The 121,896-nt window shown below is 44.1% G+C and overlaps 1 protein-coding gene across 13 annotated transcripts; it reads left to right on the top strand.

The window, feature by feature from the left end:
• The first annotated feature begins 2,569 nt into the window (after window positions 1-2,569).
• Window positions 2,570-88,530, top strand: tcf7l2 (transcription factor 7 like 2). Of its 13 annotated transcripts, none has more exons than XM_079577851.1 (15): window positions 2,573-3,085; window positions 3,219-3,285; window positions 3,456-3,580; window positions 30,386-30,487; window positions 70,613-70,745; window positions 73,917-74,019; window positions 75,608-75,694; window positions 79,453-79,593; window positions 79,795-79,954; window positions 80,596-80,704; window positions 81,248-81,310; window positions 82,038-82,088; window positions 82,982-83,054; window positions 84,210-84,234; window positions 86,355-86,516. In XM_079577851.1, the coding sequence occupies exons 1-14, from the start codon at window positions 2,897-2,899 to the stop codon at window positions 84,214-84,216; spliced, it is 1,410 nt and encodes a 469-aa protein (XP_079433977.1). In that variant the 5' UTR covers window positions 2,573-2,896; the 3' UTR covers window positions 84,217-84,234; window positions 86,355-86,516. The 13 variants fall into 13 exon arrangements, with proteins under 13 accessions (XP_079433985.1, XP_079433975.1, XP_079433977.1 ...); XM_079577848.1 differs by having other exon boundaries at window positions 84,174-84,234; XM_079577850.1 differs by having other exon boundaries at window positions 2,575-3,085; window positions 80,596-80,703; window positions 81,262-81,310; window positions 84,174-84,234.
• The last annotated feature ends 33,366 nt before the right edge of the window (window positions 88,531-121,896 follow it).

Below are 121,896 nucleotides of genomic sequence, written 5' to 3'. Positions count from 1 at the left end.
ATCATTTATTCACGATAGAACACTATGGGCTCATCTTTACTGTTATATACCATGTCTTCTTAAAAAGATAATTACAGGTGGCACCAAAAGGTCAAGAAAAAACTATATAGTGCTGACCAATCACATCATATATCAGCAGAAAAACCAGCCGTTCTCAGCAAATGATGTATATTTCAAAGTAAATATGGAGATTAATAACAAAACCATGACAGTTTAATGTTCCTATTTGCTCCTACGGTGATTGAAATAGCTAATCTTGTACCAAAAGCATTTTCTGCAGCATCTATTGTCAATATAAAAATAGTCTTTATTTACACCTGACACCACATCCCAGCATTTGTTTTGCTTTGCTTTGCACGCCGCGTCATTAGGCACCGACTGTAATACTAAATGTAGGCCAGGTGTCTTTTCTTTTCTGGCTTACTTGATGCGAGCACAGAGACACCCCTCAGGTCTACACCCGCTGAGCCGTTCCGGGGGAGGAGAGAGACGGGGAGGCTGACTTCTCTGAGCTGCTCTCTCTCGCTCGGCTTTGGTCTGGCCTGTGTGGAGGGTCCGGAGCAGCAGGATGCCTCTTCTTCCCAAACGCTGACCGTCTACAAAACACAAGGCACACTGCATGAGGACAGGACAACGCCGCCCACGCCCCGCCAACCCCTCTCCTCTGTCGTCAGTGGACCAGCGTTTATTATAGAAATGAAAAACACAACAGGCTCAGGCTGCATATTGTTAGTTAGAACTATTATTAGGGAGCTGTAAAAAGGCACTGTTGCAATAGTTAACCGTGGCAGATGAGTAGGAATAGCATCGCGGTTTATTATTATCACTACAGGAATACATTTAGACTACAATGCATTTATAATCAACTATTTATATTTACTTAGTGTAATATCACAACACATAGTGAGAAAAAGTACAGCCTACAGTGTGCAGTTTTCTTGCATAGGAATAAGGCATTAATAAATATGTAATTAATGATCTAGTAATATTGCTTTTATTTAAATTAGCATGTTGCTCATGAATTAAACATTAATAATAAAATGGTGTTAATCAAGTGCTAAATAGTAATGTGAAAATGTATTGTAGATGATTTCATATTGAAGTAACAATACTGCTCGTCTGAAAACACTTTTAATTCATACCTATATACCTGAGAATAAAAAGCCTGCGTCCTTTTTATCACAAAAATCAATCCCCTATGTTACTCCCCCCCCCGTGCTCGCCTAATGGATCAGTCCAGAGTCCAAACATGGTGATTTGTTTCCTATAGGAGACACAAAACCACAGCACTGGAGCTGCTGCATAATAATTCCCCAATCGCTGCATTTTTTGACAAGCCTCGGAAGCGCATACAGAGAAATTACTGTCATAATATTTGTTTATAGCCCGGTAACACATGTCTAATAATAATCCCGCAATCGGTTTTGATCTTATGCAGATTTGCCTTTAAAAAAAAAGAAAAGAAAAAAAAGGAAAAAAAAGAAAAGGGGGGAGTCTAAATGTGTAAGTGTCAGCCTCGTGAACACGGGGAGACAGTTAGAATCTGCCAGCATAGTCAAATAAATAAATAAATAAATAATCCTTTCTTCAAAAAAAAAAAAAGGAAAAAAAAAGTGCAATATGGGCAAGTGCATTTCCTGGGTTGGGGAGATAAGGTTACCCAATCAGCGCACACGACTCCCTTTGTAAAAGCAGATATTTTTCATTACAAAATCCTGCTTTATCTGTGCCGTTTAATGGCACTATTAAATCTGCTCATTACTATAGCCTGCACATGTGTGAAATACTACAATTACCTTTAAATTATTCATACGGAAAATGTTTTGCTGTATCTTATTACACGTAAACATAAAGGCTGTTTCACATGGTTTTTGTAATTAGGCTACCAATGCATAGGATATAATACGCTTTAAAACACTTCCACTCTTGTGTTTGTGTCCATGTGAGGTTGCAGCGATGCTAAAATATGGAGAGAGAGAGAGAAAAAATAAATAAAAAATCTTAAATCCGGTGTGCAGCCAGTGAGGAATTCAAGGTTGGTCCCACAGGACATCACACCTGTCAAGCCAGCGCTCCCAAAGCAATAACAAGCTCAATCCAAAAAAATAGATCAGAGGAAGCATTATCTAATGTAATGAAAAATAGATCAGAAGAGGGTGACAAAGCAGGTAAAAACAGGAAACAAGGATGGGAGGAGTCCTGCTTTGATAGGCCTTATAGTAAAAAAAAAAAAAAAGACACTAAAATATCACCTGCATATGAGGATTTAGAAAAAAAAAAAAAAAAAAAAAAAAAGCAGCGTTATTGTGTGGAGCCCGAGGAAGTGGCCCCCTTTTTTTTCCCCCCACCTTGAACCCGCCCATAGGCTGTGTGGTTTTGGTGCATTTCCCCATGATCACTGTCCTGCTCCAAACGGGCTCCTTCCTGCTCACTTTGCACCAGTGGCTCCACGCGCCCTCTCTCTCTTTCCCTCTCTCTCTCCCTCTCTCTCTCTACCCCCCTCGTTTTTTCCTCCTATTTATGAAAACGTCACTTCAAGTCCCTCCCTGTTTGAATCTCATTAGTTTCTTGTGTGTTTCTCCCTGTCAATAATCCCGAATCCAGACTCTCTCTATTTCCATCCCTCTCTATCTGTCAATCAGCGCCGCCTTTGAACTGAAAACCACTCCGACCAACTTCAACTCACTCAATCCGTGCGCCTCGCCTCCTTCTCCGGCTTCCCTTTTCTGCCAACATTCCCTTCTTTTTTGACTTTTTCTAGCAAGCGAGCCAGAGCTTTTGGAAAACGCCGATACAAGCGCCGAAACTTCAACCCGGGGACTTTCTACTGCATCGTCGCGGGTTGAAAACTTTGTGTTTCGCCCCCCGCAGAAGACGAAATAGCGCTCGGGCAAAAATGCCGCAGCTCAACGGCGGTGGAGGGGACGACCTGGGTGCAAACGATGAAATGATTTCTTTCAAAGACGAAGGGGAGCAAGAGGAGAAAATTTCAGAGAACTCCTCGGCTGAAAGGGATTTAGCAGATGTCAAATCGTCTCTTGTAAACGAGTCGGAAACGAATCAAAACAGCTCGTCGGATTCGGAGGTAAGTTTTGGACGTTCGCGACGCGCCGGGGATCACCGGCCTACATTTGGGCACATTGTTAAAAAGTTAACCCGCACCTTCGCCCCTTGTCTTTTTTTTTAACGCAATCCCTGTGTTTTCATTGCATTTCAAGGCGGAAAGACGGCCTCCGCCTAGATCTGAAACTTTCAGAGACAAAACAAGAGAAAGTTTAGAGGAGGGTGAGTGTTGCGCTGTTTGATTTTCTTCTCCTTGTCAGTGTAATGTGCTTTTAGCGGGGGGGAAGCTTAGCGATCGCCCCGCGCTATTACTCAAATGCAACGATGAGTAATTAAACTTACACGGCCTGTTTATAAAAGTTTTTTCTCCTTTTTTCCCCCCGCCATGTTAGCTGCGAAAAGGCAAGATGGAGGGCTGTTCAAGAGCCCACCGTACCCGGGCTATCCGTTTATAATGATCCCCGATCTCACAAGCCCCTACCTTCCCAATGGATCACTTTCTCCAACAGCACGCACAGTAAGTTCTTTTCTTTTTTTTTTACCTATGTCTCTGCACAAACACTCGCGGACTCACACTCGGGGGCCAGGGAGACGCGGAGGAAGCCGGGCACACGGGGCTGTCATCCGCGGAGAGCGGCGGGGAGGAGGGAAAAAATGCAGGAGCTAAGTTTTGCCAACTCCCCGTGAAGTGTACAGTACGGCGGCACGCACGTCGGGGACAGCAGCTAGCATGCTAACTATGCTAACAAGTCGCTCCGGCAACACGTATTGGAAATATAGCAGCTAACGTGTATTCATAAAAAAAGAAATTAAAAAATATATCTTATTTTTCTTTTTATTATTATTATTATTATTATTATTATTATTATTATTATTATTATTATTATTATTATTATTATTATTATTACTATTATTATTATTATTATTATTACCCTAGCGTAATAACTATATTGTTGTACATTGGCTGCTATATTCCAGGTGCATGATTTTAAGCCACTGAATAATGCAAATGGCTTGTGTTTTCACAGCCTCATCAAAAATGCTCTTTTTTCTCACACAAGCTGCATGTATTCAGACCTTTACACCGGCATCTAAGCCCTGTAAAGCAGTGTAAAAAAAATAAAAAATGGCATCCATATAAAGCCAATATGCTAATGAGCCTCAATTATTAGCATGTGTCACATTGTGTTGAGACATTATTTGGAAATTACACGAGGGGATATTTAGTGTTTTTTTGTCCAAAGCGTAAGAAAGTGTGTCGTTTCTTTCTCATTCATTCTTTGTAAGACCTCTGTTATAACAATGCAATGGCAATGATTCTTGCATGTGAGCACCACCTTTTTCTATACCGTAGTAGTCGCTGCTTGAAAGAAGAGGGGGGGGAAAAAAGTGCATGTGCCTTGATGATCATGTTTATAAATAAATTCATGTTATTTATTTAGCTACAATCAGCCATCCTATAATTATGCACACTTACTCATTTGCTCAGCACCTCGCCGGTCCCACTGGGCAATGGCAATCCTTAAGCGGCATAATTTTCTCAAACCACGGGGTGTTTTTTTGCCCCCCTATTTTAAACGGTTGCAATTACAAGTCTGCACTTTAAGACCTGTCATCTCATTTTACAAGGTTAAGGCAAAGACCAAGCGTTAGGAAATGCGACCCCTCCGTGCCCCCCACAACCTCACGAATGCCTAATAATGAAACTCATTTTGTTATCGACATTTTATGAACAACTTGAAGGGGGGGGAAAAAAGATCCCCTCTTGACACGTAACGCTTTCTTTCGGTTTGTTTTTACTAGACATAATTCCAACTGCTTACACAATATCCTTATGTGATTTTATATGTGTTGTTTTATAGATTTGAACATTACAGGCATATGCCCATTCGAGAACATTTTGCCATTCTTTCCCTCTTAGTCAGCCAGGCTTGTTAACGCTACCGGCTGCTTGGTGGAATTAGTCACTCATTATTCCCATCAGTGCTGGCATAAACGCATGAGAGGTGAGCTCCAGACTCGACTTCCTAGTTTCAGAGGCTGAGGCTGCGATTGTCTTTGTGGCTTCCACTACTATCTCCCGATTTTACAATGGACTCCTGTGTTTCTTTGTTTTTAAGCTTTACTCACACACAAAAAAAAGACATAGGAACACATAACGTATCTATTGGGATATTATTTTTGTTTTTTATCGCATGTATTCTCCACAATATTTAAATGGGCTCATATTTTATTTATAACGTTTCTACATCAAAACAGATTATCTCCCAGTCCGTACAATTCATCTGCGAGGTTTATTATTTCTGAATCCTGAGCTACACCTGAAGTGTGTCATCTCACGGTGGTCTTCCTCCTGCACATCCCCGGCCCCCTCTGTCTGCAGCGCCCACTGTGTCCAGCCATTAGCTTTGAAGTCGGCCCCGTCCCTGTAATATAAATGTATTAGACTTAAAGCTGGCATAAATAATTCACCTGGACATTGATTAGCTGTCGTGCTCCCTAACATGCCGTGTGTAAGGCTGCGAATATGACTGTTCTTATTGCAACAAGACCGTTTCTCTTTTGTCACGGAAGCCTTTGATTCTCTCTGCTTTTCCCTTCCTGCGGCTGCTCCACCTGCTTCATATTTTCAAATCAGAAGGCCTTTAAATCCCTTCATCAATTTGCTATTATTTATTTATTTACTGCATTTTGAATTGATGATTTCACGATTTGATAACACTTCGCCACATTTGACAGTTAACAGCAATTGTTATTGTTCATTATAGCATTTACCTCCACCGTTTTTATTTTGTTTCCATTATTTTCCCTGCTTTTTTTGCTTGACTCGAGGGATTTAAAATTCCCCTATGTAGCGGTTTGCATAATTTCCCTGACCTCTGGGAGCTATAACCAGTAAGAATTTGTTTTTCCTACCACCTAAGTCCAAGGAGGGTAACAATTTAGTATCATTTAGCAATTTGACATGACGCTGTGCCCGGGCTCCTTCACTCCCCCTCCCTAAACCTCACACAAAGGCCGCTGGATCTGTGGGTGCAGGTTGAATCAGTGGAAGTGGCCTGGCCAGTTCACCCCTGTTTGCTGTCTCTCTCACATGTTCTCTACCTTTTGTCTCCCGCCGATGCTCGCGTAGGGGCTTGTGCCAAAAGGCGGTGGGTTAACTCCGGCGCTGTGGGCCAACGGCACACCTCAGCAGGTCTGCAGAGGCTGCAGGAGGGAGAGAGGAGGTGCCGGGCCGTAAATCCACGGGCTTTATTTACTGCCTCTCGGACTTATGAATGTTAAGATATTTGACGCCACCCCTGGCCCCATAATTCTCCAGGCCTCGAGACTTTTGGCGGAGGTTTTGAGTTTCGACGTATAATTACCAGCAGTTTAAAAAAGAACAAGTAAGTGGAAGAAGGAGGGGCTGGATGAAAATGCAACACGGAGCTCACAGCGCTGTGTTTGGAGTGAAAAAAGATGCTCCTAGAACCCGTGGCGATTCCACTACAAGGCTTTGTGCCTGAAACAATAGCTCTTCTCCCCTCTTCTCTCTTTGTTTGTGGAGTTGTCGTGATGCGCCGGGATCACCTTTTGGAAAAAAATAAACCACCCTCGCACACACTTCTTTTTCTTCCTTTGTCATTATTATTACCTCAGGAAGAAATAATAGAGGGTTTTCTGAGCAGATTATTGTAATAAACACACCTCCTTTGTGCTCACGTGCACGGCCTTATCTGCCTGGACTAGCCCTGTCTACTAAATGTGGCTACAGCATAAGCATAACAATGGTTTATCGTATGGATTATGTCTATTCCACTGCTGTAAACGGATTGTTGGCTGTGACAAGAGGAAAGATAGTGTAATGCGGATTTAAGGGACAGGGCCCACACCTTATCAAATTGGCTTTACATGTTAATGGGGCCTAATTGGTGTCCGTGGGGGGTTTCATGGCACCACACGGCCAGATTCGGTGCCTCTAGCCGCAAAATGCACTCCGAATCCAGTCGGAGGGTTGCGCTCCTTTTGTCTTGCAAATCACTTTGTTTACAAAGTATGGCGGAAGCGGCTCCCGCTCACTCAATTTCCCTCCCACTACTCTTTTTGTGCAGCATCTCTTCCTCTCTCTCTCTCTCATAGCCAAGGAGAGGGGAGAGAAATGGTCCTTATTTTTTCTCTACTCAATAAACAGTCATAAAGAGTACAATCTGCTTTGGATTTGAGGAGTAAGTTGGAGCAAGGGGAAGGGAGGGGGCCGCAAGGCAAAGTTTGGCACCATTAAACTAAAATTGGGGCCTGCTAGACATTAGCGGCGCGCAGCACATTCTCCGAGCTTAATTAGTCCGAACTGTAATTGTTCATGGTCTGCCAATAGGAGTAATGCTCAGGAAAAGTGGAGTTGCTCTAAATCGGCCCTGGGTTTTTAAAACAATAAATCACTCGCATATTTGTGCAGTGATTCAGATGGAGGCTCGACCTCTCCCATCTCGACATGTGGTAAATTGTAAAGTCAATGAATCGCAGATGTAGGGGTGGTGGGGGAGACAGGGGAAGACGAGGGGAGAGAGTACTGTAAGGTTTTGTTGCTGCCTGGCGAATGAATGGGAAAGATTTGTGCCGTAAATATTTACTGAAGAGATATATATATACATTTTTTTCTTCTTCAGGTTTAATTGTCTAATGCTGATGGTGTTGGCAGGCTGAGCAGCGCCGGAGCATGCGAGCCCGTCTATCTGTCACTCTGCGTGAAACACCACAGACGCACAGAGGGAAAAGAGTTTGGGGGTGTGTTTCTAATCAGATTTTTAACTAGTGCAAAGGGAATAGTGTTTCCCTGGTGGCGGAGGGAGCTGTGCTGGGTGTAGCTGCTGCAGTCAGCTCTGCTTTGGAGCTACACCTTGTTTTAATCATCTCCAGTGTTTAATTCGACGACGGCTAGAGCGAAGGCGAATTTTTGACAGAGCATTTCTCATTGACTTTATTCCATGCGTTCAATTCCCAGTGTCTTGTCAGCGAGCGGCCACTCCGTGCTTTCCTCTCTCTCCTTGTGAAGAAAAAAGGGGGAAAAGGCATTAGTTTAGCAGCTGTGCACTGGTGCCCCCCGCCCCCCCCCCATGCCTCACCACTGCCGCGGCCCTCCAACCCTTAGTGTAACCCACCCCCCCCCCCTCCCACCCCCACCAGCACCATCTCCCACCACCCGCCCTCCCCGCTCCTTCCTTTCTCCCATGCATTTCTATAGAGCTCGCACAAAGATAGCACTGTACATCTGGAATGCAACTTTTGTCATCTGTTAGATATAGGCCCGCTGTGCTGCAGGGGCCACGAGGAAGCTCGAACATGGAATGGAAGTCAGCGCATGAAAATGTTTAGAGTAGAAGGACAATCTACACTTTGAATGTGACGTGTGCGCGTGTGTTTTTCATGCAAATATCAATAAGTCGGACTTCCATGAGGTCACTGCGTTTGAACAAAATATTATGTGCTGAAACGTCGGCCTTCCCACGATGACGTTTAAAGGGCTGTTTATTGAATTCAAAAACAAACATTTGCTTTTAATAATTGCAAAATCAGAGTGGTTTTGGAAAAAAGCGTGCGCCCCCATGCAGAGTAGGAAACATTAATGGGCCGGCTGAGGTATCGGCAGAAATACTTGTGGCATGTACACTTCCGCTTTTCCCCCCTTGTGTGAATGTGCATATTTGTCTAAGTTCATTCATAATAAGAGCTGAGGGCTGCAGTAGCCGAATAGAGTTCAGCGGCAGTCGTGTGGGAGGGAGCTGGGCGACACAGAGAGAGAGAGGGGAAGAGAGAAAAGCGGGAAATGTGTGTGGAGTGGTCGGGGTAAGGGGGTGGGGGGTGGGGGGTGGGGGGGGGGCCCAGCGGAGAGGGGGCCGGGGGTCGCGCACACAAAAGCCGTCTGAATAGAGCGCATAATTGCTGTTAATGCCAGGGCAATGAGAGCAGCGACAGTTCCTGGTTAGATGTCCAAACAATAGTGCCCCAAGGCTTCACATTTATCTTCCTGTAAGAAGAAGAAGAAGGGGAGTAAAAAAAGAAAATGTAGAGAAAGTTTCTTTTGTGCGGTTTCTTTTTTTTTTCACCCTCCTCGTTCGACCCATAAACTCTCGTCACGTTCTCCCTAGCCGTGCCCTCCCACCCGGGTCGCCGTCAGAAATATGTGCCCTTAAACGCTCAGGGTGCGAGTGACGCGAGAGGAAGGAATCCCGTCTGTGTTTGGACTGGGGAGTGTGTTTGGGAAGGGTCAAAGATCGCCGGCGCTGACATGCTTTTTGTTAAGACCCTCCTCCAAAACAACTGATATGGAGTGCCTGAGTATATATATATTTTTCTCTTCTATAGCACGCCCCACACCGTCGCCCCTAATGATCATGTTGGGGGAGATAATGACTAGCAATGCCAGTGTGCGGTGAACACCTGTGGTATGCCAGCTTTTTTTTTTTTTTACGGTTGTGGCGGAGTCTTCTGGAAAAATGTCATACTTCACCCAATGCTACATAAATGCAAATTTGAGCTAACACAACACTTCAACATCGGCCATGACAATATAGCCAATCTTTATCATATAGCCAGCAGTTTCCATTGTTATTATACATGAATTGTATTACCGCCACCATGTCCGTTATATTATGCAGTTTTTTGGCAGTCCTGTTTTCTTTCCCTATCTTAATGTAGTCAAGGGAGACGCAGATAATCTGTGGAGAAACAGGCTCAAATGGGAACACTTTGTATGCGCTAAACACATAATGCTCGCGAGTTTATGGCGATAAAACTCCAGTTGGCGCATTTTTTGATCTACTAATTAAACTTTTAATTGTAGCCGGATAAGCCACGAGCCGTGCGCGCTGAGGAAGAGTTAGCGATAATGAGGTGATGGCCCGCGCTGGTCGTCTTAAAGGTGCTGGATTCATAGCTGCCCGCCAAAGGTGAAAGGAGACAAACAAATTCATCTGCTAATCTGCGGCTTACGCTTGGATTTAGGACGGGAAAAAATGTCGGTGAGATTACTTTTAAAAATGCAGAGGGGCTAATAAATGTAACCTTCTTTAGCCCTGCGTCAGATTTGAGTTTTTTTTTTTTTTTTTTCCTGTTGATGAACCAATTCCGGTGCAAAAACAGATTAAGTAAATTCCCATGTTAGCTCTTTAACCAGCTGTTAGAAACCTATTTACCCGCAGTCATAATGCGCTTCTTGTGAAGAGACAGCTGTCAGCTTGTGTACGGCGCTAGATAACATTTCATGTGGACAGATTGTGACATCCCCACATGGCCTGGCACTGCCGATCCAATTGTCCACCATTGTGCAGGTAGTGGTGAATAGACTGTTAATAATGACACGGTGTGAAAAAAAAAAACGTTTTTCATTTCCCATTTGTACAGAGCTTTGGGTTCTAGCTCTACAAACATGCACGGCCATTGTTTGGCAGGTTCCTAACGGCGTCACGGGCCCCCCTCTCTCTCTCTCTCTCTCTCCCTCTCTCCCTCTCTCTCTCTCTCTCTCTCTCTCTCTCTCTCTCTCTCTCTCTCTCTCTCTCTGGTAAGGGGCTTTAGTGTCAGCCATGTTCAGGGTCAATTCCAAAAGTGAACAAATTGACTTGCAGCGAATGAGTGAATTGTCAATTGGCTTTTCCTCCCCGAGGGGTCACAAGCGGATGGAGTGTCTTGTTTGGACAACTGTCCTGAGGTGAGATGAGCGGCCTTCACCATCCAGGCCAGTGAGGGCGAGCAGACGGAGGGGAACGGGGACACACAGAGGATACAAATGAACTCGAGAGGACAGGCTGATTTCCTACCGGGAAACAAAACAATCTCTTCTAGTCATTTCGAAGCATTACTAAAGAAGTACCAGTATATTACATTCTGCGTATTGTGTTGGTTATTGCTGTCACAACCTGTCGCAAAATCAATAATCCAGCCGGACTTGACAAGCCAGTGTCTTTGTTCCTGCCCCAAGCCTGGATAAATGGATGGTGTTTCTAGAGTGGAAACCCGAGGCAAAGGTGACTGAAACGTGTCTAGTCATTGTGAAAGTTGAGCGTGGGAGTCGTCATGTGATGCACGTCACACTGCCTTTAGAACCAGGACATGTTTAATCTCCCACTTTATTGCCCTTTGTATCTTTATGGCCCACCACGCTTTGCATATTTCAAATGACAATAAAGATAAAAGCTCTGAGTTGTCATTTTAGGCAGTGGAAGAGTGTTGAGATTTAAGGAAGAGAGTTTAATTGTTTTTTTCACCCTTCCAAAAAGTCACATGTCTGAAGATGTTTATTTCAGCGTAACAGTTAATGATGCTTTAAGGCTTTATGAAGGTGATCTTGAAGTGAAGCGTGACCATTACAGTGTGACCCGTGCATGAAGCTGCTGTGTCGTAGGTTCATTTGTAGTCAGCCCGCTGTGGCGTGCGTATGAAAGGTCCTTGTGAGCGGCTGATGACCCTGGCTCCTCGGGCCTGTCTGTGGCCGGTGCTGGAGGATGCAGCAGCTGGACACAGGAATGCTGTGTGCGCTGTTTAAACAGTGGCCCATCTCAGTGCAGGCCTGGAGGAGCACAGGGAAGGAAGCCTCCGAGTGTTTACATAGCTGAATTGTCCTTCAGGCGCCCCCCTCCACCCCCCCAGCGTCTAATGCACTTCTGTTCAAACATACACAAGTGTGGAGATGACCCCCACTGATGCCGGAGTTCACAGCCATGGCTTTCACCCCGACTTCTCCGTCTGAACAATACAAACCCATCGCTCCTACTGTGGCTGTTTGTTGCTTTAACCTGCAGGCCTCGGATGACAGATAAAAACTGTTAGCCCACTTTAGCGCGCTGTGAGAGGTGTGAGACAGATGCCTCATTGGTCTGTCTGCCTGTCAGAGATCTTGAGCATCGGCGCACGAGCGTCAAGTTAATTGTTGTTTGAATTAGCTGTTATGATCCGTTGACAAATCTCTGCTGCTCCCGCCACCGGAGCGGAAAATGTATCCGGGGGATTGGCATGATCTTTGCGAGAGTGTAAACCTGGCTTCAACAAGATGGATAAATGCAATTATAGGACAGTCCTGGAGAGGGAGAAAATCCATTTAAAGCCCGTAAAGCTAAGCAGGGGCCGCGGTTAATTCATTTGACCAATTTGCGGGTGATGTACGAGTGTCAGGGCACATTAGTCAGGCGGCCGAGATGATGCGTGTTGGGTTTTTTTTTTTTGTGTGTGTCTTTTTGGCGTGAAGGTGCACTTCGCTTGTAGAGCAGTTTGTCCAGGACCCTTCGCCTCTCCCCCCGTCCCGTCCCAGCGAGCAAAACAAATGGACCTTAGACATGGAAATGACAAAAAGATGCAGTGAGCCTGGGGGAGCGGGATGGCTTTGCAAATGAGCTATGGAAACATGACTGTGGTCTGCTGGGCGCCAGAGTGAGGAGCTCTGCACGGCGCTGTCCCAAAAACCACTCAGGTTTGTCATCACCGCACTTCCCCCCAAGTTAAATAAAGACTTTTTTCTTTTTTTTTTCTGTCATAACTCGTTGCAGTTGCGGTTACAATAAAACACGTTATGGGGATGTGTTCATGTACAGAGCCTCGGCAGGATCAGGATCTATGGACGAACGGATACGTAGAAGAAAGTTTGTCGAACAGCAGGGCTTAAAATAGGAATATAAAGATGATTATGATTGTTGACCTAACCTGACTTTTTTACTCTGGCTGAACTCGGGGAACTTTTAGTGAAGTTAAAATTACATTGTGTGGATAGCGGTGTTTACTTTGAGCGTACAGGCTTGCTCAGGACACTGACAGTCTTCCTGGAGAAGTCTTAGCATTTGACACCCGGCGTGTTTGTCTCAGCAACTGGCAATTTCCACCGTCGTCTTTTTTTTTTTTTTTTACCCCCTTCTGTTGTCATAAAAAGCGCGGCTGTTGCTCAAACGCCGCAAGTGCCGCCCTGTGTGTGTCTTGTATTTGTGTTTATCAACTCTTTTGCCTTGACGTTAGATGGTTTGCCTCTTTGCTTAGTCTGTTACACCGCCTTTGTCTCGCTGGAGCAAAACCACTCAACGGTTACACAAGCGCGGCGGTATGCAAAAACAGTGGTTAGAGCGTGGTTGGGTGGGTGAGAGGGAAGCTCCAAGTCACAGCCTGAATCAGGGCAACTATGTATCTCTCACTCTCTCTTGCCTGCCTGTCTGTCTCTGTCTCTCTCTACAGGACGATGCAGCCTTGTTTAAGTGGCAGGGATCATACTTAAGAGCCTCTTGGTTGACTACATTTGGCCCGCTGGTTGGTGTGTGTGTGAGTGTGCGTGTGTGTGTGTGTGTGTGTGTGTGTGTGTGTGTGTGTGTGTGTGTGTGTGTGTGTGTGGCGCCACAAAGTGTGTGTTAGTATTTGTCACCTGACTGGCAGGCAGCAGGCCTCAGGAAACCAAAGTCGGTGTGAATGCCGAGGCTTGTCAGTGACAGGTGCCGGTGCTGTTGTAGCAGCAACTGGGGAGAGACTGTGGGTCCCCTGGTCAAGTGTGGGCCTCAGGGAGACGGGCCCGGCCTATTGATTAGTCGTGCTGTCATACATAACATATAGGACTACTCAAAGTGCTCTTACACTGACTGGAAGGGCGGATCATGGGCTGTTTTTCCTCATTTTATTGAACTAATTGTCATCAATCACTGTAACTGACTATATTGTATTTGTGGGATGGCAATGCTGTTTATGGGCTGTAAATCAATTATCAATCCATGTGTGTGTGGTCTGCTAACATTCCCAGAGAAGAGACAAGATGGTCAAGCTGGAATAATCTGACATATTTAAAGATCAGGTCAAACTTTGCAATTCTTTGGACTTATTTTGAACATGTGACTAACTGTGCTGCCTTCATGGACCTTTATGTTCATGTCAGCCTGACTCTTACTCCCAGTGCTGAAGGACACAGTGCATCCGTACTCCCCAGTCGCATCAGCAAGCCGCATTGTAACAGGAAGCCTCCCCAGTTTGTCCGGATACACGCGCGGTGCACTGGACACATTTCTGCGAGGCCTTTGGGTGAAGTTCTCTTTTGCCTTTGGGATGACTTTGAATAGTTCCAGGTTGAAAAACTCTCCAGCTCTGTAAATATGCAGATGCAGTCATCATCTCCCGATCTCCCCGCTCACTTCTCCTTCTTCCCAGATGCAGCCTTCAGCCTCGTGGGAGAACAACTGCTGTCTATAGGCCAGTGGAATTCCTCTCTCTGACAGAAAGAGAAAAAAAGCCTGTGGAAGTTTTCTATACGCTCCCGGATCATTTTACACGAGTGGACGTGCCTCTCCACACAACTGTTCCCAGTTAGTGGAGATCTGCCAGTCTTATTACCTCCATCAGTGGGACAAATGTTGCTCACTACAACTGCCATGTACTTTATTAGGACGACGCTTGTTTGAACATCCTGTGTGTTGATCAGAGTCATGAGTTTAACTTATAGCTACAGTTTATAGTGAGATTTAAACCGTCACAGAAGAATAGAACAGAATTCCCTCATCAGCCACCTGATGAAATACAGTACAAGCCAAACCATGATTTTGGTTTAAGAAAAATGTCCCACAACAGAATATTTCCCTCTGATTGTAACAGGAATAGACAGCAGTCGATTTAGTGTCATTTTGTCTTGCTAACATTTGATACGCTGGAGCAGTGGAACCTGCCAGCAATGAGTAAGTCGCAGAAGTCGTGTTTGAGCGTAAAGAGAATAGACACTCTTCGACATTTAGCCCGACCGTCAGAAGTTTCTGGGCAGAGATTGAGATGCTGTGGTCTTGGACGCCGGGAAAGTTGACCTCTAATTGTTCACAGAAGCCATTGGCAGGAAAAATGAGGCATCGGCGAGGGTGGATGCTGAGATGAGAACTTCCACTTGCCATTCAAGCAAACGATGTCAGGCCCACTAGGATGCTTCTCACTGACAAACTAGTCCCTTTAATGGCGGCAAACAACCAGGGAAGTCTTTCTTTGGGAGACAGACACTTTCTTCGGGTTTTAAATTGGCCGTGTCATACGGTTTCCACGACGGGGCTGCCGGGGGCTGTTCTCACATGGACCCAATGTTCTGCACCAGTTTGGAGAAAAATGAGGGTGTTGTTTTTACTGGCACTGATCACTGTGGTATTAAACCTCCGCTCCAAATGTTAACAGACTAGTCATGCGCTTGTGTTCTTCACGCCTTTTTGATTGGAACGGTCTCAAAGTCCTCGGCCTTTTAAAACTTGCCCTCACCCCATTTTGAGCACAAATCCAGTGTTTGTGGCAAATAACATCAGTAATGATTCAATTGGGCATAAAGTAATTGAGAAGCGGCCTGCTCACCATCTGTCCGGTGAGATTACCACTTTCTGTGTAATTAAACGTGTGACCTTGTGGCCGTGGAGGGTGGTGCCAGTGGGCAGCCGTGGCCACAGCCAGCCTGTCTTATTTGAAGTTGGGGTAGTCTGGCGGAGCGATGGGAGGGGGTGGTGGTGCGGTGTTAACTGTTTAGCCCAGCTGCTAAAGATAGCATAGTGAGCCAAGCTTAAGTGACAGTCTCTTTTACATGGATGCCTCCCGTGTTTGTGTGCGTACAGTGACACATGAATAAAGTGTGAACGCCGAATTGAGGAAGCCTTAGTCAATTTGGTGATGCGGAGGAGGCCGTAGTGATCCCTGTGAGCAGCCAGTGGAACAAAGGGTGTGTGTATTTGAGCTTAGGTCACAACAGGCTGAACAGACGCTGCTGTTTTAGCTCTGGTTTTATGTGTGGTTTTGTTTGGAAGCTCACGGTTTGCTTTTCCCTTGGACAGTATCCAGAGACTACAAGGCATGCATCTGCTCCACAGGTCCGACGTGAAGGGCCCTGCGCAGCCTGTGATTGGATTTGAGCGCTGATCTGGTTGTTTTGGTTGTAAACAGCGCATTAAAGAGGAGGGAGATGAATCTAATGAGTATCTGTATGCAGGAGGGGGTCTGTCCACTACTGTCTCGAACAGCAGCTTCGACTCGGGCACTACCTCGGCTGCCCTTTCGATTCAGCGCGGGCTCTCTTGCAATACTTCCTCCCTGCGCTCAGAAAAAAATCCCTCTTGTTGGCCTAAACAAAAATAACCATTTTAATTACTATGCTGGAGACAGGGTGCAGCCGCAACGCCGCTGGCAGGACAGGACTGAGGTGGCACTGGCCACTGGGGATGGGGACGAGGTCTGGACTGGCCCGCAGGGAAATTACAGGGTGGTGTGTGGGACAGGCACAGGGGGAGGAGGGGGGCACCAGGCTCTGCTGGCAACTTAAGGGAGTACGGCAGAGGCACCGACGGTAGTGGTGGAAAGTTACGAAAGTTTTAATCATTCATAATTTAACACAACACTTCAGTATCTAAGAAAGCACATTTTCTGATTACGCTTGAACTCCTCGTTTTTCTCTTTTGTCCATTTCAGTGTCAACAACAACAAATTACATGTTGCCATTTGTCAAAGTGGTTTGTTCATATTGCCGGTGCCCCGTGGTCTTTGTCATCATTCTGTCCTTTATTGTACTATCAGGAAAATGCTGTGCGATGGGTCTATCTGTTCAGTATGCAGATTTTGTTTCCATCATTCCAAGTGGTCTCCTCTCCCCGCACGTACTCGCTGTTTTCTCTCCAGGCCCCTCAGCCATCCCTCCTCTCCCTGCTCCCTCACTATGCGCTCTGATTACCTCTCCAAACTGGCAATAAGTTGATTGCTTTACAGAGATGATGTAAGCCCCTGCCCTAGGGTACATCAGGTTGGATTTCTCCTGCTTTATCTTGTAAAGCCTAAATTAACAGCTGGTTTGGTTGGAGTTCTCCGGGATCTGACTAAAGGATTAGGCCTGGTTCTCATGCGAGTCAATCCGGTTTGATTTATCGCAGGTCTATCAAAAAAGATCAATGGGCGTTCTTTTGAAAGTAAATCCTTAATCGCGCTTTGCACTTACGTGTCATCATTGTGAGTTTTTTTCTCTTTTTTTTCTCCCTCTTCTCTTCAATCTGGTGCTCTGAATTTCTCACTCCCTGATTCTTATTCTCTACCTAACACCTCTGCCCCATGCTTTTTACATTTTTTTTTGCCTTTATCATTCTTTTGCTCACTGTTAGGGCTGCAGATATGAACTACTAAACGAAAACGAGAGCCACAGTTTGCAGGTCTCCCACACAAAAAAGACTGGTGTACGACAAGATATTTCGCTGTTTGCTGAAGATAGTGACTTCATTATTGCAGCCTACAATTCAAGTCGTAATTTTAGTATGATTGATTCTAAATACGGAGATGTGCCAGTGTTTCCTTTGCAATATCCCGGCCAATGGCAGGATAGACTTCAATCGCTTCTCATTAGTTTGCAGGGGGGTAAGGCAGCCCCCCAGCACGGCTTTAACCTCCTCTGGTCCTGATCACAGACCAATCAGTCGGTGCCTTCTGCCCTTGTTTCACGTGTGTTTTTAGTTGTTTTTTTCCGCGCTCACCCAAACTTCATCTAAATCATTCGGCTCCATCTTTCCTCAACATTAGACTTGTCACTCACTCTTGGCTCGAGGTAACAAGCTGGAATTTATGTTTCCCACTCTTGGCCTGGACCTTCCTGTCAGCGGTAGTAGGGAGGCAAAATGTGCGCTGAAAGTGAATGGGGTTTGTTATTGTGAATAGATGAGTGCCTGCTTGAAATGTTCTTGATGAAGGCCATGGCGGGACTTTCTGTTTTGTTTATTGCACAATTACTTCTGAGAATGTGTTATGTTATTCAGGCAGTTCACAAGGTGTGCCGAGCCTCTGTAATTGAGAGTAACTGTTAGCTGTCTTAACTTGGCAGGGCAGCGCAGTGGCTAGGTTGTGAGTGGTAAGAAGATCCAGGGTTCAATTTCTGGACCGTTGTTGTGCTTTCTGTGTGGAGTTTGCATGTTCTCCCCATGTCTGAGTAGGTTTCCCTCATAAAACATTCATAATAGATTTCTAGAGATGCACCGATCCATTTGGGTTTGAGTATTTGCCAATATCCGATATTAACCGATACTAAGAGACTTTCTTAAAAGTAGCTTTCTCTGAGTGGAAAAGTGAATGGCCCTTTTGTCTCCATTGTGAGATCAATAAAGTCTCATATTTGATGTTGCAACGATGTTGCAAATCAATTATCAGTTATATCTATTGATAAACTAATGGAGAAACATCTAACAAGGATCACTGGATTTTCTACACTATCCTTGGGACAGGTTATTTTATATTTTTATATCAATGTAAACAACTCTGATCATTACATCATTTTTTATTTCATAAACTAAAATACAAACACTTGGCCAATTTTATTTTATTCGGGTACTTTAGGCATGTTTTATCATAGTGACGCAGCCTTGATTTGTTGCAGTTAGCAATAGCATGCTACCACTAGCTTTAGCATGCTGTTGCTAGCTGCTGCATTTTGGACGGTCGGTCATAAATAGGTTTGCGGATGTCAAAACTAACTCAGGGATTAAATTCTCCAGGTTCTCAGCCTCAAAATGACATACAGCATGCCCATATTCACTTAGATTTAGTTGGTGAAAATTGTGTTTTCAATGCGGCGAGAGCCAAAACTGGTATCGGTTCATTATTGGTTATTTGTAGCCGATTCCCAATATCATATTTCATCCAGTATCGGCTCCGATGTCCAATACCAGTATCGGATCGGTGCATCCTTAAGGTTAACCCTCCAGTTTGGTACGTAGTCCTGAGACAATCTGGAGATATCTCACTCTAGATTGTCTTTGGTTCCTGATTGTCCCAGCGTCAATGAAGGACGGGTCTATATGAGGACAATAAAGACCCATTGCTTCTGGAATACGCTCCCATGATAAGATGAAGATTTACCCCAAGCTGCTTCTTCTGCACACATTCCATCCATAGTGAGCCCAAAATGACTCTTATTTATTCCTCATCACAGGCGCCTGTTTTAGAATAGGGCGATGGTTATAGTTACCACCTCAACCATTGTCCTGGATCTCAATGGTGACACATTCTAGGCATGTGCTCGGACTATTCCCATATAATCTATACTTTTAGACTTTGCGCATGTTGCAACGCCGACGCTTCTATTTCTGCACATACTTCCCTGTCGACAAAATGATATAACACTCAAACAACACCCGGCCGCATATTTTCTTGCAGACACTGGTAAAGTGACCTGGCAGCTGTTGGTGAGCGAGTGGTGGGGTGGGGGGGGAGATGCGGTGATCGGGGGGTATGATCTTACAAAGGTCCAGAGACTTCTACACTTTCTCCTGGTCCTCCAGCCAACAGCCATTATTGTGTGTAATCTCAGCCCTTTATTGCAGCATTGTCTCCGCCGACAATGCCAATGATCCTGCAATAATTCATACTTGAAAAGGCGGTATCACAAGAAATGAAATGTATCGCGTAGTCTTCCAGTGTCACCGAACATTTACCCCATTTATCTTTTATTCATGTTTGTTTTTTTCGACCGCCGATCAGCGTTCAGTTTGGAAACCGCCTTCACCAATGGGAAAAAAGCGAGCCGTGCTGATTCTAACAGACTGTTGGCCTTCGATTTGGCAGATGACAGAGAAGAATGCCCTCTGAAACCGGCATGTCATAATGTCATATAAGAGGACATTTTCACTGATGGACGATCGATAGCATTAGCTGCTGTTAGCACAACATAAGCCACATTCCAGTTGTTTTGGCTTGGCACTTCTGAATTCATGAACTCCCCCAAAAGGCCAGTGTTCACCGACAGACTTTTGTGGCTTAATTTTAGCCGCCTTCCTTATTGTGTTTGTTGTAGTGGTGTGTGTATTACGTTTCCTCCATTCGACCACCCAGAGTACCACAGCGATGGAAACCTTACAAGTACAGAGTAGAGTGATGCTGTGTACTGCGTCCAGAAACGTGTAGGGTTGAACTGTTGTGAAAACCCCTAGACGTGTTTGTGCCAAGTGATTGTACACAAACTATGGGAATGTGGATTCTGAGTGATGGTTATTTCATTCTTTCACTTTGTTTTGCTTAGTCAGTTTTTGCCGTAACACATCGAATCCCAAACATTGACAACTTTGCAGCTCAGTGAAGCCGCTTCAGGCCAGCCGATGTCAAATGCAGGTGTGTCCTCTTGGCATACTCTGTGCCAGCTCCACTGGGCAGGCTGGCAGAGCAGTGCTGAGAGAGAGGTAGGAGGGGCTGTGGAAGTGCGTGTGTGAACGAAGCGGGGGTGGGGGGGTGGGGGGCTGAGATCGACGGGATACGTGGGAAGGAAGAGCTTGCTGTCAGCCAGCTGGACCTCTTAATCCCACAGCCTTGGGGAAAGGGTGTGTGTGAGTGTGTGTTTGTCTCAGATATTTGTCAATTTTAGCACACCTCTGCTCCACACTTTGGCCCAGCTGAGCCCACAGCGTGTCTGAATGTCGACTGTTTGTTTTTGGCGCCGGGCACAGAGAAGGGACGACCAGGATTCCATGTGCTGCGCATGTTTACTGTAGTGCTCGCTTTAACGACGCACTGTATATTTATGTGGAGACGACACAGACTCGTAAGCCCTTGATGTTGCTGAGGCGCTGGGCTGGTGTGAGGTGGAGGAGGGGGACCTGTTATGGCAACAGAAACTGCTACCGTTCCACTAACTTCATTGGCAAGACGACCCAAACTTATTCCATGAGCCTATTATTCAATATAGAATCGAGATATTGTTTTACTACATGACCCTCATTGCATTTCAGGTTTTCTTTATGGTCATTGATCAAACAATAACATTAGCAATGCTGCTAATTCTAAATCCATTGATTCACGTTATGAAAAAACAAAGCACCAATGTTTACTGTACCAAAATATTGTTCGCCGTCAGTTTGACAAAGGGGCAGCCATCTTTGTAGTCTTTTCACATAAACAGGGGATGTATGTAGATGATTGAGCTCCACTGGCACGTTGCGTCACCCGCATGTCGTTCATTACGCACAAAGCTATTTAGACACATTCCATTCGAGTTTTCCTCTCTCTCCCGCTCTCCCTCTCCTGGTTTTTGCCCGGCGCACTCCCTCACTTTTGGCGTAGACTTTTGCATATATCACAGGCTGGCAGGCTAAGAGCTTGGGACTTCCCCACGCCACACTCCAAGCCTTTGATCCTTTGCTTTGGAGGTAACATCAAAAGGAGAGGCATAGAAAGGCAGCTACTACTGTGAAGTTCAATGTTCAACTTGATGGCTTGGCTGAGGGCTTTTTTTCCTCCTCCCCCTGCCACCCCCCCCCCCCTCACTCGCTCACCTCTCCCCTCCCTCCCCTCCCTCCACGGTGCTCCCTCGTTCCCTCCTCTGCATCCCTCAGCTGACAAAAACACACATTTTCGGCGGTGGAGGTGTGTGCGCGCCCCTGACACGGGACTCTACGATGTAACGTACCCCAACAAACAGCCACCCCTCCTCCCTTTGAGTCCACAACGTACACAGGGCGCCGATAGCTATACTCCTGTTCAGTAAAAGTTGAGCCTCCCCCCCCCTCCTCTTTTCTTACTCTCCCATGGACGCAGCATCTTGCATTGCAGCCGGTTGCGTCAATGCCGGGCCGACCCGCGGTGACGGCGGATAGGTGAGCAAGGAGGAGCAAAAGGGCAAGCGCACCATGTAGCTTCCTGCGCGCCCCTCTTTGCATGGATCCATCTTTAGTTTATCTTTTTTTTTTTTAAAAGCCAGAAAAAAAAAGGCAGTCGATCAAAGCTGGAGAGTGACCCGCTTTTTTCGCTCCCTTTTCTTCCGTTTTCACTGCCGCGTCGCCGACACTGGGCAAGTGAAGCTTCCGATCACGGAGGCATCTCGTAATGAACGCCTACGCTAAGTGTTGTATGCAAATGGGAGCTTTAAATGAAGGTATTATTAGATGAAACCGTGCGTCTCGGGTCAAAGCCGGCGTCTTCCGCGTTGTCGTCGGCTGCATTTAAATGACACAGGCTCGATAAGGCGATCCAGAAAGCTGAGGTGCTCCACTAAATGCTTTCTTGCCTTTTATGAGCTTCCCTGTCTGACTGAGCCAATTAGCAAAGGCATACGGCCCTGCTTTTCTTCTCCTCTTTTTTTTTCTTCTTTTTTTTTACCCCGCTCCAACTCTCTTTCTAGATAGACGCCGTCTCCGCGCGCTCCTGCCCGCGCAGCCGTACACACCGCCAGCGCACGTTTTGGTGTATCATTAGCTTAGTGTGCGGGGAGGCGTGCGAGGCGCTCTCTCTCCTGCCTTATCTCCATGTCAATCACAGCGTGTGTGTGAACATCAGTTGTAATGATCTCCATCCAGCCTGTCGGTGCGTGTTAGCGCCTGGCTCCCCTCGCCCCCGGAGCAAGCAGTTCCCCAGCTAATAGATGCAAAATTAAGCTGATCAATAGATGGCCTCAGCTCATTATTGACATGTTATCACGGCGTGGGATTTTTGTCCGGGGGTTTTATACACACAAGCAAGACATGTGAGGCAAAGGATGAGCAAAAAGAATCCAAATAAGTCGTTTTCAAATGGCTCTGGACACTTCACCTAAATGCTGAAGATGTTTTTTTTTTTTTACACACGCACCTGGAATATCGTTATTTACAGCTTCCCGGTGTAACATCTCGGATCCAGGTTTCTGAGGCGCACGTGTGGATGGGAGTAATCGCCCGCTCAGTTGTCGGAAATGAGATGGAGACTTTGTAAAACGGCATATTAAAGATTCATCAATAATTGGCATGTGTGCTGCTGTTTGTGTTGCGGGGAGAAGGGAGGGGGCTCTCTTATGGACGGATCAGCACGTGATTGAGCTAAGTGGTAATTAAGCGCGAGAGAGGTGTGTGCGCCGCCTCGCTTACGTGTTTGTGTGTGTGTGTGTGTGCGGGTGAGGAAGCCCTTTAAGGTGAGCGAAGGTCCATCAGTGACTGGGTTGATTTGGAGGTGAGGGCTAGAGGTACAGGAGATTGAGGAGGGGGGGTCCACATTAGCCACCCACTCTGTACCGGGCCACACGGGCGCCTCCCCTGACCCTCCGCAGGTCTTATTGTCACGGAAGCATCTCCCCATTTTAATGAGCTCCTGTAACCAAGCCCTTATTACTTATTTATTCATTAAGCCGTCGTGGCAAAGCGGCAGTACCCCACTGTGTGAGTGTGCATGTAATTGCTTGTGTGGGAATTTTCACCCCTCCTTCACACGCATTATCATAGCAAATAACATGTTTTGTAACAAGCATAGTCATTTTGGTTAAAGCTAATTAAACCCAAAATAGATAGCCAAAGGCAGGTGAATTAGCCTCTTCGGTCGGGTGATATCTCCATAACCTGAAACCAGTTTTGAGATTTGAGTCAAGAGCCTTAAATTCGCGGCTTTAGCGATGCTCAGGGAGTCGGTCTCATGAATATGGAGGCTGCACTGCTTCTAGGTGTTGTGTGGAAGTCAAAAAGAGAAGCAGAGCAAGCTCAATGTTTGCGGCTCCTCTGAAGCTTTTGTGAAGATTAATTGCCTGTTGGTGTGTTTGTGATGCCTTCGACATAATGCTCTCTGATTGATGAGGATGTGTAGGTGGAACTGTGTGATAGTTAGTCGTGTTGGCGTCGAAACATCGGAAGTCTTTCTGAAGCCAAAGAGTACACATTCTCTCCCTCTGAGGCATATTTCGTAGTTTTCTTATATCCAGTCTACCATTTAACTAATTCATGTGAACTCTCACAGAACAAAACCAGACACCCAACATCAAGGGCAGCAATCAGCTCTCCTCCAGCACAATAGCAAATACTGGGAGAGGAGCGCAGACGTGGGCGCAGCGCTCTCTTCTCTCCTCAGCAGAACTCAGCAGCTACTTCGCCTTTTTAACTTGTCTCTCCACGCCCCTCACCCTGCTTCCTGTGCTGAAGGTGAGCGTGCAAAGCAGGAGCTCACGCTGGTCCTGCTCTCAGCCCTCCCTGCCCTGGGCTCATGTAAGGGTTCAGGCACACGTTCACCTGCACCGGGCTGCGCAGGTCAGAGTGCTCCAACCTGATCTTTACCCAGGAAGTGCACCAGTTTACTTGTGCTGGGCTGGAACTCTTCCACTCTGCTCCACAACTGCTGCTGTTGAAATATGAGGGTTTTATTTTAGCTGAGCATTTCAAAACCTTATCCTGAGTAGAATATTACTCTTTCAGTTATCAAGCATAGCAAATACTAACACGTTTGTGTGAATTTTATTTCCAGTTCCCAGAAGCTTCAGTGGGGTATTATGGCTCCCTCTCCTTCTGTACCCTCTGAATGTGGAGGCCTATGAGAGCTCATCACAGTCCAGGTTATATTTGTGTCAGAGTCAAAGAAACGCCAGCAAAGGAGGTGTCAGTGAGATGGAAGAGCCACAAACACACGTGTGTGAAGTGGCAGAAACCTGAAAGCAGAGGCATTCTGCCTCCGAGCCGGATGCTAAAGGTGCCAGAGCGCCTGTTCATTAGTGCACCTGATGGAAGACTAGCCAGCTCCTGCTGGCCTTCACCCTCCGCCACTATTTATAGAGCAGCCAAGATACACTCTAATGACACAGAGAAAGGGACAGTGAAGGGGGAGGGGGCACAAGTCTCACACAGAGTGGGTTCCCTGGAGAAGTTTCACACACTGCACTCTTGTCACCTCCTTATTTCTTTTGAGAACAATGTCCACTTGTCCACCTTCACACACGTGATCTCCAAAGTTTTCTAATTGAAAAGTATCCCTGAGTATACTGTTCCTGTGGTGTGCACTTTCTTAGCTGCTTTCTGTTGTGCAATCCCTTAAAAACTTTCCGGTCAGTCAGCTGGTGTTTGAACAGCACTTTGTCCACACCTGCAAAGTAAACAGTGTCAGAGCCAGGTTATACTTATCCTGTAAACCTGTGTTTAAGGCAGCCCGGCACACTTGCAGGACAGACCTGATAAAAGTCTGCAGAAATGCCCCACTTTTTTGCCAGAGTTGTAGTGTATGTTACAGACAACGTATATCAAGTGCTGCTGTACGGAAGTTGAGTCTTTGTGAGTTGGTGGACGGGATTGTTGTAGAAGGATTGTCAGTTGTAGTTTTATCATAGAGCTATAGCTCGACCTGGTAAAGGCAGTAGGAGGTGAGGAGGCGAGCTTTCAGAGCAAGTCCACAGCCCGTTGCTGAGGGGGCCAGTGGAAGCCCCAGCGGCCGTGGCTTAGGAGGAGATGTGCACCCAGTGGACCTTCCTGCCCCAGGGCACACAAACCTCAGGCCTTCCACATCCTACTTTTATTTTCCTGGTTGCACGGCGCCTCAGGCTATCTGAGCAGGTGGGGTGTTTTTTCTTTAATATTTACTCATAAAATGTGCAATAGGAGAACTAAAGCAGTCATGATGGCCCCTTATGCGAGGGCCTTGCTTTTCCCATGCCTCAAGAAAATTTTAAACAGATTTGTGCTTTGCTTAAAAAACAATTCCATTTACTGCAAGAGTTCTTATTGGTTTTAGGTTTTAGCTGTGAGTTCCGAAACCATTACAAGTGAAATGAGAACACAGACCAGGACAATATGTTTGGCTTTTGTTTTTACAGCGATAAACTTGTTTTAGAGTGGATAGACTAATCTTTTAAGCCTGGTGCCGTTGACTTGCGGAGCTTTGAATTGGTTCTCTTACCAGCCTTGATCATTTGAGCCTTAAATAAAGCTCTTTATAGTAACAGTCTGATTGGTGTAATCTGCAAGCTGTCAATCCCATCTCTGTGCGCTGTCCCAGAGGAGCGACGGGGCCTGTCAGCCAGAGAGCGCGCTCAGAACTGGGTTGTTGTTCAGGTAAGCATGTTTGAAAGGGCGTCAGGGGTGTCTCTGATGGCGTGTGTAAGCGGCATTTGTGCGATACGAGGAAACCACAGATGGGCCAAAGATGTGTTGGATTCTCTGGAGCTGCTTCCAGTCTCCATATGCCGACCCTAAACCCAAGCTGCTCTCTGCCCGTCTCTCTGCCCGTCTTTGTTCGCATGGCTGACATGTCCGCAGCGCCCCCCGGCCCGTCCGTATAGTCCCCCGTCATCACCTGTCCCTTGTTGGAAAGTGGACCCGCACATCAGGGCCACATTGGCACACGAGACCACCCCCCCTGCTCGTTTGATTGGTTCAAAGCCCTCCGCTCTAAACCCGAAACAAAAACGGACAGGCTTGCGTGCTGGCGAGCGCCATGCCTCCTGTGATTTAAACACATCAGGTCCAGGAGCGAGAGCTGGGCGCCGACCAGAAACAAGCACAACAGTCCAGCTCTTTTCCTCTCCTGTCTGTCATCCACACAAAAAATGGATGAGGGCAACTTCACCTCCCGCTCGTGTCAATAGCACGTATTGACGTTTGGTAAATGTTTGATAGGAAAGAAATGGTTTATTTCTGGAGAATTCTCGTCTCGCACCACAACCAGAAAGGACTGTTTTGGGCTAAACTGCTTTGATGCTAACTTGTTAAATTAGTAACAAGGACACTATTGAATGCAGTGAACTGAACACTGAGCACCCTGGATGCCCTGCCGTTCCTCTCTCTCTCTCTCTCTCTCTCTCTCTCTCTCTCTCTGCACAGGCTGTGACACAGAGAGCAGGGCCCCGGCTTGTTGTCATTGTGATGACAGTCAGTGCGGATCTGGGTTAACACACTCCAGCTCATAACATGCCAAACCCGAGAGCAGCAGCAGTCACTCACACACACGGCTGACTGCTCCTGCAAGGCGGCGCCGTGCCTGAACTTTCGAAAGGTAGAGGAAGTAGAAATGGCTAAAAATAAACTGATGAGGGGCACGCTTTGTTTTATTTTAATCCTTTTGTGCTGGAATCTTGCGGTCGTTTTTGACGGATGCAGTATCGCTCAGTATGTAAATAACGCAAGCTCCTAGCAGGCGTAATACACTCGCACCGGCCCCGCCAATAGAACAAGGGCAACAAGCGTAAGTTCATCACTCTGTAAGGATTAGGAGAACTGCCTTGTCTTTCACTTCATCAGAGACAATTGAGTCATTCAGCGCCCATTGTGGGACCGGCCCGCTGAGCGTTGAGTTGGGGCGGCAGTGAGGAGGAGAGGGTGGGGGTCCGACGCTGAAAGAGGAGGGAAAGGGGAGCGAGCAGGAAGCCGTCTGCTACACAGGCTGGGAGCATGAGCACACATACCGCTGCGTGGCCCGTCCGGGGTTAGGATCTGTCAAAGGGGCATGTTTAGTGTTTGTGTGTGCGTGGGAGGGGGGGAGGGGGGGTCAGAGAGGGAGACGGAGAGAGTTATCCTGGAACTCTGCGGCAATTTGTCACATCGGAATGGCTCTTGAGTTACCCAGGGGGGGCCCCCACATAGCAGCGGAGTTTTCAGACTGTGGAGTGGAGGGGAGGAAGGATGGGGCCTCTGCGCTGCACGGAGAGGTCAGGGGTCGTGGCCTACTCAAGCCCAAGCGGTGCGTCCGTTAGCAGGGTGGGCAGCCTGTCCAGCCAGAGGGCGGGTGGGTGGTTGCTTGGGCAGAGTGGCGGGGGGGCTGGTGAGTGGTGGGAGAGAAAGGGGGCCAAGAAAGGGGCTGGTCGATAAGCAGGGCGCTTGCCAGGGCGCCGCTTTCTTTGGCATGCTTGTAAAAGTTGCTGCAGAGATTAGTGTGTGAGAACGCTTGCAGTAGCTCAGCTGAAGTGGAGCCTCTTGTAAGAACGTGCGCTCCGGCAGTGTCCCCTTTAGTCCCACTCGGTGTCCCCCTGCCCCAAGCACCAACTGGGGTGTCACCTTCACGCTTCTTAACCGCCTGCTCACAATGTCCACCTCCTCGACCTCAGGGGCCAACAGCAGCTGTGTTCAAATTTCTCAGCTCACTGTCATAAATAATGCCCTTATTAAATATTCCTTCTTCAGCATACAATAAGTCTTCTTGTTGTCTGAAGTGAACTACGACTGTTACTGCTATTCACTCTCTTAATGTTGCTTATTATATTAATTGGTCTTGGATGATCTTACTTATGACAGCCTTAGCACCAGCCCAGCCCGCTCCACTCTCCCACCTCCATGCCTCTCTTGGCAATTAATACCCAGCGTGGGGGGTCTGTAAAACCCACAGAACTCAATTCGTGACTTTTTACAACCTCTCCATTTTCCACTCTCAGGACATACAAACAAGCATAAACAAACCCGGTTTTTAGCAGTAAAAGCCGACTTGGGGTCATAAATGAGTGGTAGCGGTGGAGAAAGACCAGGCAGAAAGCCGTTTTTTTTTCCCTGGCAGGGGCTGTAACCGAGGACATGGAGTCAATAACTCCCTCCAGCGTCTCGCACTGGCAGGCACCCCGCGGTGAACTCTCCGCTAATTACCACTGATTTAGACACAGTCTCAGGAAGGGTCGCGACACACTCCCTCTCTGACCAGCGCGGACTCACACACACATAAACACTCTGCAGACTTGCATACAAACCAGGGTTTCACCCTCGCTGCTCGGCAAGACAAAGACATGGAGTCTAATGTGCCCACATCACCGCACTGCTGCCTGTGCCGAGGGTAACCTAAGGTGCTCATGTGGCTGATAATGACATGACAGTCCTACGTGTTATACAAGTGAGTAATAGGTAAAGTTTCCCTCTGTATTTACTCTGGGCAGGCAAAGCATTCATTGATATTTCACTTAGTCTTTAATGTATCCCAGCTACAATGGGTTTTAGGCGGGAAAACCCAGTTAATTGCAGAGCTGGCAATGGAAAAACAATACTCAATTCAGTTCAACACTTCATTTGAACTCCTTCCGTAGTACTATCGACTAAGAGGGATAAACTTTATACTTGAGGACATGGATTCCAAATTGTAGTTTCAGATTTTGTTGTTCAATTACCTTTATTTACATTTGGGAGAGCAATGACCTCTTTCCCGCAGACAAGGTGCCTGTGACATTGATAAGCCATGGCGACCCTCAGTATTGGGTCGCAATTCAAATCTGTAAACAAAGCAAAAGCAAGTCGTTCTAGCACTGTCCTAAACATTACAGTATAGGAATAGAATATTCAGGACTGCTCATGTCATCCAATGAAAAGGCCTCCACCCAGTTTATAACTCACAGATGTTTCTCATGACCCCAGTTTGAGCTTATCTGCTGCTCTGCGGCTGAGTGGAATGGCAGGGAGACACTGTGATAGGCCCAGGTCAATCATTGATGGGCGCTGTTCCCGGCGAGGAGCGTGTTGAGGCGCCATGCTCCAACTGTTTATGGTTCACAATAAAAAGGCCAACAAGACACTTTTATGACATCAGGTCACATCAGAGGCAGTATGCTCTGGACTGATCATACCTTAACCCCGTCCATCTCGCTGCTTCTGCTTTTTTTTTTTTGCACGCACGACTCAAGTGTCTGGAATTTCGCCGCTTGATTTTGCTTTCATTATTAATCCATCACTGAATGTGGAAAAATCATCTCATTCTGTGTGAACTGTTGAACTTCTCTCACCTAGGGCTGTCACGTTAAATACTATATCGACTTATCGTTCAATAAAAAACAGATAAACGGGCTCAATATACATTCTTTCTTTGTAAAACTTGGATTTTTCACTGAAGCAAATTGAGTTTCATTATATATCATGTTTATAGCATCTTATGTGGTATTTTAGGATATGATGATGCACTTTTAGAACAAAGGTTTGCTGTCATTTTTATGCCTGAGAATCGACAGTATCTAGTATCTCTAGAGTCAATAATATCGTTTATCGCGATACTTTCCTGCCTCAATATATCGAACTGCAAATTTGTTATCGTGACAGGCCGACTCTCACCTCTGATTAACATCATTTCACCAGTTGATTCAGCAGTCGTCATGTTTGTTGCCATATTTTTTTTAAGCTTCTTTGAAAACTGAGAAAATCGATGAAGAAGAAAGCTGTTCTCATGACAGCTGATAATTGAATTGCCATTAATTATGTTTAATCAACCATTCTTTCCTCATTTTATGTTGTCCTCTGATGTATGAAGACAAACCTAACATTGGACTGACTGAATGAAACTAGGGCTATATCGGTTTCTTTTAAATGAAAGACCATATGATTAGATTTGGAGATCAAAGGTACTACTTTGCAATATGAAAAGAAAATAACAATATTTTGTGTGGCATTGTGTTTCGAGTGGGTCTTCAGTGATTATAGTAGCTGCCAGTTGGTTAGCAGTGCATGCCCGAGGCCATCTTCACTCCATCCACCGTCTGCCTTCAGATTTTGATTCACCTGTTCCATGTATTTTCAGTTCACAAGCTCATACGCCACCTCGTGAGAAATGTTGTCAAATCCCCTGTTTTATTTTGTTTTTTGTTTTGTTTTTTTGTCTTTTTAATTTGATTTTTTGCTTTCTGCATTGTTAACATGTTTTGTTTTCTTTCTTTCCATTCTGTTTCCTTTCTGCCATTCAGTACCTACAGATGAAATGGCCCCTGCTAGATGTTCAACCAGGAGGTCTTCAAAGTAGACAAGCACTTAAAGATGCCAGGTCACCGTCACCGGCACACATCGTTGTAAGTAATCCCTCCGCTCCGCAAACCTTCTCCTCTACCCTGCTTTTCCTGGTGTGTGTTTTGGCAATTGATAGGTTGCGTTCACGGCAGCCTTGAATTTGATTTTTAAAATTGCATGGCAGGGCTCTGTCTAAATCTATGTGCGATTCACTGTTTTTGAAAGAAATCTCCACATCCTATTAGGGATTGAGTGTAAAAATAACTGCTTACAGCTGATAACAATTGCGCTTGTGCGTTTTTTGAATAAGGTCAAGTGAACGCAACCTATTGTATGTTATTCCTTGGGTGTTCCAGAGATGGCGACAGCTACGCCGTTTTGGTCATTGAGTTAAATCACGGGGAAATTATTTGTTGACCCGGTAAGAATCCGGGCTGGTGTTGCCTAGTGTCTTCGTAAGGGAGTGTGGGCGTTCCTTGCACATTGATTAGCCTATCCGTGCAGTTGAAGGAGCGCTCTGGCTGTGGAGTTTGCCTGGACAGCCATCGGGGGCATTGGCTGTACATACGAATTACAGAGCACCCTCCTCGGGCATGTCAATATCTGAGGAGGATAGCGAGCACTAGATCGAGCACCAAGCGCGAACTTAGCGGCTAGCCAAAGGCGTGAAGTTTTGAAGAGGTCAGCAAAAAGGTTGAACTTTGGGAGGTGTTTTGTGTGTGGTCACAGGGTTAGCCAGGAAAATCAATGAGAGTTGGGGATTGAGCAGAATTAGCGAGGTGACTGAGAATGCCCTGAGCCAATATTGGCACAGTTGTTACTTTTGTTCCGGAGTTTTTCTACATATCTTATGAAAATGTGTAATGATTTTTTGATATGCCAGGCCTCTGAGTTTGTAACTTATGAATATAGATCAGCACTTGTGAAAGTAGATTGTTGGTAGTAAAAGGACTGATCTGTTGTGTTGTGGAAATAGGACTTCTCAACTTTTATTAATAAAGCATTTCCGTAGCCATATTCTTGTTGTATGTTAAAGAGATCTTATTAAAGGCACATTGCGTAATATTTGGATCGTACTGTTGCTGTTACAAAACAGTAAAAAAATTACCAGCTAGACACAGAAAGAATAGATTTGAATGAATTATAAATTTTATATTTGGCCGCCTTCAGTCAACATCTATAGACGTACCGCTCCCAGTATAGGTACAAGTCAGATCTTAGGATTGGTGAGCCGCTCACAGCAAAGATACACATGTTTGCTTGTTCTTTTTCTTCTTTTTTTTTTTTTTTAAATCTTTTGAACGATAAAATATCTGTGTTCAAAAAGATGCTTGTATTTTATTGTTTTTATTGGGTGAAATGTTACGCAGTGTGGCTTTAAATATAGCTAATTCAAAATACCAGCAGTGGCCGCTATCCTTGCTTTGGTTATTCCAGTGCCCAGAGCTGCAGAGTAAAAACACGTCAACATGTTTGGTGAAGGATTCATGGATTGCTCTGTATGACGTTTGTCGCAGTGTTGGCTGGCGTTTGAGTGCGGAAAAGGGAGATGGACATATGCAGAAATACTGAAACAAAACGCCACTGTGGGCCTGTTTCTGACGTAAATGTGAGCATTACAACATGCCTAAAACCTAACCCCGAGAGTCAATTTTGCGTTGGCCCTTTAAATACCAGAGGATGAAAAGGCGAAAGAAAATCGTCATCAAAAATCAATGGTTGCGGCGGTAGTATTTCGAACAGCAGGCCCTCCTTATACCTCCTAGTGATGCTAACGTTATTTTTATATCAAAAGAGTTCAAGGGTGCTCCTTTGCTCTTGTATTTTCGGAGAAGGCAGCTCTTGTGAAGTCATTAAACTGGTCGTGGGTTGCAAAAGCTGCAGGTAAATAGTTGAGGTTTGCGGCGCGGTGAGTCACGCCGCTGTAAATACTTCCCACCTTACATGCTGCAAAACCACCGCCGGAGCAACTCACTTAAATGGCAACTTTTAAAGATCTTTTTGGATGCACCGGCATTGTAGTAAAGTGGTCAAAGCACAAAAAATGTATTTCAAGTATGGAGTTTCAATTCTTTGTGGTGCAGATTAGTACCGGGGGGCAGTAATGCAAGTACGTTGGATACATTTCGACATTCCCTTTATTCAGCGTGGATTATTGCAATAGCTTTGGACTTTTACAAGATTTTTTTATGTGAATTGATTTAGTGATGATGATTTAGGAAAGCCGAAACCGCAGAGATGTGTTGGAAAGTTATCGAGCGTCTGGTGCCTTTGATTTCTCCATTAGGGTGAAAGCTGCAGACCAAAGCTGGGACAGAACAGAGCAGCGGGAGTGCCTTAAATGAATATTGTTACAAGTGCTGACAGTGATCAATATAAAGGAATATATTGTAATATTTGTGGTCATATTGCCCTGCCCCAATGTGTTCCGTTTGATAGAGTACACAGGCTGCTAAGATCAGAGGCATCTCAGTGTTGCCGCGTAGACACACAACTAGCTGTTAGCACAAGTGATGAAATTGAATGTGAAATGCAGCTTGTATTGTTGGCGCTCCTTGCACCCTGCTCCAGCATCCACCTCTCAGCGAGCAGGAAGTGTGAGTGAATGTTTCCCTGGTTTGCATCATTCTGACGGTGGTACATATAGAAGAGTCAGATTAGTGTGGACAGCCGCGTGAATGCCAATGATAACCCCACGCGGACTCCCACCGGTGTCACTCACTCACTCACGCTCTCTCTCTCTCGCACTCCGTTATTAAATACAAGATGGCCTCCCTGTTCCCGTACGTGAGCTCCTTATCAATAAATTGTGCTGTAAACGGTAGTTTCTATTTGTTTACAAATGCGTAGAAACACTCAGCACCTTGACCTCTCCCTGCCTGCAAGCGCTCGCAGGCTGCATTGGCAGTGATAAGACGCCGTCGATGGGTCTGGCTGATAACAGCGATCTGAAGCCTGTGACCCTTAGACAGTTGAAGCAAGCGTAGAAAGTCAGTAATAGATGAAGCCGTGATAGAGCTGCACACTGATGCAGGCGTGTTGGAGGAGATGGATGTGGCTGCCGGCTCCTGGCTGAAGGCTGTGAGCGCTGAGTGAGAGAAGAGGAAGTGACCTCACGCAGCTGGTCGTTGGGAGGGCAGGCCATGTGCCCCTGTTTACCATGCCCTCAAAGGGGGCCACGCCGCTGCCTTTGAAGTGCCTGACCACCCCGCAGGCTGCCTCCAAACCTGCCGCTCCTGAACTTTTATGCCATTGGCTGAAAGTTATTCAATATTTATTCACCTATTGATGTGTATTTTTTGAGGGGTAGACTTCAAGAAACATTTTTCTACCTCGCGCAGCTCCTGAGGGAAAGATCATAGACAGTCGCTGCTTGTCAACTCTCCTTTCATTGTGACGTTTTAATTTGGCATTATTCTCCTGGACGAACATATAAGGGCTGCCCATTTTCATAATTCTGTTGTTAATGCAGTGACAGTTGCAAATTAACCACACAACAGACAGCACAACACCGGCGAGTGTGGACAGACCTCATCAGAGCCTTGTAACGTGCACAAACGCACCTCTAGAATCACACATTAACCACTGAGAAACAGCAATCAAAGTCACTCCAATTGAATCATGTTTCTTAATTTGACTGGGAATTGGGGCAGAAACTCGCATATGTTAAGAGCACACACACCAACTGCTTTCCTGACGCTCACATGCGCACGCACAGCACATGCACTCAGCCGCGGTCTAGAGCCGAGGCCCGGCCCAACAATGTCTCCATTGTTTTATGAGCTTTCACTGGCAGCAGGGGATGGCTGGAGTGTTAACCATTTCCCGGCTGCGTCTCTCATTGTGCGGTGTGTGTGAGGTAGTGAAGCATGCGATGAGGAGAGGGAGGGCACTTGCACTAAGTGTATGGTAATTACTTAGGAGGAAGTGATGGAATCTGGCCATTTTTACGGCAGCCTAGACCTCCCACCTGAGCCTTTCCAAAGTGAGCCTGCTTTCTGACTTCCATTGAGGTGCACTTGTTTCACTTAAGAAATGTTATTCAGAAAGAAAAAAAAAAACGTTTCGAGATTTGAAAACAGACAAGAATGTGTTTAAAAACCAACCGACACAATGCCTTAAATTCCTGCTGTAGGCCAGAGATATTCATGCGGAGCTGCTGCGGTGGGTCAGTCTTTGAGAGAGACAGATCAGGTTCAGCCTCTTTGACGTGTCCTTTGCGTTTTGAGGCGCTGGAATAAAGGGGGCTTCCTGTGGTCTGAAAGGGCCGTGCACCTGGACTCACGCACAATGAAGCCGGACTCTGGGAGGGCCGGCCTTGTCCACGTTAATGAGCGACCCCATGGTCAGGACACACAGTTTAATGGACTTTACCTACAGAGGCCCGGGCTGTACGGACTTGTACTGAGCTTAGACTGCTCTTTGCTTTTCAACAACTAACTCAAATGACCTTTCACCTGTCTTTGTATTCACTCATAACGGGTTTATATTAGATTTAAGTAGACTTTTTCAATCCATTTTTGACTAGATGTTTTAATATATTTACAAGCAAAAATCAGGACAGGCAGGACAAAATCAAGGCTACAATAAACTAAAACAGGATAATAAAGAATAAAACTGAGCTTATTTTAAAGTCACTATCCTTTTTTGTTTTAGGCTGAACTTGAAAAAAAAAAAGAAAAAAAAAAGAGTCTCAGTCAGATGGAAGATGTTCCTAAAATCTAGCTTAATAAAAGTGTTTCCCGCACGCAGAAACAAAGGCCGACTGCCGCGCGATGTCCCTCTCTGTGTCGCCCAAACGAGAGAGGTCAAGCCGACATTACCGTCCCGGGCCAAAATGCGGCGGGACGAGACGTGGCGTCAGTCGCGGCCTCTGAAACAATGAGAATGGGAGCGACCCTGGTCATTGTATGTGTCCAGCGGCCGTCTGGGTGGCTTCTTGTTTCGCACAGACAATCCGCCCAGTGTTGGCTTAGTCAGCAACAATGCCACGACAATGACTGAAGTGTCTCCACGCTCCTTCACCGACCGGCCGCAACATTATGACACAACAGATTAGGTGAATGTTTTTAATCGTCAGAGTTTAAAGGTGCACTGCGTAGCATTTTGAACTATACTGTTGCAGGCAAAACAAAACGTGCTCCTCATGACCAGCTTGAACACAGAAAATGCTATTATTGCAGTGTGTAATAAAAGAATGGATTTGGATGAGGGCCTAATCTGTTTAACCTCTTAACCCCCACCTGAACATTTTCTCCAGTTCAGCTTAAGCAAATCTAAAAGCTCGATAGGCCAGAAAGAGCAATGCCTGATTTGAAAGCTAAGCCCTACAAAACTGAGAAGATTGTTGCTGCATTTTTGTCACATTTTAGTTTTTTTCGTCGCATATTTTCATCACTTTTGGTCACATTTTTCATCACTTTTTGTCCGACTTTTCATGACTTTTTCGTCACATTTTTGTCACTTTTTTATCACTTTGTTGTCAGATTTTTGACACATTTTTTGCCTCTTTTTTTTTTGTCATTTTCGTCACTTTTAAAAAATGTTTTATATACTTTTTCACCATTTTTTGTTGCCATTTTAACACTTTTTTTTTCAAGAAGCTTTTAGATTTAGGTCAAGCCAAACTGGAGAAAATGTGCTCATTTCAGGTGGGGGTTAAGAGGTTAAATCTCAAATTCTACTGCCTTTCTTCACGTCTCCATGGAAACGAGCTGGAGACGCACCCACTCCCAGTAAAGTTTACAGTCATATCTTAGGAGGGGTGAGCCTCATAAATGTTTGTTTGTAAATTTGTGAGGCATTTTTTCAATGATGAAAACATCTGTCATGAAATAAATGCTTGTATTTCAATGTTAGTTACTGGGTTAAATTCTACGCGGTGTGGCTTTAAAGTGCCAGGTGACGACGAGGGCGTTTCTGACTAGGGCTGCGCCATGACTTACAACTGAATCGAAATCATTTCAGCCTGCAGTTATTTAGACAGTACTGTACATCCTTTGCAAATAACAAAATGTCCTGTCTCCATGGAGAGTCTTGTGATGTAGAAAACCTGCTTTCCCTGTAGTTTAGACGTCTTGAAACATGTCTTTTCTGAGAGGGTAATGCTCCTGGACATGTTTATAAAAACGAGTATTCAGATATCGCCCGCACTGGCCACAAATAATCGGCAATAACGGCAAAATCTGCGAGTTCCGACACCACTATATTGACTTGTGATCGATAGGGAGTCACCTGATTGTCATCGATGTGAATGGCTGTTATTGTCTTCCCCGTCTTGCGGCGTCTGACCCCTGCACGACCCCGGTGAACTTAAGCTGCCGCTCCACGTCGGACATTTAAAAGCATAATGCATATTTGTGTCTGCGGGTTTTCCAACAAGAAGCGCTGTGTGTGTGCGCGGCTCTTATGAAAAAAGGCCGACCCCGGGGTCAAGTGTGAGCACAAATAGAAGGAGTTGTGCAGTAGCTTTTAGGAAAAGGAGGCCTTTCGTTGAATAGAAACCTGTGTCTAAAACGAACTCCTCCTATCTGCCTTTCGGAAATCGATATTTGTCTTTTCGCAAAATACCTTACATTTTGTTTCTTTTGATTGATGTTTTTTATCGTCGAGGGTTTGCTATTTAGAGAAGGTTGATACAGATCAGTTAATCTCCAGAGAGCTTCCTGCATAACAGTGTTACCGACAAAGACGATAGATCACAGGTTTGATAAAAATGTCCGACATGGCAACACCACTTTAGCAACAATTCCACTCAAAATTGTGCGGGTAAAAAAACAAAACATGGAGACCGGATGTGTTTAACTGGAGAGGATATTGCACTGCCAAAACTCAACCCTGGTTTGCCATTTAGGCCAACACTTGCATAGTTCCTTTTAATATTTTCTGATTGTCATGCTGCTAATCATAATCCCTCATTAAAATAGTCTTGTCAAATTCACGTTTTAACCCCTGCTTTCCCCCCCCCCCGCTTCAGCCTATACCGCTCTGTAATGTGTTCCGCTCTTGTTAAACCCGCTCTTAACATCTCGCCGGACAGCATTAACACCAGTATAACCAGCGATAACCCAGTTTTTATCCCATTCTCTCTGTGTAAGATTACCGATAATGGGGTTGAACAGGCAGCAGAGACACGCATGCGGCTTAAATAACTCATCAGCGGCGGGACGTGTCATTCCCAAGGAGAACGATGCTTCTTTCCCAATACTGAATATGCGCTTCCTGTATTGTGTGTGCGTGTGCGTGTGTGTGTGTGTAAAACTATGGATAATTGTGTGACTTGGGATTTTTGCCTTTCAGGGTTCCTTCTGCTGGGAATACCCCGGACAGTCAGATCTGAGCCTATATCAATTTCATTTGGTGAGAGAACTCTGCCGGAAATGCTTCGCTGTGATGAATTTTGATTGTTTTTTTTGTTTTGTTTCCTTTTTGCCAATTCACAGCTGATTTCACAAATACAATCACGGTGATGCAAATTTGCGCAACAGCAAAATCGTACGAGGGATCCAGGTGAAGGGTGTTGGTTGTTTTGATAGTAAATTTCACATGATCAAAGTGCTTGATTAAATTTTAAAATCGCACAAGGGGAAACCGCCGCCTCTTTGCTGTTGTTTCGGCTGTGCGCTGTTTTTTTTTCTGCTTTTTTTTTTACATGTTAGGAGTACTTTCTTTCAGTGTCAAGTATCTGGGTCATCGCGGGTGACAGTTTCTTTGATGGTCCTGAGAAACGACTTGTGTTTTATTTGAAGTTCTAAAAGTGAGAAAATAATAACGATGATGTGCTGGACTGGTTTGTCTCTGTTCAGAGGAGCTGAATGTGAAATGAATCGTAATTTGTTGTTTCAAAAGTTATCAATTTTCTTTTTTGGGAAATTTGGAATCGAAAGGAACCAATGTTGTGATCATTTGAAAACACTAGCTTTTGGAATTTGATCAGGAAGGAGATTGAATTGTAGCTTTTCACTTGTTTTGTTTACTTTACTTTATTTGAGGTTTTGGTCCATTTAATCCCTCATCAAATTTTTGGAGATGAATGATAATACCCTGTTTAGAAGAAAGTGCCTCTCTGGCTAGGTAATACATGTTTCTCGAAATCATATACTAAACGAAAAGAAAGTCATGCTTTATATAATCCGCCCGAATTAGAGCAAAACAACAACATTCCTGCGCCTGTGTTGTCATCTCGCAGGCCGCTCTCGGTGAGTCGCGCACACTTTGCTAGAACTTGTTTGACGAGGTCTGGCAGGATCGGAGCTGGGTGTGCCTGTCTGTCTGTCCACATGTGTGTTAGAATCGCGCCTTTGTTTCCAGGTGGTGTAAGGTAGACTGGAGTAGTATATGTATCACATGACAGCGACAGAGGTGTGACCAACGGGAGGAGACACTAGGTCAACTTGGGATAAAGCGAGATTTGGTCCTACTGTGCAATTGTATCCACTGGAGTAGCTGTGTTTGTTCATTTGGATCATTTCAAAATGGCTTGAGTCAGTGGTTTACAATTTAGGGGTTGGGGGGCTAGGGATTGTAGGGGAATTGTAAAGATTAACCTATTGGATCACTTTAAAGAAGAACTAGGCAACTTGTTTACTTTAATAAATCCTTTTCATAATCCCTCTGGGGGTGATACAAGTGTTAATGGGATGATTGGTCTTTCATCTCCCCCTAGGGTCTCTGGCCAGAAAACCACAATTGCAACTTTCTTGCCTCGTATCGGAGCGACCAATACACACTAATGGAACGACGAAGAAGGAGCTAACAGGCTAATGGGCAAAGCTAACTGCGGGCTAGCGCCACTTAAACAGTATTCACAGCCAAGTTTTAGCGAAAAAAATGATCTCCATTGTGTAATTGGATGTACAATATCCCTCTCTCCCTTTGTCTTTTCTGTCAGCGTAGTATTCACTCTCACGGACAATTAATGAGTTAAAAACCACAACATGCTACCACACATGCAGTGGCGCTTGAGGCCTCTAGGGGCATGAGTTACTTAGTTCTGCTTTAACTATTGATTGTTTTTATGTGATTTTGGACTGTGTGGCCTGACTCTGATACAAACAGTAAAGGAGCTGGTTCTGTAATATATTTTGTGCTGTTAGCCATTTCATAAACACAAAGTTCCCTTTTTCAGTCCGCAAGAGGAGAGTTTTGTATTGGAATGTGCCAACATATTTATCAAAAAACAATCTTGAGGTGACGAATGCACTAATATTTTTACTCCTAACCGCTTTGGCTGTACTTACATATGAGCTAAACATGCTATTATGCTAACACAGAAGCTAACTAGCATGGACAAAACGCATTGCTCCACCGTGGCAGTGCCCGCCCCGCCGCCTGAATGACAGCAGCCTCCCAGCACAACTGTATACACTCTGCGAAGGCCCGATTCACTGGGAAACTTGTTGTGACAGAACTCCAGGTGTCTCATTGTTGGAGCTGGCATGGTTCAACAGATTTACCAATTAGCAGCGGGCCCAGGGCACAGGCAGAGGGAGGTAGGAAGCAGGAGGAGGGAGGGAGGATGGATCACTTGGCTGTAGTTAAGGAATGAGGCTGTGCTGCTGGGGGCGTGAGTAAGTGGGAGGGGCTTAGGGATTGTATGAAGCAAGTTGGCAAGGTGACTGTGCTTGTAATGGCAGGTGAATACAGGGATAACTTATAGCCCGAGTATTGTTTTTAGGTTTGGGTATGCACATTTCTGACAGATGCTAACCCTTAGATAGAGCTATCCATCTAAAGGTCAGCATAGTGGGTCACATCGTTGTCCTATTACATTTACTGAGTTCTTTACCATTGTCACATAGAAGAGAGAACCGCAGCTCCATTTCACAAACGGAGCTGAGTTTGAGTACGCTTTGGCCATTATTTACAGTACACTACTTTTTTTTTTTTTTTGGTTGAATGTTATTCTTCAGTGTTAATGTTTTCTTTATCCGAGTAATTTGATATAAACAACATCCGTCTAAAAGTCCACAATTGTTTTTTCTAACCTCGGCTCGGCTTCTCACTCCCGTCCGAAGCAATACTGGGCGGATTAAACACAATGTTATTCATCTTCAGCTTTGTTATTGCTTCGTGATTTCCAGGAAGTTTGGAAGTGAACTTTGGGAAACAAGGTGAAGTGATTAAGTGGAAGTCCCAGGAGTGGCTTTGGAGTTCGACTTGACTTTTTTTTCTCTTTTTTTGGCACCTGATTGTTATTGCAGTAACACATGTCAACACACAGGAGCTTGTTTGGTTTGCTTTATAAATTCACAAACACAGAGAGGAACCAACAAACACCTGTTAGTGAAAGATTTGGTCATGAAATAGTCACTAGGAAAAGACTAAGTGTGACGGGCTGTGACTGTACGTACTACGCTGAGATTCAGGTTAGGTTGGGGAAGGACTGGAATGTGGACCAATGAGATCGCTCGCAGGCGTCATGTGATGCTTACAGCTTCTTGATCGTGGTGTGACCTCCCAGATTGCTGTTGACTTTAGAAATCTGGTTAGATCGAGCATTGTGATTGTATGTAAATGATTGAATATCAGTCCAGTACTTCTGTCATAAGATCTGCAAAACATGATATATGATATATACAGTAACAGCTAAACTCATGCAAGAAACTCATGCGTTTGTCGCCAGAGAAAGGTCCAAACCAGTAGTTCTCAAGTGGCTTCGGGACCCACCATTGCCCCAGGATGACAAGACTTGCCCGAAATAAAACTGCATATTTTGCAATATATCGTATCAAATATTGTTTTATTGAACATTGAACATCAAAACAACCCAGTAACATTCATTTGATTAGACTCTGTATATTGAAAAAAATGTTCCCTGGAATAGGCTTGTGACCCACTTTTGGGCCCTGACCCACCAGTTGAGAATCAGTGGTCTAAACTACAGGGTTGATACAACAGAATACCTAAAAACAACTGCAGTCTTAGCGATTTGCCAATTGCAACTATTCAAATAGCAATTTAAATTCTATTGGTTGTGCTGCTATGATGATATTGACAGTCTTCATTGAAACAAAACAAAAATATAAAAGTAAGTGGAGTAACTTTGTAGAAAATAATTGTCCTCATTACTGTTTACTGTTTACTTACTGTTTTGTTTGTTGATGTGACAATCCATTACAGCAAATGACAATCGCAAGGTAACATTTTTGAGCTTTTGGACGAATTATCACCATGTTTTTGTAGATTCCTCACTTGAATCTGAAAGCACGCTGCCATATTGTGCATATAGCCGAGGACAGTACATTTCCGAGAGTATGCTGCACAACTATGAGCTGCTGTTTCACATCAGCGACCTGCCCTTAAGCACTTTGTTATATTGCAGCCAATGTTTTTTTGGAACCCATCTGACCTGGCTCCACGTTCTAGGACTTTATGTACTCCTAGTGTTGAAACCTAAAGCTCTTCAGGAAGCCCCACCAAAACCATTAGATTTGACGATCGCGATTTGAGATATCAATTTTCAGAGTATCACTTTTCGCCGAACGAAAATCCAAAATGTAATCGTTGTTTGGGTGTAGCTGCGGCCATCCAGAAACCGAGATATGACATGAAGCGGCGGTGAAAGGACTTTGGAGGGACTTGGAGTGCTGGAAACTTGGGATGAGAATTTGAATCCGTGCCAAATTCCCCAAAGAGCAATTTATAGCTATGGATGAGTACGCTGCCACAGTCAAATATCATCGCAGCCCGTAAACGTGTGTGTTGGGACGCTCAGTGGTTTCGGTGAGCACTTAAGCTTCACTTTTCTGATTCCCGCCCCTGCTAACCGGCGTGGGGGCTTTTCTTTCAGGGATAAACATCGTCTGCCTCGCTTTCCTCTGTCACCCCGCTCATATATTCCTTTCTAGGTTTGGACAGAACACGGCTATACCCCCCCCCCCTCCCCTCCCCTCTACCAATTTATTCGGTTTTGTTCCTCCGCAGCCGTTCCAGCGAAGACCTATCTGAACTTTTGTGGGATTTGTTTGGCTCCTGTTTTGATGTGCGTGTTGTTATATGCGTTTTCCCCTCCCCTCTCCATCTTCTAAAGTCTGTGTAGTCGACAATGTCTGAGTTGCAGGCCTCGCTTTTGTCTCTGCATGAGGAGGGGAGAGAGAAAAAAAAAAAAAAGAAAACAAATTTGATGTGAGGCTTCTTTTCCGACCCAGCCGGTTGTTGTTGCTTTGTTTTGTTTTATACTCCTAGAAGTTTGGGACACTTTCTTTTTGAGGCAGGCGATGCGGAGAATTGACTTGCATACCTGCGCAGGTGTACAAATACTTTTTTTTTTTTTTTTCCTTTTCCATGCACCCTGCCTGGGCTTTCGCAAAACTGTACGTGAAAAGCCTGTTAAAATGTCGCCTATAGTATCAGTCATGCAGTAGCGGGAGGTAAGTTGGCTAAGTCTAGAGAAACCTCAAGCTTAGGAATGATCATTCAAGATGTCGTGGAATAGCCCAATACTGACGTTATCTGGGCAGCTAGTCTCAACTAATATGTCAATGCACTTTTTTCTCATCCTGGAGATGTGCTTTTGGCCACACATCAACTTGGGAAAATTGCCGGGAGAAATGCATGCCGGGTAAAAGAATAAACAAGCCTGTCACTGAAGTTGGGGAAGAATCCTCAGTCGCAGCGTTACTGTCAGAAAGCATCCTCCATTTCATACATTATTAACACTACCTAAACGCATTATTTGTGTATTTATTCATTCATTTGTCTTGTTAACATCCTCCCGGAGTGAGATAAACAGCGGCGGCCAGACTGGCTGTGTGACAGTTTGTGCGTGAGATTTGAATAAAATAGTCCCCGGCAGCGTGATGGGAGCGAGACAGCGGCGGATTCGGCGGACACCGAGACTCCCTTCTCCAGGCTCATTAAGGGACAGTATGAGGCGATGATGTCGGATCGGCGCGCACTTTACCGCCGCGCCTCTTTCTTTGAACAGCGGCGCCCTCTTATCTGCGACATGCTCTGTTCCTCCATAACAAGGCGCTCCCCAAGTCTGTGCACGCGCCTCGCCTGTCTTCCCAATCCCCACATGCACTCGCCTGATACCACACACACACACACACACACACACGCACGCACGCACACACACGCACACGCGCACGCACACACGCACGCACACACGCACGCACACACACACTCGGCGTTTAGTTTGTGGAAGCTCCTGCGCCTCGTCCACAGAATTTTGGCAGCTTTTGTTGTATTTTTCTCCCTGCGTTATCGAAAAAGCCCCGCCACGTTGTCCCTCTTTCCCCCCGTTCGTTCTTACTGCACAGGCATCACAAATGGATATTTTAATTGGAACTTTTGGCACTGTCTCCATCTTGCGTTGGAACGGCAGACAAGTGAGTGCTTGGCGAGGCCGGGCCCAGGCTGATTGGTGTGTAGCGAGCCGTGCCTAAATCAACTGGCAGCATGAATAGCTCGCTTGATTCTCGATGGCATTCACTGGAATCCATGGCACTTTTTGAAACAAAAGTCTTTCTATAGAAAAAGTCTGGGATAACCAACAAGAAGGAGACAATGCCTCCTGCCGCCTTGAATCATGACTTCACTTTTGTTTGCTCAGGACAGTTTACTTGCCTCTCAGGTTATGAGAGATTCAAGAGGTATTTTAATTGCAGATTAATGTAGTCAAACATATTTCCAATTGTCAACATTATTAAACTCAATCAACCTTTAATCATTTAATCTAAAGTATAATCTTTCTCATTTTAAAAGTGATGTTGGGACATTCTAAGATTATAAGATTTTCCAAAAGAAAACATTAGCTGTGCAACAATTAAATATAAAGTCTGGATATACAACAACACTAGCTTTGTTGGGTTGACTCAATATCATGCTCAATTGTATCATAACAACAGCTGTTATCTCATTAAACCACAAAATAACATTCAATCAGAAAGCAAAGTGAAATGAGCAAGAGTATGTCTAAATAGTTTATCCACGCTTGTACCTTTTGGACATTTTTAAGAATGGAATTCTTCCTTTTCCTGTGCTGTGGGAATAAGAAGGAAATGACTCAGTGGACCCAGATGACATGTTAGTCCTGAACGCTGCTCCTGTGAGAGTCGCTTGGCTTTAGCTCAGCAGCGGCTAATGCAAAGCACATGCTGCTGCGGAGCATCTGCATAAGCACACACCTGTTTAAACTGTGGACACTCGTCACCTCCAACAGTAAATTCAGGAACACTCACGCCAGCGGCAGAGTCTGCGCCCGCTCAGGTCCGAGTCATTCTAATCCTCCTTGACATAATGTGCTCCTTGTGTTCAGATGAGGCCTGTGTGCAGGAGAATGGCTGTGTGCAGGTGGGGCCGTCTGATGTGTACTCAGCCCATGTAAATAAGTGTTATTGCGCTGGTGTGTGTGCGTGTGTGTGCGTGTGTGTGTGTGTGTGTGTGTGTGGTGCCCCCCCTCCCTGGGCCGGACTCAGTGCTGTGTAATTACCTGGCTGTCTGCCACAGTCCCACCAGAGCACAGACACAAGTGCAGCAGTGTCTAACACAATGTTAGTGTCCCAGCAGCCCCTCTGCACCGCTGGGCCTCTGCTGCAGCCTGAGGTTTGGACAGCAGGCCACAGCGCACACATCCAGACAGGGTCACGGGAGATTTAGCCAGATTGCCATTTCTATTGCAAAAGATCCATGTAATGCGTTTTGAGGTCCCTGACAATGGCTGGCCTTCTATCAACATATTTTATTGTCAAGTTGAAGCCTCTTATTAGCTCTGGATAAGCAAATAAGATAAGTCATATAAGACATAAGACACCCATATTGGCCTTGCTTTGAGGGAATTCTGTGTTTTAATACATGTGCACGGCTTTAGTGCAATAGTTCCACATAAAGCCCAATTAAAAGCAGTGTGGGGAGACCAGAAGTGTGTGGAGATTGTTTCTGTTGTGTAATGCCTAATAGACTTGTTTGTGCGTCGTTTGTGTTGAGTGACAGAGCAGGAAATGCTGCACAACCGCTACAGGCTAGAACACTTTTAACAGACAGACACAGACGGAAACATGGCCGGCCAATCAGAGGACAGGAGACGCTGCGAGACTGATTTACAGCATTGGCCTAAAGAACTCTTCTCAACTGTCATGCGTCTTCTTCAAGTTGCTTCATCAGCCACTAAGGTGCCCCCCCCCTCTCTCTCCCCCCCCCCTCTGCACTTACAACCTGCGGAGGGGCCCAAGTCCTGAGCGCGCACCCGAGCGCCGTACTGCCGTGTCAGCCTGCCATTTTAATTGTTATATCTCCGTAGCCTTGATATGAGCAAAAAGGGAGGCCTTTGCAGAACCTGGCACATCAAAGGCTACCTCCCCCTAGTCTTACAAGTTGCCTGTCTCTTTAGAGGATCCCTGCACCACAGAAGGGGATTGGCGAGGCAGCAGCAGTGGTAGACAGAAACTGCAATGAGTTTGATGGACTAATTGTAGCCCCCAGTGGACACCGGCGCACATCACAGTGGGCTGGCAGATAGTAGAGCACACAGTAGAGGTGGGTTTTATCTAAAGACCGCAATAATGCAAATGAAGTTTCCATTTTTGATTTCATTTCATCAATATTTGCTTCAATTACAATTTTGTTTATGTTGGAAATGAACACTAAAATTTAAATTGCATTTTTAATAGCTGCAATGGACCACAATCATGCAGGTTAAATAGCGCCCTCTGCAAGCAAGAAAGAAGATTTATCATGTGTAAAATCTGCTCACGCCCAAACATATTCCAAAACGAGTCTTGAAGTAGTTTGGCAATTCACATTTTCTGTCTCTCTTTAAATCAGGCAAGTCAACAACACTTGAATAGTCCGTTCAATGTTTGCTTCCATTTTGAACAAGAGACCTCCGGGCGAATACGCACACTTACACTTCTCCTGACAGCTTCCTAAGGCGCCGCTCACAGTGATGATGCAAGCCCTTCCACACGCCTTGATGAGGTGCATGTTGGTCACTGGATTTAATAGGGCCTACCCTGACCATGCCAATACGCAGCGCAATGCTCTACACAAGAAACATAATAGACAAAAGCGCTCGCTATTCTTGTTTCTACCAAAAAACATTACCAACTGCCTTGAGTGGTGATCAAAAAGGCTCTCTGCAGCTTTGAACGGCGAGCTTTTTTCTTCGCTTGCATCAAAAAGAAATCAGTAGCCCAAACTTTTGAGCATGCATATAGTTTTCCCATCGCGCCGCTCTCTCCCCGCTGCCGGTTTGGCAGTTGCACATTAAGCCACAAGAGTAAAGCGCAGTTAAAAGGAGAAAGGCACAAGGAGATGACACCGGCAAGGAAGCGCCTGGTGTTGGGAAGGGCCCTGGCTGGGAGAAAATCAATTGCAGGGAACACTTCCATACGCGGAAATGGCACAATGGGAGGGAGAGCAGGGAGTAAAGATTTTTTTTCTGAAAAATGATGCATTTGTTTTACCCAGGGAGACAAACAGCAAAGACGAGGAGAGAGAGAGAGAGAAAAAAGCACTCTTCTGAACATCTTTTGAAAAAGCTCTGTCTTTGGTGAGGTTGAGTTGTGTGGTTAAGGTTTGTTTTATCCAACTGTGCGGAAGCGTGTGTATCTGTCTTTCAGGTCTCTTTTTAGTCGAGGCGCAGAAAGACTACTCGTGGCATGTTCAAGGGCACTCAGTGGACACAGATGCCCTGCAGGAGGCGGAATTATGAATACAACATGAGTAAACAGACACCTACATACTATTAAAATAGTAAGCCTAGTGCTTGGCAAGAAACCATTTTAAGAAGTAATTTGAGCCGGTTCGTAGCAGTTCAACCTCCCTCTTCTGAGGTCACTGATAAAGACTTGTGTAAAATCGACTCTAATTTGCCTGATAGTGGAATGATTTGCACATTGGAATAATGTGTTCCTGTGTGCATTCCTCTAATACAAGCCTTTTAGTATTCAGTGATAAAGGATTTTTTTACACAGCAGCTGTGAACAAAGAATACAATAGCTCACAAACTCGAAACACAATTCCACGACTGAGCCTTGAATGGCATTCAGACGGCAGTGTGACGGAGCGCGCCCATTCAGAGCCGAGCGCAGCGGTTGGAGATGCTATCGAGTTGCCTGCAGATGGAGGTCAGTGTGACTGACACAGTTGGCACCTTGGCACTGGCAGCAGTGTGCAGCAGCACTTAGCTCTGCATTGACTGAAGGGGACCGGGGAGCAAAACGTTCTTCTCATTTCTCTCCTTTTTTGATTGTCTGCGCTTCCTGTTTTGAAAGCTATTAAGGAGCAAATTTCCTCACAGCGAGAGCGGAGATGAAAAGGCCCTGTCTTTTGAATCATGTCCAAGCACAAATGTGAAAAAGAGAGCTATCTGTAAACATCTCTGTTCAAGGGGTCGACGGAAAAGGAATTGTGAGGGGGAAAATGATACATTCATTTGCGTTCTTCTTTTTTGATTTGCTGATGAAAGCAGTGCTGCAGTTTTTGTTCCATGCCAGCTGTATTGCTCTATTCACAGCCACATTAATGTATGAGGGCAGGCTCAGATAGCTGCTCTTCTACCCCTTAGCCCCCTTCCGAAAAGGCTTTGTGACATCTGCATCCACACATGTGTCATTGACTCCAGCCACAGAATATTTATAGATGACGAGCTTTTGTCATCCGTTGATGAGCTATGAGCACATGATCCTTGAACGCCACATTTCACTCAAGCAGCATTAGTAACATTAGAAAGACATGTATTTGACCTGGCCCTGGCTCAGGACTCAGTCTGGTTCACATTTTGGCACTTGATATTTACACTAGCTTCTCTCAGCTGCCTCCTCACAGCAGCAGTAGCTTGGTGCTGGAGATTCTTCCTCCTCCCTCTTCTCTCTCTCCCTCCTCTACCCCTCACTGCCCCAAGCCTGGCCAGTCTGTGCCTCTTAATAAAACTGACAGGCTCTAATTGGGCTTAATTGCACCCTTCGGGCGTCGTCAAAAGGAGTGTTGCTAAACAAACTGCAGGGTCTGCAAGCAGGCCAGCCAGTCCGATCAGCCCCAGCCTGCTGTGTGTGTACAGTCCAACATATTAACTAATATCTCTGTTTAACAGCACATTAGGAATGTGTATGAGTAAGCGTCTCATGTAGCCATGTGTGCGTCTGTGTGCTGAGTCCAGGGGATGTTACAGGCCCGTTCATTCCTCACAATGAGCCAACAGAACAAGAGCTTACAAGTCGGAGAATCTTATGCATTCAAGCTGCAGCATCACCTGACTCTGAACCTCTCAGCGCTCGCACAGACGGTAAAACATAGTACGTCTGTGTCTTTGAGGAAGTGTCGACAACTCCAGGTGTCAGAAAAGCCCTTAAATCCCCACTATTATACAAGAAAGCAAGCAAACAAATCCCCGCCTGCTTTCTGGTGCTACAGGCAAAGGCCTCAGTGCAGCGCTTTCCCAGCAGCACCACCTCCTGGCTGACGGACGGGGGCAGGAGGGGGGGGTCCCGGGCTTAGGCGGTCACACAGAGAGGCCAACATTACTCCTTTCTGGGTCACTGAGCGCGATCGATGGTCTGATTGACTCATTGACAAAGGCTGCCTGAGTGTGTTTGCATGTGTGAGCTGTGCTACGAGGTAGAGCTGATCCCCAACCTGCGAGAAGACCGAGATAATCACACAGTGCATCCCCCGTGCATCTTTTGAACCAACTCTCATTATATAGCCTTTCACCGCCAGCTTTTTTTCCTATAGAAAGTTTTTTGGAGTTTGTTCCGAAAGCTTTTATCGAAGGAACGCCACGGACGGGGTTGTTTCGGTTGTGCGGCGGGCAAGAGTGTGCGGTGCAAAGGGAAGGACACGGGGAATGTTTTTGTCCAGGGCTCAAAAGTGGCGTAATGATGCAGTGGCTGAGCTGGAGGCCCCATAAAGAGCGGGAGGACCTCATTTCAGTGGCCTACTGCTGCTTCGGTGTCTGCCTGGCCGCCTCTGTCACCCCTTCTTTTAGGATGGGAGGCAGAGCACATAATTAAGATATACAGCCCAGCGTGGCCTGAATATATAGCCTGAAAATATAGAGGAGCGCACCAGCCGGCCTCAATCGCAGCCTGCGGTTCAGTGTTTGGCTGCAAGCGGTGCCCGGGCCGCGCGAGTGTGTGTATGTGCGCGTCTGTCAGCATCTGAGCAGCGTGCTATAAAAGGCTGGTGAGTTGAGCCATCGCCTCTCTGTGTGCCGGGGTCACGCTGAGTCAAACGGAGCATGGCTTCCAACACGTACTCTCCACACTCTTGGAGATTCTGTCTTTGTGTGTTTGAAGTAGTGGTATTTATTGCAATATCAGCAAATAGAGCGTTCGGCTGACTGATCCGTCTTATCTCTGAAAATACTATGATGTCATTAAAAGCAAATCAAGATTTTGTAGCAGTTCCCTATTGTTTTATTGTGATTTGTGATGAATGCTTTTATGAAATATGAACTGCTAAACTAGTTGAAGGATTGCATACATATCAAAACATCAACATCCAATGTTTTCAGAAGACATATTAAAGCCACACCGTGAAACATTTGACCCAATACAAGTATCATAGATAATTTGATTGTTGAAAAATACCTGACAAAACATGTGTTTGCTGAGAGTGAGACCTGACTGTAATGTTACTGGGAGGGGGGACGTCTCCAACTCCTCTCCATGGAGATATCGTCTAAAGGCAGCTTAATAACATAACATTTAAACACTGCTAGGTCCTCATCCAAATCCATTCTTTGATATTGCCCCTTGCATTTTTTGGTGTCTAGCTGGCCATTTGGAGCCCACAATGTTATGCAGTGTGCCTTTAAAGGTCCTATACCTGATTTTTTTTAAATTTATTTATTTTATTACATACAATGGAAGAGGAATCCATTAAGTTAAATGTTACTGGTGATCCAAAGTCACTCCTACCTTTCCTAACATTTGTAGCATCCAACTTGCGGGGTCACTTTTCAGGGTCACTTTCACATAAATGCAAGAAGAATAGCCCCAGAGTTCATTAAACTGATGCAAATGTTTTATAATCAGTGTTTTTCAGTTAAAATACACTAAAGGAGGACAAAGCAAATTCCGTTCCATTTCTAGAAATAAAATCAGGTATAGTTCCTTTAAGTAAACGATTTGTCAATTGTGACCATAAATGTGACCCTATAGGATTTCCCCGATTATTGTTGTGATTTTTCTTCAAAGCTTTTTGTATATAACAGTTTAAACTTTCAAAACAAACTCATGGACTGGGGGGGAGATGCATCTTTATTCCTCGTTTCTCATTTGCACCGTGTCCCAATGCGGCGTGAAGGCTTCCACCCAGCTTCCCTGACCCCAAACGTCTTGACACTCGTCCCGTCCCATGTCATACATAACCCCGCTGTCCCGGGGCAATCGCGTGTATCTGCGAGGACACATCCTACTGCTCACACTGGCCCGTCCTCGACACCCCCCGCCCCCCTCCCTCCTTCGTCCCGGCCACTCTTTGTCACCCTCTAATGATAACTATCCATCAATGGCAGGGGCGGCGCTCTCTTTTGGAAATGAAGATGGATCGAATTAGCGTTGAAGTGACGCCGGACGCTGCGTTGGTGGCGATAACCCGTGATTACACTGACAGGGCCACTGAACCGACCCCCCCCCTCCCATCTCCCCCCCACACCACGCCCCCGCCATCATACTTAACTTAACCGCCCCTCCATTGAGCAAGACACATTTGCACCAGTGTTGATTACAAGGTCTGCGGTCTGGGTTGATTCACTTCATGTGGTTTCTAATGGCGAGCGATTGGGTAGATCTGCGGTAGATCAGTGTTATCGCCCCCCGTGTGTGCGTGTGTGTGTGTGTGTGTGCGTGTGCGTGTGCGTGTGCGTGTGCGTGTGTGCGTGTGTGCGTGTGTGTGTGAATCCAATCGATAGCGGTGATCAAGCCATTGTCGCCTCATTGTTGCAGATGTGAAAACAATAGCGGAAGGATTATGAGCGTATTATTTGGTGTCATTGTCCCGACACAAAGCGACCCACGTGGCCCGGGCTCGTGTGACACAGCGAGGGGAGGAAAGGAGGGACAACAACAGCCACAAAATCCAAAGCGTTGACAATTTCATGGAAGATTCTTCAATGCAGTTTCCTGTATGGATGATTAGAAATGTTACCTCAGACCGTGTAGTTATGTGTTACCGAATTTTCAGATTTTTTTCCTTTTTCCTGATCTAATTATAATCAGAAACAAACAGTTGATCATTTTAGTTCATTTTTTGTTTGATAGCAGCGACTGGGCTTAATACAATGTTATTATATATGACTAATTGTTTATTAAATGATATATGAAGAATGAAGTGAATTGTGTTTCATATTTAGAAACTCAAACGTTACTTGATTCGTAGTTAACCTCTTAACCCCCGCCTTAACCGAGCACATTTCCTCCAGTTCGGGTTTACCCAAATCTAAAAGCTTCTCGATTGGAGTTTACAGCCTATAGGCCAGTGTAGCGCCTCATTTGAAAGCTAAGAGCTACTAAACTGATCTAAGATTTTTCACTTTTTTTGTCATATTTTTTGTTCAATTCTTCTCATGGTTTTGCTGCTTCTTATTTGAAATTTTGCCTCTTTTTTGTTGTGTTTTTGAAGTTTTCCATCACTTTATTTGTCGCCTGTTTTGTTGTATTTTTGTCGCTCATTTGACGCTTTTTTCCGCTGCTTTTTCATCCGCATTTACGCCTCATTTTTGTCGCTATTTTGATGCGTTTTTGTCGCTTCTTCATTGTGATCTCTGACCCTGTTTTGCCTCTTCTAGAAGCTTTTAGTTTTGGGTAAAGCCAAACTGGAGAAAACGTGCTCGGTTCTGGTGGAAGTTAAGATGTTGAGCACATTTAGAACAAAGGCCGCTTTGATTCGAATGCTTTCGGGTTATAGTTTCACCGATGGTTTGCGATGTTATCGATTTATCGTGATTTTTTTTCCTGCTTCAGTATATCGTACTTCAAATCTTCAACCAGTATTTATCTGCATCTCCTCTTTCTGCGGGAAATTGGTCTGAAGTGTTTGTTATTAAATATGTTCCGGGGGAAACTCCAGGAAATAGCCTTAATTTCATATATGGGCACATGACTCAGGGGGATGGGAGTCCAACCAATTAACCTCAGTCTCACTCATTAAAACTCCCCTTTCATGGCCAGAAGCAGCTCATCCGCTAACACGAGACATGAAAGCGCAAATTTGTCCATCCAAAACTCTTAAAAGTAATTGGAAAGGTAGATATGAAGGGGCCAGTAATGGGGTGACACGCCGCGGCGGAGTAAAGAGAGAGTTGGTGATTGGGAGCGTGGCGTGGTGGACGGTATCTCTCAGAATATATGAGCGGGAGACAGAAAAGGGCAATAGTATGCACCAGATCTTCAGAATGACCCCTCAGGATTAGCAACGTTTCACTCAAGGTCGCCATATGGTCCGTCCGGGAGGGCGAGATAGAGCGGCGTAAAGTCATTATAGTCGGACGCCAAATGCCAACGAATAATGCGCGGTGTTAGGGAGGAGTTGGAAGTTCTGGAAAAGTACTCTTAATTTGTATTTATGTATTCATTCATTTCAATATGATTTAGTTTTGTTACACTTAAACTGAGCACGGTTTCTCCTGTTCTATTGTCATGTCTTTGCCATTAAATGTTTCTCATTAGAAGTCCATTTATGCCCCGGGAATACAAAAATAGTATTACAAATAAATCAGAATGCAGCAGTGTAATTAAACATGTGCTCCGCCCCCCTGACCTTTCAGTTTGAAAACATACTTCCTGGTCTTTTCGCAGAGGCTAATGTCTAATGGGTAAATGCGCTGAGAGGCTGGATTCGTGTGTGTGTGTGTGTGTGTGTGTGTGTGTGTGTGTGTTCATCCATCGCGCCACATGCAAACAACCAATCTGTCATCCGCATCAGAATAATTACTCAGGGATAAAGAGCGTTTGACCGTTTTCACAGGGATTCTAATCTGGAGCGCCGTGGAAACGCAGGGGGACGACGGCCGGCTCTGTGTGATGCCGCCGATCACCCACGCGCTCTCGGCCCGTTACTTCAAATCCGTACTTCGGTAAAAGTTACCTCAGAAATACTGTTGCTATGAAATATGCCTTTGCTTTTACATCCACCGTAATGGTCATACAGTTACTATTACTGCTTTCTTAACACAAATTCTCTTAGATTCAGCTATTTCCACATAACACTATGAAATATCTGATTTTTTTTTAAATTTTAGCTTAGATTTTGTTGTAGATGAGGGCGGTCTGGGCCTGTTGTCTGGAGGTCAGAATACCAGTGAACCGGGAGTGTATTGGTTACAGCCCAGTGCCGTACGTGTTTTTATCCCTTTTTTTTTTTTTTTTCTCGCTCGAAGGCAAACGGCATCCGAAATCTGATTATCCCCCATTATAAAGAGTGATATTTTCATCCCGACGCTTCTCGGCACTGCGTCAGAGCATTTACTCGCCTTAATGCCGGGAAGAGGCCTGCTCCTTTGACAGATAGTAGATATTCGTAACATCCCTTGTTTGGACACCCCTGTCCGTCGTGACGTGGAATAAAAGACGGGCAAGAAAATATAAAGCAACTAAACAATGTCAAAAGATCAGAAATCAATGGGCCGCGGGAATGCGATCCGCGCGGGGCCGTACGACCGACCCCCCCTCTCCCCTCCCCGACCCTTTCGCATTACGGCCGTCTTTCTGTGGCCGCTGAAAGTTGCTTGTGTTCGCCCCCTCGGAGATGTAACTCAAGCATGAGGAAGCCGACCGACAATGTTTGGACACGGAGCAAAAAATAGCCTTTTACTTAAAGGTTACGGGCCGGGGTCTATAGAGTTACACGCGTGCCACTGACAGCGGGCATAAGAGTTTGTTAATGCTGAGGTTTGAGTTTCATGTTTTGATGTGCGCGAGCAGGAAATGATCAATGGGGAGCTGGATAAAATGGGACTTTAAGTGGAAGTTTGGGTCAGATGTAACTAAATGGACGGAGGAGACGGGAGGAATTGATTGGGACAAATGTTTGAGCCTGGCAAGAATGTTAGCATGAAGAGGTTTTAGTTTGCATGTTTATTTGACAGTCTAAAAGCAATGTCAACGCCTCCAAGCTAGCATGATTTATATATGAAACAAAGTAAATATATAAACACCAATATCAATTCCCCTTTGTATGTGTGTGTGTGTGTGTTTGGTTTGTTCATTCACCAGTTACTTAAACAGTGGAAATATTTTTGTTAAATTGTAGGTCACCACTGTCTTTTTAAGTCACATTATACTCTTTTAAAATGAAATGTAAGGGTTATTCTGGAGGTTGCAGTGTAGGGTTTCAGCTGCTTTGAGAGTTGTGATCTGTTCTAATGAGAAAAAGCCAAGGCAGCTGCACAATGCTTTGTGTCACCCGCTGAGGCTGAGAGATAGACACAGGATTAAAAAAAAACGAAAGGGAAAAACAATTTCTGGACATTTCTAGGAGATAAATTTAATTTCTTTGCTATTTGGAGGTCTTCTTTGAAAATGCAATTGTAATGAACACATTCAAAACTGGAGAATAGATTTACTCTGGGCTTCAAATAAGCCGGCGTTATCGGACTCTGTCATTCGCTCCTACCCATTTTCGAGCTGCTAATTGATGTTTTTGATGTTGGCGAGAAAATTGAAGAAAATGTCATGTGTGAACCGGCGCGGAAGTTAATAAGATTGACTTCGTCGGCTGAATCCACAATGAGCGGCGGAGAGGCGTGTAATGGGACTGCTGCGAGTGGATGCGAGTCCATCTGCCCAAGATGAAATGGACCCTCGTGCGGCGTGGGCCGGTCCCGCCGATAGGAACTGGAACTGGTGGGACGCCCTGAACCTGAAACATGGGACGCTCCCCTCAGCGCCGGCGGGTTTGGTGCCTCTGATTGGAGCATACGCAGCTGTTTTTCCAAAGGCTTCTGGCCTAGCTTTTCTCTGCAGACGGCTCTCAGGGCGGCCTCCTTCCTCGCTGCGAACAATGCTCGTTTTTAATGCTGTTTTGAGTCTGAAAAGCCGCAGAGCATTAGAAAGGTTAGATTAAGATGTGGCTAAAGATGCACCCATATCAGTTAGGGTCATTGCATATGTTTGGCCAATGTGAAACCGAGCCTGAACATAAATCCGCTTAAATAAAGGAGCGAAGCACCAGCAGGTCGCTCAATCTGGAGCCGTTTATCGAGCGCTGGCTCAAAGCCAAACCGACTTTGCTAACTTTGTGTTAATAACCAACTCACAAAATTAAATTTCTGTAATATTTCAAATATTCATCTGAATACGCGAGCAGACTCATGTTAATGTATGTAGTAATGGCGTCTGCATTTTTAATTAGTCGACGGCTGTGCTCATTTTGGTTCAATGATTCTGATTATTTTCTGGGCCTAAAGGGGCCTAGTGTGGCCGCTGCCCCTGAGCGCTGCGCTTTTGAAGACACCGAAGAAAGGTGGCCTCTGCTATCGCTCGGCCTCCAAGGATTGCGGATAAGGGACGCTATACTGCGAATAGGCAATTAATTCTGTTGGCAACGATCGGTTCGAATGTCTTCCCCCACCGCCCCTCCAAATGCCCTCCTCGCCACCCTCCACTCGCCATTTGAAATGCTAACACAATGAAATATTTTTCTATTGGTCGGTGTCCCTCGGCTAAGCCACCGCCGCGGGCGAAGAATTTCATCGACTGATGAGACCACAGGCGAGCCCGATAAAAAGGTTAACTGTACGTGACACACACTCCAAGTAGCCGTGCTACCTTGAACTCTCAAGTTCTGTAACTTTTATTTGACTTTATATTGTTCGCGAGGCTGCTCTTGTTTAGCCGCTAAAGGCTAAGGGGAAATACGCGGCGGCCTGTAGGTGCCGCACTGAAGAGCGGATAATGGGTCATGTTTATCTGAAAGCTCCTGTTTGATTGTGCTTTCTATCTACGGCGTTGTGCTGACGAGATTTTATTGTCTGCAGATTACTTGACAGCTTTTTCTTATAAAGAAAAGACGTGGAATCAAATGCGTTGTTTTTCAGATGATAATTCAGCGAGGGTTTTCACCGTGTAATGTGCCGGTTCATTCTGTGTGATTGAAGCTTTAATTTGTTGTGCTTCTTTCAAAACAGTGAAATTGGTGAAAATAACCAAACAAAGCCCAGATTATATTTATACTCAACATTATTCTTCTGCCTCTTTCATTTCCCTTTACGTCGTACGCTCTGTTTCTATTGTGCTATATTTTACAATAGCCTAGCTGTGCCATGTGCGAGTGTATTTTTATTTTTTTTTCTTCATTTTTTACCTTCAGGGATAGGCGAGGTAGACTGCCAGAGAGTGGGAGGAGGAAGCCAGGCTGTTTTCAAATTGTTAGTAAGAGATATATGGGCACAGAATAGGTATGGTCCCCCCAACCCCATCCTCCACAGCGGCAGAGCAGTGGGGCTGAGGCAGGTGGCTCCCCGTGGCTGCGGCTTCATGACAACATGCCATTAGAAATAGCAGGCCTGTTGATCAATCCTGCCGACATGACAGCTCCGCCGCCAGGCCCGGCTCTTTGAGTGCTCCCTCTGCCGTTCCTCCGCACTAATTGGTGAAGGTTTCTCTTATATATGCTCGTGGCACAGGGCTTTTTTCACTCCTCCTCCTGCTCTTCTTCTCTTCTCTCCTCTTCCCCCCATCCGCCCCCACCCCATCCCTGCCACCCATTTTATCTCTCCCCTTCCCATATTTATTTATATATCTATTTTTTTGTTTTTCATTTTAACATTGTCACATTGGAAGCGATAACTTTGGGTGAAATATTGCAAGTGGGTTGAGTAAAGGGATGTGTACGCCGCGGGCACTGTTCGTTCTGTATTTTTCTCGGGACGACTACCGGAGCTGGGATTTGACATTGACTCTAGGCAATGTGCATCAGCAGCACATGCACAATGGGATCATCCAGAAAGAATGAAATCAGTGTCAGGTGAAATGAAGGAGAGATGAGCACTTTGTGAAAGCCTTTAATTGAGACTCAAATGTACAGCACATTTATGTATTTATATGCGTTTCACAAGCGCCTTGGATGTATACATTCTGTGCTCTTTTGTCATGTGAGCCTCATCAAACAGAATTAAGTTGCCAAATGTCAAAACAATAGTCAGGAAATGGCTGATGTCTTGTCAAAGCACACGAGGCTGTGTGTGTTTGCATCATTCTTAAACCCACCCACTCGGAGTCTCTCCCAGCTAAATAAATGAGGGAGATAAGCGCACATTAAATGTTTAACTGTCTCCATTTGTCATCTGTTTTAGCCTCTTAATTAAAGCGCCGCAGCTTAGTCCCGGCTCCGCGGCGAGCGCACACACCGGCCTGCCCATGATTAATTTGGCCGTTAATATTTATTTTCCTCGGTGCTGCTAAGTTAGCGGCTTAGTGGAGGGTGAACCTGAGATTTCTGCATGATGCAAACAGGAAAAGATTTATTTTCTGATCCCATTAAAAGTGAGGAGCGGCCTTCAGTCTATTTAGGAGCTGAAAACATTAAGTACTACCTCCACCCAGTGGCACAAAGTGAAAAAAGGCAGGTGTGATTGGCAGCACACGGCATTAATGTAGTGGGAAGAGTTGCCTTAAGCGACGGGGGATGTATTCGCCACACAATGGTGCCGCTATCTGGCGCTCCGCATTGTCTCTCTCATCGCCGACCTTATTACATGCCGTATTTGGCATGAAGAATCCCCTTCTTATCCGCACTGAATTTTAATGCCAATGCGCTTAGATGGCCGGCGCATTCTAGTAGTTGTTTTGACATCATATTTCATATTCCGTGTATGTTGGTTTATTATTTCTTGTTGAATCAGAAAGGGGATCTGTCTGCAGTGCAGTACACTCAACTTGTTTGTAAAGATGGAGTGAGATTGAATATAGTTGAATGTTGTTGTGTGCCAGCGCCGCTCTGCTGCTTGTTTCAGGGCAGCGCTGCAGTGAGAACAGGGAGACAGAGCGAGCGGGCGAGGGAGATTTGGGGTGTCTGTGAAGCGCCTCTCCAGATTGGAGCTGGGAGCGGCGATCAAAGCCGTGTGTTTCATGAGGCTGCTGCGACACTTTGAAGTCCTCGAGTCACCTACAGCACTCTCTTCATCAAGTTCACTAGTGTCTTAATAGCAGATCAATAAGTTTCAAAGTCACTGCGTTAATTTGATCGCGGGGCTGATGTGATCACGCTGGGCCGCTGAGCTGCGCCTCTGTCTCCTCATCTCTGCTCTCACCGAGACGGGACCGGTGTCAGCCTCTTAAGGTGAATTAGGCACCACTGGTGTTTGCGAACGCTGAGCGAGCGCTGGTGTAAACACACGGCTGACCTTTATGCATCACTTCACACATACAGGGGAATAATCACACTTTGATCGCATTTGTTTGCATCAAATACATTTTTTATTTTACATTTTTAATGTTTAAATTTCTCATAAAATATAGCTTGAAATTTTCAGATTTTTTTCCTCCATAAATTATGAATTATTTATCTTTATTTCAAAATGTTTAATTTTACTTCCTAAAATCCCCTCACTTTTAATTGAATAATATAATTGTAAATTGTAATAATCAATTATTAATTATTAGAATACACGTATATATATATTTATTATTTTTGCAGTTGTTTAAGGTTATCCTTATTATATTTTCCCTCAAAATATATTTTTATTTATATCTTTTTTCATTCCCAAATATTCAGCGCTCCGTTTTTGCCGGCGGCTTTTGTCGATTGAAAGAAAGCGTTTTTATTTTGAAAGGCCATCTGCGTGCGCTCGGTGCAGCGGTGGTCGCGGCTCCGCGCTCGGCCCGCCGGCTCCTCAGGAACAAAAGCCCAATTTAAAGTGCTCATCTGAGGGGAGCTAATGGTATTAGGGCGCGGGCTGAGCTCGGAGGTGCGCCCGCAGCGTGACCCGCTCACACCCATTCACACATCGCGCACAAACTCCACATCTGCCAGCTCGCCGCAAATCCCCCCAGCACCTTTTATTTTGATTTACTCTGCTGTGAAACGCGGGAGGAAAACGAGCTTTAAAGCGCCTGTGAAAGACGGTTTGTGCTTGATGTTTACGGTCATAAGCGCCGCTCGACAGTTGATCAGGAAACGGTACAAAAAAAAAAAGAATTGAACTTGTCTTAAATAATGAGTGGATAATGTTTGCGGGTGGAAATAGTGCACGAGGCGCTGTGATGTTGAGGGAACGCGGGGGAAAGCGCGCGCGTGTCATCTGCTTAATTTTTAAAGACAGGTGCAGGTAGGGTTGTCTGGTTGTGGCAAATATTTTCTGTGTCAAACGCTGTGTATGCCGGCGTTGAGAGCTGTTTTGTTGCAGAAGAATAAGTGGAAGTGTGACAGATGAAGGCGGTGGAGGATCGGGGGCGTCTTGTGGCGCTCTTCCCCCGGCGTCAGGCTGTGTGTGTGTGGGCTCAGTGTGGTCCTCCGCCCGGCGCTCCGCTGGGCTCCGCACGCTGCGCTGGAGGTCCAGGATTTTAATGAATGTTTCATGTTAAATTTCGTGCCAGCGCCTCTCGCACGGCAGCGCGTCTACATCTTATTCTCTCTGTGCGAGCGGAGAAAAGGTGAAAATCCACATCCTCGTGCAGGAGAAAACGAAGGAAGATTCTGTGTAATCTTTTAAAGCAAGGCGCTCTTTGAAACCGATTTTTCCAATGGTTTCCGAATTAGTCGCCGTTTATAATTTTGTCCTTTTAAAAAAAACGGTTAAAAACGACAAGAAAATAATTTTAAATTCCTTTTTTTTTCATGCGGTTCCCGCTGTTCGTGCGCTGGATCTCGCTTCATTAAAAGTGTATTAATCTTGTCTCGTCTCATGGGAGGTACCTTAAGATGATGTTGTGTCTTTTTCTTTAAATTGTTGGAAGAAAAAAAAAAAATCTTGCAGATTTGGTCCCTGTCAGTCAGAAATAATTGTGTGCTTAATCTTGTCCCTGATGGATGACTTGGAGTTCAGCAATGGGCCAGCTCCAATGACAAATACAATATTAATATTCATTAACTGCTTTGACAATGCTAATTTTGATGCAGTAGTAAAGGGCCTTCCAAAGTTAGCGGCCAAAGCATCAGAGCTGAGCAAGGTGGCAAGATAATTTGTGCTGCTTTGCTGAGCTGAAGGCTTTTTAAGTCTTAAGCAGGGGGGAAAAAAAGGCTAGGTACCACAAACAAAATAAAAGAGAAAGGGAAAAAGTTCAGACGCATTGGAAACCAGCGCTGTGGAAGTAATACGATCAAGAGACGGCTACGAAAATTTGACACCTCCAATGCTGCATCTTTGAGCAAATTTCTTCTTCTTTTTTTTTTTTTAACCCAAAAAAAAAAAGAATTACAACAAAACGGAGCACAACATGGTAAGTCAGCATTCTTGATTTTTTTTGTTTAATCTTTTTGATCTTTTCAATTATCGCCATTTGAAGATCAATAGTCATTTTTTCTCTGCTGTGGTTAAAAGGCTCACAGCGGTGGTATAGTGGATGCTCGGATCACGGCTTTAAGAGTGGGCTTTCTCTCTTCTAGCCACCATTTGGCCGGTGTGAATTTTCTATTGCCAGCTCTCATGAAAACCTTACCGGGGCTTGTATCATTTATTGCTATTTTTTTTCTCCCTCCGCGCTATTGTTTTTAACTTGGCTTGTTGTTTGCTTGTTGGCGTCTGGCATGTCTTTCACTTTGGAGTCGCTTGTAGCCCCCTTTTCAGTTGAGAGAGTTGAGGCTTGAGAGTTGGATTTTTTGGGGGGGAAAAGCTTTTGCTGCTGTGACAGGCTTCTTTCCCTTTTTCGGGGTGATATATATATATTTTTGTACCTTTTTTTTGTCTTTTTCTGGATTCGATTTTTCCCGAGCATCAAAAAAAAATCCACCGTCGGGGCAAGAGAGCCGAGGGGCTAAAAACCCGGTCGCTCTCGCTCCAGGACTGAAGCGCTATTTTTCCCTTTTCATCCCGGGCTCTTTTTCCCCTCTTTGCCCCGCCGTTTGTCTTTTTGATTTTCTATTTAATTTAGCGTGACTCGCACTCGAATGGGAGCGCTAAGGAAAAAAGTTTCAGGGGGGGATTAATGACACGACGAAAGAGACACCCCGCTGCTTGAGTTTTTTTTTTCCAGCCAAGTTTTAGGGGGCGACTCCTGTGCGCTCGCTTCCCCGCTACACCTTCATGTCCCGCCGCATGAAAGCCCCGCGCGCGCTCTCTCCCCTCTCCCCTTCAACTTATCAAAAGAAACCAAACGAGATGGACACAAAAAGGGCTCGTTGTAGGAAAAAAAAAGAAAAAAGAGCAGAGGGGGGATAGTCTGGCGGAGAGGGTGTCCCCCCGGTTTGTCGCAGAGAGTCGGGGAACGAGCGGAGCGTAGAGAGACGGCCAGCTTCCCCCCCTTCCATTTTTTTTTTTTGGAGGGTGCCGTCTCCGGTGCCGGCGCGAGGAACAAGTCGGTAAAAGTCAAACCGCCTTCCCAGTGGTTTCTCGGGGAAACGATCGCGCCTTATCGGCTGAGCCCATCGAGCGCTTAATGCGGGGCTGCCGTTAGAAGGAGGTGCTGCCCCCCAGTGGAATAGTTGCTGACATGGTGGTGGGAGTCTGCTTGAAGTCTGTGCACTACGGAGAGTGCCAGCATGCTTGTTTTAACCAGGAACCGAGAAGCATCCCAAATACAGCTCTTTTAAATGGTAAGGCTTTTTTTTTATTTTATCCTTGTTATTTTTGCTTGGTTTGTAAATTCTTCCCGCCCGCGTGCTTGTTTTACCGAAAATATCCCGGCATTTATTTGTGCACCTTTTTTTTTTTTTTTTTTTGCTGCTGCTGCTCCATTTGGGCAATTTATAACACTTATGTGGCTAAGTGACACATTGACAATTTGGATAATGAAAGGCGCCGTTTGATTGTTTTGTCCTGACAAGCCTGACAGGGCTCCATTATCGAGAGGCACGGAGATAAACGCCGGTAGAGTTTATTCCCACTAAAAAAAAAAAAAAAAAACCACTCAATAAGTTGATTTGCAGATTTGATTGTTATTTACAGTGATTTTTTTTAAATATTAAATCAGCTTGTAAATGTGGCACTGAATGGGATTTTTTCTTCTTCTTCTTTTAAACACGTGTTCTTGTGTTTCTATTTGGTATTCATTTATAATATATTTTACAATTTTTATTGAAATATTTGGAGTGAGTTTTTCTTTTTCCTCACATTTTTGAAATCCCATTTGAATATTATTATTGCAGTTTTTTTTCTTCTCATTTTTTTTCTCTCCTTTTGGCTTTCCACTTTTTTTTTCTTTCTTTATCTCTCTGTTTTTTTTTTTTATCGCGTGTTGTTGATGCTATTGTCACGCCTGTGATTGGGAGCTGTCCATCACTCGCCGCGGGACGGGGCAGTTTACTCGGCGAAAGTGCTCCCGGGACAAAAGGAGGTGGCAGGAGCATGGCGGGACGGCTGAATAGAGGGTGGGCAGCCAATTAGCCGCCGCCTTGTCGGGGACCCGCTTGCTATTGTCCCAAACTGTGTAAAGGACATTCCCCGGGCTTTTGTTTTGCTCCGAGGGCCTCAGGATCCTGCTTTACAGGCCGGGGGCCGCTGGAACCACTCGCGCTCGGGGGAAAAAATAACTTCTTTTTCCCCCCAAATAATCCACGCATTTTTTTTCTCCCCCCTCCACAAATATGTTTTACGCCTAATTACTTTTCATTATTTCCCGGCGCCGCTGTACCTAATCGGATTTTACATAAAACACGTGTTACCGGGGCCGAGGTGCGCGTAATTTATTCCATAAATATTTAATTTGTCATGGTCATTAGTCAGGTTTAGGTAGTTAGAGGTTATGAGAGATAATTTAAGGATGACAAGTCCAGTTAATTAGACGATATAAGGAATCCAAGTGACGAGCCACAGTGGAAAATGTCCAATCTGGTGTCAAGATTTTTATTGACCATGATTTCGAGTCATTTTTAATGAGACAAGAAAATGACATTAAATTAAATGATGATATATTATTAATGATGCGTTCCTCATTATTATTACAATCTCAAAATGTTAAATTGATATTGATTGGTGTTTATTTGGCTTGAATTTTCAGTGTGAAATATCGGTATTAAAAAAAAGTTTCACTGATGTGGTAAAAATATCTGTGTAAATTCGAGCATGTATCTTCTCTGTGCTCGTGTGTGAAAAAAGCTGCCTCTAAGAGTCACACCACAAGAGTCTGAAGGAATTCACCTCCGTCTTTTATAAAATCACGGCCAGGAGAGCTCTCGAATTTGCTTTTTGTCTTTTATCTAAAAAAGGAAGTGTTGACCACGTGAATCTCAGCGTTTGACTTTCTGACAAAGGCGAGACTTGAAGAGAGCTGGTCCTGAGAGGAGGGAGCTGCTCTAGGCCCTGTTCACATGAACCTTGAATGGAGCTGTGTGTGTAGGATTCTTCTGCGAGCTATTGTTTAGAAAGAGGAATGGAGTAAAAAAAAAAAAAAAAAAACTCCAAAGGATGGCGACAAGAGGTGCCACGTCCGTGTCAGAGCGAGACTTTCTCTCCCCCCGGAACAAAAAGTCTATGAGGAGCGGACTGTCACACTGACTGTTGGCCACACTTTGCTGAGCCTGCCCTCCCTTTGTGGATGTTGTTGTGTCTTGTTCCTTTTTTCCCGTTTTCCTCCAGATCTCTCTCTCCCTCTCCATGCTGCTCTCTCCTCTTTGTCTCCTTTACCTTGTAGCCAAAGCTTTTCAAGCTGCCAGTTCTTCTCTGGGCATCCTGGAGGCACAGCCGAGCCCACACACATACACACTCTTAAGAAAGGCATACACAGCCCCGACGTACAGCTGGGATTTGGGTAATATTTCACCTTTTTTTTTTTTCTTCCTCCTCTGTCTGTTTGTGAGCATATATTTTTTTCCGCAGTATTGCTAGTGGGAAGCAGTACTGAGAAGGCGGCACACTGCAATAATTTTTCCTTCTGCCCGGCGCATCCTTCTTGTGTATACGCCTTGTCACCGGCTTCACAACTTTTGACTAGTGCAGGGAAGCGGAGGATATATGGCTGCCCTCCGCCAAGTGGGATTTTTTTGAAGAATGGGTGGGAGGGGAGCACAGGCGCCGCGGTAGTAGTGGCGGTGACTTGCGTGAGGATACTACTACTACTACTACGACTAGGCCTCAACCCAGAGTTCAAGGGGACAACAATGGCGGCTCGAGCGGGCTGAAGACACATGACCCAAGGAAGCTGGCGGGAAGACACGAAGCACGGAGCAGCACACCGAGGAGGGGTCGTCATGTATCCGCGGGACGGTGGTGCCTCCTCAGTCGGGACAGAGGAGCAGGCGCTGCAGGGGGAGGAGGAGGGAGTGGAGGAGGCGCTGGAGGAGAGCGAGGGGGCCAAAGCCGCGCTCGGGATGGGCCCCGGGCTGTCGCTGCTGCAGCAGGTGGGATGCTGGCACCTCAATCTGGGCAGCTGGGTGAGTAATGCAACTAAAGTTGAGCTGAAAGGGGGAAGAAAGGCCCCTTTGGAGATGGGCAGGTCGGACTGAGGTGGAAACAGGGGCAGGGCTGAACGGAGGAGTGGTCAGTGTGACAACAGTTCCTTTAAAGGTGCCATGCTACTGTTTTGATGACTTTGGGTTCACCGTTTATAGACATATGATCATGACAAGTTTCATAATAAGTTTCAAACGTGTCGCAGTTTGGACTTGTGTTTCTTTTGCTGTTCTTTCGTGCAATAAAGTGGCAATGGTTGCAGACAGGAAACGTTAAGACATTGTATTCATGGTTGTTATTTGTTGTATTTCCCTCACTTCTCAAGCCTCTCTGTAGCAGAAGCTTGTGAACTTGTGGCCTGGAGAAACCGCGTTCAGCCGGTGCTTATGGAGCAGCTTCCTATAGAATTGGCATAGTTTTTTGTATTTTTTTTTTTCCTCCCATTGAAAGCACTTGTTTACTGTTTGCTGGATGACTTTGGCGTTTGTTTTTGTAGTACATTTGAGCCGATGCCCTGAGCTGGATTTGCGCTGTTGTTGTAAAGCATTACGTAAGTTGCTCTGCTCTCAAATCTAATTGGAATCTTTGAAATCTCCTCTAAAGGCGCCACTAAATTAAGTTGTGAAAGGGGCATTTTCTCTCTTGAGGTGATTTCTTTTTTTTATTTCTCTTTTTTATTAAAAACCTTATTTGATCAAAACTCATGCAAAACCATGACATGTAAAATAAGATTTTCAATAACCTCGCGCATTAACATATCCCTTTGTCAATGTTGCCACCCAATTCAAATTCTTAATTGCCTTGGCTTTCAACTCGAATTCTGAGGGGCTGATTGCATTTCAAAAGGCAGAATTCACGTGCGGCTCTTAACACCGCGATACAATATCACCTCTTAGAGAAAGCCCCCTTTAACTCAGGTAGGAGCGCTCAAGAGCCTGTTTACACTGAAAAGAGCAAGGCGAGGGCGGGGAGAGGAAAGGGGAAAAAAAAAAAAAAAGAGAGAAGAAGGAAGAAGCCTTCAACGCGCGTCTAAACCGAACGAGCCGATTTACAGAATACAACAGCCCTCACCAAACACCACTTCATATTTAAGCTATTTGTGCCGCACTTTTATTTACCCCTGACATGTCCTTTCTGCCATTCCATTTGATGTGCCGACTATCAAAGATGGGGAAGCTGGAAATAAGTGGTGACGGAGCGACTTGAGCGTATGGGGGGGGGGGTTTGGAGGAGGAAGGGGAGGCAAAGGCGCTGGCCCACATAATATTTTTGTTCGACGCTGTGATCAAGCAGTCGGCGTGTCACTGCAGCAAAGTGAATAGATTAACTTTTAAATATGGCGGGGTCTCGGGAGCCCCCACCACCCCCCCACACTCAGCGCCCTCTGAGACGCATCTTCAGTGCGAGAGGAAAAAAAAAACGATCAACACCTCCCAACATCTGATTCCACCATCTCCCCCAACCCCTTATTTTTTAGTACAATTCCCAGGTTCTCCATATTGTGGAGCCATTTCTCTTCATTAACCGGAAAAAAAGAGTATCATTGATCAGCGGGGTTTGATGAGGCTTTCATTTGTGGGGTTGCGTTTTGATCTCATTTGCATTAAGTTCTTCCTTCTTGCTTGAACTTGATCTTTAGCCGAAAGGGGGCACTCCATGTCTAAACTCTGCCCCGATGATTCAGTGAATAGCAGCACACTTTGTACTTTGTTTTGTTGTAATCAAATACACACAATAAAAAACACACCCATCAGCAGCCGGTCTCCCCCGTTTGCTCCCGTCCATATACGCAACTCCTTGGACTTTTGCCACTTGCACGTTCAGGGAGAGGCTCTGGCAACGTTTTCTGCTTGCTTTGGAATTCAGAGGCCTGCGAGGAGCCCGATCCATCACTCCACTGTCATCTCAGTGTGTGTGTGTGTGTGTGTGTGTGTTTCCTACCCCTGCCTCCTCCCCGTCCCATCCTCCTGCCCCGGCCTCAGCGCAGCTCATTAGCGCCCCGCGAGCTGTTGTGACAACTCATCATATCATGACATAAAGCAGAAAGCGGTCCGAACCCCCCCCCCCCTGGGCCTACGGGGTCAGCACCTTCACATTTAGGCCTCAAATTGGCCCTGCGAGGTGCCACCAGGCGGAAATGCAAGGCCAACAGCTTTTTCCTGTCCGGCCTCTAACCCCCCCCCTACCCTCTTACCACCACTGCGCCCCCTCCCTCCCTCCCTCCTAAGCCTGGCGTGGAGCCCCCGTCTATTCTTTGTGTGCCTCTGTCCCGCTGTCACTGTGTCCAAGCCCCTTTCCTCCTGAAAGGTCCAAATTGAGCTTATTCAGTTGTCCGAAAACTCTCAAGGCACCTTTTAGGGGAGTGTGGACTGTACACTTTACTGGCTCGAGCTTAGAAAGTTGGCAACATTTTTTTTTTTCACCGAATACCACCCCAAAATGAGTGTTTCTCCAACTTCTACTCTGACGGCAGTAACAAACCACTCCAGCACTCCCATCGACTGGCAAATAGACATTTAGGGCTTTGTTTACAGTAGCATCAGCTCTCAAAGCTATGGCTGGGCTGCCTGATTTTGGGTGGAAAAAACTGCTGTTAGAGAAAATCAGTCCAGGCCAGGGTGCATATTTAACATGTCCTGGAGCATTGATATTTGAGGCTTGATAAGACCACTTGGAGACAGGATATGCTGTTGTTTTGCAGAGAGTATTTTGCTCCCTATTGTCTAAGTACTGCTTTTCTTTGAGATTTGAAACCACTGTGCAACGCTGAGCCTTTCTAAACAGTGCAGAAGAGTGTGATATACAAAACGTGCTGTATGGGTAGATTTAGTAAAGCTATGTCCAAATGAACACGTCTCGATAATTGCTATTTCTGGCCATTCTGTCACCGCTGTGAAAAAAAAAACAGCTGCATTCAGTGGCTTTGTTCTGGTTTTGGCTTAAACTGTAAGAACAAAAGTGCTGACAAATGAGCCGTGGCATTATCAATAAAAAGGCAATGTCCACAGAAAGCCCGCCCGCGTTTTATTCTTTTCCTTTCCACTTGACTTCACAACGCCGGCCTCAGCAGCAGCCTCCCTATGTGTCCTGTGTTCATTGAGGCCTCAACTCGAGTTTCCCTTTTTTCGCTCATCACAGCTTTAAAAGACGCGCGGACTACAGAGGCCCGTTTGTTGTGTTTATTATCTGCTGTAATGTAATGATTGAGGTGGTGGGAGAGATGCGAGCCAGCGGGGGTTGTCCTGGGCAGGAAATGTGCGTGCATTTTTTTCTTTTTCTTCTTCTAGTCCCCTGGCTTTTGTCATCAGAAAAAAGGGGGGAGTGTTGAAGCCACCCACGTCGCTCGCTTTTGTTTCTCCGTGGGCACTGTAGTGAGCTCGAGCGCCCAGCGGTCATCCTGTCTGCGCCTGCCCATGGTGTGGTCTCGCCGTGGCCTGCTGATGCTTCCTCATGGGCTTCAGTCACATGTTTCCCTGTTGTGGACGCCATTTTACCTGGGATATGTCTCATCCTGGAAGTTTCTATCATAGTAGAGATTTAAATATCAGTGCAGTCGACGATACTCATATCTCCACAGTGATTCTTCTTTGGACCGCTTGTTCTGAAATCATCATCAATCAATCATTTTTAAAGGCCAAAACCTAAAGATAAACAATGGGTCACAAACAGGTTTACTTGGTCTAGTCCCAAGCCTAGACAAAAAGTTCAGGAAAGTCTTCTTGTCTTCCTTGATTTAAAGGTTTGTCATTGCCCTAGCATAGCTCACATTTCTACATGTATATAAGCCACTGTGGGGTCTCTTAACTTGCCTAACCTATAGCTTGTCCCTCGCCTGTTGCCATTGGCCTCAGTCTGGCCTCTTCACCGGTCGCCCAGAAGTGACTATGATGTAAATGCATTGGCTTCTGGCTGCCCCCCCCCTTCCCTTCCCGTCCCGTCCCGTCTCCCCGGCCCTTTATAACACTCTCCGTCTAAATGTGCACTCATTGGAAGGGCATTTTGAACTGCCTTCTCAATGGCCTGGATCAGCTGGACAAAAGCCCCTTATTTAAATGACCACTGCGGGCTTTTCAGCGGGCCAAAGAGCGATGAAGAATTGACAACATTCTTTCACATCATTACCCGAGGGAGGAGCGGCGGAGGGAGGTGAAGATAGGGCACTAGATAGGGTTATACAGAGTCAACTCTTAAACCACATTGTTGTTGTTTTTTTTACATACAGATGCTTTATTATTTTTCAACATCACGAGAGAGGCATCTTGGTTTCTTCGTACCGAATCCTGCTCCAACCACCCCCCCCCTCTTTTGCCTCGACGCACACTCTCTCTTCTCCTCAGCCTTTTCAGCTCAGGGCTCTGAATGAGTCCCAAGAGTCCCAGTGCCTCCCTGGAGTTCTGCTGGGGTTCATTAATCTTTCATTGGGACCATGGCAATAGGGAATGCCCCCCCCCCCCCCCCCCCCACCACCACCACAACCCCCTCACTCCGCTCCTCTCTCCTCCTACTCCATCCTCACAGAATGTCGTCCTGCTTAAGCCAAAAGAGCAAAGACGTCTTGAACGGCGGATTGGTGTGTTAGGCTCTCACACGGGCCTTGTATTAAGTAAATCATTACGCCTCTAGTTCGGGCCCCACGTTTGTCTAAAAAGTCGCCCTTGGGTTTGCTAGATTTTGTTTTTTTTTTCCCTCAGCATTTGTATTGTCAATGAGCATCATGCAAACCAGGCCCCCGCTGCTCCCCTGCCAACATCTAGTCTTATTAGCGTTTTTCAAAGTCTGGTGCCACCGAGGAGCTTTTTTTTTTCTCTCTTCTTCTTCTTCTTCTTCTTCTTCTCCTCCATATCTTTGCATGGGTTTAGAGTCACTAATGAGGATGTGTGGCCTATGAGCTCGACGCGTACACGCTCGCTCCTGAAAGCGTCGCCCATGTTATGATAAGCCTGATTAGTGCTGCTTCTTTGACTGCTAAGGGCTAGGATAAGGAGCTTCTGCAGCCACTAGCCTAGCTCTAATCTGGTTATCTTCGTGTTTGGGGAGGAGGGGGTTCAGTGTGTGTATTCTGTCCCGGGCTGTTTTCTCTTTTTTTCTTTTTTTTTTTCTTCTTGAGGGCCCCCAAAGGCAAGCTCCCACTGTAATCTTTTTGGTAATTGAAAAAAAAAAAAAAAAAGAGAGAGAGAGAGAAGCGAGGGTCTGCGTGTGCCACTTAGCAGCACAAAAAGAAGATTACATAGCTAAAACTAATTTGGCAAAAATGCAGAAATGGATTTTTAGCTCCGCCTCCTACTCTCGCTAACCCTTTTTTAATACAATGCACCCCTAACCCGCCATGAACCGTGGGGGCCCCCCGGGGAGGATAGACGCGGGAGGAAGAGCGGGTGGAGTGAACTGGAGCTGCTAATGACTGCAGATTTACACGCGCTGGCTTGATTTTTTTCCGTGGTTTACAGATGATCGATTACTTGCTGCAAACCGCGGTTAAGAGCCGCTTCATCTCACTTCTGGGCCTCAAATGTGAACTGGCAAACGCCCCCAGAGCCTCTTAGATTGTATTACCGAATTCCACGGTGACACCACAAGTAGTGTTTTTAATTACAAACCGCGCTATTTTCACCGCGGCTTCTCCTCGTGGTTTGGCACCTCTCGGAGAAGCGAAAGAATTTGAGAGCGCCGTTCTTCCTTCAGACCCGGTTGTAAAACGCTGCTAAACGCAAATATTGACACTCTGGTCTTGTTTTTTTTGTCTTCTTTGTTTCAGTCGAATAAAGTTCCTGTGGTACAGCACCCTCACCATGTGCACCCGCTCACGCCTCTGATCACCTACAGCAATGAGCACTTCACGCCAGGGAACCCCCCACCCCACCTACAGACAGACGTGGATCCCAAAACAGGTATGTGGCCCACGATGTATCTGTGATGTCCAGCTCATGAAGCATTACCAGTAGGAAACTTAAACAGTATAACGAAAATCTGACTCAGGGGTTCTTTCTGCCTGTCACAATAACAAATTTGAAGTTTGATATATTGAGGCAGGAAAGTATCGCGATAAACGATATTATTGACTCTAGCGATACTAGATAGACTAATATACCACACAAGCTTCAATAAACATGAAATATAATGTAACTTCATTTGCTTCAGTTAGAAATCAAAGTTTTGTGAAGTAAACATTGGGATGGAACGCTAATACATTTACAGACGATAAATATCGAGCCCACAAATGTATCGTTTATCTGTTATTTATTGAACGATAAGTCGATATAGTAATTATCATGACAGCCCTATGAGCAACAAAGTCCTTGTAATCTCATCAATAAAACCTTTATCTCAAGAAGTTACGATCTAACCCTCTCACAGTGCCACAGTACCACCAGATCTAAACGTGGCACAGGTCAAAACAAGAGCTGGACCAGTTCCAGACGACTTATTGTTCAATAAATAACAGATAAACGATATATGTTGAGGCTATTTCATGTTTATTGCAGCTTGTGTGGTATTTTAGGACATGATTATGCACTGTTAGAGCAAAGGTTTACCTTCATTTTTATGCCTCAGAGTTGACAGTGTCCAGTATCGTTAGAGTCAATAATATCGTTTATCGCGATACTTTCCTGTCTCAATACATCGAACTTCAAATTTGTTATCGTGACAGGCCGAACCAAGACCGAAGCTGATAGATACTGTAGATCTCAGAATCATCACCAGTGCTTCCTGTGTAATCTTGCAGTCAAAACAATACGCTAAACACGAGCTGCACAGACACACTTCAGCGAGAGTGGTCTGCAGTGTAAGAGCTGGTCCAGATTCTTCTCATTATTAATGTCATCATTTTGGTATTTGAGGTTTTCGCCAATAACAACCTGAAGAGTCTCTTTTCAAACCCAACATGAAGCGTGGAATTCAGCGTGTGACCTCAGCATCTCATGACCGCGACGCTTCCTGCCAAGATCTTATCAGACTGGATCTTCTTTCATTGTTAAATACCCGATGAACTCAGCAAAGCGTCTCATCATCCAAATAATGACAAGTCGATTATTTTCCCATCGGCTACTAGACTCTTCAAACTCCCTTCCTTTGCTTTAGCGCTGTCTGTCGCCTAACTGAATATAATGCGGTGATGTGCAAGAGAGGAGAGTGCTCTGCCAGCTATTGTTATGAATGAAACAAAACGGTAACTCCAGGTAGTGTTTAGCAAGAAAACGACATTATCACACGATTAAAAGCTAAGGATAAAAGTCCGTTTAGCCGAGCACGGGCCCGTTAACCCATTTAACCCATCGAGTCTGGTTAATGCATCTACAGTGGCCCGAGTAATTCCACGCTTTTCATTTGTCTCTGGTGGGTTTGACTGTGTTTTAGGTAATAATGTTCTTCTATTATGATGGCCCCGTACAAAGGGGGAATAAAGTGGCAGCTGCTGTTTAATGTAGTGCCTAATGCGAGCGGCTTAATTGGGCTCAGTGTTTAATTAATTAATGAGCTGTATTAGGTCTCGTGCGCTGGGTGGCGATGGGATAATGTTCTGCAGAGTTGGCTTTTAATACACTTTTCCTTTTGTTCCTCGCACAAGTCACGTTTTCATTTCAGCCCGTAGCCTTTAGCTGTTGGATTACTTTGATGCAATAGGACGTTCTTAAATCGATTTATCAAACGATTGTGATCTTGAAGCATCATCCAGCCCATGATTTATCGATGACCCTGGTAATGAGTGTGGAGTTTACTTATTATTACAAAGCAGGTGTAACAAATTCACGTTCCAGTGGTTGATATATATGGCCTTACACTCCATCCACCTTGCCGCAAAAACGCACCAAAATATCAACATCAGCGCAGACAAGCCGAGCGTCACCGGCATCGAAAGTCCCTCTTGTAGTATCTCTGGCTCTTTTAGGTGCACACACTTCCCCGCTGCGTTCCTTTTGCACATTTTGCCAGTCCCAAGTTTGTCACGGGGAAAAGAAAAGTTCTTTTTCACACGTAGACCTTTTCGAGACATCTATCGGGAGCCGTCTCGCCGATGCCGTTCCCGCGCCTGTCAGCTGCCACCGTAAAAAAAAAAAGGCAAAGGCAAACACGGTGGACGCTGTGATTGCTCGGCGGTGCCCTCGACTGGAGCTGTCCTCAAATTGGACGTCTCTGTCGCTGTTTACCTGTGGGGGGAAATTGGCAAACGCTAAGCCTCTGCTGGGTGTTTTTTCTGCTGAATCAGAGCAGCCGATGAGCTTATATCACATGTGTGCGTGTGTGCCATGCCACCTGCCGCATCTGGGCTGTCTCTGACTACGACAGGGAAGACTATAGTTTTCAAATAAGGCTGGCACGTGTAGTCAGTTAAGACTTGTGACTATAGACTGACTAAAATGACGGCACAGGGAATTCTTCCTTTTTCTCATACAATTTTTGTAGCATATAAACGCTACTCAAGGCCTTTGTTAATCTGTCATTTTTAGATGAGTTGAACGTTATCATAGAAACCACCATAACAAACATTGTCCATAGATTGACATAAGGTAAAACAATCAAAAACAGTAGAGTAAAGCAACTGCTGGTAACATAGTAGTTTATAAAATAGAAAAGCTTGCGTCTCTGAATCTAACTGTCAAAATACTCATGCATTACGCTTTATATTGCCATGACTTTACTCATGAAAAGTTAGATTAATTGTCTGTCTATTCCCACACAGAGCCATTAGCTCCAATCTACGATCCCATTCAAGGCCGAGCGTTTTGTCGCTTTCCGTTATTACCTTGATTTAGTTGAGACAAACATGACAGGGATTGCGTCGGTGTTTTCCTCCATTCACCTCCAGCTTCACATTGTCTGGTTCCCTTTGATCCGAGCGTGTGATTTGTGTACACACACCAGCAGCGTAGGCCTTCCTTCCTCACCACCACCGCCACCACCTCCTCCGCCTCCTGTGATGTCTGCCCCGTTCCACATGTGAGACTCTCTCCACAAAGGGCCGATCCCGGTGCTGACAAAGATTTGGTTTTCTCTTTTTCTCCCTCTGTCATCATCCTGTCTGTCCACCTCCACTCCGCCGTCTGTCGCCGGTTTCACAGGGATCCCGAGGCCTCCGCATCCTCCAGATATATCTCCTTATTACCCGCTGTCGCCTGGCACCGTCGGCCAAATCCCCCATCCGCTGGGCTGGTTAGTACCACAGTAAGTGAAACCTTTTATTACTCTCTTCTCACACAACATTAACGGTGTCATCACTGTGGGGTATTATCGATTTGTGTTTACATTCTGTTGTCTTGGTGGCTTGGCATCTAAAAGTGGGCGGGCAGAAACTTAAGGTGCATTATGCAACTTTTCATGCTGAAAAAGAAACTTGATGTTTCTTCGTATTTGACCTTGTAGTGACCTAGCAGCTGTATGAGTGGTCACTATGGCGCCTTTACTTTCCATCAGAGTGGTCTCTACAATGCTCCAGGATCAATTGTTTGGAAGGTTTTCACTACAGACAGACCCTCCCACCAGAAAACCTACAAAACAATTGATCCTAGAGCATTATAGAGACGACTGTGATGGAAAGTAAAGGCACAGTGCTGACCACTCCTACAGCTGCTAGGACACTACAAGGTCTGTGACACACAAATAATTAAAATTACACTTTTTTTTGCATAAAAAGTTGCATAATGCACCTTTAACTAAAGGTTCAGTGTTATGAGGTGAACATTATGACAAAAATGTGATCACTCTGTGTGTTTTATGGCTGCAAAATACATGATAAGTTAGAATAACATTATATTACAATCATAGTGTGCAGTTGTGACTATTTGTTCTTGTGATTCCTGCTTGCTTCAGTATTTGCTCAAAAACAGACCTTAAACTACAACCCATTCATGTCCAGGGTGACTAATCGAGGGCTGTTTTTCTGATATTTGTTTTAGTTGAAAGCATCTTTTTCACTTTCTAAACTGAAACTAAAAGAAAACCTTCAAGATTTGTAGCTTTGGCAGCAAGGTGCCTCGTGTGTCCTCTCCAGAGGGGGTCATCCACCCACTGCTGTGTCTAACTCAGTGTTTAACTCCCATCTCGGCCTCTGGACCCACAAAAGCCAGACCTCCCTCGACCGGCGCCAACCCCAACTTCCCTACTCCGCGGCGCATACTTCTTTTGCATGTCTCTGTATAGACCAATTACATTAATGAACTGTGATTGGCCGTATTTTACCCACAATTCCACACGGGGGCTCTCCCCTGGTAACTCATGTCAACACTTGTTAATATGACAAAAGGCTACAAATTAAGCTCTGTTAATTTAATGTTTTCTCACCGCGATCTAAATACCGAGAGAGGCCCCGAGCGCAGTCATGGCGCCCTTTGATTTGCTGCACTTTATTTTGGTATAAATTTACATTCATTATTGTTTGTCTTTGGATGTGTAGACCTCAATTAGCGTGATGGCTCCATTAAAGGAAACCGCGCTTCGTCTTTAATTATCACAACAAAACACCTAGTTCCAGCTCGGGGAGGAACAGGGCCCCACTCCGTCGACACAGAGCGAAGGGTTATGAAATTTAATTAGCCATCCCTATCAAGATTTGTGGCACTCAAATTGTTCGGAGTTTTCCCCGGCTTTGATCCGCGCTCTGCAATCCCCTAGATTTTTGTCCTGATCAAATGAGAATAAAGAGGCCCACGTCCGGGGAGCAGGCGCGAGACACGCGGGGGCTTTCGCTCCTTGCACGTCCGTCAAGCAGCCTTCTTTACCTTTGCACCTTTCTTCTTCTCCTCCCTCTTCACAGGCAAGGTCAACCTGTTTATCCAATCACGACAGGGGGCTTCAGACACCCCTATCCAACTGCGCTCACTGTCAACGCATCCATGTCAAGGTGAGTTGAGGCCCGCTACTCTCTCATTCACACACAAACGCACTCACACACGCACACGCTCCCTCATAGGTGCCACTGGGCTTGTGCTTTAGCTTCTCACTCCAAAAAAAAAAGAAAAAGAAAAAAAAAAGACCCTTCACAAGAGCTCCCACTCCACATCTCAGCGTTCAAAAGGGCCAATCCTCCAGCGTGCTGCTCCGGCTCGCATGCTCAAATATTAATTATATTTATCTTTTTCTAATGAGGCCCCAGAAGAACGTTTACCCCCGCCGCATGTCAGCCCGAGCCCGGCGCATGTCCTTGCTGCAATTTTCGAGCAACCAAGACAGATAAACAAACACTTGCAAACACTTTGAAGGGGGGTGACTAGTTGAGAGAAGACGAGGCCTTGACACTTTGGTTTTTTTTTTTTTTTAGCCCATTAGGGTCCCTTCTCGAGTGCAAGGCGTTACACTGCACCCACGAGGCCACGTTCTTATGTGTTGCCATCTTGTATACATGCGTGTGTGTCTTTGTCGGGCGCCTGTTAAACAACTCATTGTTCCCATGAGAGGAGCGCGCGTCGTCTATATATCGTGTGGGAAGCGAGGAGAATTAATTTAGGGTGACTGAAAAAAGCTGGTGATTTGTGGCGCTGGAGCAGCCAAAAAAGCGGCAAATAAAACAAACAGCCTCCCACTCTGTACTCCGCCTCCTCCTGTCCTGTCCTCCTCCTCCTCCTCCTCCTCCTCCCCTCCGCTTAGCGCCCTCTGCAGCAGGGGGACTTTCGGGACATGAGGGACGAATCCGAGCTTTGGTTTAATTACCGCCTGATTGGAACAGCAGCTCCTGAGGGCGGCTGGTTAGGCCTCGGCGACGTTGATGGATCATGTAGAAGCGAGGGGGGGAAAGGAGAGGGGGGGGTTCAGTTTTATTTACAGCCCTGAAATAAAGTTTGGCAGTGAGCTTACGCAGAGTCCAAAAAAACCAATGAATGAATGTCTCCCCCCTTTCGTCGGACATTACTCCTAAACTCAATTGGATTTACTTCGTGTCAAATTTCGAGCTCAGGGTCAGGAGCCGGGGCCTGTTCCAACATCGGGATCTGGCCCCCCCTCCCAAAAAAAAAAGAAAAAAACTTTAAGTGACTGCTAATGTGCCCCCGTAATGGCCGCCTCTACATTGTGATCATCTTATTTCCAGTGTGGCTAATTGAATCCGCCGGCTGGCTTGTGTAGAAGGGGGGGGGGGGGACTGGCCACGGGGAAGAGCTAATGCCCTGTGATGAGGCCCTTAATTGAATTAGGATAACTGAATAGATGGGGGGCTTTGGGAGGGCTTTCTGCAAAATGGGGAGGGTTTAGCACGTCTCCGAAAAAAGAAAAAGTTGCGAGTGTACAGGACAGAAAAGGCTTCAATTTGCTGACAAATTTTCAAGCGAAGCAGAACCGTCAGATGGTTGGTTTTGTTCAAAGCCTTCCACCATTGTTATTGCTCAGATGATTTGTAGGCAGGCGGCGGGGGAAATAGCGAGCAAAAAGACAGCCTTGGCCTTGTATTCTTGTAGGGAGCCAAGTCTACCCTGTATCAAGTCCCCATTGCGGTCGAATTAGGATGCGGAGAGCGGACGTGCTACCTTGTAAGTCCCGCATTGGGCACCTTACACCCAGGTCCTGTTAAAAAATACATTCTTTCAGGACGTAGGGAAAAAGTGGTAGTAGTAGTAGTAGTAGCCAGCGGAGCAAATGAAAGACATTATTTTGATAATGGGGTTAGGCGCAGGTCCCTTATATAATGTGCGACGGTGTGACAGGTGGGAGGATATGAGGAGACCCCCCTTTTGCCCCCTCTGCTTAAGCCTGCCCTTTGATATGCCCCCCACGCCCCGCCATCGCCGCTCCGTCTCTCTCTTTTTTCCCGGGGAGCGGTGGAAGCGAAACCGACCTGATCATTATACATTAAACAGGCGCAGGGGCTACTGCCTAGCACCGGCAATTAAATGGCGCTGGCTGACACCGGGCTCGCCGCGTTGCTGACCCCCCCCTCCCCTCCCTCCCCTCCTCCCTCCCCTCCTCCGTCCAGCCGCCCTCACCTTTCAGATTGAGACGTCGCAGCCCCAGGGTTGGCGGTGGGAGGGGCGTTTTGCGTTTCTCTCTCACCCCCATTCGTCTTTGCTGTGTCTGATAAATTGGTCCTTTGCCACTGATGACGCTGATGTTCATGATGAGGATGATGCCTTCAAAGAGATGGCCGTCATGTTTAAACCATAACCTGTGCTACGCTCTGGGAGGAGGGAGGGAGGTGCGAGGTGGCGAGGGGACAGGGGAGGAGTAGAAGGAAGGAGAGGAAAAAAAAAAAATAGATCTTGGAACAGAGGAAATTTTAACAAGAGAGAAAAAGGAGGAAGAAGCAGGGAGCGCGGGAAATGCAGCAGCCCTAATGATGGGCGATATATACAGCCAGTGTGCTGCCTGAGCTCCCCATCAACGCATGACATGGCACAAACACCAATGTGTCAGTGATGAAGGGAGAAGAGGGGAAAAGGAGGGAAAGAGGGAGAGAGTTTGAGGGGGGAGCGCACTGGCACTCCCCTGAGATGGCCTCCAACAGAAACTAGTTGTTCCTGGCGAGTTTATCCTCATCATTATATTCTGGCTCCGAGCCATGCAGCCAGACACAGCCGGATAATGAGCTGTTTTCAAAAAAAAAAAAAAAAAAAGAATTATTCCATCTTTCTTTCTCTCCTTCATCCTCTTCTCTTAAATGTGTGTGTGGTTTGTAAACACACACACACACACACACACATGCAGATGCAGGTTGGAATAATCACAGGCGAATAATTAGTGTCGTACAAAGTGTAGCGTAACATTCGGGTTCAGCCTCGCCTTCGCGTCTGGTGGCTGTTCTCGAATCCATTTCACAAATAAAGGTTTCTGGCCTGAATGTGTGCAGCTGTGCAGATGATGAAATGATGATAGCAGAGCAGAGGGAGGCAGATAAAAATGTCAGAGCTGCTGACAGTGCTGAATTGGCAGAAAAAAAAAGATGGGAGGAAGCAAATAGAGAGCCAATACCTGAAGTGATACTAGACTTTGATAGAGCATTTTAATCTATTCTTCCATAGCAGATAATAGCTCAGGCTTTACCCTTTCCAATTGCAGCAGTTTTCATATCAGGCACATTTTTCTCAAATTCTGCCATAAATTATCATCAGTAAATTGGAGAATGGCAAGCTGACAAAATCAGACTTCGAAATCATTTGGTGGTAATTGTCAGGCGCGCACAGATGTTTTCAAAATGCTCAGTGTCATCATAAAATCTACACAGCATCTTCAGTCACCAACTATTATTAGTTCAAGGTTTTTCCCCCACATAAAAATCGCTTGGTTCGCAGGGCACATACAGCAGAATTGTATTCCCATGTTTAGCGACTAGTGATTAATAAGAATTGCTTTGTGTGTACTGTAACTGTGCATGGTCTAATATCATCGTCTTGAAGAACCACTGCTCAGTAGAGGGTTTCTTTTTTCAATAGTGAATAGCGCCTGTAGCCTTGAACGCGCTCATGTGCATGTTTGTTTATGCGTGTTGTTGTATTCACGTCTTCAAGTAGAAGGCCAGCCCCAGTCCTGTAGAAGTAATTGAACAAAAAAAAAAAGAAAAAGAAAAGTGGGCCTGAGCATTAGCCATTGAAACGTGTGCAGTAGTGTCTTTGTTGTTTGTTTATTTTGTGCTTCATCTTCCCATTTCACCCGTGTCCATTCTGACGATTTACACAGTCTTCTGTCCTCCAGGTTCCCCCCACACATGGTGCCCCCCCACCACAGTTTGCACACCACGGGCATCCCACACCCCGCCATCGTCACCCCCAACGTCAAGCAGGAGTCCTCTCACAGCGACATCAGCTCCCTCAACAGCTCGTGAGTACTTTTTCAACTTACTTTTCTACAGTATAGTAGACAATATCACTTTTGTGAGAGTTTGGGTTCCCACATTTATCTTAATCATGGCTTAAAATCCTTTCATGATAGTTCAACCTCTTTTAATTTCTACACAAGCTGCTATAATGCTATACAACTGTTGATCAGGACTTGACTTGTGTCTCGTATTTGTGCGCACAGGAAGTCAGATGCGAAGAAGGAGGAGGAGAAGAAGAAGCAGGTGCACATAAAGAAACCTCTGAACGCCTTCATGCTCTACATGAAGGAGATGCGTGCCAAGGTGGTGGCCGAATGCACGCTGAAGGAGAGCGCTGCCATAAACCAGATACTGGGACGGAGGGTAAGACATTCCCCTGTTTTACTGTGAGGACTTAGTTCACAGGCTCTGCACAAACGGCCTAATCTCTATGATGAACATGCGACAATGTAGTAAACTCTGTGAGCAAAATGGGCACAGTAAAAAGTCATCTCAAGAGTCACTGGCAACTTAACTAAACTTTCAGCTAAGACGACTCCCCATAGAGGATATGAGTTTACCGATACAGTTGCTAGAATCAGATAATGCAACTTAGAATAGCATTGTTTTCAGATATCAATAATAAAATAGTCAAATGAACTATGGGAGCAGAATGAATGAATGAAAAGAAATAAACAAAGCAAAAAGATATGCTTCCATTTCTTCAATGTTGAAAGATAGCTTGGCTAGTGGACAAGTTCATCCAAACAAAAAAGCATTTAAAGAGTAATTCATTCATAGATCCCTTGAACTTTGATCCAGATCCCCTTTTTGTGTTCAGTGATCCATTTTAATGAAAGGGTTATTGGTAAAAAGTCCAAAAAGTTGTCTTTCAATGTGCAGTGCATATTTTGTTCCCAAATGTACTTTTTAGACAAAATTACAGTTCAGTTGCGCTGTCTAGCAATATGGCCGCTGTCCCAGACTCTAAGAATCTCTTGTGTTGTGTCCCTGGTGTTCCACAGTGGCATGCCCTATCGCGGGAGGAGCAGGCCAAGTATTACGAACTGGCCAGGAAAGAACGACAGCTTCACATGCAGCTGTACCCCGGCTGGTCGGCACGAGACAACTATGTAAGTTTTTATTTTTTCAAGTTATAATGAATCCCTTCTCTTTCCCCAACGTGACCAGGACTAAAGCCGCGCAATATACATAAACAAACATTAGGTGACGCAATGTCCGTATCGTAATATTCGAAATAGTTGAACACCCTAATCAGATATAGAGCATTGTTGATAGTTTCTTTTAACCGTGCGACTGTAGCACCCTCTGAGCAGCGACGACCTTAACAATGTTTCTTGCCGACTTGTAGCAAATCAACTTTTGTAAAAGCAAGACGTGCAATATGAAACAAAAGATTACAACAGAAGAAGATAAGGACCAGACAGTGAAGGGGAGGGAGGAAGTCTGGCCTGCAGTGGCTGTTTCAAAACTGCGGGGCAAAGACGAGAGAGGGGAAAAAAAAAAAAAAGAGAGAAAAAAAAAAGCGAAGCCCGAATGAATAAATAACGTAAAAAAGTCTAGAGCTATTGTCTGTTTTATGTTTTGGGCATTCTGCAATATAATAACTAAGGTTCCTGTCTGTGTCTTGTTTTCTTTTTCTTTCTATTTTTTTGGCGGCTAACCAACAGGGGAAAAGGAAGAAGAGAAAAAGGGAAAAGCAGCAAGCAGAGAGCAATGGTAAGTGAGCTGCAATTATCTCCCATATTAGAAGACCCCCATCATGTGTCAAGCAGATGTGACATGCTGCAAGATAAAAGTCAAGCCAGTTATTTTATTTTTTTCTGCTTTTGCCTGTGTTGTTGTGCCTGGCTCTTTTTTTTTTTTTTTGGCTGTTGTATAGTTTGCTACTCAATGCAATGCAATATTTAAATAGTAGTGTTGCTTGTAACACACACACCCCTCCCGCAACCCCCCCCACCCCCTTTCTCCCATTTCCCTGTAGCCTTCCCCTTGCTAATAATAACTGAATATGCATGACCCACCCCCCCCCAAACGCACACACTCCCACCACGGACCCTCCCTAACCCTCACTACCCCTCAGCGTATTGTGATGATGTGTGTTTTGAGAACTTGAAGCCATTAACGCCTGTTTTAAGATGCCTGTGCCCTGCAGACACTACTATTACTACAGTACCATGTGTATATGGAAGTGTATGCGTGACTATGCATGTGCCCCCCCCCCAATGCTTGCTTTCATGCATGCCTTTTGATCACTCACATCTCAAATTAAGGAGGTTTGCTAATGTGTATTTATATATCTATCCATTTCCCACCTTTCATACGCTTCCTACTCTGATCATAATGTTGATTTTGAAACCGGAGCGACTTTGTGTCTCATGTATTTTGCGCTCATTTTGGTGACGGATTTCTTCTTGAAGGCCTCTTTATCTGTTCTTTTTTTCAGAACACAGAGAATATTTTCCAAACCCTTGCCTTTCACTCCCTCCGATTACAGGTGCTAATGACATTTTGACTTTTAATTTTTTTTTAAAGTATCTTTTCACTAACTTTATTTCTTCCTTTGATTTATATGAAATGTAAATCTTTATGACTGTTCCATAAGGATACAATATGCTTAAGTGACCGCTTTCCTTTTGAACTGCTGTTGTTGTAGCGCCAGGTTGTAGCCTTTACGTCGCTAGTTAGCTTAGCATATTCAAAACCATACTGTGTGACAAAACGACAGCTAGATTATGTGTTTAAGATGTGGTGTCAGGGTAAACCTCCTTAATAAACTGCTTTAGTATCTGATCTATGCTTGCGCCTGTCCCACGGGCCAGTACGAGATAGGCCTGCACTTTTAGGCCTGGGCTCAAACACTGATTAGCCGTTAGCGATGTAAGTCAGCGATGTAAGTTAGCGATGTAAGCTAGCCAGTAACTTTCTGTGGCTTATTTTCTGCCAATGCTACTGGATAAAGTCAAGTGTTTGATCCCAGGTCTAAAGCAAAGACCCCACTCTTGAGGCTCCAGCCTTTTTAATCTTTCCTTGGCTAAAGCTAACCCACAACCGAGCAATTTTAGCAACCCGCTAGCACTAGTCCCACTCACATTGCCTTTTTGAAATCCCAGATGATCTAATCTTTTCTGCAGCTTTAGATAACATGACCGCAAGCAGTTTTTCCCCCCTTTTTTTTTTTTATAGAATAATAATTGACCTAATTTGCATGCATTTTGTTTCGACTAAAGTCTTAATAATGGCTGTGTGATGGTTTTTTACTGCTGGCCTTCATAGATTCACTGTGTTTGTTTTGTTTTCTTCTCATTTCTTTTATTATTTTTGAAACATTGTTTGGGTTTCTATCCTTCCACTCTGCTGGCTTCCCCTCCTCTGTCGCCGCTACATCAGACCTGAGCGCTCCTAAGAAGTGTCGAGCGCGCTTTGGGCTCGACCAACAGAATAACTGGTGTGGCCCGTGCAGGTGTGTATGGTGTTTGCACTGGCCAGGACCAAGCTAAGGCTGGGCTCAATGCTCTCTCTAAAAAAAACAAAAACAAACAAAAAAAAACAAAAAAAAACTCTGGGATTTTCTCTTTGCTTTTTGCTGCTCTGTGCTTCCAGTTTCTCTCTTGCTCTTGTGGTTCTTAGCTTCCTGTGCGCACCAGGCCAAGCTATCGCCACCTCACAGCTTCCTCCAGCTACGCCCTGCCGGTCTCTCGCTGGGCCACAAGTGTTCAGTTTGACCTCCTATTTGGGGAACAGGGTTTAACAGCTTCTCTTTGTATGGCTGTTGTGACTGTTAAATGAGTTTAGTCTGAGTTATTCTGAAGAGAAACCGGGCGGGTCAAAGCTATAGGCGCTTGTGAGCTGCCGTAGCTTGGTGTTCATAGAGGATATCCCAGTGTGACCAGCCAAAGCCTAAGTCCTGGCTACATGTTTTTGTCTGTGCAATGACGTGTCCATTTTTGTTTCCTTTTTCCTTTTTTTTCTTTTTTGTCTGTGTTTGTGTATACGTGTCTACCTCTTTGGCTAACAGATGCAAATACCCCAAAGAAGTGTCGTGCCTTGTTCGGGCTTGACCAGCTGAGTTTATGGTGCAAACCCTGCAGGTATAACTGCTGTACCACTGGGAGGAGGACATCCACATCAGCAGATCCTTCCTCTTGATTATTTGTTCAGATATCGCTCTAAAACATGTTTCCAGCCATGAACAGATGGCGATCTCTTTTTCCTCACTCAGAAATTTCCTGCTGTAAATTTCTACCAATTTTCACAATGAACTCGGTTCAAGCCCAGTGGCAGAAAATGGATTTCTTAGCAGGAGCTATAATCTAATAAGATGTTTTTTTTTGTCTTTTTTCGTATTCATTTAGACGACAATGTTTCATTGTGAATATTTGAAATCCATTTTCTTCCGGGGCTGTGGATAGTCCTCCCCATCTTCACTGTTATGTATGTCCTGAAATTGGCACCCTTGATAACTGTGATGCTGACAAATTTAGGCCTGTTTCCTTTGAGGGCCTTTTGAGTGACACTCTTTTCTGTGCCCTCTTCCTCCTCCTTTCCCACCTCTTCTTCCTCTTCAATAACCCTTACTTAGTCCCTACCTGTTGTCTTTCTGTTCTGACACAAGCAGTCTTTGAATTGGGAATATTTTCATGGTAGGTATTTGTTTCTGCTAAGTAATTCTCCCTTCTCTGTGTCTTGGCTTCAGTCACCATTTTATTTTTCTCCGACACAACTGTCAACACCATTCATTGTACTGCTGTTCTACATTGACATACTTTTTTTTTTTTTAGCACCAAATTTTATAAAAAAATTAAGAATAACAGTAAACATTGGTCCAGTGAAAGATTAGTTATTATTAGTACTACTAGTAAATTGAATTCTCTGTCCCTCGTCATTGCTGCTCTCCTCTGATTGGCCCACGTTCCCTCTCACAAGCTGCGAACGAGCTTCATGAGAAATACATTACATCTGCACCTCCTGAGCTCTGGCGTTTCGCTGTAGGAGCCGAGAGGTTAAAAGTTCTCTCTGGGCTCCCATTTCCTAAAAGATTCATCTGCTGTAATTTCCCACGAGAGCCGGGAAATCAATAAAGATACACGGGCACATACTATGAGTCGATATGTCTGTTAAAAAATGGATATTAGCTCATTTGTAGCGGTTTGACGGACAGTTATCGGGAGCGTCTGTGTAGAGCCAAAACGGTAGCTTTTTGCGCGGGTCGATGCTCAGTGCCACCCAGAAGTGACGCAATGCCTGGAGATGGTGTTGCCAAATGCCAGAGTAAATGGGATAAGGGATAAGGCCATGCAATGTAAGACATAATATGCAGAAAAAATATATACATTTGGATTTTTAGACAAATACGGAAAGGAAAACCAAGCCTTTTTGATCTGGATCCATCTGGACAATTTGTGATACATGTGGCTTTAATATGAAAGATTTAGCTTCCAACTGTACTATGTTTAATCAGAAATATTAATCTCCTGTTTCAATAGCATCTTTAAAAAAAAAACACCAACCTACTTTATGTCGCTCTAAGTTAAAAAAAGAAAAAAAAAAAGCTGTATCCTAGAGGCATCCTTGTGATAAAATACATCGTAGAGAGAGAGGTCAGTGCCAGGGTCAGGCGAGAGATGAGGTGGGCAGAGAATCCCCCCTAAACCAAATGTGAGCAGTCACTCCGCATTCACTGGATACGGCCAAAACCACCTCCTTTATTCCACTTCCTCCCATAGCCAGAGCACCGCTAGGGCCCCGGGACTCGGCAGCCGATGGGGGGGAGGGGTTGCGACCTCAGGCGGGAGAGCAGACATGACGCCTTGACCCCTCACGCGCACTCACACTCGTGTCTTTGGGGCAGAGACAAGGGGTTAGCCGGGATCGTGCAGACTTTATACATAAAACTTGGACACCCTCGGGAGAGCTGCTGCGCAGGCCGCTTTTTACTGCAGACAGGCTGTAAACTCGAGAATGCTTAAGTTTATGTACATCCTCGCTCAAAGTGCAATTAGATAAGGGTGTAGCTTTTGCGATGTCACAGTAATCAGAGACAATTGCTAGAATTTGGTGTCTGCCGTTTAAGATGATTTACTGTCACAGGAGGAATCTAAAGCTCCATAGTCACCATGTATTGAAATATAAGGCTCATGTACATTTCATTAACTCTAATAGCATTTGGCCTTATAGTATTTAAAATGTCAAAAACTTACTGTAAAATGTTCACTGTAGCTAAACACTTTCCACACCTGACATGTAATTCCCCTCCTTTGTCCCCCAACGGGCCAGACCCATTCAGAGAAAGAACATCCGTTACACAATTAGGAGGCTCATCTCGATCTCTTGTCTCAGTCTTTTGCATCTTTTCTCCTTGGCTATTTTCTTTTCTGGTGCTAAATTTGTAATTTTCTCCATGTCTGTCCTGTCTGGTGATTTTGATTTTGGAATTATACTGTCATTTCTATCACCTTTCCTTGGCATGAGAATGCATCGTTTTGTATCTGTCTGTGCCCAAATGCACCTGTTATTTGCTTGACCAAGTTCCCCCTGTTTAATAATGTATGTTCAATTGAAATGAGGCTATGCTTAATGCATTTAAGTTGAGTTATTGGATATGCAGTATACGTAAGAGCAAGAACCCAATTACTATGTAGTGGCTTGTGTACGATCAGAGGGGATCTTTTGTCAAGTGCAGATGCATTGAGGTCTTTGAAAAGCAAAAGAAATCTGTTGTGGCTAAACAAGCTTCTTTTTTTTCTTTGGCCTTGTCCCTCAGGAGAAAAAAAAAGTGCATTCGCTACATCCAAGGTGAAGGCAGCTGTGCCAGTCCTCCCTCTTCGGACGGAAGCTTACTCGACTCTCCCCCACCCTCCCCCTCCTCGCTGATCCTCTCCCCTTCGCCGAAAGAGTCCAAACCTCAGACTGAACAAATGCAACCTCTCTCACTGACTATGAAACCGGCCCACCAGCCACTCCACCTCCACCACCACCCCGCGCACCTTCTGACCGGCCCGCCATCTTTGGTTCAGCTAGACAACAACTCTTCCTCCTCGGCGGCCAGCAAAACGTCCGGCGCGTCGTCCCACAACGGGTCCCTGGAGCACGGCGAACTCCCGTCCTCGCGGGGTCAGCCGGGGTCTTCCTTGGGACGTCCTGCAGCTTTGCTATGTCATTCCCGCTCGCTGCTCCCCTCTGCGGCCTCTCAGCCTCTGTCGCTAGTGACCAAGTCTATAGAATAGTCCTTTTTTAGCTCTGCACCTTTGTAGACCTTTCCGCTTCATGTTCTTCTTTTTTCTGTGCCATTGAGGCGTTGGAATTTTAGTTTTGTTTTATTAAAGTTCATTGGTCAATATTTGACCCATCATTATCAAAAAGTCTAATTATTATAAAGAAATACGATGAGCTGTAGTATAGCTTTGTGAATCTGCCAAAATTTTTATGAATTTTGTTTGATGTCTTTTTTGTAGTGTTAAAACCGTGCAAACAGAAAAGTTTATTTAGTTCCACTTCTAAATGGATATAAAGGTCGGCTAGGATACTCAGCAAGCCCTACTCAGAAGAGTTGGTTCTCCTTCTTTATTTGTATTAAATACGAGCTTGCGAACCAATCATTGACATCGACAAACATGATGAGGGCACAAGGCTGGTGTTGACACCTCACCGAGGAACAATATTGTGATGTTACTTGTTCTTGTTTAAATGTACAGAATAAAGGGGCGGGAGTGTGTGGGGGAGGGTTACTGTTGTTAAATATGCATTCTTCCACTGCGTTGTCTTTTTCTTTGTTGTTTACCTTTTGGGGCGGAGTCAGGTGAGTGGGCGGGGCTTGGGGAGGGAATTGTAAGTTGGGGGGGTTATTAAATTGTCACAACGCTAGGACCAGTAGTATTTATTGCTTTAGAGATTGCTTGTTGTACCTTGTACGTGTCTCTTTTTGATTTGTTTATTAATACATTGTACAAATATTTTTTCTTAAGGTTAAGCGACTTATATATATGAATGAACCATTTTTACAAGGATTTGAAAAACACTAAAAAAAGGTTTTGTTATTATGGATTACTTTTCCGCGCTGAAAACCTGGATTCCACTCAGTGTCCCGTGTATAGGTCTCACACACAAAAAGTATGCACAAGCTCATTTCAACAGATGCGTCGATAAGCCATTTTACAAATAGAAGAAAGACTAACTTGAAGCAGACAGTGGGTACCGTGTCTTCAGTGGTTGGAAAAAAACACCCTTCTTTTTTATTGCACAGTCCGATCTCCCCGACTGTAGATTTGTGTACAGATTTTGCGTGCCAAATTTTTGTGATAATTTCCTCTGCCCCTCTAACCATGCTGTAGGGACATTTCTGTTCATTTTGTTGTCATTTTTTTAATTTAGATACCATTCTTTGCTGTGACGTTACATAGATTGCTATGTATGTAGTATAAATGTTGCTATAACAAATGTGTTTGGTAGCAAATTGTCAAATATTAAAATTTAAACTAATAAAAAGACGGACATCATACTGTATAAACCCACGCGGGCCAAATTATGTATATTAGGAGGTTCATAAAAAACTATTAAATACAAAAAAATACACAAACTGCCACTTTTAAGTACACTTCTACATATAGGTAGATAGAAAAAATAGGCATGTTGATGTTGCAAGAGGCTGTAAAAAAGCTACAAGAGAATCATCCACTCGGTGCCATTGTAGTTGACATGACGACTGTAAGCTGTCGATTTCTTCTCTGGTTTATTAAGATGCTAATGATAAATAGTTTGAATGTTTCCTTAACGGCTGTGATGTTCCTGTTCTATTTTATGCTCTTATCTTTTCCGTTTGTTTGTTTTTCCTGTTATTTTAAAATGGTTCACAAAACCATGTTTTTGTAATGAATAAATGTTTATGCTGTACAGTCTCTGTAGCATGCAGTTCTGTATTAATAAAAGCAACTTAGTATGTGCACACGTGTGGCTTTCACTTATTCACAACAGGCAGAGGAGTCAGCTCAGGAGATTTCCCATTTGCAATAGGAAACATTTAAAATCTAAAAATATATAAATTAAAAAAAACCATTAACACAAGTTTAACTACATTTGCAATTCACCCTAAAAGTCCAAAAGCAGAAAAGTAGTGCTGCCTGCACTGATGTGTAATTATATATGAATACACTGAGGGTGTTTAAAGTATAATGTAACAAAGATGATTCGCTGCCTGTCTGTGGAAAGTGTTGATCAATTCTACCAACATTATAATTTAACACTAATTGTTTAACAAAACCCTTTTTGCATCAGAAACCTTTACATTCTCTTCACAGACTGTAGTGAGGAGTAAACTACTATCAAAATAGTGTGTACAGAAAGTTTCTGTCTGCAGAAGCTGATGGTCCCGAGTGTAAACAATTCAACTGCAAACATTCATAAATGACCTGTAAAATAATTAGATTTGCACTATTTCAGATAAGTCATGACTCAAAGTTAGAAGACACGGCCTATCATGAGCAGCACTACATCATGACAGTTTCTTCTATTTAACTTCACAGTACTTTAGATAGAAGCCAATAGAAAAAAAGTTATTTTATTCTCTCACGAAAAGTACAATGTGTCACAATAAAACATTTGAAACTGTGTTAAGAAAGAATCTTGGATACAAATTTATACACAACATTTTTCAAAATTATTATTATTATTTTTTATCATAGTATGACTAAATGGTAAAATAAAACTACAAAGCTTTGTCTTAAAAATGTATTTTATAACAAATCATGACAATATGCACATTATGAAGGAGACTGGAGTTCACTGACAGGACAACATTGTGCGATACCTTTATACTCAGTCTTTGCACACAATCAAATTTGGAAATGGATTAATATTTCTAACACCTCTGTTAGTAAATGAGCTTAAAAAGACTTAAAAAAACATAATCAAGCGATTGAGAGAAAGAAAAAAGCCATTACAGCCTTCAGTAACTGTATATACAGCAACTACACCAAATCACATCATTTCATCTGTAACAACCTTGACAAACATTCCTCTTCTGTGGAGCTTCAAATAAGCTTTAATTTCAACTCCTTTTTCACTTATACGGCGTCAAAGCATTTAAGGTGATCCCGACACAGAATCAGAGCGAATATTTATATGTTTTCTCAAATAAACTGTCAACAGTAAATGAAAAAAAAAAAACAGTTTGGCTGTACTTGAGCGTGGCCGTGGTCTGTGCCAGCCCCGTCTCCGCCTTTGTTCCCCCTTTGAATGTATACACTATTCTTAATGCATTTGTGCGGTCTATACCCTTGAACTATAAACCATCACACAGGCGACATATAGGAACATGGGAGGCGCTCGTCGCGGTCCCATTGCGTTTCAAGGAGGAGCGAAGCCTTTGTGTATACCTGAGTAAAAGAAATGTTGCGTTTTTGATGTTGGACGACATGCAGCGAACAATGCAGAAGGCCGTCTTCCGAGAAACGAGAAAATGTCCCCCCTACTTTGTGACAAAACAAGAAGGAATTGTTTCGGATGGATTTGAAAAAGCAAAAAAAAAAAAGCCGCCCATGACCCCGTTCACATCGCTACAAAAACAGAGAAACGCCTGCATAAACATCAACAGCTTTCAATACGGCTCTACATCTTCAATCGAGCCTCAATTAACATAAAGAACCAGTGCTATTTTCTGAATTCTCATTTGTCGGGAAAGCGCGTTTGCCAAGGTATAAATAGACATTGAAATCAACTCCAACTCTGCGTGACCTTGGCCAAGCCCTTCATTCAGGCCTGGAATGCTTCCTGGTAAAAAAGGCAAAGCGCAGCCAGTTAAATGTCTAGGTTTAAAAAGCACTCGAGACATTTGTTTGGGACTGAAGAGCCCGGCGTGTGCAGATCTTGACCACAGCGTCGCCGCATAGATATGAATGTCCGCTGCAGCTACAGCCAGTTCATTGAAAAGTGAAGGGAAAGATAGCCTGACTGTGATTCCCAACCTTTTTCATACCCCTTGGGCCTTTTTTACGCTCCGACTAACCCCCTTCCTCGAGGACTCAGCAGTTTATTTAGAAAGCGATAAAGTAAACACCTTATTTAAAGAGTGGTAAGTACATCTACAAAGCACACTCACACCTATACATTGTACTGCAGAATATATTAAATTGTTCTTTTTATTCTCCATCTGAAAGAGCTCAGATGCCCCCAGGGGTTCATGTGCCCCTGGTTGGGAATCAAATTAGCAGCATGGCCAATAGATAAACAATTCAAAATGCAGGGCCTAGAAATGACAGAAGCTTATGGGGAGGCATGTACATATCAAATTTTAGACATCACAGACTTATGTCATGGCATAAAGTAATATTTTATGAGGTGGTACGTGGTGTGAAAAGTTGTGAAAAGCGCCACTGCTCTAGAATCTTTAAGGTAAGTTATGATACTTGAGCTGTCTGTAACCCATTGTCCCAAAGTGTTGTTGCTTCTCTAACGATGACCTGCTCTGCTAGTTTAGGATATAATGAGTGTTTTGAATACTTTAATTCAAGTTCAAAACTAGTAAAAAATAATAATAAAAAAAAATACAAAATGTTAAAGCCTTAAGTCCCAAAAACAAAAATATCTCTTAAATTAAAATGTAACAAATATGAGTGTTTACCGCAGCTCACATTCCTCAAACATCTTAAGCACTTAGAGTTTTAATAATCTCTCACAAATTAAACTGGGAAACGTGCACTTACCATCATCATTTTTAAAAAGTAAAATTTCAAAGAATCATCCCACTCTTTATTCACTAACAATTGTCCTCTAACCTTGAAGAACAAACCGGCGCACATGAAAGGTGGCTATTTTTCAGATATTTCCTCTTTCTTAGGATATGAAAGGCACTCTTTTATCTGGTAAATAAATAGGGGCGACCACACAGGGGGAGCCTGCTACAGCGGGTTTGTCTCGAGGACTATCCTGCAGCGAGCGAGCAACAGGGACGCTTTAATCACACACATTTGGTCCAGTGTTACACTAAACACAGGGCCAACAATGGGGTGTATGGACAACAAGAGGGCAGTTTTGATACACACTGGACAGCGGAGCAGACAACTAGTTATACAGCTACACATTTAAGACTTAAATACGACATATATATATATACAGTGTATACAGCATGTGCTAGACCAAGTTTATAAATGATAAAAGACCACATCACAAAGTCATCTATAATTCATTTCTACTCTGCTAAACAGACTTAGTAAATCAGGCCTTTAGAGTGAACTATGAAGTGTGCACTACTTAGTCTGTACTATCAGCTCGGAGTGTGCTGCTTAGTTTATACTGCCAAGTGTGCGCTGTCAAGTGTACTATCAAGTGAGCTATACTTAGTGTGTACTACCAAGTGTGGACTAGCGTGTACTATGAAGTATGCACTACTTTGTTCACCATAAAAAGAATTGCACATATGAAGTTTAAAGTACAACATACAGTATTTAGTGTTGTAACATTTTAAATCTAAATCACGTTTGGTTTTCAAACCATACAGTATAGTCCTACTCCCTCTTCCACATTTAAAATGTATGAAAGTTGAGTTGTAGAGGTGCACATTTGAAATTCTGCTTACTGACAGTGTGATCATTGTTTAGTCTTGGGTTTGACAACCAGCTAATGCAATGCCCAGAAGAAACCGCACAGGCATTGTGGTCACAGCAGATAAGACACAAGTTGAGAGGAAAGCAGCAGACCTCTGTACAGGTGTGCCGTGTGTGTGTGTGGCTGTCGGCTGTGTGTCACCGGTGCCCTAGTCCCTAATGATGGCGGTGTGCAGCGAGCTAACTACCCTCACAGTGGAGCCAACCCTGAGGCTAGTGCCACATCCCTCCATCAAGGCCTGCCTTCATCCCAGCTTTACACTATAGGCCCAAAGACACACGCGCACATACACACCCGCACACGGCCAATGACAAATAATTCATAATATGGCCCTGCCTGAAAGTTTGCCACACTAGCTCATTACGCAGCCCATTGTAAGCGCCTGACATTCTCTGAGCATAATAACGCTCCTTGGCCGGGCGCGTGTTTGAAGTGACATCTCACTAGAGGGAAAAAGCGAAATAAATAAAGAAACCAAAAACACCCAGTTGTGCTTTGTGTTGTTTTTCACCTTGGCAACTCTCAAGGTGATGCAACTTTAGCTGCCAGATATCAATAATGGATCCCTGTTGTTTCTTGATGTGGTACAAGGTCCAGCAATGACATATCAAATGAAGACTGAGAAGTGGTTACTCGTGTCATTCACAGAAGAAGAAAAACACTTTTCTGTTTAAATAAATTACAGGTAACAAGAAGATGATGTGAGGAGGATGGCAATGAAACTCAAACACATCATCTGTATAACAAAATATGATTTGTTTGTGAGGATTTAAGTGTGGCTGCTGTTGTTGGTGCTTCTACTAACCCCAACCAACTACTTTTTAAATCAAGACTACTGATGAATACCTGGTAAATTCTTTATGTGAAATATATGAATGAATACAATTAGTGTAAATGAATTATAGTGAACAGCAGGGATACAATGAAAGAAGGACAACATTATAAACTAGAAGCAATGTGAACAGACTGACAGTGTGAATGATCAAGGTTGAGCAGGGTTCTATAGACGGACCAATTATATCATGTCTAAAATGGCATTTAGCAGCACAACAAATGAGAATGTTGGCTTACCAGTGAAGTGACTCACTGAAGTGCATGGAATATACGAATGGATAAACAGTATATTCTTGGATTACAATGTTGTACTGTATTTATGTGCATATACACAGTGTGGCACTGTAGAATGTATTCATGTAAAATCATAATGAGCCTTACTATTGAGATGGAGCATTATGACAGAATTCTATGGCAGAATCGTCTTGAAGAGAAACATACACACATTTTAATGATTTCTAAGTGTATGTGATTTACATGTGGTAGAATTGATAATAGATTCAACTGAACTGGACTGAACATCTTCCCTGTCAGCAAAAATGAAGTTGATTATACATTTCCCTCCTACATTAAAGAAAGTAGGGGCATACATTTAATACAAAGGAGTGACTGTCAGTTCAAAGGACAATAAGCCACAAGATTAAGATGGTAAATTTATAGAACAGTCCCTAAAAAGGTTCAACAGAAAGTCAGTTTCATTATATTTCTAAAAAGAAAAAAACAAAGCCTATTGTTTATCCAAACTACTGAGTTCTTCCAGAGAGGGTTAGTACTAAGTTACATTTACTCAAGTACTCGAGTTACTTTTTGAAGTAATTGTACTTCATGAAATAGTTCTATCACACTGTACATTTTACTTCCATTTGAGTAATATCATTTTAAAGAGACAGTAAACTTATTGGAGTAAAACATTTGACCACAGTGCCACCGTGGTTAGCCTTTGTGCCTCACAGCAAGAAGGTCCTGGTTTTGAACCCGGCAGGACACGGCCTTTCTGTGTAGAGTTTGCCATGTTCTCCCCATGCTTGCATAAGTTTCCTCAGGGTGCTCACTACAATATGTACAATAGGTCCCACAGGAAATAAGGACTCCATTGGAAATGAGATTCTTGATGTCAGTGGGAGTTAATAAATATAAATAACAAATTGTTAACAAATTAAAATGTATAAAAGTTCAATTAATTTAAACTTCAGTCATTTTTCTTGTATCCTACTGTTTCAAATTTTTATAATGATTTAATTGTTGGAAAAATCAGATTTGCCTTTCATCAGTCGGATTACAGCTGCACTAAAACATAAATCAGTTACTGGGTACTATAGTATTTTCTCCAAGTGCTTTTTACTTTTACTTGAGCAATTATTTGGAAAACAATATAACTTAAAGTAACATTTACTTGAGTACATAATTTTGGCAACTCTACCCACATCTGGGTTTATCTCCCACTTAGAGCTGCATTGATTTGCCTCTTCGTCTCACGGTCCAGCGCTTCACTTCTGACACTGAACACTTTGACTTAATCTGCCAGACTGTACCGCGGCTGAAGCGGCTCGGTGAGAAACACGCTGCGGTCCCTGGCACATGACGAGGGTACAGAGGAGGGTTACACATACAAGTAAATGGCTGCATGGTAACATTGAAAAGAGATTTTTTTTTTCCCACTGTAATAATCAGGCAGTTCACAGGCAGTGAGCTCCTGGCGAGCCTATAGGCATGTGGCTAGGTGCTCCCTGTCCTGGGGCAAGACGGAGAGAGACGGCTCTGACTTTTCAGTGAGCGCCGGGAAACGGGAGAGGAAACTTTCGGTAAAACAGGGGTGAAAAAGAGGAGTGAGGGGAGATCTGTCCAGAATACAAGAGTTTGTGATAAAACGCATTTCATTATCGGCACCGTATTTTCCGGACTATAAGTCACACTTTTTTTCATAGTTAGGGCTGGGGGTGCGACTTATACTCATGTGCGATGTATATATCAACATATATAATCCCACAATGCCTGTTATTTTCACACTGAGAGCCGCTAGAGGGCGCTTTAGGCTTGTGGACCAGTGTTTGCTACTCCTGTACCACTGAAGATTAAAAAAAAAAAAAAAAACAGTAATCGAGCAGCAGAAAGAAAGTTTGGTGTGAGCGAGAAACTTGTGAGTGACTTGGGAAAAGCGGAGGTTACTCTTACTGCAATGAAGAAAACAAAAAAAGGTCATCGCGAGCTAAAAGCTAGAGCCACAGCTAGAGGAACGAAAATGAGAACTTGAACAATGATGCCGGGAGAGGCTTGTCAATGGTGCATTTATGCCTCCATGCCCAGGTAGTTGTCAAGGCTGCTGTTACTTATACTCCGGAGCGACTTATGTCTGTTTTTTTTCTTCTCCATTATGCATTTTTTCACTCGTGCGACTTATACGCCGAAGCCACTTTAAGTCCTGTATGTTGATTGTCCTGGGCCTGTTCATTTAGTTGGCTTCACATTTTGTGGAAAAAATAAATAAATTTTGGTGTTGTCTAAAATACTGTATAAACTTAAACATTTATTATTTTTCATACATGAATGATCAATATAGGATTAAAACACGTTGCCTCTAGATTGACGATAGCTCCTGCTGAGGGAGAGCTTAGCTTTGTGCTGAGCTCTGAGCAAAGAGTTGAATGATAGTGCAGCGTGATCCAGACCTGATGAAATCCAGATGTATCAGCCCTGCTCCTCATCACCGCGACCTCCTCAACGGGCCTTGTGCTTATATTTACAGAGGAGTCTAGAAAAACAGCCAAACCCATCTCCGTGCAGGGATTATAGTCCAGATCTCCCCAGAAACACATGTCTTCTCCTCATGCCAGAACTCTGTAGCTGATGCCATCTTGTAGTCGAATTAATGGACAGCATTTATCTGCTTCCTGACCAGGACCAGTGCAACAGCTGACAAGACCCGACACCGTGCTGTACATTGAACTTTGAGTGAGAAGATGGACATAAATATGAGGTCTGAGGTACTGCGATTAGCTGTGCAATGTATGTTTTAAAGTCAACATTCAGTTTGCTGTGCACATTATAAGCACGTGAAAGAGCATAAAGTGGGTCTAAACTACACGGTCAGCAGGTTGTAAGCTTATTTAGACCACATGGAGACTTGACACAGTAACATTGTGATTTCGTTTGGATTACTTGTACACCCATAACCATAAAACCATGTTTCCGAAACTTTCCTTGTCTCTAATTGTGGAGTCTGTCTCTCTCTCCAATTAAGAGATTCGGGAAATCTGATTGACCGAAAATATTCTTGCTTCCGATTGTCAGTGACTGATTTCTACATTAATAATTTGTTTATTAAACTTGTTGGAAAACCTGGAAATGTCGCGAAGTCGCTGCAAAAGTTTTAACTAAGAAATGTTGGCATTGAATGAAATATAAACAATGTACAAACGCAACAACACTGAAAGGGTGTAAACAAAACACAGGCCTTAGTCATGAAGAAAAAAATGGCGACTCTCATCCTCCTAAAAAATCTCCCTAAAGAAACCCAAAGGCGTTTACAAAACTCCCGTGAGGTGCGACAACATGTCCTGAAAAGACAATACTGTTAACTTGTTTGTATAAGCACACACTTTAACACTTTTATCCATCCACTCACAATCAAGCGCTTATTGTGTGATTTGTACTCTGGCATTACTTCCTATTAGCCCTTTTAGCTTTTGCGGGATTGGAAAGCGGCAGACGCGTCAATACAGCCCAGAATAGCAGGTAGGAAACAATTTCCGTGACTTCTTTCCTCCTCAGTCAAACGCAATGCATTGTAACTTCAGTGCCACGCTCAACCTCAAAGTGGCGCGGTGATTCTGTACGGAGTAGACACAATTACGGGGAAACATGGCGGTAAGCATCAGGCTGTAAGACAAGAGAGCCATTTTAAAAGGAGATTAGCGCTGACACTTCCCTGCGTCGCGCCGTGCAGTGATCACATACAGGCTGCGCGTGTGGGAGGCCCTTTGTGTCACTTGTACCATTCAAAGTGGGAGAAGAAGACGCCTCCGACAGATCAAACCCAAACTAATAAGCTAGGATGCTCAAATTAACAATGAGGCCTTGTTTAACTCCTGACTTCCCTGCGCTCGCACAACACAGCCGAATTTAAAGCCACGAGATGGAGAGATGTTTGGATATAATGACTGCACTCTGTGGCCTGCAAAACAGCAAAAAAAAATGGGTAAATAAAGTATGTTTTGTTGATGCATACCTCCGCGCAGCTCGGAAATGAAAACAACGCTAACAAAGACGACATACTGTGGTGCTACTGAGAGCCCGGTTTCTGCCTCTACATAGACCTTGGAGTGAAGCATCCCCTCCCTTTCGCAGCAATAATCTGCCTCCATTGTTCCCTGAAGAGGCTTGTTGAAAATTAATTTGGGCTGGTCAACAGTCAATAACATCCTCCCTGGAGACACGCAGTTTAACCCCAATAGAAGCGCGCCGCACAGACACACAAACACTCCAGTCCACATTCACAGAGCCTCTCAATAGCGGAGCATTATTGACCAATTTTGTGAGCTTAATGTACCTACAATTCACCCGCGGGCAATCGGCTCTCACCTCCTCGTCGGCTTTCATCCTCTTGTCACGTTATCATGTTGTCCTGTCTTTTTATTCAGGATGCACCTTTATAGAGCGGAGGTTTTCAGGGGCAGCAGCTGACAGACACGTGGACCGGAGAGGGAGCTGCAACAACAATGCTTTAATGGTAATATATGGAGAGACCACGCTCTATTAGGTTTTACTAATTACAAGGAATTACTCCAAACAACTGTCCGCAAACATAAAAGCTCACCAGATACTGCTGGAAAAGTGGGATTTTCAAGTCACAAACCTTGGACGGTAGTTGTAAAGTAAGCTTACTTTCATATGTAGTATGTTGCTTTTACTTTATGGCACAGTAATAACACAGTAATATGATGGAGTAGTATTTTAACATAGAGAAAGCAAGTGACAAAGAAGTTTGCAGCCATGTTTCCTGATTATAACCAAGAAGGTACAAATCATTTTTAGTTGTAATTTAATAGTCACATCCGCATGAAATAAATGAAGTGTGTCCTGAGTTCGTTAATACCAAATTGACACCATGTTTTAACCCTTTAATTACCATGCTATTTCTACTTGAGTGTGTTTACATGCACACAAGTATCCAGGTTATTCATGGGGATTGTAAGTTTCCTTGTTTTGTCGGGTTCATGTAAACACAGAATCCTGGTTTCAGTTTCCTGGATAAGGCAATATCCAGGTTATTAGAAACCAGGATATTCCCACAGTTTCCAGGATACTGTCCCATGTAAACCGCATTGCTGACGTACTGAGCGTGTGCAAACTTTTTGAAACAGATACGGCACGAGCAAAATCTTTCCAACAGCCATTTTATCTGGTACCTGGGCTTTTAACAACTTTGCATCTTCAACAAAACATTGAAGTAACCTTAAAGGGGTTAGATGCAAGTTTGCCATTTTATACTCACTACTGCCACCTCAGGTCATACGTGTAACTGCACCTTCTATATGAAGCTCGTGAATGACGGCAATTCGGACCCGAATTAACACCATTTTGAGTGACAGTGCAGGATTTTAGAGGCAGTTGTGGTGAACAGGTCTGGACTCATTCTACACCTTAGGACATTGTTGGAACATGTAGGGGGAGGAAAATACATAATTTTGACATTTTTAAACTCTGTATAGTCACTTTAAAAAACAACCATTTTTTGCTCTGTGGTATCTCCGGTGGAAATCAGCGCTGCTTTCGGATCAAACCAATTTTATAATTTTTTTTCAATAATCTGTCGCTGAAGCTGGGAAAGAACTCTGTTGTTTTCAGTGCTTCTTTGGATAGTTCTTGTCCCTGTGCTTGACAAATGTCCATAAAATCCATGCGTTCGCAACACTGCTATTTAGCTTCTTAACATAATTATCATTAGCTCCGCCCCTCTATGGACAGTATGGACTCGGATAAGAGGTTTCTTGGATGTACAGTGGGGAAAAAAAGTATTTGGCCAAAATCCAATACAATGTCTATGTGAAACTGACCAAATACCTTTTTTCCCCACTGTATGTTAACATCATGTCCAGAATACTGTCATAACCAGGATATGCTTAATAACCAGGTTACTCGAGCACATATAAACACACTCTATGCTGTCATAATGTGATATTAACCCAGGCTGTTGTTGGTATATCCATGTCCCACGGGTGACAGTTTTCAGAAAGCCCATCCATATGTGCTCCCTCATTTAGTGCGATGCCATAAATATTTGTTGTTGTTCTGTAACACTACAGTATTATAGCTGAAATGCGTAATCATAAAATGTTGACAGTCAAATCCTGCACGTTCCTGCTGGGAGGTGATTTATTGGAAGAGTTTTCTTGTTGAAAGATCTCACCAGTGGAGACAAAGTGAGGCCAGTAAACAGCACACTGACCTGCAGCCCCTCAGACCGCAGTGTTGGTGCGGCTGTATTTTCATTTTAAATCAGACAAACAGAAACACCTGAGCGTGCTGCTGCTGTCGGCCTGCGCTCGGACACTCTGCAGCCCGCTCTTTCACAAACACAGCTCCTCGCATCAGAGCAGCACTCATCTTTAGAGGAGTCAGCTATTTTCAGTGTTCAGACACAGGCATGAGGCAACTCTGCAAAAGAGCAACACAATACTCGCTCTGTCCACCGAGTGCATTTATTTCTTCCCAAAAGTCAACTCCGAGATTCATCCCCGAGGGTCATCCAGTGAAAAGTATCAGTGTCTAGTGACAGACTGAGGCAACAGCTGTGGCGAGTGTTGCAACGGCCTTGAACAAATTAAAGACACTTACATCAGGAGCCAGTTTTGTACTCGGACCAAAACACTCTCCAATGACACGAGCGCAAACTATCTTCTATATCTTCCAGAAGTACTGCAGCCAAGCAAAACTGCAATTACTCTCTGACCGATCACAGTTTGATGAACAGCCATGAAAAATACTTACCATTTCCAATATTTTTTGTGATCACTGTGTGCAATGTAGTAACTGGAAGCTGGAAAACCATTTTGGGAATATTGGAGGATCCTCTGGCATCCACCACCTGATTTGAAGTTCGTTACAAACTGTGCACATGGAGGCAAGGTGACTGCGTGGTTTAGCGATCTTGCCATTTGTGGAGTTTAAATGTTTTCCTTGCGTCTGGATGGGTTTTCTCCATGCACTCCGGTATTCTCCATCAAGCTAAAACATGCACAATAAGCTAAAGGCTCCAGCTGGATGCTCCTGACTTGGGCTGAGTACCGTTCAACGATACCAGTCTGGTATTGAGTAAAAAAAGGTTTAGGTACTACTGGTATCGAAAAAATGTAAGTATCGAAAACAGGAAAACAGAAAAGAAATCATAAAGCTTTATATTCAAGTTTGGATGCTATTAGTCATCAGAATTTAAAAAATGAAAAAGTGACAAGACGAGTGGACAATTTTGGGAAAAATAATTTTAAAAAAAGGACAAATTTGGGAATTCAATGGGGAAAATTGTGGGAAAGAGGGAAATAAAATTGGCAAAAAAGGGGGAAAAAAAGAAGAAAAAAGTGGAGGGGAAATGAAAAAAAAAGTGGAAAAATTTGGGGGAAAAAATGAAAATTTGGGCGAGCTTGGGAAAAAAAAATTGAGAAAAAATGGGGGAAAAAACAAGAAAACTTGTTGTGTTTTTTCTGCCCTTTTGTTGTTAAGGCCGGTTTCTGGGTTGTTTAACCTCAAACAAATGATACAAATTGCATTTAGTGCAAAATAAATTAAATGGAAGTAAAAGGAATAAATTAACATTATTAATATGTTTGATAGTTCTACATGACAAATATTTTGGTATAGGTATTGAAAAAGTATTGTTCAGGTATTGGTATCGAAAACCAAGTATTGTTAAAGTAGGGTATCGAAAAACCCAGTCCTACTCCTGACCGTGAACCTGCTCCTGACAGCAAGATTGAGATTTCAGTTCCACGCCTGTAATTTCACTTTTTGGTTGGCTTCAGTTTGAAATTTGGAGTGAAAAAAAAAGAAAAAAGACGAAAAACAGTTAGAAGATAAATAATAGAGAGGAGAGTGAATGAAGGCTGTGATCCTTGAGCGTTCGCACTGACAGAAATCAAAATATTGAATCACAGGGCAATCATAGGACTTTTTGATGTGCGCTTTTGCGGTGCTCCATCAAACCATATTTCAAAGCGGTGACTCTTTCTTCCACCTGTGCGTCCTGACACGGTGAAGGGGGGGGGATAAAAAAACCAAGCTATAACCAACTCTCACCTCCTCAGAGATTCATACTACAAGCCCCTCACATGTTTTTGGTGCTGCCGATGACTATAGAGGAGCCATTTTGTAAGAGCAAGTGGTCGGGATTTTTGGCAAGGAGCGCCTGTACCAAGGTTGCGCATCGGTGAGGCAGAATAGAAAGAATTGGGCGCAACCCCCCCACACTTCAAAGCCATCCCCTGCAGCGTTCTTTTCTGATATTTATTTATTGAGATGATTTTGCCAGAAACCCGATGGCCCCACTCTTTGATATGTTGCACGGGTGTCCTCGGAGAATGCCAGGGTCGCGGGGTCAGCCTGAGAGAGACCCCCCCCCCCTCCCATAGGACAAAATGCATGGCTCATCGAGTACAGCAACAAACAGTGCGCTGCATAGAATAAGTACAACAGATGATGCACCGGGAAGGAGAGGGGGGGTATAGAGCGCGCTATTGCTGAGGGGGTCGGCATTGATTATCATTATAGGGCCAATAATTTGTTTCCTCTACTTTTTATCTAGCGTGACCCCCATCTAAATGAATGGCACATGAAGTCGTTAAACTGCTATCGAGGATGTTATGTTTGGTACAAGCGTAGAAATAGGCTGAAAAGTGTTGTTTCCAAAGGTTAAACAATAAAAGCTGCCCACGGTCCATTCCAATCATTATTAAGTACAATGTAATGACTTGCACACACGGTCAGCACGGTGAATTTACAATAGGCCAGCCAAAACTGTTCAATGAGGCACTAACAAATCTCATGGAAATGTTGTTGTAACCACCATCACAGGTTTACATTAGAGACATATTTTCTTCCTTATTTCAGGCATAATCAGAGACAGTCATAAAGGAAACAATCCTACAAAAAAGGTTTTTCTATATGCAACTAAAATTGCAAGATAGCACCAGTGGTATGGCTGTAAAAAAAACTCAAAAATGCTTAGTAACTCATTGGTGCAACAGTAAATGCTTTATATAACCCACTTGTAAACTTTAAACGAACTTACAGACTGATAACTGACAACCTTCTTCAATTATTATTTCACATTCAGCAATTTTAAAGGGAACAGAAGAATTTTGAGTGAGACTTTGGTCATTTCCTCTTCTGCTGCTGAATTGCTCTGTATTTCCTGGATTATATTGTATCATAGAGGGAACACAAATACACAAAGCCCATTCTCCATCACTGACCAGTTCTGCGCCAACAGTGTGTTCTTCACGGTGCCTTGGATCTGCTAGCATGTCGCTGGATAAAACTGAAAGCTTACTTTAGTCCTTTTAAAAACGTCTTTGCGAGTGCATTTTCTCCAATGCGAATTTACCCAAATCTAAAATGTTACTGACTGGAGTTTAGAGACTAAAGCCAGTGAAAACGCCTCATTTGAAAGCTAAACAGATCTTTTTCCTTGCATTGTTGTCGTCACTTTTTGCATGTTCTTTTTAATCTCATTTTTGCGGCTTTTTTGGTCGCCTTTTTGTGGCTTTTTTAATTGCGTTTTCATCACATTCTCTCCACTTTTTTTGTTGCACACATTGTTGCTCCTTTGAAACTTTATTGCTTCTCTTTTGTGGCTTAAATGTGTTACTCCTTCCCGCTTTTTTGTGTTGCGTTTTCATCCTCGCTATTTTGACACTTTTTTCAAGAAGCTTTTAGGTCTGGGTAATGCCAAACTGGAGAAAATGTGCTCAGTCCAGGCGGGGGTTAAGCGGTTAAAGTGATAGTCTGGAAGTCTAAATGTTTAACAAATGTTATAAAATGTGCAAGCCTGACCACCTGGTCTTGCATTTTGATGTAAAGTAAAGTAAGTCCTAATATGTATATATTATTTTTTGTAAAGTCCATCCTTCACTGATCAAACAACTAATCAAAGTATAGTATCCTACTGCGTTGACCAATGAGACGAGCTTTTCCAGTGAACCAGCCTGTCAGGTGCAATCAGGTAGGAGGGGCAGGAGCTTGATTGTTTACTTTTAAAAATTCTGTTCCTGCTCTCCTCATTTTGCAAACTAAGAAGGGCTTTCTGGTTAAAGAGGAGAGATTTCAATCTATCTTTCCTCACTTTACAAACTTACAAACTATCACTTTAAAGTGCTTTGAGTGCCTAATGCAGGTGGAAAAGCTCTACATAAATTGAGACGGGGCCTCAGAGGCACTGCAATACCTTTACCTAAAATGTCAATACTGAGATCCCCCCAAGCCTCACTTTTGCTTCACAAACTCATATTGTGGTAGCTTTCCTCTTCGTATCAGGTTTAGTAAAGACAAAAATGTATCAATCACTGTCATTCCCTGTGCGACTACCCCTGGCATCAGTCAAATCCATGCATATTGCCGTTACATGTCATTTATCCTGTAAGTGTGAATAAGCTGAAGGGACCTCACGGCACATTTGTCCGGCGCGCTTTTGCGGATGGCTCTGCACTCCTCACCGCACCGCAGGTTGTAATTCGAGCCACTGGGGAGGGCACCCTCATCTTTTCTGCGTGACACATCTCCAACATAATGCATTGTCAAATAATTCTTAATACGCTGGGTGTGACAAGACCATTCTCAATATTCAGATTCGCCGTGGTTCATAAACTCGGGCGTCCACCGTGTGCCACCGGCCCATCAATCAAGACCTGCAGCCCCGAAACCGGCTCCCTCCTTCTGCACCTGTCAGGCTATTTGAATACGAGGTGGCGCTTGGATGGCTCTCACAAAAAAAAAAAAAAAAAAGCACCTTTGGGAGAACACAGTTTGGCTACACGGCTTACATGTGTACAAATTTGGATTGAGGAATATGCATGGTTACCCCAGTGCCAGCAGTTTTGACAGCGCCTCTCACTGCTGGTTAAATATCACAAAGCGTATAGCGATATTTACACGGGAAAAGCGTATAATCTTGACTATGTCTGTATTGACTTGTATTGTTTGAACAGGGAAGCGCTGATTCCTTGGCAAACACAGTGGCTCTTAATGAAAGACTTGACAATTTGGTTTGATGGTGAGAACAAATAGTGAGTGAAAAAGAAAACAAGCTCCGACAATCATAGCATATATCCAGGGGGCCTTACTTCATGATAGTATAAAAAATATGGAGTTAACTTGTGTGTAAATTTGAGAAGAATGCCCTTAACACAACTAACCATGATACTGCTTATTATTCAAGAATTATAAACTTATCAAACATTGTTGACTGTGCTTATTTGAGTTGAGAGTGTTGCCCTCGTCTTCTCAGAGGCTTCTTCTTCTGCCGAGTTTTATCTTATGCCTTATGAGCGAGAAGAAGCCTCTGAGAAGTCAAGGGCAACACTCTCAACTCCGCCAACCCGCCTACTTGACAATATTAAAGAAACCTCTTTGACGGACAAATCTGTCTGGATGACAATCTACCTACTTTTGTGAAAAACATACTCAAAAGTAGAGGTTACGGGCTTAAGAAAGTGGTACTTGTTATACATTTTAACCTCTTAACCCCCACATTCTCCAGTTCGACTTTGCCCAAATTTGAAAAACTTACAGCCATTACATTATTGGCCTGATTTGAAAGCTAAGACCTGCAAAACTCATTTGTTTTTCCTCGTGTTGCTGTTGTGTTGTCATCACTTTTCGGCGTATTTTTGACATTTATTCGTTGCTTTTTTGTCCCAATTTAGTCATGTTTCTGTTGCTTTTGCTGTTGATTTTTTTGTAATTTAAAAAAATTAATTAGTTCCTTTTTTGCTGATTTTTTTTGGTAATTTTTTTGTTTCTTTTTCGTAATTTTTGCTGATTTTTTAGTTTTATTGTATTTTTTGGCATTTTTGTTGTTGATTTTTTTATTGCTTTTTTGTACATTTTTTGTTGATTTTTTCTCTCGCACTTATGACGCTTTTTTGTCAATTTTGTTGCGTTTTTGACACGTTTTTATCACACTCTCATCCTTGTTTGCATCTCGTTTTCGTTGCTATATTGCCGCTCTTTTCAAGAAGCTTTTAGATTTGGGTGATGCTGAATGGGAGAAAATGTGCTAGGTTCAAGTAGGGGTTATGGGGTTAACTTCTGTACGGAAAAAGAAACCTGAGCTATTCTATTTCAACTTATAATAAACATTGACAGGAGATATACGTTTATTTCCATTCTACATCGTTCTTGATCAAACCGCCTAATTGAAAATGCTGTTTCAGTGGCCGGCATCTCACGCGCTGTAGTCCTTTCAGACAGTGACGCTAATTGCGCGGGGGTAAACAATAATCCATCCAAAGCCTGGGGCCTATTTAACACGACTGTCTTCGTACGAGGCCTAAACAAACACAGTGCCACCGGATCTGTCACGCCTCACGCTACGCTAGATAAAGATGGATGAGGAAGTCCAAAGAAGGGCGGGGGAGGGGCTTAGGGATGGCTGTCAACCATTCTACGGGCTCATGCATTAAACTTAAAGGCAAAAGTTGTGCTGATCAATTGCGAGGGGTAAAAAAAGAAAAGAAAAGAAAAGAGGGCTATGGAGAAATGCAGCAGGAGGGGAGATGAGTGAGTTGGATCGGTATGGACATTTCGTGATCAGCACATCGGGCCAAACCATGTCATCCATCAGGACGGACACCGCAATTTGCCAGCTACTTCCTCATCAATCAAACTTGAGCGCTCTAACAAGGAGTTGGGTATGCGTTTATGTATGTGTGCCTGGCGGAGACAGAGAGGAATTGCCGTCTAGTAGTGCGCAGATTTGATTCAGCATGTCCAAAAATAGTAAGCCCAGTGTTCCTAACCCCATCCAAAAGTTGCACTGTGTCTTGAATAGAATAAATTAAAATCACCAAAAATCGTCTTGTACTGAGAATTAAGGCAGTGCTCAATTTGGAAAAGGGTCAGTCGATGGAACATGAAAAAACATTTGCTGTGAAATATTTCTGTAAAAAGAATCCCGCATAACCTCATCTAAACCATGAGTAAGAGGCGGACTGCTAAAGATTCTGCTGTGACCTCTCCATAAGGTGCTTCTGCATCAGTAACTTCAACACAAGAGCTGCTGTTTTGAACTTTGAGCACCTTCTGGCTTTTAAATTCCACGCATCATATGAAAGCTGCAGACTGACCAAGAGCCGATCTCTATAAAGCACATTTGGGTCAAGACTAAACATTCGATATAACCGCCAGGCATATAATGGACCGATTGCATTTTCTCCTGTCAGCTTTACCCAAATCTAAATGCTTCTCGACTGGAGAGCAACAGTGTAACACCTCATTTGAAAGCTAAGGCCTACAAAACTGATCGGACATTTTTTGTTGTTGCGTCATCGCAATTTTTTATTTTTTTTTGTCACTCTTTTGTCACAGTTTTGTTGTATTTATTGCATTTTTGTCCCTTTTCTATTTTGTTATTGTTGCCTTTCCGGCACGTTTTTGTCGCACTTTCACACTTTCACACAGCTTTTCGATTTGGGTAAAGCTGAACTGGAGAAAATGCGCTTGGTTAAGGCGGCTGTTAAGTGGTTAAAAAGCTTTTGCTATTTTCGTAGTCCCTTTGGGGGTAATACAAATATTAATGGGATGATTGGGGGGTCTTTCATCTCCCCCTGGTGTCTGGCCAGAAAATCGCAATTTCAACTTTGATGTCAACGGGTCGGAGGCCCTAATACACACTAATAGAATCATAAAGAAGAAGCTAACAGGCTAATGGGCAAAGCTAACTGCGGGCTAGCACCACTTAAACAGTATTTACAACCAAGTTTGAGTGAATAAAATTATCTCCATTGTGCAACTGGATGTACAAAATCCCTCTCTCCCTTTGTATTTTCTGTCAGCGTAGTATTTACTCTCACGGACAATTAATGAGTAAAAAAACGTAACATGCTACGACACCTGCAGGGGCGCTTATGGCCTCTGGGGGCATGAGTTACTCTACGGCTTTAAGGTAGATGGATTTTTACTATGAGTATGAAAAGTGGGTACATCCCCTTTAAGTTACCAGTTTACCAACCTGACAAAGCGATATGAAAAGTCGCGGTGTATTGGAGCGGTATTGAAATATGTTTTTCTTCTGGAACAAGCAATTGTTTCTTTCTTTAAGGATCCCCATTAGTCTTTACCAGAGAAAAGACTATTCTTCCTGGGGTCCACCTTGAGGCCATTATGCATTTTTTCTTACAGCTTACCTGATGGACTACCCTTGCTCATGTATAAGAGAACACAACATTTCATTTTAAAACATACTGCACATGTAAAATAAAGTCTGCTTGATTTACCCTTTTTAGTTGAAGCTTTTTGAACCTATAAGGTAAATTGTTGGCATTAGGTTGGGCATAATGTAAATAAATATATAACCTATGAACTGTAAATGCATGTAGCTCAAAGGCAACTTCAGAGGAGAACTCGGGAAGAAATAGTGCCTTATAGTTGGCTACAATAGTGATGGCGGCACTTCAACAATTAGCACATGAATAATAAATGTTTCGGATTAGACAACATCTGGTGTATCAGGTAAGAGGCGCGGTGCAGTCTGGTATCAACAGCCCTTTGTGTCTGGGCCTTCAGCTTTGCAACGCTGCGTTTGAGGAGGTCATGACCTTTCTTCCACAAAAAGCGTCTCCTCTCTGAGATCACCTTTGCCCGATGGCTCCGTGTCTAACTATAGCCCGAGCGCACTAGTCATAACACAAATACGCCTCTGGGAATCCCACGTGTCAACACAAGAGGTTAGCATAGGTGCGGAGCTTGAAACAGCAACTCAAATACACGCTCATATATATACACACTTTTGACTATATGTGCAATCAGTGTTAGTCCAGTTGCCATTTTCTTATCACTGCGGAGATAACAGCCTAATCCTTCCTCAGGGGAGAGAAGGATTCGGTCTTATGGGTCTGGAGTAGATCAAGTTCACCTCATTATTAACCTCTGCAACCCCCCGGACGACCCCTGGTGACCCCCGCGGCACCCACCCACCAGGCAGCAACATGTGCATCTCATTGTGGGACGATCCCGCGCTGATTTATAGACCCCCGCCGATTGGCCCCAAGTGAATCGGGCCATTTGCAAAACATTTGACACATGAGTAAGAGCTGGCAGAGTTTAGTGCGGCGGATAAATCTTTCGTGTCAGAGAGAGGACTCGCCAGAATAGACAAGCAAGGGATGATTTTTAAAGATGCGAAATGTAGCAGGAGTAGACTGTATTTCCTATACCTCTTGTCACTTGTCTATTGCTAACAGTCTGCTACTGTATATTAATAACTGCCAATAGGTTATGTTCTCGTGACATCACTCTATAAAGAGACTATACTTTAAAACCGAGGCGGTGTGCAACTCATTATATTGAGGCAGGCAACTATTACGATACACTATAATTAAAGGTACTTAATCTTAAAATATCTCACAGTGAACATGAAATACAATGAGACACAACTTACTTATAAAAAAAGTAAAAGTATGACAGAAAAAAAGGTGAGATGCCAATAGATGCACTGATTACTTTCTGGCAATATCTTTGTCGTTACTGGGAAAATCTACATGAAACAAAAACTCTCTCAAAGCGTATTATATATAGTGTGTAGTGTGCGTATAAGGTCCAATTATTTTCTCTGAAAGGTGTCCAAAAGTGGTGCCAGCAGCAAGGACTTCCTGCTATACAAATAACAATATTTTTCAATTTTCTGTCTTACAAAACTGCCTTTCTACCATAGAGTTGTATTGGCCCCTGCCCTCCACCTGAGGTTATGACATCATCACATTGTAGAACGTGAACGCAACCTATTACCTCTCAACACATTCTGTATAAATGCACTCCTCTTCCAATATCGGCAATGCACTGTAACCCTCCGTCTTCTACGCAGCAGCAGAACCAGCAGCCTCCTTCTCCGTGGTCAGTATCTTCTTATCATTTGGGTCCAAGCACCAAAGTTTCTCTTCATTGTACTCTTACTGTATCATGCGTGTCCCGACTGAAGCTGCAGTAGGAACAGCACACATTTTGTCCGTAGACGTAGTAACTAAACACATAAATGCTAATTGGATTGCGGAATATATCATCCCCGTGGGGAAAATTGTCCTCTGCGCTCAATCAGTGCCTCAGGGCAAGTTGTCAGGAGCAGGAATAGACCCATCTCCACTTCTTTACCCAGCATCTTACACATAAGCACGTTCACGCTTTCAATTGAAGCGCAGTTGCGAGGTGATCATAATGTTTTGGCTGTTCAGTACATTGTAAGATTGTATGATTGCAAATTATCTGAAATGCTTTTGCCGATAGTAAACAAAACAACTGTGGGCTATATGGCTCCGGGATCTTTTTAATTACATTGCCTGCCTCACGACAGGCCTCCCTTGAAGTCCCTAATCAGTATTCTCTAATAATGTCCCGCATTTTAATTGACTTCAAAAGTTACACAATTACACAACCCGGATTGGGTTGTGCGTTGATATTTAAAGAGCAAAAAAAAATGAAATAAATGACGCAAATTTGGCCCTGGTTTCACACACGCATTTCTCCCATATATTTCCACCACTGATTTAACCTATGGGGACTCGATCACGACGCTCAGAGGAAGTTAGCGGCCTCCATTCTCCAGAGGCCATCGCTGCCTCTTGATTTCTCCTGTTCTAAAAAGCAAGGTAGAGGGAAAAAAAAAAGATAAAATAAAAAAATCCACCCCTGCTATGTGCCGCGTGTGTGGGCTTCATACGACTGTAAAAAAAAAAGAAAAAAAAAAGAAAAAACTGCGTCATCAGCACAAAAGATGAATCTCAAAGTGTGTTTTTTTTTTTTTTTTAGAGTGTATTTTTGGGCGAGGTGCCTGCCCTGGAGCGAGATAATGCGAGCAGAAGCAGATGGGGGGGAAACTTAAACGCGCTCCCACTAGGGTATAGAGCCGAGCTGGCACAAAGTTAGAAGAAGAGGTCTTTCAGAAGAACTCCCAGCCCGATCGGATGCCAGCGCTGCTCTCGCCGGCGTCGAGAGAGGATGACAAAGAGGCAGAAACAGCGAAAGGAACAGGAGGCAGCGCCTGAGTGTGTGCGTGTGTGTGGCTTAGTACTGTACCTGCTACTTTCTACTTGTTCTTTTTTTTTTTTTTTTTGCATATTTATCCTTCCACGAATCCCTCCGTCTGTTTCCTCCACAGTCCCAGCTCCGGGCCTTAAACGCAGCGTAATGCGGTCCACTTGAAAGGGGCTATTTTTTGATATCGCACCGTTGTTCAAAAGAGCGATCGGACTCAAATAGAACAAATAGATCCACTTTTAGACAAGACAGGAACCAAACAGGGCGACACAGAGGTATTAATTACTGATTGGCACACAGTGAAAAGCATTTTGATGCAAATACATGAAGGGAATTTTATTATGTAGTGTCTAGCATTGTATACATTTCGCATACACCACAGCACAGAATAGCAAATGGTTAGAGCAAACTTTGTAGTCCCTGTAGAGATATTAATGTGCATTTTTAAAGTTAGCTTCGCATGTTTTAAGCATCAAAGAGCTTCTTGCACTGCTAACCACTTTGTCCTTATTCATAATCCAACCTCGAACTGAGAACAATACTTTGATAATAGCACAGGAGTTTATTTTATTTCCCTTGATAGAAGTTGGCTTGCTATTGCTGCACTTTATTCACATGCAAATAAAGGAGGTTAAACATTTAGCCACAGCAATGCTTTGGCCAGATCAAGGAAAGGCTATGCTTAAACCATGGTACAAATATGCTTGGGATGATCAATGGCATCTTAGGATATTAAGAACTTCTTGAGAAAAGGAAAAATATGCTTAAATGTGTCTGTAAGAAAAGAATATATTTCATTTAAGGAAAGAAAAGTCGTTTGCTCAGTGGTGTTGAAGCCCCCAGCCTGTCACCAACAGATTATAGCCGCAGCCCGCCTGTGGAGGGTAAGTTAACCTCATGTGACGGTGGACTGCTTACAACACAAAGACAACTGTGTTTTTTTATGGACCCTAAAGACATGGGGCCTGCTCCGGTTTCACTTTCTCTGCTATGACAGGTGCCATAAAGGGCGGATTGAGCTGTCAGCGTCAGGAGTCAAAGGCCAAACTCATCCTCTCGGAAGCGGACTGTTGCCGGGCAGCGGGGAGGGGTCACAAAGAGCGGGACTTGTTGATTGTCCGATGCGGAGGGTTGGGGGGAGGGTGGGGTGGGGGGGGGATCACATGAAGGAAATGAGTGGAGACGTGAGGTGACTTTGGGTGACCGGGCGATAGTGTCACAGACCTCACACCAACGGCGAAGGAGGCAGCGGGACAAGGACAGTTTTAACGTAGGGCAGTGTTTAGAGAACAGAGAGGGATATAGAAACATCTGAACTGAGGGAAAGCAAGTGTATTTGTCGGGCACAATTCGTAGCCGGGGCAATTTAACGCCGCAGCTACATACAACTACAAGAAGGCAGATAAAACCATATATTATTACATCAAAAACGAAGAGTGCAGATAAAATACTTTCAGTTGTCATATCTACAGCTAAAAAGAACTGCTTTCAGCCTGGATTTGAACTATGTCAGAGTCGAGGCCACGCCTGCTGGGAATCTGTTCCAGATTTTGAAACGCAGCCTCACCGTGTTTAGTCCTTTCTCCGAGAACCAGCAGGAGACCACTCCCTGGGGTTCTCAGAGTCTGAGATGGTTCATATGGCTCGAACATGTCTGAGATATACTTGACAGTGAAAAGACAAGTTGTTTTAAACTTGACATGAGCGACATGAAGACAGTGCAAAGACCGGAGCACTGGACTAATACATATTTCCTGGTTCTAGAAAGGACTCGACTAGAACCAGTAACACGCCAATCAATTAGTTTGTTCATTCTAATAGCACTTGTACGACAACCCTGCTAGTTACCATGAATGGCAAGGCAAGGCAACTTTATTCATGCCGTACCAAGAAATTAAACCAAAAAAGGATTGATGATGAGGAGGGAGCTCAACTTGTGTGCAAAGAGGAGCCTCATGCTAACAACACACCTAACATTCCAAAAAAAACAGGGAGACACCAACTACATCTCCCACAACTAACGCTAATACAAGAATTTATTCATTTACTGTATTCCTGTCTCTGATGATTTTTTTCCTTACTACCCACCATCAAATATGTGTACTTGTATAATCCCATTGCAGCCTTCTCTCTTCTACAAATACCAGCACAATATATTATCTAACCAAATCAAATTCATGTAGTGCCCCGGGCCTCCTTAACTAATGCTCCATGTGCCTCGATCTTTTGTGCACCTCAGGGTCAGAGCGGGCCTTGCGCACCGACAGAAGCACTTACTTCTACTGTGAAACATCAGGACCGCGAACGCCGCACAATCAAACACGCCATTATTCCTCATTTATTTGTAAATATTTGTCTACCTCATTTCTCGCCTTTATGTCTTAGCCTTTACTTATTCATACATGTGTTTTTTTGTCCATTCTTTTTCCCTCTTGATATCTGCTAGTTTGACCTTAGCGGGATCCCGTCTTCCCTATGAAGTGGCGCGCCTTCTCCAGCCTTGAAAAAACGCGCGGCTAAATTAATCGAAACACCGCTTGTTGTATAATGCATTCCTGGACCCCCTCTGTGCCGCCATGTTACCGTCTAGATTAGGAGTTCCTTTTGTTGCTGCCTGTTTGTTGTAACACGCGGTGTAGATCCTGCAAGACCGTGTAAATTACCTCTTTAAACATTCATTTGGAAGGGTGCGATGAATAAGTTAATAAAAAGATTTCTTCTCTCTCCTGTGCTTTTTTTTTTCCCTTCTTAAACTTGAAATCTTGCAAAGGAACACGAGAGAAAGACCGAGAATATGTTCATACAACAACAAGGGGAGGGGGGGGGAGAAGCGGATCGCAGGGAATGGGATGAGTTCTTTGGAATACCGCGCACCAGTGTAGTCCCTCGCTTCCCGAAATACCTGGTGCTCGGAACGTTGGGAGGAAAGAAGCGGGCTCCGCGGCGACGGACGCAATTCCCGGGAGACGCCAGGGCTGGTATCATTAGCGGGAAAGGCTCAAGCAGCGCTACAAACTTCAGCAAAACGTCAAGCCGCTAGAAATGTGCAAGCTTTCTTCCTCACTTCTCGTGCTACCTCCCTTTTTTTCTTCCTGTCTTTGTGTTGTACCCCAGATCCGACGCTCTCCGCTCCTCTACCAAATTAATATTGCTGAAAATAAAAGCCAGGACAACTTTAAACTAGCGGGAGAGAGGTTGGAGTTTGAAGTTTTCTTCTTTTTTTTTTTTGGTGAGGGGGGTGTGTTGCGGTTTCTGTCGCGCAGTCTGTTCTGATGAGCTTGTCACAATGCGGCTTATGAATGGCAAATGAGGGACACCAGTGAGTTCTAGAGGAATAGGGCATTTACATACGGTTTGTGTCATAAGCAGAAATCCCGGGCGACCTGGACCAAATACTGTCACTGTGTTCTGACATTTCCCCAAATCTGAAAGTTAAAAAAGGGAAAAAATACACCTGTTTGTTTGCAGTGCTTACTTTTCAGTTTCCTACTACCCCCCAAAAAACAAGTCTGTAAATATACGATGGTAAAAATAATCACAAAAACAAGGTGAATCACTGAGATGGACAAAATGGTGAAAGCGTTATTGGCCATAGCTGACCTGCAACAACATTGTGATGCCTTTAGCTTGAAATGTTGCACGTTTCGTCTGTGTAAGCATAAATTAAAGTGTTTTTCAAGGCGCCGTAATTACTTCCTTGGTAGTTTGAGAATGCATTGAGAAGTGTTTAGTTTTTGATTGTAAATGCCACTTCGGGGTGACACTAGTGTAATTTTTATAGACGTTCTTTGCTCATTGACTGAAGGGAAAAGTGAGATCTCTCCATGTGGTGCAGCCTGTTGAAATAACAAGTCGGTTGCACACAGACAAACAGCTATAAGAGCAGCTCGCGTGTCCGTCTCCTCCAGTCTATACAGAGTGTGTTATAGTCAAAGACACAGCAGTCAAACCTGTTATCATACAAGACCTCGCATGCGCTGCAAACCTTGCCAAATGACAGCGAGGCATAAACGTATACAGCCCATACATACTGACGCAGAGCATGTTATTTTAGCTCCTAGATGGGTATATGACAGCAGCATTCCTTTCTGACAAACTCTCGAGGAAACCAGCAATTAGCCTTTTATTTTAATTGAAGCATTTGAAAGTGGATCATGTGGTTTACCAAAGCTACATTTGGAAGTGCCAGTCAAACGCCATGACATAGAGATCATCATTGGACAAAATAAAATAAAAATGATCATTGTTTACTGTTGGATGATTGCTGTCAATTTTTGATGAAGTCATAGCTAAAATATGTATATAATTATTCCAGTTAAAGAGACATAGGTCTATAATTGTTAAGAAGAACAAACGTTCAGTGTAGCACAGGGATGTATTGAATCAATCTTTAGCAACACTCCATTATGTTTCCACAATGGCTCTTAGGCAATATATTACATTGTTTTGAATAAAATTGTGTGTGTATGATTGATGTTAAGAGCCTGTCCTTATTACACTAGAATTATCAGAAGATTTTATGAATTGGGTTTACAAAAGCCTATAGAAGAGACTGATAATGAACCTGGGTAATTTATAATATTTATGTTGTAAAATACAACTGATGACCACCTTTAAGAAATGTCACCTCCATCTCCTCTGCCAACCTATATACCGCCCCCATTTTGTTTGTCAAAATAAAATAAATGAAGTCATCAAACGATGTGTTGTTTTGTGACCCAATACATTGATTCTGGCTTGGGGACCCTCATGCTTGCAAGTGGATTTTTTGCAAAGAGACAAAAGAGGTGTAGCCATCATAATTTGCAGGTTCCTGTCTTCACTGTAAGTCACAGGAGTTGGTATTCTGAGTTTAAAGGTTCCTCCTGTTTTAAAATAGTGCTAAATTTCCCCACTGAATCATTATGCATTGATAAGCGGCTGTGGAGCGCCTAATGTGCAGATAACACGTTACATTTGAAGGTTTCGTGGCTTTGAAATGGCGCCGGGACGAGGTGCGGGAATCCAATCCATTAGATAAAGCCTGCAGTAATGGGGATCCCATATCAAACACAGAGTTGAAACTGCGGGGGCTTTGGATGCGCTCATTGCTGTTTATTGTTTTAAGTGGAGCTTTATGCACATAGGGCTTGATATCAACACACCAACAAAAAGGCCTTTCAACGCTATTGGGATTCAGGTGGCGATGAATGTGACTGTGAGGCCAAAGTGAATCATTTCCATTGCATGCATCTATTAGGCATTTCAAAGATCTTTATAGAACCTGTAAGTGGGAAGCATTTCCCCCTTATATATTATACTTCTGTTCAGACTGTAAAAAAATAAATTGAAGTTTCTGAACATGAAAAACATCTGGACTCTTTGCAGGTTAGAAAATGTAATATTGATCTCAAACAACATAATTGTCCCTTCATTATTCTTCCAGGTTTAACAAGAAAATGTCACCATCACTTACCGCTAAACTGAAGGCTGTAGACTTTCCAGACCTACAAAGTTACATCCACCAATCACACATGAAATCTGTGTGGCTTTGAAAAGGTTTCTCCAAGTCCCGATGACCAGGCTGTGGTAAATGACAGATCCGGTGCGTAAGATCGAATCTTGGTCATAATCCGCCTTGAAAGCTTAGTTTCCAAAAAAGTCCAAGCAGAGAGTTGTCCAAGAACAACCCAAACACAAGCCTCAAATCCAAAACGCTGCAGTGAGTGTTTTAGCCGCATCTGTGGAAAGCGAAACTGAAACTTAAGACTTGTCGAGTACATAGCCTACTGCTGCTGCTGCTTCTTCTTCTTTAAAAAAAAAAAAATACTTCAGAGCACTAGCTACTATTTTGTTTTGCATTGTGAGCACAGGGGCACATTTTATTAGAAAGCATCTTAGAAAAAATAATATTCTGAGATTATAAACACTGCCTAATTTTATTTCAAAACCGACTTATTTTGCACTTGCACCGTGATGTACCGAACCGTGAGAGAACTGTTACACCCCAATGTCCCTAAGCCCCTCCCCTTCACAGCACACCTCCGTTGCGCATACTGTCAGGATATGCCTTTCCCTGTCGGTGCTCTGTGATGGAGGGATAAGGGTTACTAGAGATCGTAAGGTAAGAAAATCGCTTCCATAGCAGCACATACAACTCCGAAGGGGAAAAAATGGACGTAATGAACATAATGATGACAATACCCCAAGTTTGCGACAGTGGATACTGGGAGGGTCACTTGATTATGAGCCCCTTTTTAAGACCCATAATCAGTTAATAGCGTTCTACAAAGGGACAAAAAAAAAGTTTGATGAAGACCGAATTGTGAGTTTGATCAAAACTACAGCTAGTGTGAAGTGTTTGTGGTCTACAATAATCGGTTCTATACATGGTTTTGCATTAGAAAGAGCTCAGTCAGAGCCTTAACATGACCTCACAAACATACTGTAGGCTTCAGGGGAGTTGAGAAACATTGCGGTGAAAACTGGTCTCAAGTTTGTACACCTCGTGGTTCGGATCGTATTTTACAGTATATCTTATATGTTGCAGACGTTTGATTATGATTTGGGAACTCTGAGAGATAAAGACTAAAATCACCCCAAATCAGCATCGGCTTTAGAAAAACCCGTATCGATCGACCTGTAATGGTGAAGGGCCAAAAGGTGATGCATGAGAGCAAAGGTTACCCTCTTCCAACAGATGGGTAGGTCCAAATGGTTAATGCTTACTCAGAAGTAGTTTGGTGTGCATGGGGTTGGCAATCTTAATGGTGATTATCATTTTATTTTAGGAAACTACACCCTACGTATTTTAACTGTCTTTAGAAGCGGTTTTCAAAGCGGCTTCTTGTTTCCAACCCATTCCCAAAACCCTTTCCGGAAAAACAACATTATAAATAAGTATGTCTGCACTTCAGAAGGCCGTCAGTGGCCTAAACTGTTCTATCGACAGCTCACCTGCTTCTGAAACCCAAAGGCATTGTGAAAAAAAAAAAACTAACAACGTCCCCAAAATCAAAGTCTCAATCAAGTCTGGCTTCCTCTCCCAAACGCTAATAACTCCTCTCTCCTCCTCCTCTTTCTTCTGCGGTGTACACAACATTGCGTCGCCTTTGATTGGGCTGTTTAAATGATTAGCGGAGCACCTGAGCAGAGACGACTGGCAGCGGAGAGCGGGACAGAGGGGAACACTGGCCCCCTGCTGGGCCCCCACCCTTCAGTTGGACCCCCCTGTCACATCACAGGAACAAGAGCTTGCAATGGACACGCTTTGTCTCGCTTTACCTGCGTGATTTCACCAAGGCGACAGTCCCGGGAGGCTTGTTCAGCGAAGAGGAGGCAGTTGACAAGACCAGGCAGAATAGATTTTGTTTTGGTGTAAACTGTTGTATGGACGACTCGAGGTGTTTAACATGTTCAGGAATGTGAACAAGAAAGCTTTGGGCCAGGCCTCAACTGGTATGGCGTCGGGACCAACAATCACCCTGGGTTGATAAGTCGCGAACCTAATATTGTGATCTTTTGCTCAAGTATACATTTAAAAAAAAAAAAGCTGAAATTATCATGAAAATAACCAGATAAGTAGTTTTAACAGGCTCTAGTTGTGATTCTATACTTGTTCTGTACATGACTATTTCTGTGAAAGGCTCGCGACCCACTGAAAACGGTTCCCGCTTTTGGGTCCCAACCCACCAGTTGAGAACCACTGCTCTAGTCGATGGAAGGGTTGTTTCAGAGAAAAAGCAGTTGTCGCTGCCCATTTTTGTTGGGTCATTAAACTCATGTTATTAACATCGCTAATGTGCAATAATAGTGAATAACCTTTTGACAAATATTTCATTCAAACTTTCTAACTACAAATCAATTATCTTGTTATTTTATTTCACAAAATGTAAAACTTATTGGAGATAAAGATTTGATTTCTGTACCACTAGAACTGCAAAATACAAAACAAAATTGCAGTAGGCAATAACTTTAATATAATTGTCGGCCAATACTCTGCAGTAGCTAAAACAAGATACTGTATGTCTATTCATGGAAGTCGGAAGGGTATATAATTCATATTTGTATATAAACCTAAGGCTTTTCACATGACACAAGTCACCCAAAGCACCACATAGCTGAAGTAGATCAATCAAAAATAACAAATCACTCAACAGTAATAGTTGTAGCCAACAAGTTTTAATGGTTTATTACTGTTGTGTGATTTGTTGTAAGTTGCAATAAACACTATGACTGGCTGAGGTGTGCTCTGCCCAAAGTAACTGGAATAGGTCCCAGTGACCTTGACCTCAGATAGAACATGAATGAATAAACACTTCAGTCCTATTGTCCTTCATAGATGTTGGCTTTTATTATAGGTGCTAAGGCTATAGCAACTCAACACTCGTTCCAGTAGTGTTTCTTTGTTTGCTCTGATTGCTCATCGCCGCCTGCAGCACTCGTGACTCAAGTCAAATTAACTGCAACAGCCGCCATCAAAGTCTTACTTTCTTCTCCTTTTAATGCTACACTGTGGGCACAAAGGCCACACTTCTGCCCTCAACGCAAGAACAAATCTCTGGATACTGTACGTGCACTTTTGTGCAGCCCGCATGTATACTGGGGTGTGTTGTTGAGTTGTGCCTAGAGGAACCAGGGGTCAGGCCAGCGCAGACAGCAGAGCGCTTCACCTCTCTGAGATGGTTTTCTCCAGCGGGCCGGGATCAAGGCCGAAGCTCCCCGCACAAAAGACTGACTTCACCGATGTGTGCCGTTTGTCAAGGAGGCTTTAGTCAACACTTGCATCAGATCACTGGATACACACAAATAGAATACGTGATGGCTGGAGAGGGTATAGAAACTGGCACACTGTTTTTATTTAAGGCTAGGAAATATTTACTGAGATATACACTAAAAGTATTTGTAAATACACTGCAAAAGAAGTCACATTTTCAAGAAATAAATGTGTCCTTGATGTGAACAACTGATTTCAAGAGATCTGTCCATGGGGCCAGTCTTTTACACTGAAATAAAGAAAAGCATCAACAACAATCTAATTTCAAGATTTTTTACATTTAATTTTGATTGATATTATTCCCTTTTTCTGCATAACTTTTTGCAGTGTACTCATAACATACAGGCAGAAGTATTTGTTTAAGAAGTAGATATTTTTGATTAAATGTTAATAGCTCTGAAATATAGTTCTTTCTGACCAGGATACTTTATATTTAAGGTCTCCCCAGTAAATCAGTATCACGTTACGATAAAACTATAAAAAAAGAAAAATCTTATAACATTATAGAGATGACAGCACTTACACTGAAAAGGCATTTCACAGTGATGCAGTGATTAGGCTAATTGACGTAACATTGTTTTTTCTATGTGGGCTATGAGCATGATGCCTCTCTTATAGTCAGTCGTCACATCGCAGGGCAGCTCATGTTCTGCGTTTTGTACTTTATTTGCACTGAGGCATCTGAACACTCCGCTCCAACCTCTCCACCCAGTCAAGCTGCTCATTTCAAAGCCCTCCGTTTTCCTTGTGCTCTTGTGCCACCCGGTGGACACCTGGGATATCGCGCCGCACCGACTTCACATCTCCCCGCCTTGGAGAGAGGTTCAACCACCAGCCCCTCATCCCGGCATCAAAAATATCCTGATTGCATCTTAGGAGATTCTTTGCCATCACGCTGGAAGGCAAAAAATAAATCTCTGTTAACTCCGTCTTCCTCACATCCCTGTGCGTTTCATGTCTTTGTCAGTGGCGTGACAAGTTGATACCTTTTTAATGACTAAGACAATTAACTTTCTGGTGGGTGCAAAATAAGGAAAAGGGGGATTTGCGGAGGAGGGGTTGGGATGAGGGACTTTTAAAAGCAGTGCCTATTTACCCACGTCATCATTAAAGTGATGGACCAACGCTGTATAGCCCCATTGCCTAATCTGCATAAGTTAAGAGTTGGCTGCAAGCGCGTGGACTCCAGAGACTTAGATTTCTCCTCTATACAATTGTCATTATTAGGACCTCCTTAGCCGGGTGCATAACAAAGACTTTTGCTCATTATCGATAAAAATATCTGTGCAAATGTCCCCGGTTCACATCTAATCTCACTTGGCACAAAAACGTCTCCAATTTTAGCGCGCGAGAATAAAGCAAGGCGGGAGCTGACATGGCCATAGTGTGTACAGCAATGCCAAAAAAAGTAATAAATAAGGGTTCAAAAAACGCTTTCTTCCTGCGAACATCTGTCGAAAGGCGAAGCTATATATGTGCCACCAATGCGTAATAGCGGAATACAAAGGGACGTCATAGCCAAGATGTGTACAAGCCAAGTGCAAGTGTGCGTTTGAGGCCCTTTCTCGAAACGCAATGAATGTATGCAATCATTTTATACATCCAAAGATGCCTCATTTCCTGGACATTTTTTGATTTTGCGCATATGTCTGTGCGCTAGCCAAGTTTTTTTCTTCTTCTTTCTCCCCCCCCCCCCCCCCCCCCCCTCGAATCTAAAGCTTCCTTGTATTTGTGCGCAATGGCAGCTGTAGCCTCTTCACCCCGACGCCCTCATCTGCACTTGAAGCGAAAGGAAAACGTATGGCTCAATAGACGGGGAAATATTAGAGTGGAGAGCTGCGATGCTAAGTGGCACTGCAGCTAACAGTAGCGCGCTAAATGTTCAAATGAAGTCATAAGGAGAGGTTTAAGGTTGCAATGCGACTAAATATCCACTTTAGAGAAGGAGTAAATGCTTAATTTCTACCTCTGGCGTTGAGTGCGTCTGGGGATGGGCGTCAAAGATGATTTTCTGAAAGGTGAGCAAACTTAAGAAAGTTTCAAAGACACGAAAATGGCGCACCAAAATACTTACTTTGGTTTGACTCTAAATCTCTTAAACGTCATGGCAGCCTATAATATAAGTGTGCAAATTATGGGGAAAAGTAAGACAGTTTTGTGTGGCGAATTAAGTTCTTGAAGGAGTCTGCAGGAGTGATGATAAAATATATGGATTTTGAAGGCATTTCAGATCTCGTCAATGGCTGCCACTTGTAACCTAAAGTTTTAAGAGATTGCAGCGGTCAAGGTCATGGTACTTTTAAGATTAGAAGTGCGGTGTTAGCGCCGGTGCATACGTGTTCTTCCTTGTAAATTAAGCCATTGAACAAGGCTCATGGTCGATAAGAAATTTGACTGACACGCAGTGAGTATTGATCGGCGGAATCGATTGGGCCGAATCAGCAAATCAGCAAAAGCATGAAAAGTATTAAAATGAAGATAAAGCAAAGTCGCCTTTTACAAGCTGCCTTCAAAATGTGAACTTTGAGCCGTGTTTTTTAAACTTTGACCCCACGTCTGCGGCAAAAGGGCCTGGGATCCATGAGAAAACGGTTGACCAAAAAGCCGTGTGACCGGTGCAGAGAAACCCAGCCGTCTGACTGGTGGGTGAGATAGGATCTTTGTATTTGGCCAGCAGCATGCAGCCTCTCTATCAGTGGTACCTCTGGAGGGGGTTTATCTGGACCGCTGATAACAGTATCCCACAAACCACCCCCCCCTCCCCCTGCCTGGTGCTAAACGGGAGTCGATGTTGGTCCGCTGCCACTCGCTGTAAACAAGATGTAGCACTTGTGTTTTGTGTTTGAGACGAGAAGAGACAGTGGCTGAGAGGAAGGAAGATGTG

Source organism: Gobius niger (genome assembly GCF_951799975.1).
Source record: "Gobius niger genome assembly, chromosome: 19".
NCBI classification, from domain to species: Eukaryota; Metazoa; Chordata; class Actinopteri; order Gobiiformes; family Gobiidae; genus Gobius; species Gobius niger.
The sequence above is the reverse complement of the archived record's forward strand: the minus strand, read 5'-3'. Positions and strand labels throughout refer to the sequence as shown.

Excerpts from the sequence above, each read along its gene's own strand:
- tcf7l2 (XM_079577847.1), top strand. The coding sequence starts at position 2,897 with ATGCCGCAGCTCAACGGCGGTGGAGGGGACGACCTGGGTGCAAACGAT. Across the intron at positions 70,746-73,916 it reads AGACGTGGATCCCAAAACAG|GGATCCCGAGGCCTCCGCAT; the intron begins GTATGTGGCCCA and ends CCGGTTTCACAG. Across the intron at positions 79,955-80,595 it reads ACCAGATACTGGGACGGAGG|TGGCATGCCCTATCGCGGGA; the intron begins GTAAGACATTCC and ends GGTGTTCCACAG.